Source organism: Cricetulus griseus, chromosome 3, assembly GCF_003668045.3.
Source record: "Cricetulus griseus strain 17A/GY chromosome 3, alternate assembly CriGri-PICRH-1.0, whole genome shotgun sequence".
In the NCBI taxonomy this organism is placed as follows: Eukaryota; Metazoa; Chordata; class Mammalia; order Rodentia; family Cricetidae; genus Cricetulus; species Cricetulus griseus.
Genome location: NC_048596.1, coordinates 86,386,362 through 86,515,323, shown reverse-complemented (window position 1 = coordinate 86,515,323; position 128,962 = coordinate 86,386,362). Strand labels below are relative to the sequence as shown.

The 128,962-nt window shown below is 40.9% G+C and overlaps 2 protein-coding genes, 1 long non-coding RNA gene and 1 pseudogene across 3 annotated transcripts; all 4 read right to left on the bottom strand.

The window, feature by feature from the left end:
* Positions 1 to 41,965: 41,965 nt before the first annotated feature.
* LOC100771124 lies at positions 41,966 to 43,462 on the bottom strand (annotated as a pseudogene).
* Positions 43,463 to 66,715: 23,253 nt separating this feature from the next.
* Copb1 (COPI coat complex subunit beta 1) lies at positions 66,716 to 108,947 on the bottom strand. The gene is made up of 22 exons (XM_027410132.2): positions 108,809 to 108,947; positions 108,085 to 108,234; positions 101,063 to 101,292; positions 100,056 to 100,225; positions 97,850 to 97,964; positions 96,460 to 96,552; positions 93,058 to 93,195; positions 90,404 to 90,523; positions 89,766 to 89,873; positions 89,534 to 89,680; positions 89,075 to 89,220; positions 87,271 to 87,367; positions 85,578 to 85,738; positions 84,125 to 84,245; positions 76,257 to 76,484; positions 75,910 to 76,089; positions 73,755 to 73,899; positions 72,480 to 72,599; positions 69,428 to 69,573; positions 68,769 to 68,858; positions 67,663 to 67,818; positions 66,716 to 67,060 (listed from the first exon to the last, which is right to left on the bottom strand). Exons 2-22 carry the CDS (start codon positions 108,173 to 108,175, stop codon positions 67,001 to 67,003), a joined length of 2,862 nt encoding a protein of 953 aa, XP_027265933.1. The 5' UTR covers positions 108,176 to 108,234; positions 108,809 to 108,947; the 3' UTR covers positions 66,716 to 67,000.
* On the bottom strand, positions 77,265 to 79,681 carry LOC118238554. The gene is made up of 2 exons (XR_004769095.1): positions 79,335 to 79,681; positions 77,265 to 78,262 (listed from the first exon to the last, which is right to left on the bottom strand). It is a non-coding gene; the product is annotated as an uncharacterized LOC118238554 (long non-coding RNA).
* A 4,198-nt stretch (positions 108,948 to 113,145) lies between the features above and the next one.
* Psma1 (proteasome 20S subunit alpha 1) lies at positions 113,146 to 125,226 on the bottom strand. The gene is made up of 10 exons (XM_027410133.2): positions 125,076 to 125,226; positions 123,635 to 123,679; positions 123,008 to 123,109; positions 122,800 to 122,903; positions 120,389 to 120,477; positions 119,954 to 120,024; positions 119,220 to 119,349; positions 116,979 to 117,058; positions 114,200 to 114,310; positions 113,146 to 113,495 (listed from the first exon to the last, which is right to left on the bottom strand). Exons 1-10 carry the CDS (start codon positions 125,076 to 125,078, stop codon positions 113,439 to 113,441), a joined length of 792 nt encoding a protein of 263 aa, XP_027265934.1. The 5' UTR covers positions 125,079 to 125,226; the 3' UTR covers positions 113,146 to 113,438.
* Positions 125,227 to 128,962: the final 3,736 nt, after the last annotated feature.

Here is a 128,962-nt window from a genome sequence, read left to right as displayed (position 1 = left end):
GTAGGTACCTCTGAAGTCTCACTGTGAGGAGGAACAGAGAGACCATGAGATAACTGAAGTGGGCAAGGGAGACACTGTCCTTGTAAAAACAGGACCAATGCTTGAGCACGCTTGTAGACTGAAGAAAGGAAGCCAGAGCCCGGGAAATACTATAGTTACACAGCGACAATCACCTGGGCCACTGTTAGAGCAATATTCTGAAATTTAGAATCTTCTCGTTCTCTGGGGCTACCCCAGACGTCCCCCAGGGTTGCCCCTCTTAGCAGAACACTACTAGGTACCGCCTCCCTTTGAGACAGAGTCTCATGTAGTCCAGGCTGGCCTCAAACTCACTCCTGACCCTCTTCCTGCCTCCACCTCCCAAGGGCTGGGATAACAGTTGCATGCCATCCCTACTCTCACCCTGACCCCTAGTTCTCTGCCTCTGCTCTTAAGGTTGGGTGACACATTCATCCACATGTTCTTATTGTTTTTAGAAGATAAATGGGAATCCATTTGGGTCTCATTACTGGCTTCCTGGGAATTATGCAAAATACTGGCTGTCGTCAAGATCACCTCATTAGTGTCACAGCACGGTAATTTCATGGAAATGACTCCTAGGCGCACTTGATCTGGCTAGCAGGGAGCCATCTACACTTCAGACATCTATCTTCCTTATCTTTCCAGCCTCCACTGTGGTAGGTAGAGTTGTCCCAGGCCAGGCTTGGAGGTGGGGGGGGGGACTGCCTTGTCACTCTCACTGCCCTGTCTATGCTAAGAGAAGTCTTTCCCCCAGACAGCCCCTCACAATGCTGCAGGCACAAGTGTAACTAGAAGCAGAGTAAAGGCCTCTCCTTGTGAAGGTCAGGGGTGTGTAACCCGAAGGAAACCCAGGAAGATCTGTTAGCACCACAATGGTCTCCTCAACACTGCAGGCAGGAAGTTCTTACTGTCTTAGCTCCAGTGGGATACATGTTGAAGTGTAAGACTCCTAAATAGGCCAGGCAGTGATGGCAGGTGCCTTTAATCCCAGCACTCAGGAGGCAGAGGCAGGTGGATCTCTGTGAGTTTGAGGCCAGCCTGGTCTACAGATCGAGCTCCAGCACAGCTAGGGTTACACAGAGATATCCTGTCTAAAATAAATAAATAAATAAATAAATAAATAAATAATTCCTTAATAGATACTTTGTGTACAGATTCGATTCCTTTATTTTTTTATTTTTCTGTTTTTTTGTTTTTTGTTTTTTTTCCGAGACAGGGTTTCTCTGTAGCTTTGGAGCCTACAGCAAGGGGCAGGGTGAGCTCTCAGGCCCTAGGCTCACCCATACTCACACTGAAGGGACCAGCCCCCCATTTCGGCAGCCATGACAGTAACACGTGCTAGCTATGACCTTGTCTTAGTCACTAGAGGTTAGGTACCTGCCTTGTGACAAGGAACCAATCAGAAGTTAGCTGGTGGCGCTATGCTTTACGACCCTGGGTGTACTTTACGGACAAGCGCACAGCAATGACGCACAGAGCATAGCAACCACCCTGGGAGGGCCTATGGGCCATAACAACCAGTTGGCCAATCAACACAGGGCAAGCCCTCCAAGCCTGGAGGCACACCAATCATGAGCCTGTGCGTACCCCTAGACACTCCCCTTACGTTGCCCTACAAGATCTCTCAGCAGCCGGTTCAAACTGTCTTTTGTAGCCAACCACCATGGTGAGTGGATAAAAGACCCCGGCTAATATGGGGTTAGCTCGTAAAATTACAATAAAGCCTCATGCAGTTTGCAGCAAGCTCTCGAATCTGCCTAGTGATTGGGGTGACCTCGGTCGTGGCCTGGGACCCTGGATACCTGAGTTTTCCAGGGGTCTAACAACACCAACTCAGTTCCATTGTCTTGTCCAGGTGAGGTGTAGGGCCCTCTGGCTCTCAATTGCTGTAGGGAGCATATGGGGGGGTCATCTCCCCTCCTCTCAGACCCTCAGGGCTGGCTCACCTGTGATCCTGACAATGTGGTTAGCTCTAGTGTGCTGCCCTGGCAGGGTACAGGGTCTTCTCTCCTGTGTGCTGCAGCTGGTGAAGGGCAGGGCTAGTTCTCACATTCTTGTGACTCTGAGGCCCAAAAAGCACTCTTAACCACTGAGCCATCTCTCCAATGCCAGGAAGGGCCATTCTCAAATATAATAAAAGTTACTATGACAAACCAGTAGCCAACTTCATAAAAAGTGAAGGGGGATATAGAGTGTTTCTTTTTAAATCGAGAACAAGTCAGATATGATGACTTTTAGTACTTTTATTCAATAAAGTACTTGAAATCTTAATCAGAGTAATAAAGCAAGAAAAAGACAGAAAAAGGATACATATAGAAAAGTGTTGAAGAACTCAAATGAGCCCTGTTTGCAGATTCTAAGATCTTATTTTTCAAAGACTAGGAAGTTCCTACCAGATGACTCTTAGACCTGATAAGCACTTTCATCAAAGCTGTGGAATACATAAGCAACACATTAATGTTAACAGTATTTCTATACAGGAAAAAGAAACTCACTGCATTGAACATATTAGTGTATGCCCAAATTGTCAATCATAAGAGATTGAACAATAGGTCAGCCTGGGCTACACAGGGGCTACCCAGGCTAGCCAGGGTACATACCCTGAAAACAAAACCAACCAAACAACCTCATTGAAAAAGAACTCAGCAAAGCAGTTCTACTTGGGATAGCCTCAAAACAACAAAAACAAAGCTAGGCATAAATTTAACCAAGGAGCCTCAAATCTCTACAGTGAAAACCATGAAGCACTGATGAGAGAAACCACAGAGACACTTGGAAAGACCTCCCAGGTACATAAATTGACAGAATTAATGTGTAGCCATGCATAGTGGTCATGTCTGTAACCTCAGCACTTTGAGGTGGAGGCAGGAGGATCATAAATTCAAGATCATCCTTGGCTACGCTGTGACTTACAGACCAGCCTGGTTTTGTCTAAAACAAAGTAACCCCAAACATCATCATCATCAAACAATGATGATAAAGAAGCTTCCTAAATGGCCATATTATCAGATGCAGTATCTACATAGAAATAGAAAAAAAAAAAAACCTAAAATTTATAAAGAAACACAAAAGACCACAAACAGCCAGAATAATTCCAAGCAAAAAAAAACAATACTAAATGTATCGCCATGCCTGACTTCAAACTACTACAGAACCATAGTAACAAACAACAGACAGTGTCAGCACCAGAGCTAAAAGTTAGAGCAATGGGACAGAAGAGGTGATGCAGAAAGAAGCCCATAACAGTAGCCATCCAACTCTTGACAAAGGTGCCAAAAACACATGCTGAGGAAGGAGGTGACTGTTTAACCATTGGTGCTGAGGAAACTGGATGTCATAGCATGCTGGATACTTCAACGAGATTCCCTAGCTCTCACTTTGTAAAGAAATCAGTTCAAAATGTACCAAAGTCCTTAATGTCAGACCTGAGAATTTGAAATTATGAGAGGAAAGCATAGAGGACTACTTCAAGGTCAAGACAGATGCAATTGCCTACTTAAAACAGAACTGGAATAGTCCAAGAAATAATAACAAAGACTGACAAATCTGATTGTGTGGAAGCATTAACCCCCTCCATACAGTAAAAGAACCATCAACAGAGCAGAGACAGCCAGTAGAACAGAAGGATTGCCAGATACCCATCTGAAAACCTAGATTATCCAGATATGTATCTAGACTATATAAAGAGATCAGTATATACATGTACAGAGAAACAAAAAATAAAAGTAAAAAAATACAAGTCAGTCAATTGAACTTTTCAGATGAAAAAGTACAAATGACCAATGACTACAGATTAAATGAGAGGAAAGAGACATGATTGGCTGGGCTGGTTGGCCAGTGAACTCGGAGAAATGCCTGTCTGTGCTCCACCCCTCTGCCACCCCCAGCATTGACTTATAGCTGCTGCTGTGCCCTGCTTTTATGTGGGTGCTGGGGGTCTGAACTCCAGTCCTTAGGATGCATGTGCAGGAGAACTTTACTGACTGAGCAGATTCCCCAGCCTCCAAAGGCTTAATCTTAAGTGAAGTAGAAATTTGATCCCTATCACACCATCTCAGGTTTAAGTTGGGGCCTGATAGCTGACAGCTGGAGCAGAGAGATGAACTCTAGCTCAGACGTCTATGCTCCTTCAAGGGGGAAAGGAGAGGCTTCTCCCTGACCACCGATGAGTCCTTTCAAAATGATTCACTTCAATTAGTGGCATGCTCTCTGTTGATTTTGTTTTCGAGAAGAGTGGGACTTGCTTGAGACAGGCGAGGCACGGTTGGTTTGCTGCCTCTTCTCCTTCTCATTGGAGTAGACCTTTGTGGAAAACAAAGGAACTGTCGCATTTCTCTCTTTAATATCTCATTTGGACAGTTCCTCGGTTCTGGAGGCCTGAGGCCCAGGTCTATCTCCACTGCATAGTGGCTCTGTCTACTTCTCGATGCTGTTTTGTTTGGTGTTGTTTGAGACACTGCCTCATTATGTATTCCAGTCTGGCCTGAGACTTTCGATGTAACCTAGGCTGACCTCAAAGTCTGGGTCCTCTTCCCTCTATGTCTTAACTGCTAGGATTATAGGGTGTGCCACCCAGAGTTTATTAGCTGACTCACTTGGCTGTTACAGTAAACCATATGCCTCAATTTAGCCTGCATTACCAAAAAGATGGTTTTTGTTCTTGTTACTACCTCCATTTGTTTAGAATTCAGGCAGGTTAAGATGGATTCTGTGAGCCACGTCAGAGACTTGAACAGCCTCATTCCTGTTTCAATTCTTCCAGCATATTGGGATGGAAAAGAATGTTAAGCTGTCTTCCTCCTGCTGATTAATCCTGACTGTCAAATTGAATTCAGCAACACCTAGGAAATGAATAAAGCACACCTACTTGTGTATCTATTCAGTCATTTGGGCAGGAGCAATTCATGCCCCATTTGACTGAAATTCTGCAGCTAGGGGAAGGGTGGTGAGTCAGAGGGTCTCTATCCCCAATATAAGCCATTCTCTTCAAGAGGTGAGATATCTACTGTTTGCTTTACCAGCCATAAATTTCAATGTCAATTGAAGGACAATGGGAAAAGTCTTCAGTATTCTGTAAGTGCAAAGCTAATAGAGACATTGTAAATACCTCTTAACCTCACTTCCACAATGAGAGGAAGCAATGTAAGAATGTAGATACACTTCTACAGCTCTTTTAAATATGCATATACTAAGTTTAAAAGGGGATTACATAATGAGCACATAGTCTTGTAACGTCCTTCACTGTCTGTAACTAAGAAAATATCCTGACATCTACAAGTTTTCTCCCTGCCAGAAATAAGGCTGAAGATACAGTAAGGCAGAAAACTAGAAGGAAACTTCTGGTGTTGATTTAAAATTAGAACAGCAGAGGAAATGTGTATTCAATACATAGATAGATTTAGAAACAAATATGCATATAGGCCAGGTGTATAGGCATGACTGTAATTTCAGCACAAAGGAGGTTGAGGCCGGAGAATAATGAGTTCAAAACCAACCTAGACTACACAGTGTTCCCGGTTAGCCTGAACAGACTATATAGAAATCCTATAAAACAAAACAACAACAAAACTAACAGGGCAATGATGATGAACACCTTTAACCCAGAAAGCAGAAGCATGCAGAGTTCTGTGAATTTGAGACAGCCAAGGCCACACAAAGAAACCATGTCTCAAACAAAAGCAAAAACAGAAAATAAAACAAAACCCCCCAAACAAACCTAAAATAAAACACCCAAAATTAAATCCACTGAAAAGGAACCATAAATATCATACTTACGAGTGTGCGTGTGCATCTGTGCTTAAATTGGATGTTAGATGAAGAGTAGTTGTGTGGGAATGGGGTAAGGAGAGTAACATAGCTGCAGGGTTTAAAACACCTGCTACAAAATACTTATTAATCACAAAGTGAAAGAGAGTAAGATTTTCAGTGGGGAAACCTGGCAGACACCACTCTAATCAAATGATCAAAGTGAACATAATTAGCAACGGGGTGAATTGAAACCATGTACCACCTGCTAGGATGAGTGAGCGTATAACATCACTCCTGCAATGCAGAACCTGAATCTAATTACCAGAAAATATCAGGCAAGCCTCAAATGAAAGATATGCTACCAAATAACTAGAACTGTGTTTTTTTCAAACAAGGTCACGCACATCAAGGGCAGACTGAACTGTGTCACATTAAAGGGGACCTGATGATTTAACTCAATGTGTGGAGCTGAACTGGCCCCTTTGATGAAGAAGACCTTAACAGGATAATTGGAGCTGCATGGGGTCTGAAGCTTAGATGGCTGTCTTGTGATGTAGTCAAATTCCTGATTTTGGCGGTTGCATTGTGAATACACAGGAGAATGCCTGGTGTAAGGGAGGTACATACTGAAGTACTCAATGGTAGTGGGTTATTGTGTTGATTTATTTATTAGTCCTGAATGTGGGGGTGGAGGTGTCCACCATTTTGCTGTTGTTTTGGTGGACAGGTTCTCATTTAGCACAGGCTAGCTCTGAACTATGTACCAATGAGGAGAGACCTCCTGCCTCTCCCTCCCAAGTGCTGGGATTACAGACATGTGCCACCATACTCAGCTTCCTTACATTTTTTGCATATTTTTATTTTAGAGGTTTAAAATTGTTTCCAACATTTAACTTTCTCCAAGAAGCAGAAAAAATGTAAGGTTCTAAAACATTGATTGTGATGTGTATAGAAGCCACACTTGTTGACTACCAGGCTTCACTGTAGCTTACTTAAGGAGATGTCCCTCGTACCCACAGTGCACTGGAGAGCAAGCCATAGCTTCATGCCTGCCTGTCTTAGTTACGGTTTCTATTGCTGTGAAGAGACACCATGACCATGGCAGCTCTTGTAAAGAAAACATTTAATTGAGGGTGGCTCCCTTGCAGTTTCAGAAGTTCAGTCCATTATGATCATGAAGAGGAGCATGGCAGTGTGTAGGCATCTTGACTCACAGGCAACAGGAAATCAACTGACCCTCAGACTGAGTGAAGTTTGAGAAAAAGACCTCAAAGCCCGTCCCCACAGCGATTCACTTCCAACAGAAGGTGTAGCCCAGAGTAAAGGTGTGCCCTCCAGCCTCCTCCAACTAGACCACACTTCTTTCAACAAGGCCACACCTCCTAACAGTGCCACTTCTTATGACTTATGGGGGCAAAATACATTCAAACTACCACAGTGCCAAACCAGTGTTCTGCCACCAAACTACACTCCTATCTGAAGGCTGACTTTTTCTTTATTCTTCCTTTCATTCGTTCTTTCTTTTTTCAAGTCAGGTTTTCTCTGTGTAGCCCTGGCTGTCCTGGAACTCACTCTGTAGTCAAGGCTGGCCTCAAACTCAAAGATCTGCCTTCCTATGCCTCCTGAGTGCTGGTATTAAAGGCATGTGCCGCCACCCCCCCCCCAACTGAGGGCTAACTTTTTCACTGGGGGATATTACCCTCACCTTCCAAGGATGCTGGTGCCTTCAGTTCTTGAGGCTTCCTGGTGTACCGCCAGCAGAAGTGACTTGTTTCTATTTTCAAAAATGCAGTTTTATTAATTCTTTGAGAATTTCACAATGCATACAATGTGTTCCGATCATGTCACTTCCAATCCTCCCCCTAACTCTTCCTAGATTCACTGTTATTCCCTCCCAACTTTGTGTTCACCTCCCCTTCCCAGTAACCTACTGTGGTAGTTTGAATGTAACTGGTCCCCATATAAGCTCATAGGGAGTGGCACTAATTGGAAGTATGGCCTTGTTGGAGGAAGTGTGTCACTGTGGAGTCAGGCTTTGAGGTCTCAAACCACGCCTAGTATCTAAGTCCACTTCCTGTTGCCTGCTGGTCAAGATGTAGGACTCTCCAGAACCAAGTCTGCCTGAACAACACCATGCTCCTGCCATGATGATAATGGATTGAACCTCTGAAACTGTAAACCACCTTCCTTTGTAAGAGTTGCTATGGTCATGGTGTCTCTTCACAACAATAGAAACAGAAACCCTAACTAAGACACCCACCAATGACAATTTGTGCTTCCCAAATACTTGTTAGTGTAGAGCCATCCCCTAGAGGATGGCCAACCTGCCAGGTGCCACCTTAAAGAAAACTGACTCTTCTCCTGCAGAAGCCATAAGCTGCCAGTAGCTCCTCAGCTATGGGGGGACACCCCATGCTGGAGTGTAGATTGGCTTGATTTTGTGCAGGTCTTGTACAGGAAGCCACAGCTTCTGTGAGTTCATGGGTGCAGCAGTATTGTCATGTCCTGAAGACACTTTGACTCCAGTCCTCCTGACCTCTGGCTCTTACAATTTTCCTCTCTCTCTTCAAAATGGTCCCTGAACCTTGCAGGGGAGGGGATGTGACATAGATGAGTGACTTGCTCTTTGTCAGTGGCTCCCTCTGCCAGTGTCTCCTGCTTTAATTCTGGTTTCACTTAAAAGAATGAGACAGAAACCTTGGTGTAGGTGGTTTTCAGGAGATGTTCTCAGGAAACATGAATGAAGAAGTGGAGTAAAACAGGTCAAAGGGAAAGACAAGACAGAATGTTAAGATTGTCACTGTGGTAGTGGGGGCTGCAGAATACACCACATAACTGGGCCTGGTGTACTGTCACAAGCTCACAGGGCCAGCCTGTTCAGGAGGCTGAGGTGAGGTAGCTTGAGCCCAGAAGTGTAAGTCAAGCCTGGGCTAACATAGTGGAAAATTTAGGGGGAGAATGAGCTCTGTTGCTCAATGGGAGAGTATATGCTCTACGTGAACAAAGCGCTGGGTTCAATCGCCAGCACCAAATATGTAAAGTAAATTGTGTTTCTGAAGCTCTGTACACTGGGAGTTTTTACACTTGTGATTCCTTTTGGTCAGGGACCAAGTCCAGTGGCATTAATTCATATTCCACCTGCAGTACACTTTCCCTTGAATGAAAAAAAAAAGAAATAAAAAAGGAAAAGATATGACTGCCCCCAGGTTTTAGCACCAGATGAATGAAAAGAAGAAAAAAGGAAAGGACATGACTGCTCCTAGGTGTAGTGAAGGAGAAAGTTTATTGTAGATAAAAGGGAGAGCATAGTCAGAGGCAGGGACGTCTGGGAGAGTCTGGAGTGGACATGACCCTGAGCCATGTGAGGAAAGAGTGGGAGAGAGGGGAACCAGGTAAAGCATCGAAGAGAGCAAAGGGTAATAAAAGGGTGGGGTCAGAGAACCAAAATTGCTGGATTATATAGGGAAGAGCCTCTGGGGGAAGGGCAGCCCAGCCCCTGGGTTGGAGAGTTCAGGGTAGAAAGCAGGTTATGCCAGTCATATGCTATAACAGGTAGGGACTGAAGGATGCTGAGAAAGCATGGTGGTCAGGTCCACTCTGATATGTTAAGTAGGCACCACAGCTGTTTGTCCTGGGTTTGAGACCTAACATCCCTTGAATGTACACCACATAGCTTCCATAGCATTCATAAAGCTCCAAGGAAAAAAGAAAATATGTGAGCTCCATCCTTGTGGGCCTCTGCTGTTGGTTCAGGTGGATTAAGCTGTGGCCGAAGTCAGAGGAGATAGACACAGCTGTCACATACTTTGTTTTTGCCCAGAGACAATTTCTTCATCTGCTTCCTCTATTTCAGATCGCCTCTCTGTGTTGTTGAGGATGAGTTTGTGTGTGTGTGTGTGTGTATGTGTGTGTTTTTTTTTTTTTTTTTTTTTTTGTCTTCTACATGGAATGGGCTGATTTAAATGTAAACAACTAAAACCTTCTTATGGGTGACACTTACAACCTTAGCTAAGAGACAGAGAAAGGAATATGCCACTCTCAGACAAGCTCAGGTCCTCTCGTGTACTTTCTTCTTTGTAGCATTTTATCCTACTGTGATTCAACATTTAATTGTGAGAGTCCTTGTTTAATGGCCAGCCCTCTGTTATTCCCATAGCTAAGCTTTATGGGAATAGCGATGTGTTACCATTTTAAAACCACTTCCCTCCACACCTAGTAAGCAGCTAGATTCTAATCAATGTTTGTACAGTGTGCGCTTTCAGTTGCCAGGGCTGCACCTCCAGCTGATACGTGCTTTAAGGAGAACAGGGGACTGTGCATAAGAGGAAGGTTAGAGGTAGTATTGCTTCTAGATTTCTTTGACTCAGAGGCTTAATGATATCATTAAAATCCAGGTTCTTTCCAGCTGACAATGCCATGTTCAGTATTGGAGTCATGTTGTAGTGACAAGATGTCTGAAAGAGTTTCAGGCATCATACAAAATCCAGAAAAAAAAAAAAACAACAATGACAACAGGAATAAAAAAAAGAGAGAGAGATCTGCTCTCCTGACCTTCCCCATCCCCCTTATAGTTTCAGATAGAGTCTCATTCTCAGGCTGGCCTCAAGCTTGCTATGTGGCTGAGGTTGGTCTTGAACTCCTGATCTACCTGTCTTCATATTCCAGGTCTTGAGATTACAAGCATGTGCCACCATGCTCAGCTTCTCCGAGATCTTTGAGACAAAATAAACATCCCAGGATCCTTCTGTAGACTTAACAGGAAGTCTACATCCACCCATTGGACATAATGTAGTTATCTGCATCTTCCCAGTCTACCATGATAGAGAAAACAAGACTGTGTTTAGATCTGACCTTCAGGCCCTGTTAGAGGGAGGAGTAAGGAAGAGTGGCCTACTTCCTCTGATACTCTTGACTATGTGAGGGAGAAACAGATAGGGAAAGAAATGATTTTTTAAAAACAAGTTCAAATGGAAGCTAGAAGCCACACAGAATACCCACTGTGGATTTACATAGACAGTAACGTCTCATGGCATATTCATGTCAGAGCTGCAGACTTGAGACAGCCAACCAGGAAAGGCATCGATCTGATGTTGACCCCAAAGCATCTGTCCTCTTTCTTTCTTGTTACCCACCTCCCTGACACATCCTGGGATCAGCCCTCAGCCATAGCTTTTACCTTGAGTGGTCTTTCACTCCTCCCTCAAGGCACTGTTTGCATACTTGGTCAGTACCATCACAGAAAGTTCTTGAGTTTCCTCTTGAATTGCACATCTGTATCTATGGACAAGAACTCTCTTATTAAATAAACAAGGACAATTGCATCATCCATCATCCCTCCTTCTCGAAGCCATAGGACTCAGAGCCACATATAATGCTCAATGGCTATAGTGACCTCATCCCAAGCTCTTGGTACCACTGTGTTTCTCCTTTCTCCAGTTCAACTAATGTCTGGCTGCAGTTGTTTATTTATGTTATAAACTGACACTTGAAATGACTGGTTCCCAGAGTTTTTGAGACCGTAATAAGGAGAGAACCAAAAGAAACATGGCTTAGTCTAGCTTATTCCCCAAGATCAGTGGTTATCTCAGATCACATGTCTTAATTTGATTTTTATGAAACAGGGTCTCATGTAACTCAGGCACTTCTGGAAAGTTACCGCTGGTGGTGACTACAGATAGCAGTGCTGGCAGTCTTGAGTCCTTGTGATTATTTGCTCATTCTTCCCATCATCCCTTCCTGTTTCTACCCCTACTCATAGAGCTGAAGCTACAGATGCTTGTGAGACCATGCCAGGCTTGTAACATGGGTGCAGGGACCCAAAGGCAGATCCTGGTGGTTGTGCAGTGAGTAGTCTTATCACTGAGCCATCTCTCCAGTCTCAAGCTTCCTCATTTTTTTCAGTGTGTCTAGATAAAGTGGGCTTATTGGGCCAAAGGTCACTTGTAATTTTGACACACAGTGAGGAGGAACTCACTTATTACTTTTGTTGTTATTCTTTGAGGCCAGGCCTTGCAATGTAGCCCAAGCTGACCTTAAACTCATGATCCTCCTGCCCTAGTCTTCACACCTGACAAGACCTGTCTATTTTTGAATACACATGAACATCAGCCTGAATTATTCTTGGAAATATCTTGGAGAATCTATGAATAAAATTCCTTTCTGAGTTTGGCATGGTGGTACACATCTGTAATCCCAGCTGGGCAGAGATGCAGAGCCAGACTGGGCTACAAAGCAAGTTCTGGGTCACCCTGGGCTAAAGTGCAAGACCATGTCTCAAAAACAAAACAAGTAATGGAAATAAAAACTTGGGACTTTTTGTGATAAACTAATGGGATTTATTGCTTTGGGCTTATTATTTGGGGTTGATCTTAAATCTCCCAAGTAATCGTTATTTATTATTCTAAGATCATCATGACAGGACTGACAGTTGTTCCCATAAATCCATTCTCCACTTCTTTAATAGTAGTAGGTGTTAGGGGTAGGCTATAGACAAATGGTTGGATGTATCCTTGTGATTAAATTTACAATAGACTGTGTGGCAGCCAAGGAACCACCCAACTTTTCTGCATTTGTTTAAGCACATCACTTGCCTTGGACCTCTATTCTAGGCATTTCTTATGAGCCAAATCATGTACTGCCCTATGGCCCATCCTTGAGTATGCAGTTGAAGTTCACACTACAGGGTATTTAGTTAGGTGATGTCTGAGAAGAGAAAATGTTTTGTTCACTAAAGGCCATCAAGCAGGTCTACAGAGACAATAGGTTCAGAATTCAGATATTGAATACAAGGGTTGGGATCTCACAGCTGAGGTCGGGGAGGGATGAGGTGAGAGGGCAGGCTGGACCTGGAAACTGAAGTTTCACATTTGCTTCTGTGTTGACTGGCCTTGCTGAGGGCTTCCCTCCCTGGGTGAGCTGTTGCTCTGTGCTCTACCAGAATCTCTGCACCACCGTTAGAGTCTGAAATTACAGAAGGAATCCTGTTTTCTAGAGCGTGTAGCCTTTTCCACCTCCAGGAGTCCAGCTTACCACCATCTTTCCTAAAGGTCCTTGAGAGAAGCTGAGGAAGATGCTGGGTGTTTCATCAATAACATTATACAAGAAATAACACGATATTAGAGTAGAAAGAGAACCAAACACAAATTCTGGTTACCACCTGTATTGCAACTCACTTCCTTTCCTAATCTGTCAGAAAGGATTCGGGATAGACAGAGGTCATCTAATTCCTCTAAGGGTCTCTTTTCCTTGAATGTTCTAAGATGGCAATTCTGATCACATGGCCCAGCCAGAAGCAGCAATGTCACCTGGGAAGTTATCAAAAATGTATATCTTTAGGGTTTACCCAAGACTTACTAAATCAGAAGCTCTGGGATGAGATGCAATCATTTACAAATGTTGCCCTATAGCAAAATGTTTAGGTACCTGGTACCTCCTAAACCCATGCCCTGGCCATGAGAGAAAACTACACATGTCAGGCCACTGCTGAAGACCATGTCCACTGTACTCTCTGCAACTCCAGGGAATGTCCTTCACCTTGCAGACGTTGTAATGTGGAGATGTTTAAGGCAAATCTCTGGTACATTATAGGTAGTTAAGTATCATGAAACTGGAACACATGGGCTGGCATCATTACTTAGTTGGTAAAATACTTTTACCACACAAGCATGAGGACCTAGATTTGATCCCCAGAACCCAAACGAGAAATCTGGGCATGGTGGCTTGTATTTGTAACACTGATGCTGCAAGGCAGAACAGGTGGAGCTCTAGCTCTCACTGGCCAGCTATCCTAGCTTCCTTGGCAATCTTGCCAGGCCAGTGAGAGACCCACCACTGCATAAAAATAAATTACAAAGAAAAAGGAGCTAGAGAGGTGGCTCTTTGGTTAAGAGCACGGGCTGTTCTTCCAGAGGATCTGGGTTCCATTCCCAGCACCCATATAATAGCTCACAACCATCTACAACTCCAGTTCCAAGGGATCCAACTCCCTCTTCTGACCTCTGTGGGCACCAGGTACATACAGAGAGCATAAACATACATGCAAGCAAAACACCCATATACATAAAAAATAATAACTAAAGAAAAAAAACTAGAAAGATAAAGATGGGTAATGCCTAAAAATGTATACCCAGGGTTGTCTGCTGGCCTGGCCTGCTTGCTCCCCACGCCCTTCTCTCTGTCTCCTTGGGATTCCACTGTTCCCTATTATCTCCCTCTCTACACCCAGTAGAGGGGAAAGTGTGAAATCCAGTCTTCCATAAAGCCCATGGGACTGCTGCTACCTTTGAGCATAGTTTTAGGCAGTCTGGGGGGTTGTATTCATTTAACTGAGACCAATTCGTCCAGGTAAGGAAAGTGTCTGCAGGCTTATGTCAGACATTCAGAGCAGCAGAAGAAGGCATGCTGAGAATGGAAAATTTTCAGGTTCCCCTATCCTGCCATACATGGTGCGAAGCTCACTCTGTCTATCTAGGAGATTCCCAGGGCCTTCCCAGCCAACACCCATTGCCATTCCTGCCAAGCTGGGAAAGCAACAGATTTCTTTTCTTTTCTTTTCTTTTCTTTTTTTTAAAGCTGAGCTCTGAGTCAGAGGTGGCCCATGTGTCAGAACCCATGCTCGTGCAGTCAGGGGTGGAATTGCAAAACCGTCCCCTCAGGCTCCAAACACATCATCCTCAGATTAATAACTAAGACCCGAAGCAGAAAGACAGAAATTCTCCAGCAGCCTCTGCAGCAGGCTTCCTCTCAAGGGACCCCCTGTTTCTGTAGCTCTGTGACCCATGCGTGGGTGGCATTATCCTTCCCTCCATTGCTCAAGTGTCTCTAAATTGAGGAAGGGATGAGGTGAGCTTGCTTGAGAAGGTTAGTGTGGGAAATAATAGGTTTGCCCCAACCAAGCAACCAGAGCTACCTGGGAACTTCTGATTATAAAGAGAGTCAATTCAAGATCACAGACCAACCAGTGTGGTAGCACACACCTGCAATACCAGCACTCTGGAAGCTGAGGCAGGAGGTCCACTGAAAGTTTAAAGCCAGTTTGGTCTATAGGAGTGAGTTCCAAGCAACCAGGAATACATAGCAAGAGCCTGTCTCAAAATAATAATAATAATAATAATAATAATAATAATAATAATAACAAAAAATAAGCAAACAAAATCACCACCACCACAACAGAAAGAAATCTCAGACCCAGACCTAGACCCACACCAGGGGTCCAGAGCCCCTCAGATTGGATGATCCTAACATCAAAGATCTGGGGCCCTAGAAATAGTCTTAGTTAAGGCAAGCATCACAAAAAAAACTAACACAAGTTATTCAACTGTTAGACCCACAGTCCCTCCTAAGGAAAATTCTGTTTATTGTGCCTGCTGTGGCAGCCAGCAGCAACAGTCTTGTTTCTAACATGTGGCCCTAGCTCTCTTTGGGCACAGCTGAATAATAAGGAAGAAATGGAAACCTAAGTTCTAGTGCCATCGGTCTTGGAAAGGCACAAGAAGAGCTGAGATAAACATGGTGTTGACTTGGAAACTCTGCGAAACACCAAGAAGATGAAGCATTTTGTAGCAAGATATGTAGAAGGAAGTAGAGAAGCCCTAAAGAACTATAGGCAAACAAATGATAAGGAAACAGGAGCAACAAGAGCTGTAAACAGAGCTAGGGTTGAGATCAAAGAACAGAAGTGTGGACAGGCAGAAGCAAGTTCGTGAGGGCCACAGGACCCCTGTTGTGGGGTCTCTTGAGCATCTCTGGAGCCAGCACAGTCTTCCAGAACACATAGCCCTGGAGCCAGAACACATGGCTCCAGAACACATGGCCCTGGAGTCAGCACAACCTTCCAGAACACATAGCCCAGACTCCACTAAAGTAGGAGAGAAGTCTGTCTGTCCATTTTGTTGCTGTCTCCACTCATTATGTGAGGTAAAAGGACTGATTTTTCTCTTCTTTCTTAAAAGTGTTTTGAAAGATTTCTTTTTAATTGTGTTTGTGTGTGTGTGTCAGCATGAGAGTGCCCGAGGAGACCAGAGGGGTCGGATCCCTCTGGAGTGTTACAGGTGGACATAAACTGCCCAGGGTGGGTGCTGGAAACCAAACTCTGGTCCTCTACAGGAGCAATAAGTGCTTTAACTGCTGAGCCTTCTCTCCAGTCCTGATTTTCTCTTCTTAGCAACCAATAGAATCAAACACAGTCTCATCTCAGATGCTTAAGAACTATTACTTTGTAATAATGAAAGAGTTGAAAGGGAAGAGAAAAATCACACATTGGACTTCCCTTTCCAGAATAATATTAGTCATTATGATGATGATGATGATGATGATGATGATGATAATAATAATAATAATAATAATAATGGTTTTCAAGCACCAATAATCTCTCTGGGCCCATAGGTTGTGCACTGTGAAGTCTCTATGCTGAGCATATTTAGCCTTTTACTTTTCTTTTCATTGTCCCTGAAACAATACAGCATAGTCATCATAAACATAGCATTTCCCATGTGTTAGGTGTAGTTAGTACTCTAGAAGTGACAAAGTAGACAGGAGGATGTAGGCAGATCCTATGCAAATACTTAGCCATTTTCTACATACGCCTATGTCCTATAACCAATTCCCCAAGAATCTTAAGGAGCTTGTGTTTCTGTATGTCCTGACATACTTTTTACAGGCTAATTTGCAATTATCAGGAACATTGATTTTAGTCTGGGTTTCTGTTGGCTTATTAGGGCCTCAAGAGATATTTAGAGAGGTATGTAGTTCAGTGATAGAGAGTTTGCCTGCCCTGGGGTGGGAGATGGGACTAGATTCAGATCCCAGCATCAAAAACGCACACATCTACACAGAGAAATTCAAAAGAACGAGGAGGAAAAGGCTTCAGAGAATACTGCCATGTGTCTATCCTGTGTGATGCCATAGGACCGTGTTATCCAACTTCACAGTCACTGGCCACGTGTGCTCATTTAAGTTTGCATTTACCTTAATTTCTATTAAATGAAGTAAGGTTTCAGTGACTAGCCACATTTCCTGTGCCCTGTAGCTACATGCCGCCAGTGACCACTATGACAGCACCAGTACAAAACACAGCCATTATTTCAAATGCTCTGCTGGATGTTGTTGGGGAAAACGTTCCAGACTTCCTCTGTAAATGCTGTGGGTCTCTTTCACATGCCTTAAGTTTGTTCTAACAGTGTGAAGTCAAACACAGATAACATATCAACAAACAAGCACACCCCATGTTTCAATAAAACTTTACAACAGCAAGAATAACAAAAAGGCAGTGGACCAGATTTCACCCTCCTTCCTGTTGTGTGTGGTGGCCTTAGCTCATCCCTACTTACTTCCTGCACAATAGTCTGTCACATCTTTACTGTTTCTCACCTTCCTCCCCACCTTAGACTCTAAGCTCTGTGACAGCAGAGCCTGGCTTGACTGCTCATCATGGAGAACCCCATACTGACAGGTAATTCTGAGTGAGCACTTAATACAACCGACCGGATGACTATATGGCAATGATAGTGACTGGACCGGGAAATACCATGTAGGAACAGTTATTTGACAGAAGAGAGTGATTTCCCAAAGGGATGCACTAGTTTTAGCATAATTTGTTACTCTTATTACTCTCTGAGGGGTGAGACTCTGTTCTGACTCTTCCTCCTCCCTCCTCTGCTCCTCCTCTGTTTACTATATAGCTCAGGGTGCCCCTTTAAATCCTAATTCTCCTGCCTCAGTCTCCCCACTGCTGGGATTATAGTCAGGTGTCAGAGATGATGTCCAGGAGTTTATTCCATGTAGCTGCTTTTTGGATCTGCTCTCCAGGAGGCTGTGACTGGAGACCCGACCATAGGAAGAGTTCTCTGGGTCACCAGCCACATGCCCACGTGAGGAGAAGACTTCCTAGGTCTCTGCAAGATTGTTAGCTTCACCTCTGAGAATTATGATCCCTTTCCTGTATGCTTGGGGCTTAGCTGAATCAGAAAGACCAAATCTGTGACCCACGCACGGAATTGTTTAATTCAAAAATCCCCCAATTTAAGTCACTTAGGTACCCCTTCCATTTTTACTGCATTTCTGTGCCATCTGCAAATGTTTATGGGTCTTTTTAACCCTTTCAAACCGTTTACAAGTAGGACTAGCGTGTAACTTGGAGCCAGAGCCTGCCTGCCTGCTCAGCATACACAGGCTGTGGGCTCAATCCCCAGCACTGATGAAGGATCAATGAATGTTCTTCAAAACCTTTACATATTTAAACCAGCTGGAGTCCCTCCTAAAACAACTCCCATGGTTCCTCATCTCTGAATGAATCTCAGTGCCCTTCCCCCTGGCTACTTCTCTGACCTCATTTCTGCCACCCATTTAGTCCGCTCCAGCCACACTGACCTCTGCGTATTCTTGGAACATTCCTAGCAAGCCGCTGCTCCCGAGCCTTGGCTCAACCCACTGGAATGCTTCCCTCCTCCTGTGCCAGTCCTCAGAAAGGACCGTCCTCAACACCCTGTGCAGAAGAGTAGCCTCTTTGCTCTTCCAAATAAGTGTCTAAGTATCCAGAAAATGTTCACACACCCACTGTCAGAGTATTGTTTGAGACTGCATTATATTTCTAGAAAAATGTGGGAGAAATAAATAATATATATGCAATGTAAAATTATAGCATATCTATTTTTAGTCAAGCTTGGTGATTACATGCATGTAACCCCAATATTTGGGAGGATGAGGCAGGAGGACTGCTAAGAGTTCAAAGCCAGCCTGGGTGGGCTACACAGTACTTTTCAGGACAGCCTGGGCTACCCAACAAGAGCACATCTCAAAATAAAATCATAGTATTTTTTCCCTCCCTTCCTCCCTTTCCCTTGCCCTGTTTATCTTGCTATGTAGCCTGGGATAGCGTCCTCTGACTTGTCTTCCTTCCTCTACCATCCTGGTGCTGGCATGTGTGCCACCATGCTCAGCTGACTCTTTTATAACGTTGTCTTCTTTCAGTTCATGCTGCATCTCTTCATTTGTTTAGGTTTCAGCTTTATGTTTTTCATTGGAGTGTTACAGTTTTCTTGATAAAGTATATGTCTTTTATTGGATTTCTTTCTAGATGTATAAAATTGTGTTGCTTTTATGAAAGGTCTTTTCTTAAAATTACATTATAGTGAAAAATGTTTATGAGCCCATTTTTATTTCTAATATTGTTTACCCTCTCTCTTTTTTGAGCCTTACAGGTATCAAGGGAGTGGTGAAGACCCCTACAGTGCTGAATGATAATATTATTTTTGATAGAATGAAAAGTATGGAAGAAGAATCACAAGGGAGTTATAAAATATTTTTTTAGTATTGGCGTTTGGGTGGAAACCTTAAATCTACTTTACATCCATCCACACTACATGACTTTTACTGTGGGGAATGTCGATCTGTTAAATATCTAAACAACAGTTGACATACCTTTTGGACTATCAGTGGCTCACCCTTGGGTCTCTTTTTAGTTTGGGAGGTGAAGGAAGGATGATAAATTAGGAATGAACGTGAAAGAGGTGAAGTATCCCGGCATCTGGATTCACTGAGCCTCCCGCACTCCCATGCCCACTGAGCTGCCCTCACTGCTCCTATAAGCTGCTGTGCACCTGTAAGAGTCCCCAGGGCAAAGCTGGCGGGCATGGGGGGCTGGGAGAGCACAGAGGGTAAAAGCCTCCTCCAGGACCAGGCTGTGGGTGTGAAGCAGGAAATGGGGGCTTCTGAGAACTGCTGAGCGTTCCTGGAAGCCTGTAAGAGCGGAGACATCTGGCTTCTGAAGTTCACTCTCTGGTGGCATTTGGGGCCTGAAGGACAGAGGCCCCTCTGGGAGCATATGCTCAGTAGTTGCAGACTCCGAGGCCTTGCAGGATGTTTATGGTGTGCCGGAGAAGGAGTCTTTTAGCTCTGGACTCTTCCAGTCTCCCTCTACTGTGACCCATCCCTGCAGGCGGTCTTTGTAGCCTTTGCCTGTCAAACCGAGGTATGTCTTCTGGGAAGAAGAACATTTTTCAGGCTCCTCCTTGTCTGAGAAACCCTTGAACTGAAGAAGGCAGGAAGCCACAGACTACTGGGTGGGCAGACCCTACCTGGGGTTACCCCACCTTAGAGGGGAATGCAGTTGGTCTGACTCATCAGAGATGTCTAACAAACAACATATTCTTACATGCTCACCATCAAAGAGAGGGTGGAAGGCAACTTAATACCCAGAATAGGGGTGTTTCTGCCTCTGCCATATTTCTGAGATAGCCTCTCTGACCACACTATTGTGCCACATTAGCCCTCCTTTTTTTAAAATTTTTGAGTGTATAGATGGTAATTTATAATCTAATATGTATTTAAAATATTTTATCATTGTGTGTGTGCATTATGTATGTGTGCATCATGTGTGTGCCTGGGCACACATGCCATCGCTCATGCTTGAATGACAGAGGACAACTTTGTAGAGTCAATTATCTCTTTCTATCTTCACATAGGTTCTAGGGGGTCAGACTCAGGTCACTGGGCTTATGTGTCAGGTAGCAAGGACCTGTTCCTGATGAGCCATTTTGCCAGTCCCGTAACAGTATTCTATTGTTTTCTTCTGTTTTTGCTTTGTTCTTGTTTTTAAAACAGGGTTTCTCTACGCAGCCCTGCCTGTCCTGGAACTTTGTTTGTGAACCAGACTGACATTGAACTCACAGAGATCACCCTGCCTCTGCCTCCCAAATGCTGGGATTAAAGACATGTATCACCATTTCCTGCATAGTATGTATTTTATATGCTGTATTGATTATGACATTGCTGGTGACAGTAACAAATAGATTCCCAAACAGATAAAGACTCAACTGGATTTTCTCTGTCACATCCAGTTTAAGTTGTTTGGCAGTTGACTCTTTTCCCCTTAGTGCTTCAAAAATCCCTAATCCTTTCATCTGGGGTTCTACTGTCCCCCAGGGCTTCAACAGGCAGGAAGAGAAAGAGTGCCCAGAAGTCACCCTCAGTTCCTGAAAGCATTGGCCCAGAAATGACACAGATTCCTGCCAACATCCCACAGGCAAAATTGCATACATGGCCACACCTGGATGTAAAGGGAGCTGGTAATGTAAATCGTGCCTGAATAGCTGCTTCCTGGAAGGAGTCTGTATCACAAGGGGTGTGGACTCTGGTTGTCATACAATGTATGTCATGCACAGGTGTGCACACGAAGCTGTCTGTCTGGGGTGGCTGTGTGTGCCAAGCACAGATGGAGAAGAGACACTTTTCATTTGGAACAATTAGTACTGTGTAGGTTCCAATTTGCTTTGTAACTTAGAGAAGAACAATGGGGATGGTTCATTGTAAAGAACAGGACAAATACATTGCCCTTGTCATTTGTTGTTTGTTTGGTTTTTTGAGACAGGGTCTCTCTACATAGCCCCAGTTGTCCTGGAACTCACAGGTAATTGGCTTAGAAAGGGCGAAGAGGTTTATAACTAACACTGTGTATTAGAAGAAAAAATATTAACCTGCCCAGCCGATGGACATTAGAGATGGAGGGACAGATGGAGCAAATAGACTGTGAGGGGGGCAAGAAGACAGTTGGTCCAGCAGAGCACAGCCTGTGCGAAGATCCTTGGACTCTGGATCTGGTCAGAATTATATGTTCATTTAACAAACTGTTAATTGTGTCCTTACTGTGTGGGCCAGGATTCTTTTAGGTCCTTATATTAGTTACCTTTCGTTGTCATGACAAAACGTCATGACCAGAGGCAACTAATGAAGAAAGAATTTATTTGGGTTTATGGTTTCAGAGAGGGAATCCATTCTCGAAGGGAAGGCTTGCAGTTGGCAGCTGGAACAGGAAGCAGAGAGATCACATATATATCCTAAATGTAAACATGAGTTATAGAGAGAACTAGAAGTAGGTTGAGGCTATAAATCTCAACATGCTCCTCTAGTGATGTACTTCCCCCATCAAGGCAGTTTTATCATCTCCTCAAACAGCACCACTAATGGGGGTACAAAATGTTCAAAACCTGTGGGGTCATCTCTGACTAAACTACCACAGGCCTAGACATGCAGCACTGAACATTCCCAAACCTCTGCCCTCATGGAATTTACATTGAGCGGGAAGGAGACACGATCAACAAGCTAAGAGTAGATGTCACCCTAGTCACTTTAGTTGAAATGAGTGCAGAGCAAAAGAGCAAAAAAGTACAAAGGAGAGGCAGGGCACAGAGATGAGAGCTTGTGTGTCACTTCCTGTAACTGATCACATGGCCAAGGAAGGCCTCATTGGCTAGCAACTATTTGAGCCAAGGCCTTAAGAGGCTGTTGTGACCTAGCACACACGCACAACTATCATAGCCTCTAGTTGCCTCACCAAGGTCCAGTTAACCCTTTGTTCTGAACAGCAGAATCCCTCTCACCGGTCAGGATGTAATCAATGATTAGGTGAAAGCTGACCCCATCTCTCACCAGAGTGGTTCCCAATTAGATCCCAATCCTTCTAAGCCAATCTTGGAAATCCAACCTCACTTGCCAGAAACAAGTTCAGGAAGCCAGGCTAATGCCAATAAATATAGGTGCCCTAGAGTCCAGGAACAGGCACACAATCTAAGCTAACCTAAGCAGATTAAAAGCAGATAAGAAAAGATAAGAAAGACTTATACTTCTGTTTGGGAGGAGGAGTTTTTCTCTGAAGTGAACAAGGATGCATGTTGTCACAGTAGTTGTTCAGGACACGGTGGCACGGCCATCACTGGACAATGCAGGAGGTCAGGCTGCAGACAGAGCCAATACAAAGAAGAGGACAGAGTGAGGAGAACTGCAGAGAAATGGAGTCAGAGCCCTGATTATTCCATTCCCGGAGCTGCTACACTTCAAGACTCTCCATTATGTGCCACAAACAAGCTCTTTACTGTCTGTGCCGTTCCAGTTAGGTCTTCTGTTCCGTGGTGTTGGAAGGTCTGAAGTAAGACAATAAAGTTTTAGCAGCTAGCAGCTCTCAAGAATGAGCTCATGCCAGACACACTTTTTATATCTGCAATTTCATTTACTGCTTTTGACAATCTTAGGAGACAAATACAACTCTTGTCCTTATTTGTAGGATGTAAGTGGGCTTTAACTTAAGGTCTTATGGGTAGTAAATGGCAGAACCAAATCTGCTGGAGCACACAGCTTATGCTCTTGGCCAGAATGTTGTATTCATTTTTATGTGAGGTTGAGGAAAAGACAGGAGAACATGAGAGGATGTCAGAGGAAAAAGAAGAGATGGTAGCATTCTCATTATTTCTGTTTGCTTGTATTGGCTTGCACTTGCTGGGGCTCCAGGGCCTTGGATGTGTTAGGCAAGTGCTCTACCATTGAGCTCCACCCCATAGCTCCCTGCTTTTTGCATTTTTAAAAAAATTTTTGTGGCAGGGTTTCACTAAGTTGACCAGGCAGGCCTGGAACTTGTGATCTTCCTGCCTTAGCCTCCTGAGTAGCTGGAATTGCAGGCCTATACCACCAGTCAGGTCTGACTTGTTTTGAGGCAGGGTCTCATGAAGCTAGTCTTGAATTTGCTACATAGACAAGGTCGGCCTTAGGCTTCTGCTCCTCCTCCCTCTACCTCCCAACATACCAAGTTCAAGACCAGACTAAACTATGTAGCAAGAAGGAGTTCCAGTAAACCAGACATGGTAGCATATTCACATAATCCCAACAACACTCAGGAGTTAGAAGTTGGAATATTTTTGGCCACATAGAAAGTCTGAGGCCAGCAAAGCATTATATAGTAGTCCAGGCTGAACTTAACTTAGGATCCTCCTACTTCTGGCTCCTAAATGTTGGATCTACAGTTGAGAACCAGTAAATTGCCAGGCAGTGGTGGTGCACGCCTTTAATCCCAGCACTCGGGAGGCAGAGGCAGGCGGATCTCTGAGTTGAGACCAGCCTGGTCTACAAGAGCTAGTTCCAGGACAGGCTCCAAGGCTACACAGGGAAATTCTGTCTCAAACCCCTCACAAAGAAATTTAGAAATTAAAAAAAAAATCAAAAGGAAAAAGAAAAGTTTGAGGCTAGCCTGGGCTATATGAAAGTGTTTCCTCACTACCACCAACCCCCAACCTCCTCCAAAACAAAACAAAAACAAAAAAACCAAAAAATCCTGTCTCATGAGTATTTTCATTAGATGAAACATAGTTGAGATTTATTAAGGACAGCGATTAGTAGTGCAGGAGTGTGCTATCATACCTATCTTCTTGTAAATCCTATAGTCCCTCTGTCTGCAATGTCTATTCCTGGGCCCCCTATACCTAACACCTGTTTCTCTTGCCCAGGAATCCTATTCGTTCTTTAAGAACTTTATTCATATATCACACCCTCCATGAAACCTCATATCCCATCTCCCAAAACCTTCAATTCTGGGCACCTGCAATTCTTTTTTTCAGATTTCTACTACAGCCTAAACATTATCACAATGAGCTCATTTTCATCCCTCTCTCACAAAGCTCAGGATCCTCCAGAGGACAGAGACCACACCTGGGGGTGGCTATCCCCTACCCTTTCAGCGCTTGGTTTAGCTAAATATCAGTGGGACACTAGAATGAGAACACGTGAGACTAAACCAAGTGCACACATAATCTGTCAATCATTACATCCTGGGGGATTTTCTGCTTTACTATGTACCTGGCTGAGGCCTTGTGAGGATGTCAAGTTAAAAAGACTAGGCCCTTATCTCTTGACATTCATGAACAAATTGAGGATGTCTTCACATCTCCTAGTAACACATCACAGAACTCAATATAAAGTAGCTTAAAGGAAACAAATATGGCTAGGATGCAACATTTATGTATCCCCAGCAGAATACTTCTCCCTGCAGAAGTAGCTGTACCTGAGCTCTAAGGGATGTCAGCAAGGTAATTCCGAAGATCAGTTCTTTCCCTGTAATTTACCCTTGGTAGCTTCGTCCTGGGGAGTTCTTTGTCCATGTGAAAACTCCTGACAACTGCTCTGTGTTTACATCTAAGCACAGCCAAAACAGAACAACTAATTCCAGTGTTTCCAGCTGGGAGTGGCTGTGTACATCTGGAATCCTAGCACTTGAGAGACTGAGGCAGAAAGATTGTAAACTCAAGGCTGGCCTGGGCTACATGGGAAGCTAGAGCCCGGTTTAAACCCTCTTAAAAAATGACTCAGTAATAGTCTTATTAAAATATTTTTATTATATTTATTTATTTTGTGTATGTGTATATGTGTGTATGTGTCATGGTATTCATGTGAAGGTCAGAGGACAATTTGTAGGATTTGTTTATTTCTTCTGTGATGTGCTCCTCCCAGTCACTAAATGTAGGTTTTCAAGCATGGCATCTATTTTATCCACAGAGCCATCTCATCAGCCCCTAAATTCTAAAACTTATCTTTTAAAAATGTTTATCTATTTATTTTTGTTTTCTGAGTAGGATTATTTTGCTTTGCATGTAGGCATGTGCACTATCTGTGTGCAGTACCTTCCGAGGGCACAAGAAAGCACGGGATCCCCTGGTACTGGAGTTATGGCCAGTTGTGTACTGAGAATCAAACACAGATCCTCTGGAAGAACAGTGCACTAAACCACTGAGCCATCTCTAAAGCCCACACCCTCTCATTTTTTGTCCAGTGAAGCACAGTTGACATTTATTAAGTAAAGTATAGTAGTATACACCCAAGGGTGGGTACTGCCTTTTAAAGACAATCTCCTCTCAATGGTTTTGATTAAGTGACTTGAACCACTGAGCTAATCACAATGATTTCATCGAAAAGGCCTCAACTATATGCCTACCTCTAGATCTGAGTTAGAGTCAACCTCATCCAAATCTTACAGACTAAAGGGGAAGGAAAATCACTGGAGAAAAATCAAGATGTTCTTACAAAAAGGGAGAGAGGAAAAGGAACACATCATCTGCAGAAGAGATGTTCTATATATGAGTCATATTCAGGGCTGGAGTGATACATGTCTTAGAAGCTAAAAGTCAAAGCCACGTAGGAGAAATGGACCACTTCAAAGCAAGCTGTCTAAGTACATGGAAAGGCACTCCAAAAGGTAGGGAGGCAAGGACCCTTTGGAAAAATTTCCATTTTTTGGTGAAAGCTTTTGGGAAGCAAGGCCAGGACTTCAGTTGGGAGTTAAGAAAGAAAGACCAATAATGTCCTAGATTGGGAGGAATTCTATTGGTTTGACAGGTACCAAGAACAGGCTTACTTTCCATGCTGATGCTGGGTGAAGCAGGCCCAGTACCAGCACTCTCACTGAGAGGTGCCCTCCCTTCACTCCACTCCCACTAGATAGAACAACATGAGCCCAATGTTCTGCCCCATGCCCAGGACTGCACCTGCCTCCCCTCACCCAAAACAAAGAGGAAGTCTAGGCTTAGAGGTCACCAGGATGACACCTGTGGCTCAGCACAGGACCACTCTGTGGAGAGCTTTTGAGGAACTATGGAAACAACCATCCAAGTGGAGGAGACACATAGAGGTTGCCATGATGGTTGATCCTGGAGACTCAGAGCAAATGTGACTGCTCACGTCTGTGAGCCCAGCATTCATGAGGCTGAGGCAGGATTGCTATGAGCTTGAGGCCAGCTACAAAACAAGATCAGCTATATAACAAGACTCTGTCTGAACCAAAGCGTGCAGACACTGGTGTTAGATGGGCCTGGTTTTGAGTCTTATGTTGAGGACGTATTACATTACCCTGAACACATTTTGTAGCTACCCTAAGCCTTGGTTTCTCCACAGTAGTAAAAAAATCTATACCTACCTACTAGATAGGTAATGAGGTCAGAATAAGATAGAACACATTGGTTGACATTTTTATACTTTTGTTCTACCTTTGCATTTTTCCTAATAAGCATTTTTGCCTTTACAGTAGAAAATATAATAAAATATTAATGGCAAAAAAGATAGAACACATTAAGAATTGGGCATGTTGCCAGCTGTGGTGGCACACACCTTTAATCCCAGAACTGGGAGGTAGAGACAGGCGGATCTCTATGAGTTTGAGGCCAATCTGATCTATAGAGTTCCAGGACAGCCAGGTGGTTACACAGAGAAACCTTGTCTCAAAGAAAACAAAACCAACCAACCAAACAAAGAAGTTAGCATGTTCCACAGATTGGTCAATATGCATGACTTTGCAGGCCCAAAGACTTCTAGAGCCCAAATCCTGGCTCCTGCACAATTACTATTTCATTAATTTCTGAAATACATTTTCCTCATTGCCTGCCTCCGTATTTCAAATATCCCCAAATCAGGACTCACTCAGCACAATGATGTAGCTTAGCTTCCCGTAACCCCTGACAATCCACAAGATGGTAGAATGTCTTTATAATCAATGTGCTATATTGGGTTAAGTACTTCATATTCTAGAAACTCAGTTTCTTCAGTTGCAAAATGGGGATGTTAACAGTATCTACCTTATAAAGCATTGTGAAAACAAAAAAAAAATAGATTTGTTTTGCAAGTTTCTGACATATCATAAAGGCTTAGCAAAATCCATTTTTATTTCTGTTGTTACGTCACACCCAGTAAGGGAGTGGTAGGAGCACTATGATTTGAGCATCCACTGGGTGCAGCAGCCTAAGGAGTAGTGCAGAGGTGATGGTGGGGTCAAAAGGGCAATAGTGGTTCCTCTAATCAAAAGGAGCTTGTGAATTGAGTGTGATTCTGCATGTTAGCACTCAGGAGTTGATGGGAAGATCTCTAGCTAAAAGCTCAGCTGAACTACATAGAAAGACTTCAATCTAAAAAGCAAAACAAAACAATGGTGGGTAGAGGGATGGCTCAGTCATTAAGAGCACTTGCTCTTCCAGAGGACCTAAGTTCAGTTCCCAAAACCCATGTCACATGGCTTACAACCATCTCCAGCTCCAGGGGGCCACTGACACTCACACTCATGTGCACATAGCCACACACAGACACAGACATCTACACATAATTTAAAAATAATAAAAATAAATACTAAAATTATATTTAAAAAAACAAGGAAGAGCAGAAGAAAGAAGCAGAAGTTTGGAAGCTGACCAGTGGCTGATGGAATACAAAAGATACAGGGAACAGACTTTAAATGAAGGCCGGTCATGATAGGGTATCAACACTGCTGTCCAGTGGGGATGGGTTGGTAGGTTAAAAGGAATTATCAGACTGGACCAGCTAGTATATGTCCTCAATGGACTTGGATATTCCCTAATTATAATAGCTACCCATGTAGTCATTTGTTATATGCCCCTATGCTAATTGATAATTATATTGAAATAACTTTTTTTTAACAAACCTATGTGTCAGGTTTTTTTTTATTTTATTAGGTTAGTTTGTAGAAGAAATCAAGGTTCAAAGAGATAAGCTGTTTGTACTCCAAGTCATGTGGCTTTTAAGTGGCAGTGCTGGAATTTGAATCAGGGCTCTTTTTAAACCCTAGTTCTGGCACCTCAGTCCACCCTCTCCCACTCTGCTTCCAGAATTCAGTTCACCAGCAGCTTTTAGTATATCAACAAGCAATTTCTTCCCTCTCATACAGCCCCCTTCTCAGGTCTCTGTCCCCTGAACCCACAAATGCCAAGCTCACAAGACATCTGTTTTGTCAAAATTCTGTTCCGATTCGATAAACTCTAGCCAAGCCAGCTCACTCAGCATGAATCAGCCAGAGAGAATAGCAAGGCTGCATGCCCGGCGTGCCGACCCGCTGAGCTCAGGCAGGATGGGCGGTGCTCAGGAACCTCAGCCTGACAGATGGCTCCACTCGGCTGTCTTCATGGGCCTAGTGCCAGGTGCAGCGTTCACTCTCTGCAGGAGGGTGTTGTGGGAGCCTCGTCCTGTGATTATCACATATGTGGATATGTGGGTGTGTGGAGGTACATAGGGAGAACACAGGAGTGAAGGTGTGTGTGATCCACATGTTTATCTCTGTGTGCATGCCTCCTTGTGCATCTCTGTGTGTACATTCGGGGTTGTGTGTGTTCAAGTTACAAATCTGCATTCATTCAGGTTGTGTGTGCTCACAACAGGAATGAGAAAGACAGAGAGATGCCCCTTCCCTCAACTCTGCCTTCATTAGGGGACTGACAGCCAGCATCAACAGCCGCTGCCATTCCATTCCCATTGTGAAATATAGGTTGCAGCTGAATTTCAGATTTCTAAACATAACTTCTTGATCATGTTTTCCCTTGATCATGTCTTCCCCAAGGTAGAGATATTAACTGTTTAGGAATTTGGGATCCCTCTAAACATCTGGTGGACCAGAATAATAACCTCAAAACATATCATTTCACATGCATTATCAAGGAGCTCGTAAGGTACCCTGCAAAAACCTATCAATGGGCTTTAGGTTAAGAAATAAACATTTTCTGGCCAATGGTGATACTCTCCTTTAATCCTAGAACTCAGGAGACAGAGGCAGGCAGAGCTTTGTGAGTTCAAGGCCAATCTGGTTTACAGAGCTAGTTCCATGATAGCCAAAGCTACACAAAGAAATCCTGCCCCCCTCCAAAAAAAAGAAAAAAGAAACCAAACATTTGTACAAATATGTAGGGAATGACAACTAGAGTAAGACCTTGTGAGAGAGTCTGTAGAAGAACTGGATGAAGATACATTACAATAGGGCCCTGCAGTAAATTGGGGAGCAACTGTGTGGAGAGACTGCCAGAGTGGCTCCAGGAACCATCACTGAAGAGACAAACATTCAGGCAGGGCATAGAAAAGTGAGAGGCAATTGTGAAATTGCAAAGATGGGGAAGGACATAAAAAGCAGAAGAGATGCTCCGCCTGGTCTGAAAGAGTCTTGGAGCAGACTGATGCACACTAAAGATTCTGGGTTTTGTCCAGTGGGGCACTGGAGTTCTATAGGCGAGAGAATAGTTTGACCTAATGGGTGATTTGCAGAAATCAAAACGCATCTAGCACTTGCCCAGAGAGCAAATAGGAATCTGTTGCAATAGTCCCTTTGAGAGAAAATCAAGATGTGAGCAACAGGAATGTGGGAAAACTAGAGGAAGGGTTTGGACAAAAGATATTTAGCAGATAAACTGTCAAGAATCAGGTGGAGAAGCAAAAAGGGAAAGCATTGTCTTTCATGGTCTAGCCTGCTGGAAAGGTAAATGCTAGTGCCATCTACTGAGCTGGGCCCACGATGCTATAGTGACAGCCTCAGGGAAGCACTGGCATGGGGGACACGATGTGAACCATCCAAGAAGAGATCCACACTAAGCAATTTGCTGTGTAGATGTGGAGCACTGTGAAGAGAGATTAGGAAACACAAATCTGTGAGTCACAAGAGGTGGATGATAAGTGAAGTCATGGGTGGTAGGTGAGAGCAATAAGGGAGAGTTGAGACATCACTGAACAGGGCTGGGAAAGAGGTCAGGATTTTAGGGTGAAGGAGACAGTGAGAAAGGATTCTTAGGACTGAAGGGCTGGAATAAATTCAGAAGAGAAGTGACTCCTGGAATCTAACAGTGTACAGAATTTTAAGAATGAGGAAGTGATCTTTAGTGTCAAAGGCTAAAATAAGTTCAAGTAAGCAGAGGGATGATGTAGAAGCCGGATGGGAGGGGAAAACAGCAGTTTTATGCTCTTTATTAGCACTGTGGTCATAGCATCCGTGAACCACTCCAGGGAATATGCACCAAATTTGAACAATGAAAGAGCACACCATAGGCAATTGTAGGAGGTTACTATAGTAAAGAACTCCAGCTTTTTGCCAAGATGGGGTAAGCAGCACTGAATTTGACTTTCTGCCTAAAACAATGATAAACAAAGCAAAAATCCATAAAAGAACTATTTCAGAATAGAAATAGTTGCTCAGGATGCCAACTGCTGAAACAGGGGGCAAAAATAAGATGAGTCCCCATACTGTATCTATATGCTCTATGGAAGGTTTGCAGGCTGCCGGGCACAGAGGGGCATTCAGTGTGGAACTGGCACAGTCTCTGACTGGAGGAGTTCAGGGAAGCTAAGATAACTAGTTCTCACAGGGCACAGAGAGATCTCCAGAGTTCAAGAGAGGAGAGCTTGGTAAGTCTCTACCTTGGTGGTTCTCAACCTATGGGTTGTGACACCTTTGTAGTTACATATTAGATATTTACATTATGATCCATAATAGCAGCAAAATTACAGATATGAAGTAGCAACAAAATAATTTTATGGTTGGGGGGTCACCACAACGTGAAGAACTGCATTAAAGGGTCACAGCATTACAAAGGTTGAGAACCACTGATCTACCTGAATATAGTGACTACATACACATGAAAAGGCAGCTAAAGGCTAAGGAAAGAATGCTGGGAGCAAGCAAGTGGAACACACTTTGGAGCGTGCACAAGGTTGGAAAAAGCTCATGCTCCCAACAACCAGAGTTCAGAAAGCTTCTATTAAGCCTGGGGAGAATGCCCTGAAGGACATTGCCTGATACTGAAGCCAGCTTAGTCCTAGAATAGGCTTCACCCCCAAAGCTACAAAGTAACCTCAAAGGTACCAAACTGTGTCCAAGGAAGTTAACTATCTCTTGGAACAAAGCCACAAACCAGGAAATGAAAAAGTCCAGCACAATGTAAAGTTCACCAACTTGTAAGAAGAGATAGGAAATTATGGTTCACAATAAAGAGAAATATCAGTTAATAGAAACAGACCTACACTGATAGAATGAGAGAATTAGAAGAACCAACACTTCAGATATTATAATTATACCTCAGATGGCTAAGAGGATGGAACAAAGCATGAGCATGTTGAGGAGTGGGATTGATGACATAAAAAGTCCCAAATCAAACTTAAAGAAGTAGAAAATGCAGAATTCAGATGAAAATAAAGCAGATGACATCAGCAGATTAAACACTGCAGAAGAAGATATTAGTGAACTGGAAGTCCCAGGCAAGGGATATAGAAATACAGAACAAAGCACTACCCCAAATTTTCCCCATTTCACAGAGATCTGTCTGCCTATGACTTTGAAGTGCTAGGACTGAAAGGTGTGCACCATCACACTTGGCCCAAATTTTCCAAGTTTAATGAAAACTATAAACTCATAGAGCCAAGACCTCTGGGAAGACACTGAGACCATCAACTTCCCTATGAGAAAAGTCAATCATCGGCTTGGTTAAAAGCTCACACCAGAGTCTCCATACAGAAGACCCCAGCCTCAGCTGTGGGACATGCCTAACAACATGGGGTATTTTGTTTGTTTTTTGAGACTTGCTCTGTAGACCAGGCTAGCCTTGAACTTGAACTCACAGAGATCTGCCTGCCTCTGCCTCCCAAGTGCTGGCATTAAAGGCATGTATTGTCACCACCACATGGCTTCACCTATTTTTTTTAAATTAGGAAACCATTTACCCAAGGAAGGTAAACAAACCACTAACGAGAACTTGATAAGATATTTTTGTCAATAATAATAAGATAAAAGCTAAAACAAATATCACTATACATTCACCAGGAATTCAGAAATAAAACCATACAGTATTAATTGTTGATGAAGATCCATATGTCAACATAAAAAGCTGTGTATGACCACTTCAGACAACAGTTTTCTGCTTCCTAAAAGGTTAAGCATGCTAAGCATTATAGCAGCCACATTTATCGCCACATCGGTTACCACATTCATGACACCTGGGGGGGGGGCACCAAAATGCACTGATGTTGCATTAAGAAATGAAGACAGAAACTTCCTCTTGGATTAATTTGACCAGAGTGAGCCCAAACGTGAATTCTCTACTATCTATCCCACATCTTTCATCCGTCTGCAATCTGTGGTTACTGGGCTGTCTGCAATCTGTCCTGTCCCTGTTGCCTGTGCACTGTCCCTGTGTGTGAATCTGACTCTGTGCCTGTGCCCAAAGGGCTTTACTATGTATTTATTGAATGGCACAGAAAAGATGGCATGGGGTTCTCTACGAAGACTTTTAAGAGTTTCACAAAGGAAGAGATTATTTACTGACCCCAACTGACCCAGACTAGTACTTAAAACCTCACAGATTTTTCAACCTGCTTCCACATGTTGCTTCCAATTTTGTGGTGGATATTTGTTTCAAGGTTGCTTTCAAACTTGTTGGCTGCTCTCAGTAAATGATTACCACAATCTCCATGCATTATTCTGAGTTAGTGACATGGAATACTACATAATGTAAGATCAAAGCTCAGCATCTGGCTTGGTTTTTAAAAGCTAATTGCATAGGAATTCAAGGCATAGTAATGTTGGTTACATTGTTTTTTTAAAGGCAGGTCAAACCAGAACAGGTTTCTGTCTTAGTTACTTTTCTATTGCTGTGAAAAACACCATGACCAAGGCAATTTATAAAAGAGAGTGTTTAAATTAGGGGTTACAGTTTTGGAAGGGTAGCGTCCATGATACCAGAGCAAAGGCATGATGGTATTAACAGCTCAGAGCTTACATCTTGATCTGAAAATTGGAGGCAGAGAGAGAGGAGGAAGAATGGTGTCCATTTTTTTAAATCTCAAAGCCCACCCCATATACCTACTACAAAGCTGTACCTCTCAACTCTCCTGTGGTGTTTGAAAGAAAATGGCCCCAAAGGACGTGACACTATTAGGAGGTGTGGCCTCATTGGAGTAGGTGTGGTCTTTCTGGAGGAAGTCTGTCACTGTGGAGGTGTCATATGCTCAAGTCATGCCCAGTGAGACAGACAACTTCCGGTTGCTAGGAAGATATGGAAGTCTTAGCTACCTCTCCGGCACTATGTCTGCCTGCATGCTGCCATGGTGTCAATGGACTGAACCTCTAAAACTGTAAATATCCCAATTAAATGTTTTCCTTTATAAGAGTTGCCATGGTCATGGTGTCTCTTCACAGCAATAGTAACCCTAACTAGACAGTACCCAAACAGTTCCACTAACTGGGGACCAAGTATTCAAACATATGAGTCTATGGGGCCATCTCATTGAAAGTGCTACATGAGGTTGAGTGCATTGTTTTCTTCAGTGCAGGGTAATCCTACACAGGGTGAGAACACAGAAGGACAGCAGGTTAAGTACTTGCTCTTAAATGATGATTAAAGGCATATGCTACCACTGCCTGGCAAAGCCACCACCATCCAGTCAGGCTTTTTTCTTTTTAGGCTGCCAACCAGCTCCCAAATCATGACACATAGACTTATTATTTAGTTTTGAATGCTCAGCCTAGCTTAGGCTCATTTCTGGCTAGCTCTTTTAACCTCTTTCTCTTTAGTTACCTTTTGCCTTGGAGCTTATTACCTTTCTTACTTCTGTATATCTGAGTTTCACTGGCTGGCAGCTGCCTGGCTTCTGGCCCTGGGAGTCTCCCTCATTCTCTACTCTCTTCTTCTCTAGCTCTTCTCCAGCCAAGATTTCTCCTCCTGTTGATTCTCTCTGCCTGCCAGCCCTGTCTATCCTTTTCCTGCCTAGCTATTGACTGTTCAGCCTTTTATTAGACCATCAGTTGCCTTAGGCTACACATCTTCTCATAATTAAACAAATGCAGATAAACTAAAGTAACACATCTTTACACAGTTAAAGTAATATTCCACAACATAAACAAATATAACATGTTTTTCTAGTTAAAATAATATCCCACAATAATCAAGGTCTACAGAGTGAGTTCAGGACAAACCAGGGCTACAAAGTAAGATCCTGTCTTAAAAAAATAAGAAGTTAAATACAAACTGGATATGAATATACATCCAGTAATCCCTGCACTTGGGAGACTGAGGCAGGAAGGTTTTGAATTTATGGGAATCCTAAGCAATTTGGCAAGATCCTATTGCAAAACTAGAAAAAAGAAGGAAAAGAAGGTAGAAAACCTGGGATGTATGGTTCCCCATGGTTGATCCCTCCATAGCAATCAACTTTGTCTTATTTATTTATTTGTTCATTTATTTGTTTATTTATTTTGGTTTTTCAAGATAGGATCTCTCTGTGCAGCCCTAGCTATCCTGGAACTTACCCTGCAGACCAGGCTGGCCTGGAACTCACAGAGATCTGCCTACCTCTGACTCCTGAATGCTGGGATTAAAAGTGGGTACCACCACCATCCAGCTAGCAAATAATTTTAAAAGTCAGCCACAAACTTACCTTTTTTATTTTCTTTTTGTATTGTTGATGATCAAACCCAAGACTTTCTTTGTTCAAGGTAGGAAAAGACTTTACCAGTAAACTATATCTCCAGGTCCCCTATAACTACAACTTGCAATATAACTTCCTATCTTGGTGTGTTTATTATTGCTGTGATAAAGCACCATGACCCAAAGCAACATGGGAAGAAAAGAGTTTATATGACTTATATATCCAGACCATAGTACATCATGAGGGAAACCAAGGCAGGAACTCAAACAGAGCAGCAACCTGAAGACAGGAGCTGAAGCAGAGGTCATGGAGCAATGCTGATTACCAGCTTTCTTTTTTATACAAACCCAGAACCATTGTCCCAGGGGCAGCACCAATCACATCTGGCCCTTCCACATCAATCATTAATCAAGAAAACGCCACAGGCCAATCTGATGAAGACATTTTTACAATTACGGCTCTCCCTTCCGAGATGACCCTAGCTAGTGTCAAATTGACATAAGCCTGCCCAACACATCTCCCCACCCTGCCGGGCATCCCAACCCCTGGGTTACCCTTTTAGTAATGTTTATGTGTCACATAGTATTGGATGGTTTGAGAACACATCTTCAGCTAGAGCAGAGGCAGGGGGGGTGCGGGGGGGCAGGGAGGGGACAGAGGAGGGGACAGATTTGCCCACAGTTTCCAGCTTTTAGTCATACATTATGACTGTCAGTTAATTTCCAGGTATTTGTTCTTGAGTGGGCCAAGTACAACCTTGATCAGTTACAGTTATGACATGACGATGCTCCAGAACATAACCACCCGAGGCCTAAGGAGCAGTGGGAATAGGGCAGGAGCAGAAGAAGAGAATGCTACAGGAGAAGGGCAGAGTGAGTGTACAGCGCATGGATGGACACTCAGGCATGTAACACAGTGGCTGACTCGGCAGCCAAACCAGAGCTTCCTGTCCCTTGCAGATGGCATAAAGATAGGAGTATGCTAAAAATGGAGAAGAGAAACCACAGTGTAGAATCTACAGAGCTATCACCCTTCTGTCACTCAAGCCATAAAGAGACAGACTGACAATCAGGGATGAAGCTGGTGATGAGGGGACTGCCCGTGGGTATTTCAACTTTGACATGGAATTCCCAAGAACTCACAAAGAGCCGGGTGGTACTGGTGCACGCCTTTAATCCCGGCACTTAGGAGGCAGAGGCAGGCGGATCTCTATGAATTCAAGACCAGCCTGGTCTACAAGAGCTAGTTCCAGGGCGACCTCCAAAGCCACAGAGAAACCCTGTCTCAAAAAAACAAAAAACAAAGAAACAAACAAAACAAAACAAAACAAAACAAAACAAAAAATACCCTCTCACATGCTCCCTCCTACTGTCTGTCAAATTCATAGCTTTTGGCCTATTTGTCTCCCATTGTTGTTATATATGTATTTAAATATTCCTAACTATATAGACAATCTGTTCTGTATATTACTTGTTATGTATATGACTTCAGGGCTGACCACTTGGCACTGGTTAACCAGTTGTGAGGCTATTCTCTGGAAAGGCTATTTCTCCCACTCTCCACATTGTTTACTTGCCTATAGTTCTTTGGGGAGAGACAGATATACAGAAAGAATGAACGAACCTCAACATCTCAATATTCCCTCTTAAAGGCACACCTCCCATTATCTAACTTTCTCCAGCTAGGGCCCACCTCCTAAAGCAGTGGTTTTCAATCTTCCTAATACAGTTCTTCATGTTGTGCTGACCCCCAACCATAGAATTACTTTCATTGCTACTTCATGACTGTAATTTTGATCTTGTTATGAATCATAATGTAAATATTTTTGGAGATAGAAGTTTGTCAAAAGGGTCATGACCCACAGGTTGAGAACCACTGTAAGGTTCCTCCATCTCCTGACTCCACAAGCTGAGACCATGTCTTTAGCATATAAACCTTTGAGAATAGTTATGATCCGAACCCTAACAATCGTATAAACTATGAAGCTTACAATAATCCCCCTAAATCCTGTCCTATTACTCTTTCCTACTTCCTCAAGTCCCCTTTGCGCTCTTTCAGCCATTTCTTTCGGCATCTATGGCTTTGATTGTCTAACTAATACACTGTCATTTTTCATTAATGGATTAATTTTAATTAATCAATTTTAGATATGGTACACTGACCTTTTTCTATGATTTCTCAGGATATACAGCTCCCTTATACTCCATCCCTCTGTTGATCTTCCCAAAACAATGATAATTTTTTTGATAAGTCAGTATTTAGTGTTTACCTTATTATGCTTATACATGTGCTTTTGTTGTTGTTGTTTTTATTTTTCTGAGACAGAGTTTCTGTATAGCTTTGGAGACTGTCCTGGAACTTGCTCTGTAGACCAGGCTGGTTTCTAATTCACAGATCCACCTGCCTTTGCCTCCCGAATGCTGGGGTTAAAGTCATGCACCACCACTGCTCAGTGCCTGTACGTGCACTATTTATAGCATTTATCTATTACACTATTACAAGTATACCAAAGTTATATTCCTTTTCATTCTTTTGTGCTTTGTAAGGAATAAATGCCTTTAGGGATAGTAAGATGAGCTCAGTGGGTAAAACTGCTTATTATCCTGCCGGGCGTTGGTGGCGCATGCCTTTAATCCCAGCACTAGGGAGGCAGAGGCAGGTGGATCTCTGTGAGTTCGAGGCCGGCCTTGTCTCCAGAGCGAGTCCCAGGATAGGCTCCAAAGCTACACAGAGAAACCCTGTCTTGAAAAACAAAACAAAACAAAACAAAAAACCCTGCTTATTATGCAAGCCTGACAACCTGAGCTCAATCCACAGAACCCATGGGAAAGAGAGAAAAGGTAACCAAAAGTTGTCCTCTGGTCTTTACATGCATACCACATCACTCGAACACACTCTCTCACATACATACACATGGTAATAACAGATACATTGATTAAAAATAAAAATGTTAGCACTTCTTTACTATATTTGTAATTATTACCAAATAGCTTCTGACACCTTCTAGAAATGTTTCTCATACTTCCTCATAGTCAGTTGAACCAAGTTACTTGTCAGTCCTATCTCTCTCTAAGCCCCTGCCCCCTGCCACCCGTTTTCCTACATAAATTGTTTGCCTCTTGTTCTACTTGCTCAGCTATCTTCAGGGTAACTTCCTTCCCTGTCATCAGGGGAATTCTGTATCTTCTGGGTTGGAGTCCTGTGGCCTAGTATTTGGATCTTCTCTTTCTTGATTTGTCTGTTTATTGGGAGATCATATCAGCTTTAGCCTGAGCAGTCATCAATGGCCCTGTCTCAGTCACCTCCCTCTCACACAGTACAGGTTGATGCTTTCTCTTAGCCCATGCAAAGCTTAGATCCAAGAATATTTCTTCAACATCAGGTATTCTGTTCCAGGCTTGTTCTTTTCGGCCACCAACCAGCTCCCAAATCATGACATGGAGACTTATTAGTTATGGATCCTTGGCCTAGCTTAGACTCATTTCTGGCTAGCTCTTTTAACTTAAATTAACCTGTTTCTGTTTATCTACCTTTTGCCTTGGGGCTTTTAACCTTTATTTCTATATGTCCTATTCTGTGTCTGCTGGCTGGCAGCAATCTGGCTGGCCTTGGGTGTCTTCCTTGTTTTCTCTTCTTTCTCTTCTTTCTTCTCTCTCATTCTTTTTGAGCTTAGATTAGATTTATTTATTCTCTCTGCCTGCCAGCTCTGCCTATCTCTCTTCTGCCTTTCTATTGGCTGGATCAGCTTTTTATTAGCCCATTCAGGTGCCTTAGGCAGGCAAAGTAAAACAAATGTAACACATCTTTACATAGTTAAACAAATGCAGCATAAACAAATGTACCATACCTTTACACAGTTAAAGTAATATTTCATAGCATAAACAAATGTAACACATCTTTACATAATTAAAATAATATTCCACAACACTTTTCTTTGCTAAAGCTTCTGTTTTCTGGTATGTTTTTATGTCTTTTTACACTAGACGTTGTGTGTCTAAAAACATCTTCATTCTATCTTTATATTTCGTTATACATTGGCAGTTCATTTTTCATTGTTTGAGAATTTCATACATGCATATGATTCCATTCCTATTGCCTCCCCTTCAGTTTCTCCTCTATCCCCCATCACATCCTTCCCAACTTCATATGCTCTCTCTAAGAAAGCCACTTAATACACTTTTTTGTTGTTGTTGTTGTTGTTTTACCAATAGCTCCTCAGCTGGGAGTGGGACTCCATGAGCCCTCCCTTCTTTCACCCATGTAGAGCTGAGCACTCCACACTCTTATTCTCTGGGTAATGACCACCTGTGGGTCTCTATATTAATCTCCATTTACTGCAAGAAGAAGCTTTCCTGAAGAGGGTGAGGGATGCACTAATGTATGGGACAGTGTAGGTTCTCCCCTAGGACCTAGTGTTGCAATTTTTTTTAAAAAAAAAGTGGTACAAGAGAAAAAGACACCATGCAACAGAGCTCACGAGGAGGGGTTTTTATTAGGGGAAAGGGAATGGGAAAAGGGCAGAAGGGAATGAGGAGACCGGCTTCTGGGGTCAGGAGCAGCAGAAGAGAAAAGTGAGGCATGAATTGTGGCCAGGGGACAGACAGAGAAGGAGAGAGAGAGAAAGAGAGAGAAAGAGAGAGAGGGGGGAAGAGATGGGCAGGGCCCCTTTAAAAGGAAACATAGTGAATATGTACAAGAGGGGCTCTTAGTGGCTGCAGCTAAGTGTGTATCCTGTCAGAACCCCAAGGGCAGGCCAGTACAGATGCCTGAATACTAACACCTACGACCTAACTAGTAGTTTGGCCATTCTTAGAAATAATTTGCCTGAAGAATTTTACTTTTTTGTGTGTTTTATTTATTTTATATATGAATGCTCTGCCTGCATGTACAGCTTTATGCCAGAAGAGGGCATCAGATCCCACTATAGTTGGTTTAAACCACCATGTGGTTGCTGGGAATAGAACTCAAGACTTCTGGAAGAGCAGCCAGTGCTCTTAACTGATAAGCCATCTCTCCAGCCCCTGAATTTTATGTTTTTTTGTTCCCTCATTCCTTTGTTTTCTGTGCTGAGGAGTGAGCCCAGAATCTCTTGCATGCAAGATGTCTTAGTTAGGGTTTCTATTACTGTGAACAGACACCATGATCATGGCAACCCTTATAAAGGAAAATATTTAATTGAGGCAGGCTTACAGTTTCAGAGATTTAGTCCATTATCAACATGGTGAGAAGCAGGTGGCATGCAGGCAGACATGGTGCTGGAGAAGGAGCTCAAAGTTCTACATCTTAATAATTTCTTTTTATTTTATGTGAATTGGTGTTTTGCCTGAATGTTCATCTGGAACTAGATCTATGGAACTAGAGTTGCAGACAATTGTGAGCTTCCATGTGGGTGCTGGGGATTGAACTTGGGTTCTCTGCAAGAGCAGCCAGTGCTCTTAACTTCTGAGCCATCTCTTCAGCCTCCAAGTTCTACATCTTGATCCACAGGCAGCAAAAGGAGACTGTGTTACATAATGATTATAGCTTGAGCATATGAAACCTCAAAGCCTGACACACTTCCTTCAACAAGGCCACACCTCCTAATAGTGCCACTTTCTATGGGCTAAGCATTCAAACACGAGTTTTTAGGGCCATTCTATTCAAACCACTACACAAGACAATTACTATACTCATAAGCTACAACCAACCCCAGCTCTGTGAACAGACTATTTGTCCTTTGGGTGGTGAACCTCAGCCTCTAAGGATTGAATACTTTCTCTAACCCAGTACACAGATTTTTTAAAAGGCATTGCTCCATTTCTTTCCTGTCTCTGATGTTAAGAATACTGAAATCTGGGCCAAGTGTGGTGGCACACACCTTTAATCCCAGCACAAACATATCTCTAAGTTTGAGGCCAGTCTGGTCTATAGAACAAGTCCCAAGATGACCAGAGCTACACAGATAAACCCTGGAGTGATATTTTGTTTGCAATCTAACAAATAAAGCTTGCCTGAAGATCAGAGTGCAGAGCTAAGCCACTAGCTAGCCACACACACTAAGCTATTAGTTAGCCATAGAGGATAAGCAGTGGTGGCCACACCTTTAGACCCAGCACTTGGGAGAAAGAGGCAGATGTATGTCTGTGTTCAAGGTCACCCTGAGCTACTTGAGAGTGAAACAGTCTAAAAGAGAAACAGATCTCACACCTTTGATCCCAGCACTAGAGAGGAATAAAAGGTGGGAGCTCAGTGCAGTCTCAGGGAAGTCTGAGGTTTGGTGAAGAGCATTACAGTCTGCAGTCATTTTGAGGACAGGTTAGACCCCCCCCCCTTTGGTCTGAGCCTTGGTAGAGGGAAGAACTCTCTAGTGGTTGGCTGCTTTGCTTTTCTGATCTTCAGCTTGAGCCTCAATATCTGTCTCTGGGCCCAGTCTCCTCTCTGCCTCTAACTTTCAGATAAGATGTAAGCTCCCAGATATTGCTCTAGTGCCTGCCTGCCTGCCTGCCTGCTTTCCATATATCAGGGAACCTCAAACATCCGATGTTCTATTTGTTTCTATTTTTTTTCACAGAAAAGCAATTTATCCCATTATAAGCATTTACAAAGTTAGTCATGGAGAGTAACAGGCCTGATGGTGAAACAGGTTAACCAAACTGGAGATGGCATCAAACTATAACGGTCAAGGACTAACTCCTAAAAAAAGCAACTTTTATCAAGGATCAATTTAATTTAGAAACAAATACAAACTAGCAATACACTCTTTCTCAACTTGACAGTCACCAGTGGTATGACTGTCAGTTAAAAACACACATCTTACAACTTGGTGGTCCCAAGTTCAAAAAACAAAACAAAAAAACCGAACACAACAAAACCATTTCACAGAAAGGAAAAGAATAATATGGAAACAGCTCAAGAAATACACTAATGAGCAAAAATATAAGGGAAGGAGGGATATGTGGTCTTAACTAAAGAAACCAAGAGTCTGGTTTACATAGGCAAATGTGCATCTGGGAAAGCCAGGCGAGAGGACCTTAAACTCTATGACTTGAATCTCCCCTAATTCCTGAATAAAAATGACATCTTGCAATATTTATACTCATGGCTCAGACACCTACTTCACTTGGCTCTGATTCCTTATCCATTCTGGCCTCTTACTTGAGAATCTGAAAAATTTGGGGATATAGCTTAAGAAGGAAAATAATCAACACATAATATGCCCCATTTCTGAAGCTACTTTAGACCTGGGTTTGTTATTAGAAAATTCCTGAAGAAAATTTAAATATAAGTCTGTGGCTTTGTTGAATTAAGTCCCCCAGTTAAGATTTAGAAAACACCCATGGCTTGGGCTAATAGTATTGTTGGTGGCCCCTATTATAGCTGGATAGCTCAACAAAGTCTGTGTCTCAAACCAGTGTTAAATCCACCTCAGGGTTCAGAAGAAAACAAGGGGAATCTAAATCACAAGTACAGACATGTCTATGATCCTTGTCCTTCTGGATCCACACTTCCTTCAGGGTCTTCATCATTATAAATGTTCTCTTCCATCTGCCACACTTGCATGATATTGTCTTCTGATACAGAACAAATCACCCAAGGTTCATTGGGATTCCAGGAGAAATCAGATATCTTGGCAGTGTGACCACCATGAATAAACAACAACTCTGGTGGGCCATCTTCTGCATCTTCTGGGGGACGGTTCTTCTCCAATTTTACTTAAATCCCAGACATTCAGCCTACGGTCAGTACCACTAGAAGCCAAAATAGTCTCGTTGTAAGGTGACCACTGAACTTGGAATATTTCATCCTTATGTGACTCAAAGGAATGCAACTTGAGTTTCAGGTTTCTCAGATCCCACAAGGCAACAGTCTTGTCAGCTGATCCTGTGGCAAGAATGAACTCACTATAAGGATTGAAAGACAGGCAGTTCACTTCAGCAGTGTGAGCATCGACCAAGTGGCTTGGCTTGGAAGTATTGCTTGAACGAGTATCCCAGATCATAAGTTTCTGATCGTCAGCAACAGACCCAAATAGAGACTCGTGGAGCAGATGCCAGGAAACGTCCTCTACTACTGCTGTGTGCCCTGTGAAGATGGTCTTTGCATCCACCACCTTTCCTTCTTTTGGAACTGCACTGATGTCCCACGGGCAGATGGTATGGTCATCTGAAGCACTAAGTAAGTGCCCACTGAGATTTGGATTCCAAGAAAGACCATAACCTTCCTTCTGATGTCCACGGAGAGGTAAATCTGGGTTTAGAAGGGTGCTTTGTGTAGTCAAAAACAAGCACATCACTGGATGGAGTCTTTGCTGCAATGATGCAAGGGTTCTGGGGGCATGTATGGAGCCCTGTTTACTTTTCCTTCATGGTTGATCTTGATTTCTATTTCAATTTTCCCACTGACAGAGCCAAAACCTCCAAATTCTCCTTTCTCACTGTCATAATGAGATGTGTCAAACTGAGCATCATTGTTCGGAAGCTAGACACTGGCTATCATCAGGTGGTTTTGTTCATCTGACATATGTGTTCCCAGGACAAGCCGGTGAATGCTGAAGTCTTTTTCCTTCAGGCCTGGTTAAATCTGGAAGCCACTGGGCAGTTAAACTGGGCCACTCCAGGGCATGGGTCATCACCAAATCATAAAGAAAAGGGGTATTCTTCTTCCACATTTTGTATTCCTCATTGATCACACGCTCTTCCACTGCATCATCAAAGGCAGCTTCCTTGTCAGCCACGGTGGTGGGTGAGCCGGGAGGGGTTGGGGGATCCCGGGGTCGTGGGTTGCAGGAGGGGCGGGGAGCTACCTGTTTGCTTCTATTTTGACTTAGCAGGTTCTTCAGAGAATGCTTTAATAGTCTGTCTTGAAGGACAGATGTCTGGATACCTGTATCTGGTCACCTGGAAAGTGTGGAGCATGGAGTGACAGCCTTCAGTCTCAGTAGTCATGCATGCACTCACACTCCATGACTATACTAGGTAGCTCTTAACCCAGGGACTAAAAAATGTTTTCCTGAAAATGAACCTTCAGTCTTCTGCTGCAGGAGGACAAGAAGAGTCACTTACGGAGAAGCAGTGAGGTAACACTAAAAATCTGTTTCTTTTTTCTTTCTCTTGGTTTTAGATTTATTTGTTTCATATATGGGTGTTTTGCCAGCATGTGCATGTCTGGTGTCCAGGGAAGGTCAGAGAGGGCTTCAGATCCCTTGGAACTGGAGTTACAGATGGTTTTGAGCCACCATATGAGTTCTGGAAGTTAAACCTGGGTCTTCTGCAAGAGCAGTAAATGGTCTTCATTACTGAAGACCCAGATCCAACCATCCATTTTTTAAAAGTTATATATATATATATATTTGGTTTTTCGAGACAGGGTTTCTCTGTGTAGCTTTGGAGCCTATCCTAGCACTTGCTCTGGAGAACAGGCTGGCCTCGAACTCACAGAGATCCACCTGCTTCTGCCTCCAGAGTGCTGGGACTAAAGGCATGTGCCACCAACGCCCGGCTAAAAGTAATATCTATAAACGGAGATTCACCAATACGTAAGCAGATAGGGTTCGGGTATATTTATTAGGTAAATATGCCTTACTTACAGTGCAACAAGCCAACCAGCAGGAAAGCAGAGCAAGTTGACGCAGCAGCGAGAAGAGAGGTTTCCCACGTGTGTCCCCAACTCTTAAGCTACACTCACATCATCCCGTCCACGCCCTGGACCTGTAACCAGCCCCAGGAGGTGTGGTCAGGGTGACCCCCTACAAATATCCATCTGATTTTCCTAGATTTAGTGCTTATATCCCTCTCCTCTGTCCTGAGCTTCACAAGAATTCTGCAGAACAGATCAGATTGGTCCTCTGCCTCTGTCTTAAGTCACTGTTCCATTGTTGTGATGAGACACCATGACCCAGGCAACTCTTATTTTTAAAAAAGCATTTAATTGAGGGTTTGCTTGCAGTTTCAGCTTATGGTCTATTACTGTGGTGGGGAGCGTGGCAGCACAGGCAGACATGGTGCTGGAGAAGTAGCTAAGAGTTCTACATCCTGATCCATAGGCAGGCAGGCAGGCAGGCAGGCAGACAGGGAGGGAGGGAAGGAGGGACAGAGGGAGGGACGGAGGGAGGGACAGAGGGAGGGAGACTGTGTTTGACATGGGATTTTGAAACCTCAAAGCCCACCCCCAGTGACACACTTCCTCCAATAAGGCCACAGTACTCCAGCAAGGCCATACCTCCTAACCCTTCTAATCCTTTCAAACAGTGCCACTCCTTGGTGACTAAGATTCAAATATAGGAGCCTATAAGGGTCATTCTCATTCAAACTACCACAGGCTCTCACTTTCATGAGTAGAATTTAGTTTCCTGGCTTTTTCCCTCGTTAAAATTAGTACTTGTCCATCTGCCTTTCAGATTCTGAAATCTTACTGTTGCTGTTTTGATTTTCTTTCTTTTTCCCCTTTATCCTGTGGCTCTATGCTTCTCTAAAGGGTGCAGGCAGGTACAACACCTACTGATGGTGCCCCATAGCAATTGTAGATCTTTTTTGAGGCTTTTTTGAGAGAGAGAGAGAGAGAGAGAGAGAGAGAGAGAGAGAGAGAGAGAGAGAGAGAGAGAGAGAGCGCAACATTCAGGCCACCATCTTTATTGGGGAGGTCTTTAGAACTTCTTGTACAGAGTTATGGGCATGGACCTGAGGGTTGGGATTGTTGTTCCAATTCTTAAAGAGGGAAAAAAGTTTGTCCAAGATCATGGACCCAATACAAGCCTGCCTATGCTTCTATACAAATATGCACATCAGAAGTTATAAACTGAAAACCACAGAGAAAAATTATTTTTGTGTATGATGTGTGATGTGTTGGCTTAAGGGTATGTGTACAGGCATGTAGGTGGTTGAGGGGGTCAAAAGAGGGTCTTGGGTCCCCTAGAGCTGGTGTTACAGGTGGCTATGAGTTACCTGATGAAAATACTGGGAACCTAGCTCAGGTCCTTTGCAAGATCAATATGTGCTCTTAACCACTGAACTACCTCTTCAGCCCTGTTTTATATGTTTTGATGAAATCCATTTTATGTATTCTTTGTCGCTATGACTACTAATATTTAGATGTATACTCCTCCAGATGGGTGTTTCATTTTTAAAAAGATGATGTGGGGGCTAGAAAGATGGCTCAGAAGTTAATACTGGTTCCTCTTCCAGAGAAGCCAGGCTTAGTTCCTAGGATCCATAAGGCAGCTAGCTCACAACAGTCTATGAATCTGTTTCCAAAGAATCAGATACTTGCTGGGTGGTGGCAGCATAATGTCTTTAATCCCAGCACTCACGAGGCAGAGACAGGAAGATCGCTGTGAGTTCAAGGCTAGCCTGGTCTACTAAGTTAGTTCCAGGACAGCCAAGACTACAGAAAGAAACACTGTCTCAAAAACAAAACAAAATACAAACAAACAAAAAGAATCAAATACTCTCTTCCATCCTCTGTGGTCACAAGGAAAAACACCCAAAACATCGATGCACATAAAAATTAAAATTTTAAACAATTTCAAAAGAAATTGATGTTTTATACCTTACTGCTTCATTACCTCAATAGACTGAAAAATTCCAATTCCTATACATTACCATATCTTTCATAGAATATAGTGCATGAATTTACCACCAGCCACCTGGATATACACTTAAATCATTCACAACATGCTGCTATTATAAACAAGTGTGGTTTTTATTGGTTTTATTTTGTTTTTAATTCTTTTAAGATAGTCTTTTTGTATAGCCCAGATTGACTAAAACTCAGTGTTGAGCCCAAAGACCTGGAAGTCCTTCTGCTTGATTGCTGGGATTGAAGGCATGTGTCACTACATCTGGCTACAAACCATTCTGACAGAAGCATTCTTGCACATGGCTAAACAATGAAGTGTGTAGAAACCAAGTGGAAGACAAATGATGATGCATGCCTTTAATTCCAACACTTGGGAGGCAGAGGCAGGCAGATTTCTGGGTTCAAGGTCAGTCTGGTCTACATAGGACATCCTGGAACAGCCTTTCTATCTAGAGAGAACAACAACAACAACAACAACAACAAGGAACCAAATGGCCAGACATTGATGACACATACCTTTAATCCCAGCACTCGGGAGGCAGAGGCAGGTGGATCTCTGTGAGTTTGAGGCCAGCCTGTTCTACAGAGCGAGTGCCAGGATAGGCTCCAAAGCTACACAGAGAAACCCTGTCTCGAAAAACAAACAAACAAAAAAACCCCAAGGAACCAAATGGACAGACGCAAGGAACAGAATGAGGAAGGCCTTTCTTTCTTGAGCAACCTTTAAAAATCAGCATACAAAGCAATGGGTTCATCATCACCTTGCCTCACATGCTTTGCTTTTGTTGCTTTACCTCTCCTTCCCTCTCTTTCCAGCGGGAGTCTCCATTCCACTGCCAAGTAACATACACTCTGTGACCTTTCCCCTCTCCCTTCTTTCTTAAGCCCTCCTGTTCCCCTTTCAAGGTTCCCTTTCTAGCTTTATGACCCACACCCCACCCACACCCACACATATAAAGATTTAAACCTAGGACCACGTTTGAGAGAAAATGTGGTATTTATCTTTATAGGTTGCTTAGCTTAATATCAATTTCTCACTCTATCCATTTTCTTGCAAATGCCATGCTTTCATTTTTCTTTGTGGCTGAGTAAAGCTCTACAGTTTGTGTGCATATTTTCTTCATCCATTCATCTGTTGATACACATCTGTTTTTTTATGACAAGTAAAGCAACAAACATGGCTGTACAAGTGTCTCTATGATAGGACTTAAGAGTCCTTTTGTAGGTGCTGGAGAGATGGCTCAGTGGTTAAGAGCACTTGCTGCTCTTACAGAGGACCCTGGTTTGATTCTCAGAACCCACAAGGTGGTTTACAACCACCTATAACTCCAGATTCTAGGGATCCAATGCACTCTTTTAACCTTCATGGCACTAAGCATGCAAGTGATGTGCATAAAAGAAAATCTGAGAGAATGTGCCTATGAGTGGTACGGCTAAGTCTACTTTTAGTTATTTGAGAAAACCCAATACTGATTTCTACAGTGACTGCACCAGTTTACACCCTTCCCAGCAAAGAATAATATCCCATCCCAACCCTGAAATTAGCCAGCAATTGTTGTCATTTGATTTTTTTTTTTTTTTTTTTTTTTTTTTTTTTTTTTTTTTTTTTTTTTTTTTTGTCCAGACAGGGTTTCTCTGTGTAACAGCTCTGGCTGTCATGCAACTCAATCCATAGACCAGGCTGGCCTTGAACTCACCTGCCTCTGCCTCCCAAGTGCTGGGATATAAGGCATTCACCACCACCTTCTGACTTGTCATTTGCTTTCTTGATAGCAGTTCTGACTGGGCTGGGACAGACTCTCAAAGGTCCAATCAGGAACAAGCATACATCCTGATGTATTCCATTTGCATTCGAAGGACTATGGGTGTTGAACACTTGGCCATTTGTGTCTCTCCTTTTAAGAATTATCTATTCAACAAAATCCTAGCCTAAAGAAGGGGAAATAGGCACCAAATCTCACCTCTAACCAAAAAGCTGTTTGTAATTGATACCTGCTGGGAGATGGAAAAATCAGTTTTCTCCAGTGGTGTGACACTGGGTGTATCAACCATACTGTAAGGCAGGCCCTGCACTCAGGAGGAGTTGTTTCTTTGTGTGTGCTCTTTGTTTAGTTTTGCTTTAGTATTTTGTTTCTTTTATTTTTGTTTGCGTGTGTGTGTGTGTGTGTGTGTGTGTGTGTGTGTGTGTGTGTGTGTGTATTTTCATGAAGTTGTATGGGTAGAGAGTTGAAGAGGATCCGGGAGGAGATGGATGAGGGGTAAAAATATGATGAAAATATGTTGTATATATAAAAAAAAAAGGCCAATAACAGATATCTCTGAGTTTGAGGTCAGCCTGGTCTGAGTTCCAGGACAGCCAGAGCTACACACAGACATCCTGTCTTGAAAAACAAAATGAAAAGAAAAAACAAAAAGCCAATAAATAAAAAGTTTGTCCAATCTACTAGTCCATTTATTGATTAGAATATTTGTTTGGGTGTTTTGTGTTTGTGGTTTCTTATATTGCTGTTAATCCCACCAGTTGAGAATAAGACCATTACCATAGTTGAAAGCCAAATTTGAGGCAAGCTTTAATTAAACGGTGGCCAGGTAGATGGGCTCTGGCCAGGTCAATACCTGGATTCCCAGGAAATGGCCATGAGTCATGGTTTGCAGGGACTTAAAAAGAGAGAACCCAGAATTCATATTTCCCATCAGATCCAATCAGGGGCAAACATATATCCTGATGTATTTCTTGCCCATGAACCTCCTGCCCACATGTGATGAAGCACGTCCTGTGTAGTTGGGTCAAACAAACTTGTGTAGGGAAGTGAAAATATGTGGCTCATAAACAATAGCCTCCAGAATTTCATGGAGTATTTGTGCTTGGCAGGGGACTCATAGGTCAGAGGCATTTTTGTTGCATGGATCTCTTAGGCATAGTAATTAAAACTGAAAATGTAATTTTGCCTCTCACAATATATTCTAGATATTAACTGGAAGTCTGAAGTAGAGCTGTCAAAGATTTCATTCTGGTCCTAGCTGTCTTTTCACTATGCTCATAGTTTATCTGTGGTAATATTCTGTGGTAATGAAGCCTTTAAACTGCATGCAATGCTACTTACTAGTTCTTGGGGTTTTTCTGTGCTATTGGAGTCCTTTTCAGAAATTTCTTTCTTATGCCTATATCTTGAAGTGTCTTCTTTATGTTTTCTCCTAGAAGTTTCAGTGTTTAAGATTTTAAATGCTGGTTTGTAGTTCATTTTGAACTAATTTTTGTGCAGGGTGAGAGGTCTAGATCTACTTTCATTCTGCTGAATGTGAGCATTTGGGTTTTCCACCACCATTTGTTGAGGAGAAGTTTGGGAAAACCATAAGAGAAATTACTCATCAAGCCTGTGCTGGGTATAGTGTAAACCATGTAAAGAAAATCAGTAAAAAACAAGGGTAGGAAACTAGGCTATGGATAAATGACAAGAGCCAAGGATGTCATGATACACTTAAACTTAGAAAGTCCAAGACATGGGGCTGGAGAGATGGCTCAGAGGTTAAGAGTACTGGCTGCTCTTCCAGAGGTCCTGAGTTCAATTCCCAGCAACCACATGGTGGCTCACAACCATCTATAATGTGGTTTAGTGCCCTCTTCTGGCATGTAGACATATATGCCAGAACACTGTATACATAATAAATAAATATTTAGGTAGACAAATAGATAAAAAGAAAGTCAAAGATGTTTTTTTAAAAATAGGGCTCAAGGGCTTGTAACACCAGTTCCAGGGGTAGCTGACACCTCTGGCTTCTGAGAGCACCTGTACTTATGTGTGGACATAAAACAAAACACAACACACACACACACACACACACACACACACACACACACACACACACACACGATTAAAAAAATAAAAATACATCTCTAAATTAAACAAGGCTCAAACTGGTACAGGCTGTGATTCCTCTCTGATGGAGAAATCAGTCCTGTTTACCTACAAATCCCATGTTCAGAAAAACAAAAGGAAAACAAGACATGGCAATGTCACATCAGCTAGAACAGGAACAAGCTTTCAGAGGTGGATAGGTACCTGGGTCAACTGGTTGACATATACATAAGAGAATCATGGCAGCATTTATGTGAGAGATGTCAACAGAAAGAAAAAAGGTAAAAATCATGTCTGGATCGATGTTACTGTTTTCAATGTTAAAGTGCTAGGCTACATAGGAATAAAAAGAACCTGAAATTTCAGCAATGGCCGCACAAAACTCGTTCTTTTCTTAGTTTTGATACAGTTTTCATGTATACTAGGCTAGCCTCTAACTCACTCTATAATCAGGGAAGACCCTGAATGCCTGATCTTCCTGCTTCCACCTCCCGAGGGCTGGGAACACAGGCATGAACCCCCATGCCCAGCTGTTAAAGCCTTGTGTCTTATGCTTATGTGTCAGTGGTAGGACAGAAGAAGACTGCTCTACAGAGTCACTGATAGCTCAGAGTGATGGAAATTCCTCTTTTTGTTTTCCTTTTATTGTACTGGGGAGGGAACCCAGAGTGTCTTGTGCATATTCAGAGAGTGTCCCCTACCACACAGCCATGCCCTAACCCTAGTTCCAACTTTTTTTTTTTTTTTTTTTTTTTTTTTGGTTTTTTGAGACAGGGTTTTCTCTGTGTGGCTCTGCAGACCAGGCTGGCCTCAAACTCATAGAGATCCCCCTGCCTCTGTCTCCGGAGTGCTGGGACTAAAGGCATGTGCCACTACCACCCAGCTTATTTCCAACATCTTAAAGTTGGAATTCCCAACTTCCTCTATAACTGGTTCATAAAGCCAAAAAGCAGAGGGATTGGATCATGAGGCATGGGTTTGTGGGTGAGGGTTCCTCAGGCCAGCTAATCTGTGCTTTGGCCTAGAGTGGCACCTAACTAGTCACAAAGTTGCTGGAAAATGCAGGGAGCAGATGGACTATTAGGCAAACACCACTATTTTCATTACAGGGAATATAGACTATAAAATCTGTTATAAAGGAAAGAAAAGAGATAAGACAGTAGTTAGGGTGAGGGACATAAGAAAACTTGTGTTTAATTGTTCTAACCAGAAAAGAGTTGTGTTTTGAGGAATGGCTAAGTAGAACAGCATGCTATTTGGTATGGAGATTGTGGGAGGGACAAAAACAGGCCTTAGAAAAGAGACTTGAGCCTCTTTGATTTGGGCAGGAAGGAAGTGAGGGAAATGCAGTTAGCTATATGTAGGTGTGAAGGCAGGGGATTGAGGAAGTTCACACCTGAAACTTGAAATTTGAAGTAGGAAGCATTTGCCAAGGGCAGTCCTGGTGTAAGGGAGGGGACAGGAGATTTGCTGAAATAGACCTTAAGGTCTCTAAAATGGAGCACAATTTTAGGACAAAGGAAGGTCCTAATTATCACTCTTGAAATGAATGATTGAAGTGGCTCTGTGGCTCCGAAGGGGTGGTTATTGTGGCCAACAATTAAGAATAAAGAGATGGGAACTGGAGAGATGGCTCAGTAGTTATGAACACTGGCTGCTCTTCTAGATGACTTGAGTTGTTCTCACAACCAGCTGTAACTCCAGTCCCAGGGGATCCAACACCCTCTTCTGGATTTTTTTGGGCATTGCCTGCCTGTGGTACACACACACACACACACACACACACACACACACACACACACACACACACACACACACACAAAATAGCATGAGCTTCAAGGCCTCCTATTATTCCTTCTGCTCCTGGACCAGCCATATAGATCAAAGGCCCAGGATGGGGCGGGGAGAGGGGGGCAGTCTGCTGGGCTTGGTAGAAGTAAAGCAGGAGGCCAGCTCCAATGGAGAATGAAGAAAAACACTGCTCGAACAGACACCAGTGGTGCATGGAACTTGTAAGAACAGGCAGCCTCCAATCAAAGACTGGAAGAGTGTCCAGGGGAGGTGTGACCTTGACAGGCGGCCAAGCAGGGGCCAGTTGTCCTCCATGAAACTAAAGTTTGTAGACCTTTTTTGTCAATTTGTTTATTTTTCAATAGTCTCAAGGATTGAGGCAGCAGTAAAAGTGATATATACTCAAGAGGGGAGAGGCGAGGGTCAAAGGTCAGGGTCTGTCACTTATTTGCTAAGCAATCCAGCCTTTGACTGCATCTCTTTGAGCTCAGTTTTCCTACTGTAAAATAATGAACACTCTCAGGATTATCACATGGCTCAAATGGGTGAGTGGGAGCTGTGATCTGTTAACAACCCACACATATAGGTTGCTATTACTATTATTGCATCATGACTTCATGGCAGCATTTGCGGCCAAGTTCTTGGTTCCTTGCTCTAAATTTAGAATAGGCTTGGGAAGAAAGCTGGGTAAATACTAAAACATTTACTGAGTGCTACTCTTTGTCGGTAAGTGAGCTAGGCAGGGTGACAGTGAGCTGAAACAGCCAGGATTCATAATTTTGGAGTTCCCAGACTGAGAGACAGACACAGTATCATGTTACATTGTGCCATATGGTATAGCGGTGTGGCAGAGAGCCCTGCATGAGCCTGGAGAAGGGACAACTGAGTCTGAATGAGCTGCATTTATAGAAGAAACAGCAGTTGAGCTGACCCTTCCAGAGAAAAGGAGACCCCACAAGAATCCAGGTCTGTAGACCCATAGTTGAGAATCGGCTTCCACATCATTCTTGGGCCTAATAGGAGGAGAAGCCTCTTGATCTCATGTGGGAGCACACTCTGTGAGTTTCCTAAAGGCCTGGCTGCCATGGGAACACTGCATTCATATTCTTGCTTAATCTCTTTGCAATTTACTGTCAACAACAAACATTCTGTCACAGGGTGAAAGCACAGCCCCCATTTCCCAGCTAGGAGGTGTCATACTTCCCAACTGTACCATACGATGATGCCTGCTGTTGGCTGACTGCCACACTTCATTTGGAAAAGGAAAGGCCAGTGGGTCAACATGTGAACAGCTCTCCCAGGAGAGTGGTGTTGTATTTTTTTAAGGGTCATTTGTCACATGCACAGTTATTGTTCTATGAGCTGTAATTCCTCCCCTCCACAGGTGGACAGTGAGATCCCTGGAGTAGCTGGCTAGCCAGACTAGCCCTGTCAGCCAGCTCTGAGGTCACCTGAGAGAACCTGCTACGATGAAAAAAGTGGAGAGCAAACAGACATGACTCATAGTGGCAAGTTCAGGTGTTTATATGCATGTGGTATACATATTCATATGAACCCATACATATTTGCACCCTGCACATACATGTTGACACATATGTAAACATGCATACACAGATGCTCACTACACACACACACACACACACACACACACACACACACACACACACACGGAAAAAAACTTAACTTAAAGGAATACAAATATTCTAAAGATACTTTTGGAATGAATTTTCTTGTCAGCATGCCTAAAAGGAATTGAAAATATTCCAGAGATACTTAGCCCCTCCCCTTGGCTACCAGATGATTGAAACAACAGACCTCAAAGAATTGAAATTTCTCCTGGGTCTCATGTTGTGAGAAGATATCATTGAAGCCTGGAGCTAGCTGGAGGAGGAACTCATCTCCCAAAAAGAGATTACACACACACAGTACTAGTAACCTCTCAGGCCATCTTGTAGGATATATGAAAACCCAAACAATGGTGGTTAATGATGGATGAGACCACACCTTGACCCCTGACTGGAGCTGCTTAAACTTTATCCCCATGTCAGCACGCTGGAAGATGGACTTTGGGTGTGTCACTGTATCTCTTTGTCTCCCTTCCCAGTATGGCAACATTGACTAAATACCCCTTTCTGTTTTTTACCAGTGGCTCTTTTAGTTGGGCTATTGAGGTTGGGTAGGCAAGCCTGGCTTTTTAGGACTGCCAGAGCAAAGGCTTTGACCACAGCTCTGGGTGCCCAACTCATTTCCACCTCAGGTTGCTCTTAGTGCTCTACTGCCCTGTCCCCCCACCCCCATCTACCAGCCACTCTCTACCTCATGAGCCCATTTATTTCTTTCCAGCACTCATTCATTGACTCTGAAAATACCTTGGTTGGTGGCTGCCTCAAAATACAAGCTCATGAGGGCTAAAATTTTGTATTTTGTTCACCATTTACAAGCTGGGAGTGCAGAAAAGCAAAACCCAAATCACTGTGCAGAGGATGCCCTGTCACCCAACAAAAATGGTAAGCAAGGAAGAGGCTGAGGATGGCCCAGGGGTAGAGTACTTGCCTAGCACGCATAAGGTCCTAGGTTTGATCCGCATCACTTAAAAGGAAGCAAGAAAACTGAGGCAGACACTCCCAGCTGGAACCTGTGAGCATAAAGGTTAGTAACTGATTTCTCCTTTGGGGTTAGACTAAGCCAGAAGTAGGTGGTAAACAACTTTTTTTTTTCCTTTCCAAAAAGCAGTTATCTGGTTTTAATTCCCAGCACTGGGGGGCAGGTAGGAGGAGTTATTACATCTCCCCAATTCCCATCCTCCCACTAAAAGCTGAGGACACTGCTAAGGGAACACAGTGCATTCTGTTTGTATGAGCTGATTGGAAGTTCTAGCTGAGTAACCTCCCAAATGATGTGAAAAATGATAAGGCTTGTGGCATTCTGGAAAAAATGTGATCCAGATTGCACATTAAACCAATTCCATGGAATATTTTGATACTGCTAATGGCTGCTCAGTCAAAGAGATTGTGGCTTGAAGTCAAGACAATTGAACACTTCCTATGTATACTAAGTACCGGTCATAACTGGGCTTTTCTTGGATACAAGCACACAGTTCTGAGCTCTTTGCCAAGTAGGAAAGAAGAAGGTGAGGGGAGACTTGGAACAGCTGAGACAAAGTTGTTTTATCATTGGGTTGTTGTTTTTTAGCCAGCAGCTCACTGTGTAACCCAGGAAGCCCCAAAACTCACTGTGTAATTCTAATTGGCTTTGTACTAGCAGCAGTCTTCCTACCTCAGCCTCCCAAGTGCTGGGGTTATAGGCATGAACCACATGCTTGACACTAGGACCTAGTGTGTCTAGATAACTTTTTACTCAACATACTAACTGTTTTGAAACAGGGTCTTACTGTGTAACTCAGGCTGGCTTTAAATTCATCCCTCTGCTCTTGAGGGCTGGGATTTCAGGTTTGCACCACCAAGCCTGGCTGCAGTCACTTTTTATTTCCATTTTCTAGGGTATGTGTTGGGTGAGGAGCAGAGAAAGGCTGATGCAAATATATTTGCTCAAGATCATAGTTAATAAATTACAAGGGAAAACCTAACTCCAGGTTTACTTGGCTCCAAAGCCTGCATATTTTCTCTCTGCCACACTGGCCTCCCCGGCATTCCTGGAAATCCTCACTGATGAAATGCATTGGTCATCTAAAAAAAAAAAAAAAAAAAAAAAACCTTTTAAAAGGTAATGATATGATCTAAATGAAAGGAAGCAGGAAGTCATAAAAACAAGCAATCCATATGAAATTGCTTCTGATTCTTTAACCCCTGATCAGGAAACCCTTCAAGGCTGGAAGAGTAAGTAGTACATAGGCTGCCATCATACAGAAGGAAGAGCAGGGTTGGTGAAAAGTTTCTACATCCTGATAAGCTTCTCCACTGATGCAGCAATCCAAATCAGACCAAATCAAACTGAATTAGAAAAAGCCCACGTTTAATGGATACAACGCTCCCCGATGGCCTTCCAGCCCCCCAAGAGGAGATGGGAAAGGGAGACCGGAAAACCATGAGTCTATTTTCTGGGAGGCAGTTTAAATACTCTGTGGGAGTGATCTTGAGCATCTCTGGGGGAGGGGTCATCATTTGGCGGGCTTTCTGAGATGCTGCAGGGTTTGGAGGGAGATGAAGGAGAAGGCTTGGTGGAACTTCCACCATAACATCCCAGACTCTGGGTATATGGATGCCAGGGGCTGGGGTGAAACTTTCACAACAGTTGGGATTCCTACTCCTTCATCAAAGTAGCATTGCCATAAAAACCTGCAACCTGAACCCACGCCCATCCACAGAAGCCCACTCCACACCATGTGCTGTCAGAGTCACTCAGTGTCTGTCAGAGTGTGAGTTTGTTGCTTATCTGCTTCCCATCCTTAGCTCTGCATTCCTGCTGAGATGAGGTTAAGATGTCTTAACCTATCTTGTCCTTCCCTTCCTCTTTTCCTCTCCTTTCCACCCCCTCCTTTCTTATACTATACTTCTCCTTCTTTTCTCTTTCTTTCAGGGGCTTGTAATGTAGCCCAGGCTTACCTCTAACTCAAGATCCCCTTGCCACAGACTTCAGGGTGATACCATGTCTGGCTTTCAGCCTGACATTATTGACCTGACCCTTGACTCTCATGTCTGCCACTGTCTCTCACAAAACTCTGAACTGAGCAGAATCCACCTCTCTGTGCTACATATTTCTATGAATTCATACAAAGCATTCTTGGCTAGAACAGCTCTGACTCCCTCTTTCTGTTCCTTATCTGACACTCAGTGAACTGGCTTGTTTCAAGTCAACTGACATAAGCTGGAGTCATCTAAGAGGAGGGAACCTCAACTGAGAAACCGTTTTCATAAGATCTGGCTGCCAGCAAGCCTGTAGAGCATTTTCTTAATCAGTGATTAATATGGGAAGGCTCAGCCCATTGTGGGTGGTGCCATCCCTGGGCTGGTGGTCCTGGGTTCTATAAGAAAGCAGGCTGAGCAAACCATGGGGAGCAGATCAGTAAACAGCACCCCCCCCATGGCCTTTGCATCAGTTCCTGCCTGCAGGTTCCTCTCCTGTTTGGGTTCCCATTCTGACTTCCTTCAGTGATGAACAGCAATGTGGAAGTGTAAGCCAAATAAACCCTTTCCTCCCCAACTTACTTTTGGTCATGGTGTTCCATGGTAGCAATAATACCCCTGACTAAGACACTCACTGAGCATATTTATGCTTTGATGGTTTGTTCAGAAGCCATCTGCTTATGAAACCACGCCTGGCTCCCTCTAACAGCCATTGTGTTCTCACAGCAGTGTGCACACTTTTCTAAAACTCAAGTAGTTAAAAAGTGCTATGGCTCACCGTTTTGTCCCCTGAAGTTAATACTCACCAGACTGTATGTACTTTCCTAACTCCAAAACACAGTACATACAGCCCCAGACAAGCAGATAATCAGCCAGAATCTGGGGGCTTGATGTGTCTCAACTGTTCCTTCTACTGACAAGTGAGGAGGGGATCTTGCAGGCTGAGCGCCATATAACCAGGGCATGCTCTTCCAGAACTTTTCCAGAGTTGTTAAAACTGAAGTCATAAACCGAGACTTGTATTTATATGTCATTACGGAAACTTACTTTGTAATAGTGCCTATGGCATTCACCTTGTACACATTGCTTGAACCTTACAAGCTATATTTCAAAGACGCTTAGGTCAGGGGTGGGCACCTAGAAGTCAAGATGCCATTTGTTGCCATCACAAAAAATGTCGATGCATTTATTTGATGAACAGGGAATGGTTTACTAGAAGAAACACAGTACATAATTAAAAAAAAAAAAAGCACCAGGAACACACACACACACACACAGCCACAAGGAAAAGCATCGAGACCACGGATAGCCTACCAGCTGACTATTACCATGACTCTTCTTTAGTTCTTTAAAAACTCATAGTAGGTTTTAAAGTACTAAAAATAATTTGTAGGAACTGGATGGTAGTAGTGTATGCCTTTAATACCAGCACACAGGAGGCAGAGGCAAAGAGATCTCTGTGAGTTCAAGACCAGCCTGGTCTGTAGAGTGAATATCAGGACAGTCAGAGCTACACAGAGAAACCCTGTCTCAAAAAACAAACAGGATTATTAGAAGAAACACAAAATCAACAAAATTATGTCAATTTGTGTTTTCTTGGGAGAAAGACCATCACTGTCTGCTTCCAGCTGTGGAATGCAGGAGTCTGGCCTGTGGAATCCTAGTATTCTGGCATAGTCAGTCAGTCAGAAAACCATGCTCTTAGCAGAGAAAACAATTACACCTTTCCTCACTGCAAGGGGCCACTTGGGGGAGGTACAGTGTGACTTCAAACAACTTTGTAGAAAGAAAACATTTGATTATGATTCACTCAAATCAGACACACACACAAGCACACACACACACACACACAAACACACACACACAAATAGCACACATACTGTTGGCTTTGAAGAAGTAAGTTGATTTAGCTTAGTACTTCAGAAACTTTTCCAGACTCACTCATGGAGTCAGATAGTATTTTCTTGACAGCCTGGCTGGTGAATTCCTGCAGTCAGTCCCCACCCTCCTAGGAGAATGCAGGGCTTTCTTGTGAGGGATGCCAGCTCTCTGGGTGGGCCCAAATAGGCTGAGGCTTCAACTATTTTGAAGCCCAAGAGATCAAGATCACAGATCTAAAAAATCACAAGAGCTGGAATGGGGGTGGGAGGGCGGTTGGTGGGGTAGCTAACATTTCTTTTCAAGCTATAGTAGGCATATAATCAATACATTTCAGTTTCTACTCCCCTGGAGATATTGGCAATGTAACTAACACACTTATCTTAATGTCAAACAAATATATTCCTCCTCAATGGTATATTTCCTTACTTTTATTTCACATCCATGCTGTAATTCACAGACTTAAAAATAAATTCGTGTGTGTGTGTGTGTGTGTGTGTGTGTGTGTGTGTGTGTGTGTATGGGGGTGGGGGGGGGCAGTGTGCATGCCATGGCATACATGTGGAGATTAGGGACAACTTAATGGAGTTCTCTCCTTCCACCTTACATGGATTCTATAAGGCTAGAACTTAGGTCACCAGACTTGCACTGTGCTGTGTGACACATTCTTGAGGAGATGTAAGTAAATGTCTATTTATCCCAGATAGGGAACAGACCAAAGTAACAATACTACCAATGTCCAACTTAGTGAGCCAATGAGTTTTATTGTGGTTACTTCCAGGAATATGAGTGAGGGTTACTTACAGGAGCAGAAATGACTCAAAGACAGCATCATGGTAGCCCACTCTGGCATGGGTGACAACTCAAGCAAACTGAAAACCTGGAGTACATTGTATATATAGCCTGCAGGCAGCTCTACAGGTGGGAGAGTCTTTCCAGGCAGCTCAGCTGGTCTCTGTCTCTTTCAGATGGCTCTTCTGAAAGTGACTCTTAACAGGCCTTACTGTATGTATGCATATGCTCATGGGGGAAGGGCCTAGTAAATCTGGTCATTTTCAGAAACTTCCTGAGGCTATTGAATTATTTACTTTCTGAGTTTAGTCAGCTTCCCTGTAGGATGGAGTATTTCATCTCTCCTTAGAAGATCCAGTTGTTTCTCTTCCTCTTTAACACACTGTGTCTTAGGGGCTTTCCTCTAAAATGGAAGGTTTAATTTCAGTGGAAATTACTTTATAGCACATCATCGGCCATCAAGCACCTTTACCCCTAAGCCATTTTACTGGCCCCAGTTTAATGAATCATGGTTCATCAAAAATTTTTATTTAAAAGATTATTAAAATCTTTGGATTCTTTTTTACAATGTATCTAAATAGTATTATCAAGAAGAGTTTAAGAAGGCAGGGAACTAACTATTCAGTTACTTTTTTTTTTCCTCTCTTTTTGAGACTGAAGGGTCTCTCTACATAAACCTGGCTGTCCTGGAACTCACAACGTAGACCAGGCTGGTCTCAATTTCACAGAGATCCACCTGCTGAGTACTGGGATTAAAAGTGTGCACCACCATGCCTGGCCAGTTATTCTTTTTTTTTTTTTTTTAAAAGCATAATTTTAAAAGTTACATGTGAAATTTATTTAGCCTGCTGTAGAGCAGGTTTAAAGATGCCAAGAATCTAAGCCAGGTCAATAATACTGTATTTGGGATTTAAAAAAAAAAACAAAAAAAACACTACAAAAATACTGAAGTAGGGAACACAGGACTTGGAATTGGATGATATGGGAAAAGAGAATTAAGGTGTGTTGTATATTTTTTTTTCAGTGCTGGGATTGAACCTAGACCCATATGCATGTTAGGCAACAGGTCTAATATCCCACCTCCATTCCATGTTAAGGAGGTAACTACAAAAGGGTTTTTTGGTGTGGATTTTTTTAAAGTTTGATACTGCACAAATCAATTAATTAAACTGTTTGATTTTATAGATAACAAGATAGGCCCAGGGATTATTTTCAAAAAGCTACTTAGAGAATTGGGATTAGCCTTGTTCAAGGTTATGTCAGTCCACCATTCTGCAAACCCCTTGAACATCTTACTGGCTGTACCTTTATTTCAGAATACAAGCAATGGAGTCTTCTTAGGATCCTACACAACATGTAGAACCTCAGGTAAAACATACGAATCCTGCCTGCACTCCTGTCACCAACTGGCAGGTTTCTTCATCAAAAATGCTGCCACTGGTAGATGGAAAAACCAGGGAGGATGTGCTTGTATTATCAGATGTGACTTCTAAACACTAGACAGTACACTGCCATTGTAATACTGCTGTTCAGTTTTTAATAAAAACACTGGAAGACAAATGTCACACAATTCAATTTTATGTGTAACCTAGAAATGATGAACTTATGGGAACAGAGAGCAGAATTGTTTCTATTAGGCTTCAATGTGGGTCTTTTAACATCGGGGAAATGATTGGTTTAAGGATATAAAACTGCAGTTGGACAAGAGGCATAGACTCTGTGAAGTCCTGAGGTCTACTGAGAGCATGATAAATATGGTTGATAACAATATGCTATATTTTAAAAAGTTGTGAGATAGTATACTTTAAGTGTTCTCAAAACAAAAATGATGAATATGTGTGATATAACATGTTAATTGGTTTAATTTAGCCATGCCATTGTGAACATACTGTATTGTGTATCATAATTGTCCATGACTTTATTTATGAGCTAAATAAATGAATGGAAGAAAAAAATAAATAAAAATAAAAATACTGCAGAATAAAACAAACAAACAAAAAACACATTCCAGGCCAACTTGTGCTACCTAGGGAAAAAAAGTACCTAAATGCTCAAATGTGCATTAATGGGTCATGTATTATGCATATGAGTATTTTATCAGTTTTCTTCCACTCCCCTAGATCTTTTGAAGTTGTGGCCACTCAACTGCTGTTTCTTTTCTTTCATAAAAATAAATACGTGAGTACATGGAAAAAAAAAACAGTTATATGATTGTCGTCTCCAGGTAAATCAAGTTTGTCCATTAGAGACAATCCACAGGAATATGGATGGAGACAGCCTAATCTAGCTCAGTCAACTTGAAGCTAAGATCAATGACATCTCAAAGAATTCCCAAGAAAATAAACCTTCTTTTAAGTAAAAACAACCAAAAAACATTCAAGAAAAATATAAAATGAGGACTTGCTGGGTGGTGGTGGTGCTCACCTTTAATCCCAGCACTTGGGAGGCAGAGGCAGACAGAGTGAGTTCCAGGCCAGCCTAGTCTACAGAGCAAATTCAGGGACAGCTAGGGTTGTTTGTTACAAAGAGAAACACTCTCACAGAAAAAAAAAAAAGTTGTTTGGGTTGGAGCAATGGCTCAGGGGTTAAGAGCACTCACTGGCTGCTTGCTCTTCCAGAGGTTCTGAATTAAATTCCCAGCAACCACATGGTGGCTCACAACCATCTATAACAGCATCTGATGCTCTCTTCTGGCATGCAGGTATACATGTAGTGCACTCATACATAAAATTTTAAAAGATTTAAAAAATAAAATGGGGAACTAAATTCTGAGGGGACCATAATGATAGTGAGGATAAGTTTCACTCTCTTTGTATGAAAGATAAATGGGAAAGAAAAGGAATGAATGTTTTGCTGTATGACAAATAAATAGCTGTGGCATTATAAATGCATTATATCACTTCATCACCTCCAGGAAGTATACATAAGCTTCCTCTAGCTGAGGAATAGGGCACAAGGAGATCAGGTAGAAGTGGTGCTGAGATTGATTGCAAGGTGCCCTGATTTATATTTGGGCTCATCTCTATTAAGCCTTAAGTAATTTAACCTCTCCTAAGGCACTAGCCATAAACTGTAAATGGTGATACAGGTTTTGCCTTATAGGGTCATTAGGAAGACTACAGATGCCATGGGAAAAAGCACTCAGCGTTACATCTGACATAAATAAAAAGTTTAACACTTTATTTTACTTACTTTGTGCTGGAGATCAAAGGTCCTGGCTTGCAAGGCAAGTGCTCTACCACTCAGCTATACTCCCAGCCACAAGGTTAGCACTTCAGATTGTTTAAGATCACCAGCAAGTGGGTGGTAGACAAGGTTTTATATTTAGCAAACTCCAACGAACCACATTGTTGCACCACACTATTACTTCTTTAGATACTGAGATGTGGAGGTGGAAGGCAGAGCTGAGCTTTGAGAGAAAAAAAACACTGGTGATGTACTGAGATTGTAGAGAGGGCAGTGAGGTGAGCAGTGAGTTCAACTAACCATAATACACCATTAACAAGAGACTATAATTTTAATGCAATCCTTTTCTTGGTGGGTGGTATTAAACCCAGGTCCTTTGCACATACTAGGTAGTCACTCTACCATTGAGCTACATCCCTAGCCCTTGAATTCAATCTCTTATTAACCTTTTATTTTGTTCTTTGATGTCACCTATATATAAAGTGCTTATTTATTATAACCTCCCCCTCTAATTATCCTCTTATCCTTGTTACTCCTCGGTAGGTATGTGACTAAAGATAAGAACTGTCTCTTTTCTAGAATCTATCAGTAGTTAGTAGTTCAGTAGGGATGGGTAGGATCCCATGATCAACTCCCCGATTCATTGTTGTTTGCTGATAGGTCCAGTCTTATGTGGGTTCAACTGTTCAGCTACAGCTGCTGTGAGGTTGTGACTTCATTGACTTTGTCGTGTCCAGAGGATGGCATTTCACAGCTCTTATTTTCAGGCTCTTCGTCTTTCTCTCCGTTCTCCATGTCATTCACTTAGCCTAAGAGGAAGTGGTATATACCTTCTGCTTAGGGTGGGGCACTTAACCATCCCCAAGTTGAATCTTGTGCATTGTGTGTGTGTGTGCACTCATTTTCAGATATGCAAGTAGAAGCTAGAAGCCAATGCAGAGATTCTTCCTCTAGCCTTTTCTTTCTTCGTCTTTTTTTTTTTTTTTGAGACAGGGTCTTACTATGTAGCCCTTGGTTGACCTGAACTATGTAATGTAGACCAGGTTGGCCTTGCACTCTTGCTTCTGCCTCCCAAGTATTAGGATTAAAGGTATGTGCCAGTAAGCCCAGCTCTACCTTATTTTTTTGAGACAAGGTCTCTCATTCAACTTGAAGCTTGCCAGTTCAGCTGGATTGGCTGGCCAGCAAGTCCCCAGAGTCCACATGTCTTCACTTCCCACTATAGTTACAGGTGTGTGCTGCTGCCATGGGTTTTGGAGATCTAAACTTAGGTCTTTATGATTGCACAGGTAGCACTTTACCCACTGAGCCATCTCTCTAGCCTTCAATTGTGATTTAAGAGAAAAGCTATACACAACTGATTAGAATATTTACTAATGTGTAATAAATAGGTCACCAGTAAAACTTACTTTATTCAATACATTTCTTATCTAATGCTGAGCTTTTTCAAGTAATATCTTATTTGTGTGTGTGTGTGTGTGTGTGTGTGTGTATGTGTGTGTGTATGTGCATTTGTGCACGAACACCTCAGAACACATGGGAATTGGTCCTCACCTTGCACTATGTGGGTCACAGGAATTGTCAGGCTTGACAGCAGACAGTCTTCACCCCTGATACATTTCACTGCCCCTTGTGTAAGTTTTTAAATATATTTTTTATTCTTTGGCTTTTTCACATATTCTGAATGAGTTTTTATCGCATTATTTTCTAAACTATAATAGAAATATCTGACAGGTAGCAAACATTACTAACTTTGACATCCAAACTCCTTGGTTTGTGTTTTCAGACTCTCTTGTTAGACAGTCAGCCCAAAACCCACAGTACTCCTGCCTTCCAAGTACAGGTATGCATTGCAGTAGAAGTTAAAGAACAAATCAATTTTCTATCAGTGAACAATTTGCTTATTGTATCTGACAACTATATTAACTTTTCTTTGTTCTTTTTATGAATTAACTTGATGATAAAATCACCTTGCCTTTTCCTCTTTAAACACAAATCTTATCTAACCCCCCAAATGAAATTGTACAGAGCTCCCTCTAGTGTCAAGACATTAATGAAACATAATTAACACTGTCCTGATATTTGTAGGTCTAATACACTAGGCTCCTAAGCCTGTACTTGGTGTTAGGTAGTATGTTTATTTTCTTACGAGACATTGTAACTGTAATTATACTGTATTATCTACTGTGAGCTTCCATGACCTTTAAGTGTACATTATCTAAACTGAAAGGTGACACAGTAAACAAATTCTCCAAACAAGTGCAGCCATGTAAATTGGTTCCTAATCATTACATGCACAGAGAGGGTACACAGCACAGCTAATGAGGCTAATGGCACTTCAACTGTCATTAACTTCTAGCAACTCCACTGCATTAATTTCTTTTCTTTTTCTCCTTTATGAATTATAAAGAAGACAATGTGGGCTGGACCTGCTGGTACAGCCGGTAGTCCTAGAACTCAGGATGCAAGGCAATCTGACTCTAATTCCGGCAAAGTTGGCCTGGAAACTGCAAAATATATTGGATAAAGTGAGTTCTCTTGGTGGCTTGTTCCCTCCACATCAGTAAGTGCTCTAGGACACACTATTGCATACTCTTTGTGACTTCTAGCTGATTGTGAATGAGACTATGGCTGCACAGGCTATATTAACAGGTGTCCTGTGGTGAAGGATTCTCTGGCCAAAGGAAGACTAAGATATTCTGGTTACTTCACTGAAGAATCTCTCAGAATCTTTAGTGTGCTAATATGCACTATTACACTCCAGTAAGGACTATATGCAGCATTGTCTAAATTACTAGCTGTGGATCCTTTTCCTTCAGAATATCTACTACTGTGGAATAATCCTTCTATACACTGTGTAAATTACACTGATTGGTTTAATAAAGAAGCTGACTGGCCAATAGCTGGACAGGATAAGGTTAGGTGGGAAAACCAGACTAAGAACATTGGGAAGAAGGGTGGAGTTTGCCAGAGACACAGGGAGAGCAAGACATGCTGGAGGACAGGTAAAGCCACGTGCCATGTGGCAATACATAAATTGAAATGGGTTAATTTAAGCTGTAAGAGCTAGTTAGTAACAACCCTGAGCTATTAGCTGAGCATTTATAATTAATAAGAAGCTTCCATGTGATTATTTGGGAGCCACTGCCTGAACACAGAGAAACTCTGCCTACAATCCAATGTCACTTAATGAAATCCATGTTCAAAAGAACACACTGTGGGAAATGATCTAATCATTTATTCCTCAGCTCATCAAGAATCTCCACCCTTTGACTCTGTATCAAGATGACTCCTTTCCCGAAGTCTTTGTATCCCTCCTAGCTGATAGCTAGGGCTGTTTAAAGATCTCAGTGCTCTGGAATTGCCAATGTCCTGTAATTCTCTGGTTTACTAACTAAAACAGCAGTGGCTTCAAAACTTATGACACTATACATGGACACCATAATCTCCATACAGTCCAACAAATCTTTCTGTTCTCACTGAAAATAGAAGATGTTATTTCCATTCTGTCACAGACCTTATCTATGGATTCATGGGGAACCAAGCATGAAGCCCAGGGGAAAGACAGAGAGTGACAGTTTAAATTAGATACCGCAAAAAGATCAAACTATCTCAATCGTTCCTAGTAGAGCCCAAAAGACAGCCCAGCCCAGGAAACTGCATTCACAAACATAAGTGGCCTAATAACAAGAGGTGTGTGGGCTGCCCCGCCCTACTAAATGTTACAGACAGGAGGAGTCAAAAATAGAGGCAATTGGGAAATGGAACAACTTGTTGAATCCCTTACATTAATCCTCCTAGTGTAGCATCAGTAACTGCCTAGAACCACTGTAATACTACCAAGTACCAACACCCAATGCTAAGTGTGCATGCTTTTTTAAAAATTGATTTTAGATTATCTAATTTTCATTATAATTCAGGATCATCAAGAGCAGTATGTTGATATCAGAGTTTATAATAGTTCCTTAAAGCCAAATGATAGATCTTTTCTCAAGTCATTTGTATACTTTCTGGCTGAAATAAAGTTTGAAAAAAGACTGGGAATTTTAGAAGGGGTGGGGGTGGTGGTGCACGCCTTTAATCCCAGCACTTGGGAGGCAGAAGCAGGCAGATCTCTGTGAGTTCAAGAACAGCCTGGTCTACAAGAGCTAGTTCCAGGACAGCCTCCAAAGCCACAGAGAAACCTTGTCTCGAAAAACAAACAACAACAACAAAAACCCAGAAAGTAATTTAAATTCATAATGGAAATTTAGACTTAAGTTAAAAAATTCCACTGATACAAATCTAAAATTAAGTAATTTATTTATAAAATAACAAAAATTTATGAATAGATCTGTTTATTGTATTGTGAAAATGGTCTTGGTACATATGAGAAACATTATATACTTTGAGAACAGCATTCAGAACTATTAAGACAAAAGACAAACTCTAATTTTTAACTCATTCTTGATTTAGGGGAAAGGCTATAAATTACTGGCTGGAATGCATTCAGCATGAACTCAGATTCTATATAACATAAAGCATGAAGAGTACAAAAGATGTTGGAGTCCAATAAGCCCACACCTAAATTTTAACCATAAACCTCCAAGGACTTTTTATTCATTCTTATAGACTAGTCTTCTTTTGAGACAGGTTGATTTTATCTCCAAGGCTCAAGGCCATTCCCTGTAAAGAAGAATGAAGATGTTTATAATTTTTTGTCTAATTTTTGTGTTGGGGATTAAACCACAGCCTATACATACTGCAAGAGCACTCCCCAGACTGAGCTATATCCCCAGACTCAACAAAGATGTAATTATTGAAACAATGCCCAAATAGTAGGTGACACCAACTTAACTAAGGCTCCATTCATTTGATGATATCACATCCAACAACAATAACATGGGTTCCAAACACTTTTAGTGGGATGATTTTAGTGATGGTGATGAGTACTACATTTATGCTATACCTGTAAAAACTCTAACGAATCTATTCCACAAACATCACACAGGAATCAGTGTTTTAGGCAGTATCTTAGACTAAGCCATTTTAAATGAACTGAAGTTCAGAAAATACCATGCATGCAAATGCATGCACGCGCACACACACACACTCAAACACACACCCATACACTATACATATTTATACACATATGTACACACACACACACACCTCAAGCACAAAACATGATTTTGACAGAAGACATTGTACTACTGAAATAAGAAAGACAAGAATTCTTCCTCCCTTTGTTTAGTTCAGGGATGTTCTGAAAAAAAGGGTGTTATTACCTGACTCTTTGCACGAATCCTTATATGGCCAGTAACAGCAGCATCTGGTCCCTGGTGAACTGGCTTCTCAATGCTGACATTTGCAAGTGCATCCTCTCCAAATATAGAACGAGCATACAGGTTGGCTGCCATAAAGCCACAGTACCCAGAAAGGGCCTGGGGAGAAATGTGTGATAAATTCAGTATGTTGCTAGAGAATTACACCCAGGCAAACTCAAATACATAAACAAACTATTTATTTAAAATTCTTACTTATGTGTTACAGGGTATAGGACCTTATGAACTTACCAAAACTCAAAACAAATATATGTGTAGAAAGTAAGAATTCTTACTGAATATATTCAGTAAGAATACTGAACATATTATGTTCAGTAAACCTAACTTTGAAGAGAATACTTATTCAAATTTATATTTATGTATTCAGTGCTTATTTACTTATTTGCCTCTTGTACCAGATTTTTAACTTCAATAAAGGAAGACTTCTTTTGGTGTACTTAGTAATTGTTGAAGAAATTAATACATGAACTAAAATCTACTTGTTTGGCAGTAACCATGTTCTTTCTCTCCTTGTGTGTTGTATTGGATGGGAAGTAAACACTCTATCACTGAGCTACATGCCCCAGCTGACAGCAGACATTTACTTAGTAAGATGCACATTACGACATTAACAGAAATTTTCTAAAGGAAGAGCCTTAAAGATCCAACTTCATTTTGTCTTTGTTCTAGTCTTTTTTCATGTAGACACAGCAGAAAGACAATGACTTACAATTAGCCCATGAGGGAGGGGCATTTGCTAATCCAGTATCACAAACTGTTTTGGAATAAAGTCTCTATCTGAAAAAGATAGAAGACAAAAAACAAAAACAAAACACCCAACTTATCTGACTGCTCTGGTAAGTCCCATTACCATAAACAGGTATGATGACACAGTTCAGACAGAGGTAAGAAGATCCAAACATCTGTAGCTAACTTCTCTGGGATAACCCAGAGTGACACTCTTCTCTCCATGCTGAATCATTACAAAAACACACTGGAGGAAACAGGAAAAGGCCAGCAATTTACTATACTACTCTTTCAGACTTTAGAATTTTCTAGTAAAACTTTACCTTCTCTGGAGTCAGGCACTTCATGTTGGTTGACTTTAAGATATGTTGTAAATAGTCATTTAAATCAATCATATTGGTGTTAACTGTCACCTGCAGAAGAGAAAAACTCAATAAATCTTACGATGAAAGTTGTGGATAACTGGCATTTCATCCTAGAACTGTCTTCCCACTATTTAGGGGAAGAGTGGGCAATAAACAGTGATACCTATAAAATTACATGGCATTAGAGCAGTGCCTTCAGATACAGATACTTCACTAGACCATCAGGAAACACAGAGCTCAAGGAAAAATCAAGGAACAAAGTTTCCCATCAGGCCACAGACTTTACACAAGACAACACTAGAGCCAATGGTAGATTATCATCCAGACATTGTTTCAAAATTAGTCACAGTTACAACAAGCTAAGCCTGGTGACACATACCTATAGTATCTGTGCTTAAGGAGATAGGGCCCGAGAGCTAGGCACTGGAGACTTGCCTGGACTATAGATACTGTCCCAAGATTCTAAAAAGAATTTCCATTCTATTTCATTCACAACAGCGAATCACTAAATTACTTGTACGATTTCTAGTTAGGGTAATTCACAGGAAAAGATAATAAAGAACTCCTCATCACTAGTCAAAAGGAAGACAGGTAAAGGAAACCTCTCAAAGACTAACTTTATTTTCCCATTCAAATTCGGCCCACATCTGACGGAACTCAGCATCAGTGCAAGTTGCAGGCTGGATATAGTCCATGATGTCAATGTGGATGTCACTGAGGACCACACAGTTTCTGTCACTTGCTGCTCCAGAGACATCATAAACTGTAATATACACACAGAAAGATCCCCAATCAAAGGGTAGTTGTTAGTTAAAAATTACAAATATTTATATATACTAGAGTCTAAGTGTTTTATAAATATTACCAATTGAACAGTGTCATCAATCCTACCTTACTATTTTCCATCTTGCAGATTAGGAAAGCAGAGCAGTCAAATAAGTTGCCCCAGGTAAGCAATAGAACTTAAGACTCAGGATTTAGGCTCAGGTACACTTTGTCTTTTGTTGTTAAGCAAATAGTTCAGCTTAGTAAATATTTATATAGCAGCTACAGTGGGACAGGTGCTATACTAGATACACAAGTAGTTCGGTATTTTCATAGTTGGGACCTAGCTATAATTCCAATTTTTTCCTAATATTTGGGTATATGTTGCTGAAACTTAGTAATAATATAAGATTATCTGTCTCAGGAGGTGGAGTGGAAGAAGGGGATTGAGGGCAACTGGGGCTACTATGCAAAATGAAAAAAATTTAAATAAAAAAAATTGTTTTGTAAAAAAGAAAAAAGAACAGAACATTTCATAGTTTGTAACCCCAAAAAACTGTGTTCAACAAAACAGAATGTTTACCAGGTAATTCAATGGTTAGTAAAATGCTTGTGTGCTGTATGGGTTTCAGACAACATTCAATGAAAAGTAACACCGAATTCTAGTTACCTAAGAATCATACCATGATGAATAAAATATGAAATTACAATTTGTTAGCAGATATAATCAATGGTTCATGTATGCTTTGCATGCATGTTATTAAGTATTATAGAAAATTTCCAATACTAAATTTCCTAATACATAGAATCTTATAGTAAACTTAATTTGTTCTTTCCTGACATATACTATAAATCTAAAATAAAGTGTGTTGGTCTAAAAAAAAAAGATTATCTGTCTCTATGACTGTCTCTTCCATAGAAAGATGTAATCTGGGCTGGCTGTGATGGCACATGCCTATAATCCCAGCAGCTGGAGCTGAGGCAGAAGTGTCACTTTACTTGAGGCCAGTCTGGACTACCCAGTGAGACCCTGTTTCAAAAAAACAAAACAAAATAAATTCAAAAAGTAACAATCTGATTGGGGTCTATTTTTCTTCTAGCTTTCAGAGAAAACTGAGGGTGACCAAGAATATCTTCCTGTAGTTTATAGCCCATATCTAAAAACATACTCTCCTAAGGCTACCCTCACCTTCTCCCCTTTATTTTCTTCAAGACTTACCTTCTTGGCACCTATGATCCTCGTTTGTGTTCAGGACAAAGCTTACATCTTTACTTTTTCCCTTCTGTCAACTTTGTTACCTGCAGTCTATAAATATATCCATGGATTTTTTTTTTTTTTTTTTTTTACATCTTTGCTGGGTGTGGTTGCACATATGTACCTGTTAGCATTCTGCATCTCTTGCTCAGTCTTCAACCCACATACTGTCCAAGATATGCCACCAACAAATCTAAAGGCCTAACTTTCAGGCTTCATGTTTCTTCGATACTTGCTGAAGACTTACTTTTCTAGACAAAGTTTTACCAACTGAACTACATCCCTGCCCTCCTCCCATTATTTATAATTTGAATCCTTTTTCAAATTTTAGACTCATGTCTTACTTCCCTTATGTACACTTATATATTTTAATACTCAATTTGCTGAAGATCAATCTTCTATGTTTCACATTTGCTCCTCTTTCCTCCATCCAACCACCCAATCCAGGTAAATGGACTACTTCAACCATTTCCTCTATATTCAATAACTATCTCTATTAACATCTATTAGAGTCAGCCCTTCTTTCTCTTTTAACCACTGCTCTGTCTGTTTAGGCCTTTCCCCTCTCACTTGATGTCTGCAACAGTCTACATAGGCAATCTGCCTGCACTGTCTACAGTGCCATGGACTAGACTGCTGTAACAGAAATATTTAATCATATATCTTATTTGTAATCATCCAGTGTCTTCCAGTTTCATGAATAAATGCTTAAATCTTTCACAGGGCAAGCAGGGTACAGCCTTCACTGACTTTTTTTTGTTTTTGTTTTTCGAGACAGGGTTCCTCTGTGTAGCTTTGGAGCCTATCCTGGCATTCACTCTGGAGACCAGGCTGGCCTCGAACTCACAGAGATCTGCCTGCCTCTACCTCCCGAGTGCTGGGATTAAAGGCATACACCACAACCGCCCAGCTGACATTCTTAATTTACTTTTTCCTACCACAGTTTCAAACCCATACTAGCTGCCTGGCACATCAATCTACTTGCAATTGTTCTGCCTGCACTCTTAATCATCTGTAGAATACTGATTATTTAAAATCCAACTCAACATGAGCTGTGAAGCCTTTCCTAACTTTTTTCTTCAGTCTCTTACACTTTTGAAAACTGACCAAATCCCTTCATGAACTCATACACTGCTTCTCATACAGGCTTCTTTCATAGCATTCAGCATTATGTAATTCCTTAATAACCTTCCTTTTCACAGCTTCTTATACTATAGTGCTTTCTATATGACCCCAAAGTATGCAGTGTATCAACCAACCCTAAACACACTACTTTTTCTTTTCTTTTTTCTTTTTTTGGTTTTTCGAGGCAGGGTTTCACTGTGGCTTTGGAGCCTGTCCTGGAACTAGCTCTTGTAGATCAGGCTGGTCTCGAACTCACAGAGATCCGCCTGCCTCTGCCTCCCGAGTGCTGGGATTAAAGGCGTGCAGCACCACTGCCTGGCGTTGTCTAGTGGTTTCTTGAGGACTATGAGTCTATCTGGCTCACTCTGGTATATCTAGGATATAATACAAAAGCTTAGTTACCATAGAGAGTAACCAAATAAATGGATTCAGGTTCTACCTTCAAGCCATGTCCACAAATGCATATTACCAAATTTTTTACTAAAAAGCACTCAAGTATCACATGCTACAAAACAGAACCATACCTATATTGCCAAAGATTATTCCATTTTCTGTTGATGCTACCTTGACATTAGCTTTAATATTTGCAAAATCATGAGGAGCAAGAGTCAAAGGAGATGGTTTTTCTACAAGTTTCAGATCCCCTAGGAGAAAAAAAAAAGGTTTGGATAAAGTTTAAAAACACATATATTAATCATAAAACAGTATTGGAATATATGCAAATTAATAGTTTCTAGAAAAGTAAGAAGTGTATGATTTAAATATTATGAGGAAAAATAAGGAAATAACCCAATATCCTAGGCAATCACACTAATATACACAACCTCTATCAAAGGGCAATAAATATAATTCTATATTCTACACAGAATCACACTATGTTCATAAGTGGGAGAAGTACTTTGAGTATATAATCTTATTACTAAGAATGAATATGAGCTTCTCAGAAAGCTTAACCTAAATACACCATTACCCTTAACCCATATACACCACAGCCTTATCCTATATACACCATTATAAAAGAGTAGTAACACACCCTGCAAAAAACCTGTACACTCTGAGCCATGGCTCACTGAAGATAGGGCAAAGCATAATTTCTCTGGTATCCTAATGTCCCCAAACTCTTGCTTAAGCCCCATGGAATCTGGAGACACTTCACTGTTCTATACATATTTTATATTATCATAGCTATTTGTAGAAGTGGTTACAGAGAATCTAACTCATATGCCTTTACCAAGAAGAAAAAACCCAAACATGTTAAAAAATGCTGCTTTGGTCACATGTGGCAGGTAACCGAAAATACTTAATTCTCTTCCAAGGCAACTTAATTTTTAACTAAGTGAACTACTTGGTAAATGCGTTTTTTATTTATTTGAGATAGGGGGTTCTGTAGTCCTGGTTGGTTTGGAAATGGTTATATAGCTGAATAACCCCGAACTCCTGAAATTCCTACCTCCATCCAAGTGATGGGAGTATAATCATGCTGGGTTAATGCAGTGCTGGAGATGGAGCCCAAAGTCTTATGCATACTAGGTAAGCACTCTCCAAATTCACACAGTTACCAGATCAAACTCGGAACTGAACCCATCTCTCAAACCAAGAGCATAAGCTAGTCAGTGTGACAAAGGTTCAGAAAACTGATAGTTTAAGGAAACAGAATTTTAAACCTTAGACTAAGCCTTGATTGAACAATGTTACAAAGCACTCAAAAGGATCTTCACACTGAAAGCTCTGACCCTTTCTTAGTAATTCATCACAAAGACATATTATATAAAAACCTTTCCTTGGATACATGTCCTCACCTAGAGTAGCTAACTCTAATGTGCAGTTCTGCAAAGTATCACTGGTTTGGTTTACAACAAGAACATCCAGGACAATATCATACTGATTGACATGAACATAAGCTTCTGCATACACAGGATCTGAGAAACCTGTCAACTGGGTGACCTGTCAAAGAAAAAAACAGACATAATCACATGAATGAAACAATTTAGCCTGATGAGTTCAATCCCCAGGATCCACATGGCAGGAGAGAACCAAATCCTGTTAAGCTGTACTCTGCCCTGAGATGCTCTCGGTGTGGTGGCCCAGTGGATTAAGGTACTTGCTGCCAAGTTGGACAATCTGAGTTCCACCCCAACCCATGAAATACATAAACGTTACAACAAACTGTTGAAGAAAATTCTGTTTATATACTGTAAACATGCTGAATAATAAAGACCTTATTTTACACTCAGTGAAAAACGGCAATCAAAAAGAATAAAAACACGATGGGTGTTGGTGGTGCATGCCTTTAATTCCAGCACTCAGGAGGCAGAGTCAGGAGGTGAGTTCAAAGCCAGTCTGGTCTATAGATCAAGTTCTAGGACAGGCTTCAAAGAAATAGAGAGGAATCCTGTCTTAAAAAAAAAACACAAAACACACACACACACACACACACACACACACACACACAAAACAAAAAAACCCCAACAACAACAAAAAGCTCAAACAAACCAAAAAAACACAGTGATTCCACTTGTATGAGCAGTAGAACTAGTCAAAATCAGAAAGAGAAAGTGGTCTAGTAGCTGCCAGGAGCAGCAGGAAATGGGAATGGGGAGTTTCTGTTAAAATTCAGTTTCACAAGATGGAAAAGTTCTGGAGATGGTTTTACAATTATATAGATATAACACTATTGAACCACACACAAATGTCTGAAATAGGGAAGTTCAGCTTTAGGTTCAACCCTCAGCAGTGCAAAGAAGCAACACAAGACTAGGTTAAAATAGTAAATTTATGTTCTGAAATTTTTACCACAATTAAAAGAGAAATTTAAGCCAGGCATGGTGGCACACACCTTTAATCCCAGCAATATGGAGGCAGAGGCAGGCTGATCTCTCTGAGTTCAAGGCCAGCTTGGTCTATAGAGTGAGTTCCAGGACAGCTAAGGCTGTTACACAGAGAAACCCTGTCTCAAAAAACCAAAAGAGAGATGAGGGAGGGGGTAGGTAGGGAGGAAGGGGAGGGAGGGAGAGAGAGAGGAAGCTAAAATATGTGTAAGTATAACACAGTATGTAAAATATATGTAAGTTAACAACTCCTAATTTATTGTTTTTTAAAGCAAGGACTTGTTATAGAGTTCAGACTGGCCTCAAACTTGTAATCTTACCATCTCAGCTTCCCAAATGTCAATTCTTAGTTTTGAGAAAAAGCTTTAGCAGTTCCAATTCTGCTACTGACTTTTATTTGTAATGGCCAAATCAACTTGAGACTGATCAGTCATCCAACAGGTGAGGGATAACTAGCTCATAGTGTCTGTCTTTATGCTGGGTAGTTCAGACTCCCCTGACCTTGTAATCTTTCTGTAAGTGCTTAGATTATAGATGTGTACCACCATGCCTGGGTCAAATAAAGTCTTAAGGACCTCAAAATCACAGTGACTTGGTAAAAATGGATGCTAGGACTGGAACAATATTTGCCTGACATCTTTAAGATCCTATACACACAGACACACATAAGCTCCCATGTACCCTTCGATTCTATGTAAGTATTTATTTAATTAAAACAACAACGAAAAAAATCACACATGCACAGTAGAAACAAGCACTTCCTGATTACTATATATTTTTTAAAGATTTACTTATTTATTATGTATACAGTGTTCTGCCTGCATGTCAAAAGAGGGTGACAGATCTCATCATAGATGGTTGTGAGCCACCATGTGGTTGCTGGGAATTGAACTCAGGACCTCCGGAAGAACAGCAAGTGCTCTTAGCCTCTGAGCCATCTCTCCAGCCCCATGACTACTATACTCTTAAATAGTCAATTTAAATACATTTTCAAGTGAACATGGTGGTACAAGCCTTTAATCTTAGCACCTGGGAGAGAGCTCAGTTTGAGGCAAGCGTGGGACACCCCACCTAATATGAACAAAACAACAACAACGAGTAAGTTATATATCAGATACTGTGTTACCTTGTTAAGTTTGGATGCTAGGGGATCTGCTGCCTCTTTCCTCTGGGTATTACCCATTGCTGCCAACAAACTCAGCTGAAACTGATCTTCCTTGCAGTTCATTTCATTCTTAGCAGTTAGTTGCATGAAGGAAATGGGGTCATCAGGTTGTACTGTTACATTCCTCTTTTCAGATTCTTTCTGTGTTGAAAAAGCAATGCACATGTCTTTTTATATGGAACGAACAACAGCTTTTCATAAATTTTTCACAGGAACAGACTCACACATAGAGACTGAAAAAGCAATAAAATTAAAAAGAAAAAAAACCCCAACTTAAAAAGCACTTTATGGACTTATATATACTTTACCTTTTGGGATAGTTTCTCTTCTTCGAGTTTGGCAGATAACATTTGAGAAAGAGACTGCCTGCATTCCTTATTAAAAATGTCATTCATTAAAGGTGAGCATTCAGATAAGACCTTGAGGCACAGGGAAATTCGGTCTACATCATCGTCAGTAATTGGCTTCTTAGGAAGAGAGGATTTTCCCAAATGAAGGATAGTTGCCATGAGCAACATAGCCTCAGCAACAAAGGACTATAAAAACAGACAAATTGGTTACTGCTATGATTCTCCAATTGGAGTAAGTGAAATATAACTGACAATTCAAGAATTCACCAGAGTTAAACTTCAAATTGCCCAGATTTTATTTCTCTAGTTATTCCCATATCCTTCTACCTGTTTTGTTCTGTCAGCTTTCTAAGGCTTCACTGACTCTTGGCTGAAAAATAGCAAGGACTTTTTAATGATTGTCTCTTGAAACAAACCAAAAAAGCTGAAAGAATGTGCTTCAGCAACTGTTGACTTTTCAACCATACCTGCTTTCTGTGTGTTTATGTGGGTGCATGCATATGGAGGCAGAGGTCAACCTCAGGTGTTGTTTCTTAGGAGCTATCATGTGCTAAAAAGGAGACCAGGTGCACTCTGGGACTTGAGGCCCAACGACTAGGCTAGGCTTGTTGGACAACAGGTCCCAGGGATACTTCTGTCTGTGCTTCTATGCAGATTATAAGCACATCAATACACCTGACTTTCTATATGGGTTCTGGGGACAGGATGGACAAGATTCAGGTCCTCAAGATTGTGTGATAAGCACTTTACTAAGTTAACTCCTCAGATATCCATATTTGCTTTCTTATTAACTCATATACTTACAATTTGGCTGGCCATATAAAAATAAGATTCTCATCTTCATAAGTATACTAGCAACCATTACTAAGAATGAGGACAGTTTCCTATAAAAACAAAGTTTTATTTCTTGAGAAATTGAACAATCCCCAAATATATGTACTCTGAATTCACATAAATCTTCCTAAATCACCTCAAAATGTTTTTATTTTACTTTTAAGCCCAGAATCAGCTTCACATATTTTATCAGCTATTATTCTCTCCATTCTTTTTTACACTAGACCAGTTTCCTTTTTCTTTTACTTTTTATTGAATCTTTGTGAATTTTATATCATGCATACCAATCCCACTCATCTCCCTGTCACAATGGAAGCTGTGATTTGTCATGGTGTCACATAGTATAACCTTTTGCCCAAACGGCTTTACTTGTAAATGTTCTTTGCAATGAGTCATTTGTCTGGTTCCAGGCCTCTGGCTTCTGCTACATTATCAATATAGGATCTGCACTGGGACTCCTCTCAGATATCCTGTTGTCGAATGTCATGGAGATCTTGCAGCTTTGGTTCTGCAGGGCTTGTACCTCCATTAGCTCCAGCAGTTCTTAGATGGGGTACATGTTAGGGTGGGCCAACTCAAAGCCCTGGATCTGTGCCTGGGTAGTAGATGAGTTGGTCAGTCTGCCTGTTTTCCTATGCATTCGCCACCAGGGCTAGCTCTCCTGCTTTGCTCAGATGAGGGGAGTGGCCAGCTCTCCCATACTCACACCCTCTGGACTGGTTCACCAGAGGCCAAGCCACCAACTCGTGGATGCAGGGGTGGGGGGGTCCTCTGATGTCTCTCACACCTGGTCAGTGCCATGTGGCTGTGGGCAGGGGCAACTCAGGCGTGTGTTTCACCCAGCCGTGTGTCCCTCAGCACCTTACCCAGAACCAGGACATCATGTATCTCATCACTTCCTCTGTGTCACATCACTTCTGGTGCAGCACCAGGACCCCTGGTACAGCCCTCTGTATCTTGTTGCTTTCTGTGTCTCACAGCTTCTCATAGTACCTGTGCCCCTGGCACAGCTCCTGGTATCTGGTTGCTTCCTCTGTGTCCCATCACTTTAGCACAGCAATCCTGGCAGGGGCCTGGGTATGGCCCCCCATGTCTTATTGCTCCTCTGTGAATGGGACTTCCTCCCAGACCTGAGATTAAGCACAAACCACACCCAAACACCTATTTGAACAGAGAGATCCTTTATTAAGCAGGGAAGAAAAGTTAAAGTGGAAATGACTTTGTAGGTGTAACTTAAGAGAAGGAGGAAAGTCTGTGTTAGAATGGGCTAGGTAATGCAGTGTTTGAGGAAACAGGGGACAAGGGATGGGGGAAGAAACATGGAAAATGAGAGGGCAGAGCTAACGCCATGTTCCTAGTAACCCAATTAAAAAACAGGCCCCAGATCCTACTTCCTGAAGTTAGACAAGCAGTTTCTGAGGAAACTATGAACAAAGGACATTCAATTAACAACACCACTGGCAGCAGGGATAAAGGGAACTGCACATACTGAGCCTGAGCCAGCCCCCTACAGTATCTCAAGGCAATGAGAACAGGCCCTGGGACTTTTCCAAACATGCCCAAAAATGGGAAATTATAGCTCTAGCCAGCCCCTGCTAGCTTTAGCCATAGCCATTCAGAAATGTACTAACATAATTGCCACTTGCTTAAGCCAATCATAGATAGAATGACTTAACTGGCTTTGGAATTCCTTAGACTGTGTATAAAAGGAGCCTGGGAGCATCTCTTGGGAGTCCCCATTTTGCCTTTCTATCAGATGTTCGGCTCCGGCATGCTGGAACTTTTTGCTTTAGAGAATTAAATGTTCTTGCTAATTACATACATGGACGCCGGTCTTTTGTCTAGAGTCTCATGGACTCTAACAGAAAGGGGGTGGATATATTTGTTGGGGAAGGGGTAGGAAAACAAAGTTCTGCCTCTGGATAGAGAGGAGATAGACAAGGCCCACAGGCAAATGGTGGCTTAAGAAAGGTAAAGAGGGAATCCCACATTAGGATGAGGTATTTAATTTTAATTGGGAATGTTAATCAGATAAACCAATGGGGGCTTTTGATTATTGGACTTTGGTAGTCAGCCTCAGGAGGAAGAAGAGGCCAAACAAGGGAATAGATCTTGGTGGCTAGATTTAGTTATGTAATCAGTTTTTATCAAGGCAGAGAGAATGAGAGAAAAGAGCAAGGCCCACCAGAGCCACAAGCTTACTTCCTCCCACTGCAGCACCAGGCACCCCCAAAGGAGCCCCAGGCATGGCTCCTGGTGTCTCATCTCTTCCGGTGCAGCACCAGGACCCCAATGGGGCCCTCTTGGTCACAGCTTTTGATGATCCTTAGTGTCGGTGGTTGGCGGTGGTGGTCGGCGGTGTCGGCGGACCACAATGGGGCCCTCTCGGGTGAAGCCCTTGGTGGTTCTCCATGTCGGCGGTTGGCGGTGTCGATGCGGTCCTCCGTGTCGGCGCGAAGCACGGGGACCCCAATAGGGCCCTCTCTGTGTCGGCGGTTGGCGGTGTCAGCGGTTGTCAGTGTCGGCGGTCCTCGGTGATGGCGCGAAGCACCAGGACCCCGATGGGGCCCTCTCTGTGTCGGCGGTTGGCGGTGTCAGCGGTTGTCAGTGTCGGCGGTCCTCGGTGATGGCGCGAAGCACCGGGGACCCCAATAGGGCCCTCTCCGTGTCGGCGGTTGGCGGTGTCAGCGGTTGTCAGTGTCGGCGGTCCTCGGTGATGGCGCGAAGCACCGGGACCCCGATGGGGCCCTCTCGGGTGAAGCCCTTGGTGGTTCTCCGTGTCGGCGGTTGGCGGTGTCGATGCGACGGTCCAACATGTCGGCGCGAAGCACGGGGACCCCAATAGGGCCCTCTCCGTGTCGGCAGTTGTCAGTGTCGGCGGTCCTCGGTGATGGCGGTGATGGCGCAAAGCACGGGGACCCCAATGGGGCCCAATGGGGCACAGCCCTCGGTGGTTCTCGGTGTCGTTGTTTCTCGTTTTCTCAGCGTCGTTGGCACATCTTATTCTGGCACATCTCTGGGACCCCTATGGGGCACCGGGCACCACCCCTATGTACATGCGTGGTACACATAAAGACAAGCAGGCCATATACTTAAACAAACACACACTGGTCTGGGGAAGCACCCGCAGAGAAGTAGATATAAGTCTCCAAAGTTGTGCCCTAGCTTCAGAAGGAGAAGGAAGAGAGGTGGAAGTGTTAAAAACCAATGTCTGAAAAAAACTACGACCAGAAATTTCCTAACTTTACGAGAACAATAATAGAAACCTTAGACCCCCAGAGCGTAATGAAGCACAAAGAGACTGCTAAGACCCATAGTTAGAATAATATAAAGCTGGGTGGTGGTGGTGCACACCTTTATTTGAACTCAGAGGCAGGCAGATCTCTGAGTTCAAAGCCAGCCTGGTCTACAGCGAGTTCCACAATAACCAGGGCTGTTACAGAGAAACCTGTCTCAGGAAAACAACAGAATATAAAACCAGCCATGCACAGGCAGAGGAGTGACAGAAGATTTCTCACTAGGAAGGCAGAAGACAATGAAAACTATATCTTTATAGTGCTGGGAGAAAACAATGCCAACTGAGAACAAAGACATCTTTTTACAAAGACATCTTTCAAAAATGTAAGTGAAGGGGGCTGAGGGAGACAGTGCAACTGATAGAATGCTTGTGACATTAAGTGTGAGAAGCTGAGTTCAGACACACACTATAATGAAAGTGAATGCACATTCTTTAGGCATAAGATCTGTGATACAAGGACACTCCTATTGATACAAAAAGAATGAAGAAAAAGGGAAATGGCACAAATGCAGGCATGCTAATGAGACAGTGAACAATTAAGTGTCCTTTGTGTGAAGCATATCTGAGTGTTCTAACTAGATGTTACAAGAAATCTGGCTCCTTAGACTGATATCACAAACATTCTCCTATCATTCCAAAGTGATGTAACAACTCATGAGGAAATCAAATGGACTCTTGAGATAAAATATTAAGTATTATGAATATGACTAGGAAGGGTTTATAAAAATATGGGGAAATGTTTGTTATAATGTTGAGTGAAACTGCAGTTTGTAAAGTACAAAAATGATTTTTTTCAATTGGTGAAAAAACTGTTGGATAGATATAAGCCAGTTCAAACTCTAGAGGGTTTCAATGATCCCAACTTTCAATTTTCTATCTTCACTACAGCATTAACAAAACTTGTAGTTAACTGTTGCAATCGTAACTGACTTTCACTCAAATTTATTTTATTTTAGTGATGCTAAGTTTCAAAACCAGGGCATTATATATGTTAAGTAGGTCTTCTACCACCACGTTATATACTCATAACATTCCTTGTTTATCTTAAAAATGAATTTAAAAATATATAAACATTCAGAATCGTATCAGAAAGAAACTGTTTTTCCAAGTAAAGAAAAAAAGTTTTAGGTAAATAAGTGCTGGAAGCTTTCTTTTTAAAATTTTTCTCATATATATACATATATATATATATATACATATATATGTATATTTAGACAAAGTCTTGCTCTGGGGCTTGATATAGATAGCCTCAATCTTGCAATCCTCTTGCCTCTTGAGTGTTTGGTTTACATGGATTTACCATTAAACTTGGTTCTGAAAGAATTGTTTACCAACTGACTTATAAGAGTAATCAAGTTATTCAGGCAAAAAGAAAATATTAGATGTAAGACTTTTCATTAAAAATAAAAAATAACTGTCTTTTTGGTTTGAGACAGTACTTCACGTAGCTCAGGCTGACCTCAAACTCCCTCTCTAGCTGAAAATGATCTGGAATTCCAGATTCTCCTGCTTCCACCTCTCAGGTAACTGGGATTAAAGATAGGTGCCACCATGCTCAGCTCAAATAATTGACTTATTTATGACAAAGTGTAAAGAGAATGTTACACACACACACACACACACACACACACACACACACACACACACGAAAAAATAAAAACAAAAAAACAAAAACAAAACAAAACAAAAAAACCCACAAAGTTTTATTTAGCCTTAAGGAAGGAATTCTGATATAACATGCACGAACCATGAAGAAGGCAAGTTAAAGGACAGGTCTCCTGTATGATTTCTTTTAAACACAGTACCTAGAATAAGTAAATTTGAATAGACTTGTAGGTAAAAGCACTTGCTATGCAAGCTTGACAACGTGAGTGTGGATCTTTAGAAGCCACGTGAAAAGCTGGACACAGTGGTACATGTCTAATCCCAGCACTCCTACCAGGAGATGCCAGGTAGAGACAGGAGAATTCTTTGATGGCTGTGGGCCAACTAAGCTGGGGCATGCAATGCAATGGAAAACAACAAGAAAGGCCCCACCTCACACTTAAGGTTGTCTTTTGACCTCCACATCTATGCTACAACACACACAGGTGCATCTCAACACTGCACTACACACACAAATATTTTAAAAATAAAATATAATAAATGTTACAAGGAACTAGGAGCAGGAAGCAAGGCAGAGCTACTGCTTACTGTATAAAAAGTTTCCTTTTGGGATGACAAATAAAAGCAGTGTGAGGGATGGTGGCCATTGTCATTTAACGTGAATATACTTAAGGCCACTTAATTACACAATGAAAAATTGTTAAAAGAGTAAGGTTCAGGCAATGCATCTTTTTTACCAGAATCTTTAAACTCAGAAAAAAAAGTACTTTGAACTTAGTCTTGTTCCCAGCTCCCAATTCTCATCTTGATCCAGATACCAGAAAAAATATTACAAAAGGGATATTTACATTTTTCTTTTCTTTCTGAGGCAAGTATCATGTAGCTCAGGCTGGCTTTAAACACAGATTTTCCTGCCAAAGCCCTCTAAGTGCTAGGATTTACAGGTATGTACCATCACATTGGCAAAAATTATGATTTTTTTTTTTAAAAAGAGGGTTTATGAAGCAAAATACACCAAACTCTGATAAATAGCATGTTTCCTCTCAATGTGGGACCAAAATTTAAAATGTATGTGTGTGGGGGTATAGGGGTGTGGGGGTATAGGGGTGTGTGGGGGATATAGTGGTGTATGGGGGGGGGAGTCACAAAACAAGAAAGAGGATCAGGATAGGAAAGGAAAGACCTTAAGGGAAAGAGGAAAAAGAGTGGAATTCATGTGACACGAAAGCTGAAGGAGACATTGTTTAGGAAGAAAACCAGCCAGAGGACAGACATGGGGGCATGAGGGAGGACAGTGAGGTTAGGTGGGCAGGGCAGTGAATTAGAATAAATATAATGACACCTATGAAATACAATAGTGAAGCCCTTTACTTTGTATGAAACCTAAGAAATTAATTTTTAAAAAGAGGATCTGCTATTTATTAACAAAATAATAATGCATCATAAAGTTTATAATGGATATGTGTGTATGAAATACAGGACAATATTGCAAAGGGTTGGTAAGGTTTGGAAGAATGGAAGCACACTATTGTAAATGACAATATATCCAGAACTTTCAGAAGCTGTAATTAGGTACCAACTATAAATAGGAACTATTTAAGAGATATTTTAAGATGAAACAGGTGACAACAAAGATACTACTGAAAAAAGCCATTACTATCATTGGCTGATGACTAACCCTTGCCTACAGAAATGACTTAATAATCCCTCATCAAACTAATCATACTATTTTGTATTACCTTGTCAATTTTTGTTTGTTTTGGTTTTGGTTTTTTGAGACAAGGTTTCTCTGTAGCTTTAGAGCCTCTCCGGGAACTTGCTCTATAGACCAAGCTAGCCTCAAATAAACAAAGATCCATCTGCCTCCACAGTGCTGGGATTAAAGGCATGGGCAACCACAGCCCAGCCCAGTTACTTTGTTAATTTTATAGTCATGTTATACTGCTGTGTTTGTTTTCCTTACTAAGCCACCGGCTCTTTTAAGACATGACCTTTAGCATTAACTTCTAAGTTTTTCACTGTTCAATGGAGTAGACACTCAATAATCAATTACTGAGTAAATATAGAATAAATGAACATATGAACATACGTTTTGCTTTTTCTTCTCCTGAACCAACGCTACATAGCGTAATGCAATCTTGGTCAGAGTCGTGGCAAGGGAAGCAGCAACGAAGAAATCTCCATCCAGGAGGAACCCTCTTAAGGGTGGTCTGCAAAGGAATCAATGAACATGAAGCTCAACAAATTCTTAAGCAGCACATAGCTTTTGCATAAATGGCTCAGACACTTATTGCCTCTCTTCGTGATAAGGACATTAGTTTAATTCCTCATTAATTTTCAAAATAAAAAAGAATATCTAACATTTTGCTTAGGTCAACAGTCCAAAGAATATGTTTAATTAAGGAGCTAATAAGCTACTTCCAAATGCCAGCCTATCTACCCAATCTCAGGGTTGTTTACAGGGCTCTCTCTAGGTCTAAAATTCTTCTTGAAGATGGAGACAGTACATACTCTCTCAGAGAGATACTGTCAAGACTATGAGACAAACTACTTATAATGGTTTCTAGGAGATAAGAAGTATTCAATAACACTATACCCACAATTTTTTCCATCTTTTTTGCTTTGTTTTGTTTGTTTTCTTTCCGAGACAGGGTTTCTCTGTGTAGCTATCCTGGAACTCAATCTGTAGAGCAGGCTAGCTGCTGCCTCTGCCTCCCCAGTGCTGGGATTAAAAGGAATGTGCCACCAACTGCCTGACATCTCATCTTCTTATAAACACAGATAACAAAATAAAGAGGAAAAAAATCCAAACACTACTTTACCAATTAGAAATGGACAATTTGCCACTGCTCCAGTGACAGAGCACTAATCCAGCATGTGGGCAGCCCTGGTTCTATTTCAAGAGAGAGATGTACACTAAAGAAAAAGAAAAGGGCCAGCCGGTGGTGGTGCATGCCTTTAATCCTAGTACTCGGGAGGCAAAGGCAAGCCGATTTTTGTGAGTTCGAGACCAGCCTGGTCTACAAGAGCTAGTTTTAGGACAGGCTCCAAAGCTACAAAGAGGAAACCCTGTCTTGAAAAAAAAGGGGAAGAACTTCAAAATATCTTTCTGATACTGATAAGCAACCAAACTTAAAAATCAACATAGCATTTCCAATGTAATAAAGCTGTTTTCCCCTCCCTGAGATAGGGTTTCTCTATATAGTCAGGGAACTTGATCTGTAGACCAGGCTGGCCTCCAATTCAAGAGATCTGACTGCCTCTGCCTCCCAAGTGCTGGGATTGAAGGTGTGTGCCACTGCCGCACAGCTGTAAAGTATGGTTTAATAGAACACTTACTTCACTGACAGCAATAGGAACAAAGAACTAAAATCACAGAAACAGTTCATAGGGGAGACCTTACACGAATACCTCTTTCAATATCTTTAAATGACAAACACTTTCACTTAATGATCAAAAACTAGTAAGAGAAATCACATGACTGATTTATCCCCAAAAGTAACAGTACAGCAGTTGAACATGAAGAGTAGAGACACTGTTACCTGTCTTCTTCTTTCTTGGTAGGTCTAGAACTGCTGAGGGCACTCTGGGTTGCATAGGTACCCATCTCTGTAACCAATTTCTGAACTGGTCCAACAGTTATTTCCTCTTCAGGTTTTAACTCACCAGCTTCTTTCTTTATTTCTGACTCTACAATTGGGATCTAAAAGCCAATTGGAAACTTGATTAATAATACCAATGGTTAAGTAACATTCAGATAGTCAATCAACTTTATACAGAAGGCATTCTCCTGAGGGATTTTGGAGGGTGGCACTCTGCTCTCAATTTTCTTTCCTTCCCAGGATAATGTAGCAGGAAAAATACAAGCTTTAGAACCAATGGCTCTGATCTGAATTACCACATTACCACTTACTACCTGTGAGACGCTGAGCAACATAATGAAATAATTTTGAGTGTCCTTCCTTCCTTCCTTCCTTCCTTCCTTCCTTCCTTCCTTCCTTCCTTCCTTCCTTCCTTCCTTCCTTCTTGGTTTTTCGAGACTGGGTTTCTCTGTATTGCTTTGGAGGTTATCCTGGAACTCACTCTGTAGACCAAGCTGGCCTTAAACTCACAGAAATCTGCTTGCCTCTGCTTCCCGAGTGCTGGGTGCACCACCAACGCCTGACTGCATGTCATTTCTTAATCTGTTAAGGAGGAATCCTAACTCTTCTGAATAATTCCTTAATAGAAAAATGCATATGACAGTGTCTAGCAAAGTAGATGTGTACTGGGCCTCCCCATTTCTTCCCCTGAAATATGAACCTAAACAACACTTATTGTTCTAAAATAAAAAGTATAAATAATGTCACCAGCCGCCTTTTTAGCTGATCAAAGGGCTACGATACAGCTTTTCTTTTTTTAATGCTTTATCTTAAATTTCTCATGTACGTAAGAAATCTAAGAGTCTTTAATTATAACTTATTTTATTTTAGAGATGAAAAAAAGTCCAGGCAGTTAAGGAATTTAAAGTGAAGGTCTCAGAGCTAATTACTAACAGTAATTAGTAGAGAACCCAAATCTCTTGACAAAGTAGTCCATTGTTCTTTGTATTCTATCATGAACTTGTTTTGGTGAAAGAATGTCCCAATATTGTTACACAGACAGTCTAAAGTTAGCCTTGCTCTTTCCAAACACATCAGCAGTATCAGAATTTACCAGCCAAGCATGGTGGTGCACATCTTTAGTCCCAATACCCAAGAGGCAGATCAGCAGGTAGATCAGCAGATCTTTCAGTCAAAAACCAGCCTACTTTATTTGGTGAGTTTCAGGACAGCCAGGGGTACATAATGAAATTTTTTGACTCAACAAAAGGATAAAAGGAAAAGAATTTATTAGCTGCACATAATATTCTGTTTAAACAAAATCTCACCCAAAGGTAAATATTAACAATTTGAACAGGTGTTATGTTTATCATGCAGGCAGGGACACTTTTAGTTTTCCATAGCCCCTGAGGCACATTATCTGGATAATTAAAATAAAATTTTCAGTGTTCTTTAGCCCAAACACTACTCAAAAAAAAAAAAAAAAAAAAAAAAAGTGAATGATCACATAAATATCAATTGCCATTTTTCTTTTTGTTTGTGCTAAGCACTGAACCAGGCATGTACTATACCACTAAGCTACACGGTTAGCTGGGCAGAGTTTTCTAAAGCATAAACCACCACACAAAGCAGAATTTATTTAACTAACACGTACCTCCCCAAGGGACCTGCGGACCTCAGTCATCACACTCTGAATGTCTTCCTTTGTACTACAGTATTCTCCCAGGATCCACAATGCTCCTCGATAAATCCTAGAACAAAAATATAGGATCTGAAAATATAGGCCTGGGAACAAACCTTGATGCGCAAATGTTTTTCTGAATTTAAGCTACTGCAAGAAAACAGGATTTTGTCTTCTGGAGGAGGAGAGTTTTAGAAAGACTGTAATAAACAGGAAGCTTTGTTTCTCTCCAGAAATCACAAGAAAAATAGCTATTCTCATTCACTGTCATTAGACACATCCTAAAGTCAGTGAGTCAAGCCATAAAACCTAAATACCAAAATGTTCCCAAAGCATTCATTTAGGAACAGTTAAAACAAACTTGGTTTTAGTACTTTCTACTATGAGAAACATATTATTTGAATACAGTTTTAAATTCATTACACTTTTAGATGTTATCACTTCAAGAGACAAGTGTTGAGCAAAATGATGAGAGGAACATCAAGTTGGGGTGAGGTCAGCTCACTGGCACAATGCTTACCTAGGATGCATAGGGCTGGATTTGATCCCCAGCATAAAAATAAAGGAAGCAATGACAGCCAATTTGTGGTAGGCACATCTGTAATAAAGGTACTCAGGAGGTCAAGGCAGGAGGCCAGCCTAGGCTACACAGCAGTGCCCTTTCACAATAATAAAACAACCCCTCTATCCCAAAATGCTAACAAAGAGAGCAAAAATTTTCCATTTTAAAATGTTAAACTGCAGCTGGGCATGGTAATGCATGCCTTGAATCCCAGCACTCTAGAGGCAGAGGCAGGTGAATCTCTATGAGTGTAAGTACAGCCTGGTCTACAGAGAGAGTTCTAGGACAGTCAGGGCTACACAGAGAAAACCTATTTCGAAAAACTTAAAAAAAAAAAAAAAAAGTTAACCTGTATGAAACTTTTTTTCTTTTTTCTTTTTTTAACGTATACCAGTATTCTGTCTACATGCATGCCTGTACACCAGAAGAGAGCATCAAATATCATTGTAGATGGTTGTGAGCCACCATGGGGGTGCTGGGAATTGAACTCAGGACCTCTGGAAGAGCAGCCAGTGCTCTTAACATCTGAGCCATCTCTCCAGCCCCCAAACTGTATTTTAGCTGTCCTTTTTTCTAAGATTTTAACTGAATTTATTCAGAAAAATAAAATCAATTACAGAAACTAAAGTGCCAGAAGATTACAGCTATCAAAAGAACAGGTTTTGAATAATTATTTTCTCATAAATGGGACATATCTTATTTACTTTCATACATATAAACACACATCATACATAATACGTGTATGTGTGCATATATATGTATGTCAGTCACTTTCACATTACTGAATCAATCTTGTACTGCTCTCATCCTATCTAATACTATAAATCTCTTGTAGTTTATTCATTAAATGCAGTAAGAAGCAAAATTTGTATTCAACAACCCTTACTCATTAACAAAGGCTTTCTGAATGTAACATACTGTAAAGATTCAGGATGTGGGTTATGCAGTTTCAATCCTTCTTTTCAATAAATGCTAAGGGTGACATAAATAATAGGAATCTAAAAAATGATTTTAAGAATACCCCTTCAAAAATACGCTTCTTGGTCATTCTGGGATTCATAATGTTTTAGATATAATTAGAATACAGAAACCTAGCTAAAACAGTCCTATATATTATGACGGTGGATGATGATGTACAAAATGTGTCTTATTTCCTCTCTATTTTCTACCAATTGACTATGCTCAACTTTACACTTAAGTGTATTATAAACTTACTTGACAGACTTAATAGCATGGAAGACTTCAAGCATCTTCTCAACAATCAGCATTCTCAGGTTGTCAAAGCGCTGAATGGCTTCACGAACAAACTCCAAGACATCAGCAGCTGCTGCTTCATTACTGTCACTGAGAAACTCCATTAGCTAACAGAAAAAAGAAACAGGACACTTACATAGTTTCCAGAAAATTATCTAAATCCTGAAATAAATTAAATGAACAATGAATAAAAGTCTCAACAATCCCGTGTGTAGCAAAATTTTAGATGAAGATTAAGACAAAGAAATGTGAGTTCTTATACAAGTCAGCATAGGAATATACATAAAGATCAGAAATGTACAGAAAGATTTTTGTTATCGAAGACAGTTGAAGTTTCAGGAGACAAGATGTAAAATAATTCAAAAAGAAAAGTAAAAACATCTAGAGACTCTTACAACTAAGATGACAAGAATTACATACCACAGGAATAACATTTGCAGCCATATCTGGAAATCGGACAGAGCAGGAATGCAGAGTTCGCACAAGGAGTTGTCGGTATTTGTCAGTGTCTTCATGCTCAGAGACATTATTTGTTTTAATTACTTCCTTTTTCAAGACAATAACCAACTATGGGAGGAAGAAAAGTAAAAACAAGTGAGAATCACATATATTTGGACCACTTACAAATAGTGTCACTAATGTTCTGTTTTACCTCTTCAACATTCCTAGAAGAGACAAGATCCAGTGCTAACTGCAGAGTTTTCTTACGCACTTCTAAGTCTGGTGTACTCAGTACTCTTAGGATGTCCATAACCAGATCCTGAAAAAAAACAAAAAACAAAAACTATAGGGTGACACCAGTTTTCAAGAGAAAAACATTCTAATTGCATCAGATTTCTTTTCCCCCCATCACCGCAATCCTCTGATTAATAATGAAATTACTAGTGTTGGAAGAAGCAGAACTTCTGGGTCTCCTAGTGTAATGAGACATGAAGAAATAACAGGAGACATGATGTAATAATAATAACATCACACATGATGTAGCCACATGGACAATGTATACTTTAGATTTTATACTTTAGATCCAACTCGTTTCATGAAAAATACAAAAGTCAGAGGAACAAGCTAAGTGACACTACAGCAAAATAACCAGCCACATCCAGGAGGAAGAACATTTTACAGGAAAGCTATTCTAGTTAATTGTCAACAAATCAACATCATGGATAAACCTAAAAAGAGATGGTAATTTAAGAGTTACACCCCAGTTACCCAAAATTTACACTGCCAGGCTTTAAGTTCTAGGTTAGGTTACCTACAGTGGCAAGGCTTGAGGATAATAACAACACTTACCTGGAGGACCCGTTCATGAGCAGGATGCTCTTTTAATTCTACCAATCGGTCCAGAACTATGAGCTTTACATTGTTATCACTCTCCTTAATAATTAAATCAATGTAACACTGAGCAGCAGCCTAAAGAAAAAAAGAAATGCATTCTGAAAATTCAAATACTGTGAAAATAAGAACTGCCTCTCCCCGCCCAGGCCACCTAGAAGCTGAAATACACTCAGTAGTCTATCATTTGCACTATCATTTATGCATTTTATTTAAAGGAATATGTATGTCTGGCCCCTAATTATAACAAGTCTCAATGTTACTCTAGACTACAAGGCATTAGAAAGATTATAAAGTGAAGGATGGAAAGGAGCTGCCATGGGTAGAAATACTTAAGGACTAGAACCAAGGAAATAGAAGAAGAGGACAGCAAATCCCAGTATGGCTATTAAAAACCTTTCACATCAGGGAAAAAATTTAATATATCTTTGTATCTTTATTACAGTGCCAAAAAGCAAGAATGTAAAGATAACCTGAGTTATGAAATATTTTAGCAGATATTTAAAACTATTTAGAAGGTAGTGCTGGTGACTGAACCCAGGGCCTTGAATATCCCAATCAAGATCTTTAGCAACTGAGCTACATCCCTAGTGTCCTATTATCCTTTTTACATGAGATTTTTAAAAGTTATGGTTTGTAGAATGATCAAGTTAAAAAACAAAGAAAAAAGTAGCCAATCTAGAAAAGTTCTCAATAGTCAAAGCTGGAACAACTTGAACAAAACAAGTAATGATAACAGTGGATTATGATCTATATCATAAATATTCATAATGATAAAAATGAAAAAGGAAAGGGAAAGTCAGCACTTCCTCACATAGGAATTTCATAGTAACTGTACAATGAGGAAATACAAAATCACCCTTAGAGTATCTAGTAGTAACTATTGCTGAGAAAAATCCATTTATCAGTGCTAAAATTAGTGGATACAAATGAGAAGTGACAGGGGATCTACAATTTCAAAATACCTTGAATATATTTTGAATACAATGAGAAAAAAACAGAACAGTAAAGAAATCAAGGAACCAGCACTTGACCAAACTGATCATGACTAAGTTATATAGATATCCTGTACTAAGAACATGTTACAATAGAAGGTGATATTCTTCCCCAAATGCCTAATTGTAGTGATTATGAGAAAACATGAGATAAAAACAAGTTCTGGAATCTCTTACAAACAAAATGGTATTCTTTATGAAGACATGAAAAGTAAAATTGAAGAACCCTTACAGACTAGAGGAGACTCAGACAGACAACAAAATAAACTGTGGGATCCTAGAATGGATCATGAAACAGAAAGAGGCATTAATGGAAAAATTAGAAATTTGAACAGAATCTATTTACTCTATTTGACAATACTATGCCAATGTTAATTTGGTTTTGATAATTATATGATGATTATACAATGTATGAACATTATAGGATGCTGGAAGAGGAATGTATGGGAACTCTATCCTATTTCTGTGACTTCCCCATAAGTTTAAAATTATTTCTAAATAAAAAGTGTTTTAAGTATTAATGGGTAAAACAGTAGATTCAACAATGTATACTAGCCGGCTTCTAGTCTTGATGGAATAAACAAAAGAAAAGCAAAGCAATATTCTACTATTAAAGATCCCCAATTAAATTTTTTAGAAGTCACCATTGTAGATCCAGTTTTTAACATAATTATGAAGAGAAATCTTAAAACATCAGTGTAATTCTCTAGAAATTAGATACTGTTTAAAAGAAAATGGCTCCCAAAAGGAGTGGCACTATTAGGAGGTATGTGCCTTTGTTGGAATAGGTGTGGCCTTGTAGGAATAAGTATGTCACTGTGGGGGTGGGCTTTGAGGTTTCCTTTGTTTAAGTTATTATACTCAGTGTGATACTCAGACCACTTCCTGTTGCTTGTCAGGGTCAAGATGTAGGACTCTCAGCTCCTTCTAAAGCACCATGTAGCATGATGATGATACTGGACTAAACCTCTAAAATGTAAGCCACCCCAATTAAATGTTTTTCCTTTATAAGAGTTGCCATGATCATGGTGTCTCTTCACAGCAATAAAAACCGTAGATACTGTTATTCTCCATCTCTTTCTCTCTCTTTACATAAGTGTGTGAAAACAGGAAGAAAAGGCTGAATTACATAAGGAGGCAAATCATCTTACAAAATCCAGTCTGTGGCCTGATAGTCAAGGACAGTTAGGAATGTAACCCAGGACAAAAGTGTACTTATTTAAAGCAGTGTGTGTGTGTGTGTGTGTGTGTGTGTGTGTGTGTGTGTGTGTGTGTGTGTGTGTGTGTGTGTGTGTGTGTGTGTGTGTGTGTGTGTGTGTGTGTGTGTGTGTGTGTGTGTGTGTGTGTGTGTGTGTGTGTGTGTGTGTGTGTGTGTGTGTGTGTGCGTGTGCGTGCGCGCTCATGCACTCACACACATGTGTGTTGGGGGCATTGTTTTTTTTTCCCCCTTTAACTCAGTTGTGTGTTTCTCAAGCAGTAACTTTGTAGATGTGATGATAATGATGTCAAAGGTTGGACATATAGGCACAAGTATATCAAGCAACCACATAATGAATTGCAGTGTCTTAAAATTATAAGGAATAAAACAGGATGTCTAGCATCTTTTTCCCAAAGTACCTTTATTGCAGTTGGTGCACTTGACAGAGTTACCAATGTTCCTGCAGCTTCATATTTTACAGCCGGACTAGATGATTGCAGTAAGTTATAGATACAGCGAATGAAACGGGCCCTTTCTGAAGGATTAGCATGACAGACCTGGGAACATAAAAACATTCAGGCTTAAGATGATTTAAAGGACATATTGCACATAAAACACAGTATGAAAACTATGAATAACATTTGAAAGATATACAAAAATACCAGTCAACACTGGGTGACATGTAACAAACACAGATAATTTCAGAAAGAAATTATTAGTTTCAAATAACTGTCACAGGAACTAGCAAGATGGCTCAAAGGGTAAAGGTATTTGTGGTGCTAGCTAGCAACATGAGTTTGATTCCTGAACGCACACAAAAGTACAGAGAAAGCACCTCCTACTCCACAAAGTTACCCTCTAACCTCCATAGGGTTGCATGCACACACAAGAAATTAAAAAGTAAATTAAAGTAACTGTCATAACCATTCCTGTATTTACTCGTTTTATCATAATTTGTAGTGATTATCATTTATGATTTACTAAAGCCATTGAGGATTCAGTAAAGCAAAGTCAGCCTTAAGCTATAGTCATCAGGGAGTGGCGACACACAACTTTAATCCCAGGAGCCAAAAGCTACAAAGTGGCGGCACACACCTTTAATCCTAGGACTCAGGATTAACAGATAGACAGATCTCCGAGTTCAAGGCCACCCAGGGATACACAAGATTGAATCAGTCTAAAAGAGCAACAGACCACAGTCCTTTAATTTCAGCACAAGGGTATAAAAGATAGGAGCAGGATCTTCAGTAGTCATTAGAGGCATTCATTCTCCAGCCACACTGAGGAGAGGTTACATTCTGAGGATTGGTGAAAGCTCATGGAGCCAGGATCAGCCCATTCAGCCTGAGGTAGAGGTAAGAAGCTAGTGGCCACCTGCTTTGCTTTTCTGATATTCAGCTTGAAGTTTGAAACCCAGTATCAGTCTCTGGGTTCTTTCATTTATTCATGTTACAATAATTTACATTTCATTGCTTCACAAAAGGTCTTCAGTAGGCTTATAAAAGATACTTGCATTTTAAACAAGTGAGAAAAAAGTCAAAGAACACATTTATCACTCCACTAATATAAATGTCCTCATAGACTATTAAATTTTATCAAAACTTTTGTTCTTGATGCCAAGCCAAAAAAGAAACATGCTGAGAGTGGTAGTCGTAGACATCTGTAATCCCAGCACTCAGAAAGCTAAGGATTGTGACTATGAAGACAACCTGGATGACATTTACCTTTTATTTTATCAGAACATTATGACAATTGACTCTTTCAAAAGACACTGTAATCTAGAGTGCAGTCAATACAGGAGGATAGCTGAATCCAGGAGTCAAGACTAGGCTGGGTTGCACAGCCAATACCCCATCCTCCAACCCTCATAAAACCCCTACAACAAAAATGCTGCCAATAAAATGCTGACCCTTCCCCCAGTTTCATCAATAGTAAGAGCAAATCCAGGGCCTGTGTGGGCTAGACAGTGTTCTACAAGTGCTTTGACTCAATCCTCAGGGCTTGATCTTCCTACATTGTCCTCTGAGAACTACTTCAGGGTTTCATGAAAACCACTTTTATCTTTTTTTTTTTTTAAGTTATTTATTTTGAGGTCAGCCTGGTCTACAGAGCGAGTTCCAGAACAGCTAAGGCTGTTATACAAAGAAACCCTGTTTTGAAAAACAAAAGTTATTTATTATGTATTCTGCCTGCAGAATACTGTATATATATACCAGAAGATCTCATTACAGACAGCTGTGAGCCACCATGTAGTTGCTGGGAAATGACCTCAGGACCTCTGGAAGAGCAGCCAATACTCTTAACCTCTGAGCCATCTCTTCAGTCCCCACTTTCATCTTTTGTTTTTGGTTTTCGAGACAGGGTTTCTCTGTGGCTTTGGAGGCTGACCTGGGACTAGCTCTTGTAGACCAGGCTGGTTTCATCGAACTCACAGAGATCCGCCTGCCTCTGCCTCCCAAGTGCTGGGATTAAAGATATACGCCACCACCGCCCGGACCACTTTCATCTTTTAAGAGCAGTGGCCCCCAATAACTTCCCACTATGCTTCACCTCTTATGTTCCAATACTTCTACAGTGACACACACTGAGATCCAAGACTTTTGGGGACATATTTAAACCACAACACAAAGTTTAATTATTTCTAGTATTTGATTAATATTGAGAGAGGTATGTCCCTTTTCTTCCACTCAACCCAGAAGCTACCTTTGGGTTAGTAGCTGGTTAATATTGTAAAACACTGACAATATTATTGGAAAACTAATGCTGAGAGATTTGTTCACCACAGGATTGTCACAAACTTTAAAACTACAATACTCCCAAATGTTTCCAAAGCATGGTAAGGAGTTTTAGTTTCTCTTCACTTTAAGAGTATTTTTCAAAAAATTATTGTGCATCTGTGTCCATGACATGGGGGGAACAAGGGGTTGTGCATGCACACGTGGTAGTTGAATGGTATCTCAGATCTCTCCTTCCACCTTTATGTGGGTTCTGGGAATGAAACTTAGGGCACCTGGCTTGTGCCCCACATACCTTTGCCTGCTGAGCCATTTTACTGTCCCTGCCTATTCACTCTTAAAAATAAAGCATTTACAAATTTTATTAATTTTTAGTTTTTCAAAGCAGTCTGATATATAATAAAGAAAAACCTGCATTTTATTCAAAAGCCTAATTCATAATCCATTCAATGACTGGGCAATATACAATGATTTAGTGAGTGACACTAACTAATTTGTTTTGTTTTGTTTTTTAAAGATTTTATTTATTATGTATACAACATTTTGCTTCCATGTATATCTGCACACCAGAAGAGGGCACCAGATCTCATAACAGATGGTTGTGAGCCACCATGTGGTTGCTGGGAATTGAACTCAGGACCTCTGGAAGAGCAGCCAGTGCTCTTAACCTCTGAGCCATCTCTCCAGCCTGACACTGACTAATTTCTTACAGAGGTTTAAAAAGAATAGAAGTAAGTACTTAGGAAACACAATAAGGTTATGAAAGAGAAAAGGCTTTAAGAAGATATAAATTAAGATATTTAATAACATCTTTATTATTAAAACATAACTATTGAGGTCAGTGAGATGGCAATGTGGGTTAAGACACTTGCCATAAAGCCTGGTAATCTGAGTTAAATCCCTGGGACTCACAGAGTAGAAAGACACCCTCAAAAAAGTTATTCCCTGAGGCATGCTCACAATAAATAAATATATACAATATCACATAAAAAATTATCATAGCAATTGAGAAATATTCCAGAATAAGACTACTTCCTTTTGTCTTAAATTGTTGAATTTATTTACATATCATAAATTATCACTTACCTTATATATTAGTTCAACAATAACCAACTGTAGAATGTCTCCAAATGTTTGAACTTGATCAATACATGTACTTAAATAATCCAAAGCTCGATCCTAAAAATAAGAATACATTTATCATACTCTTCATTTGGTGTAATGAATTAATACAACTTTAGAAGTACTAGCCCCAAATATAAAACTAACAAAAACACTGGGGCTTAAAGGAATTGGTTAGGGGGAGGGGAAGTAAAAGAAACTAAGAGAATAGCTAACACAAGTGTACATCAGAAAATCAAAACATTTTCTAGAGTTGGGCCACATATGTATTGTCTGATTTTAGTTTATTTTAATTATTTACTTATATGTATAGGTATTTTTCTGCACACCAGTAGATGGCATTGGATCCCATGGGACTACAGCTATAGGAGGTTGTGAGCAGCCATGTAGGTGCTGGGAATTGAACCCAGGACCTCTAGACAAACAGTGCTCATAACCACTGAACCATCTCTCCAGCTCCTGTATTGCCTGAATTTCTCTAACAGGTAAAGCTGGGGAAAAAGTACTAAGTCCTACATGATTCAGGATATTCATAAAATTGATATAAACCAGCCATTTAAGTGTGTAGTTATTCCTAAATCAGGTGTGGTGGCCGATGACTATAATTCCAGCATCTGAGAGGCAGAGGCAGAAGGATCACTGCAGATTTGAGGTCAGCCTGGTCTACACAGCAAGTTCCAGGCCAGCTGGCTACATAGGGGAATTCTGTCACAAAACCCCAAAATGAATAGAGTATAGCTACATTCTTATTACTGAGACCTGAAAGAAAAATCTCCCAAGCAGCCTCATGATCAGACAATGTACACACAGAACTATGAACCTCAGGAAAAACATTAATACTTTTATTTTTTAGAGATAGGGTTTCTCTGTGTAGTCCTGGCTAACCTGGAACTTGATCTGTAGACTTCGAACCATAGTACTCCAACCTACTAATTAAAAACATGCTAAGCCGGGCGCATGCCTTTAATCCCAGCACTCGGGAGCAGAGACAGGCAGATCTCTGTGAGTTCGAGACCAGCCTGGTCTACAAGAGCTAGTTCCAGGACAGCTCCAAAGCCACAGAGAAACCCTGTCTCAAAAAACAAAACAAAACAAAACAAAAGCACAAAAACAAAAACAAAACCATGCTACATGCTGAGACTAGGCACAGTGGAACATGCCTTTTATCCTAGCACTTGGGAGGTAGAAGCAGCTGTATTTCTGTGAGTTCAAGGCTAGCTTGAGCTACATAGTGAGACCCTGCCTCAAAAACACCAATAAAGAAAAGAAAACATACCAAAAAGAAAAAGAAAAGAGGATCTTGTAGTATTTTTAATTTTCATTTAACTATAGAAACAATTTTTAGGCACTTTACCTGATCTGCATGAATTAGCATCATAAATGCATTTCTTTTGCAGCTTGCATCCTTCTCATTTACCAGAAAATCATGTATCAGCTCAGGAGCATCAGGAATAAGATGTTCAAAATTTCTTTAAACAAAACAGGTAACATTCATATTAAATAAAAACCCACTTTCCTATTTTAATTACTTTCTGGACATGACAGTTATGTATCAATTAGAAGTGGGGGAAGAAATAATAGACTAAAAATTTATTAAATTAACAAATTAGTTTCTAGTTTAATTCAGATAGATTGATTTATTTAACACATATTCTATTAACTGATGTCAAATGACTGTCTTTAGGATGATAGTATTAATCTTCACAGTATTACAACCTTCCTTAAGAATTATAAACAGTAAAATGGAATGTTTTCATTATCTGTGCAATGTATTTACTAACACTACTACTTTAGAAACCTTAAAGCATTTATAGTACACAGAATGATAAATATTAGCATAAAAGATAATATGTTGGAGCAGGAGAGACAAGTTGGTGTTTAGGAGCACTGGCTATTCCTCCAGAGAACAAGATTCTATTCCCAGCACCCACACGGTGGCTCACAACTGTCTATAACTCCATTTCCAGAGTATCCGAAACCCTTTTCTGGCCTTCTTGAATACTAGGTACAACAGTGGTGCACATACATACATGCAGGCAAAATACCTATATACATAAAACAAAACAGTGATAATTTAAAAAAAGGAATATCATAACAGAATCTGTTATCATAGCTACAAAAATTCCTAATTGCATCATACAGCCAGATCGCTTATCAAATTTTCAATTGTTTTCTAACATGCTATGTGCTCCATGTTTATGTGACCTTTAAATTTCTAAAATATATAAAGTGCCTCTGGCAACATTTAAGAATTCAATTACATTATCAACAAAATACCACTGTCAACAGATAGCATAACATTAAGATAAATGTAATTGTGTTTCAGTCAAGTAATATAGTAAAGTACAAAGATACTTATAAAAACATTTCAGGGGCTGAAGATGTAACTTTGATGGTAAAGTACATGTAAACCTAAGTTACATCCCAAGAACCAATGCAAAAAAACCAACCCACAAACAAATAAAACCCTAAGCTGGGCGTGATGGCAAATGCCTTTAATCTCAGCACTCTATGAGGCAAAGGAAGGCAGAGTTCTGTGAGTTTGAAGCCAGCTAGGTCCACAAAGGGAGTTCCAGGATAGCCAAGGTGTTAACACACAAAGGGAGGAAGGGAGCGAGGGAGGAAAAAAAGTCAGGCTTGATGATGTGTACTCTGAGAACATGACTAACAAAAAGATATCTGCGGCTCTCTGGTGAGCCAGCCTAGACTATGTGGTGAGTTCTTAGCCACTGAGAGACCTTGTGTCAAAGTTAAAGGTTGATGGTGCCTGAGAAACAGTACCTAATGTAGTTCTCTAGCCTGAACATACATAGATGCTTATACAAACATGCAGGTGCACACACATGCACAGACACAAAATATATGATATATACTGTATGTTAAACTGGCAGTACTAGGAATCCAACCCAGGACCACCCTCACTCATTCTAGGCAAGGACTCTGCTTCTGAGCTCTACCACCAGCCCCATAACTTACACGGACTGAGAGCCATGACTATAACAATTTAGCACTTTAGCCTCCTCTGAATCTTACAATTGTTTTAAAGTTCAAAATCTCCAGCTTTATTATTTTACTCTAATGACTGTTTCAAGGCCTTGTTCCTGCTAAATAAACACTCACTCACTGAGGCATGTCCCCAACCTTTTCTATTTGTAGAGACTCATTAAGTTGCCCAGACTGGCCTCAGACTCTCATCCTCCTGACTCAGGCTCCCTGCACCACTCGTCCAGACTAAATTTTCAACTGTTATAATAACAAGAATTAGTTAAGAACTGCAGCCTTTTTCATTAAAAGAGTTCCTTCCTCAAAGCTTCTAATACAAGACCCATACTGTTCAAAATTAGAATTTTAAAACAAGGTAAAAAAATGCAATGCCTTTAGCAAGTAAAGATATATGAACTAAATGAACTGCAACAACACAATTAGGAATGATGGTCACTGTAGGGAACACCCTAACCATGCATCATTTACAAGTACATACATTCTGCAACCAACCACGCTGGAACCTCTAGTCTAAAGCATTTAAAATAGAAATAAAGCAAAGGAATATCTTTCCTTACCTGTAGATAGTGTAGATTGCTAGAACAGCGTTTCTCCTAACATAGCTGTGACGATGTTCTAAACAAGCACGGATAGCGGGCATTAAAGGTTCTAACAATTCTGCTTCCTTCAATTTGCAAAGGAAACGAAGAGTTGATCCTCGAATAAACTCATTAGGATGCTGAAGATCCTGATATAAAAATTACAGTAGGAAACATTGAGTTTCAGCTTTAAAAACCCTTACATTTAATTATTTATTTGTGTGTGTGTGTGTGTGTGTGTGTGTGTGTGTGTGTGTGTGTGTGTGTGTGTGTGTATTTGAAAACTCTGCAGAGGTCAAAGGACAACTTGCAAGAATACATTCTCTCCTTGCACCTTGTGGGTCCTGGGGACCACACTTGGGTTATCAGGCTTGGCAGCAAGTACTTTACTTGATGAGCCATCTCATAAGCCTAAGAGTCAGCCTTTTATAAAAATCAAGATTTAAACATAATACTTTCTAATTTGAAAAAATTAAAGTTACTTTTAGGGAAAAGATCTAGATTACTGGTTTTCTTCTGATTCCTCTAAAGTCATTTTTATGTATTTCACCATTTTTTTTAATAACACAGAAAATATAGGAAAAGGCAACAATACAAAATGTTTATCATAAATTTTACAGGTGTATCCAATCTTTTAACATTACAATAAAACTGTCATCTAAAAGTTCATACTGAGACTAACTCAATAGTTATGTTAACTATTGAGAAAAATAAAAACCAAGAAAAATAAAACCAAATAAAACCCCCAGCCCTAAATCCACCAAAAAGAATCAAATAGCATGTTAGGTTTTTATGTTGAGCAGCATTCACAGCTATCCCCACCTCATGCAGCCTAAACCTATTGCCATAGGCTGAACACACTTCAATAATAAATATTTACAATTTCTCATCACATCAAAGATCTCATTTTTGAAAGCTAAAAAAGTATCTATTAGAGCAATTTTATAACTACAAAAATAACAAAGCACAGTTATGATTTGGCTTACTTTTCTATACGCATCACACACAAGAATCATCTCATGTAAAAGTCTTCCATCTGGAGTTGTTTTAGGAACAATTTCCCAGAACACAAGAAGCAACTTTTTGATGGTGTGATCCTGGAGTGGCAGCACAAAACGGATGATAGTCATCAGGAGTCCAGGGAGCTTCTCACCATTCAGAATCATAATGATTACTTTCTTCAAAGCTTCAGTCTTGGACTTCACATCACCTTTCTCTGATTCAATCATTTAAAAAAACAAAAAAAGCATAATTATTTCAAAACCAAGTTCCTCGGATAGTTTAAAAAGGCTATGAGCAAAACAAACTAAATTTACTATCAGCTTTGGTAATAAGGTTACAAATCCAAATGAAATGTTTGAATATTTTGTCTCTGAATCTCAGATGCCTTACACAGGATTTGAGGGTACTAGATTAGTCTTCTGGTCCCTGACCAATTTAGTTAATGTGGTTCCTGAACCTATATTGCTAAACCACATGACTTTAACAGATGTGTCCCCCACCAATACCAAAAAACAAAAAAACCAAAGTAAATCCTTTAAACTCAAAATAACACATTTTATGTGCATTTTCTCAGTTATAGCCATTTTTTAAAAAGGGTAGCATGAACAGAGTGACCTTTATTAAAATTTTTAAAAGGGTCCTCAATATTCATGTAACTTTAGACACTTTCTTTTCTTGTCCATCTGAACAACTGAATAAAAACTAAAATGTTGAATCAGTAGCCACCGATTAGAATTTAGGATATATTATTTATAATAAAAAGGAAGTTTAACCAAGGATAAAAATTATTCACTATAAAATATTTTATGGAACTAGGTGGTGGTGGCACATGCCTTTAATCCCAGCACTTGGGAGGCAGAGGCAGGCGGATCTCTGAGTTCGATGCCAGCCTGGTCTACAAAGAGTTATAAGACAGGACTACACAGAAAAACCCTGTCTCAAGAAAACAAACAGAACAAATTTTTTTTGATATTTTATGAAAAGAAATCTATAATTTTAAGTATTATGAATACTGGGAAATTAATGGTATTAAAAATCTTCTGGGTCTGGGGGAGAAGGAATGGGGGTGAGGGGAGGGAGAGGGAGAGGGGAATTACATGTGAAACAAGCCTGTTCCCTAACTTGAATTAATAATAATAATAATAATAGTAATAGTAATAATAATAATAATAATAATAATAAAGAGAAAAAAAAAGAAATGAGGGAGGAAAGCCAAAAAAAAAAATCTTCTGGGTCTAAAATTCAAAGGCAGATAGAAGTACAGAATAAGTACAATGCTACCATAATTGTTTCTATCATAAAATCAGAGCTGGACAAATGGCTTAGCAGTTAGGAGCACTGGCTGCTCTTCCAGAGGAGCTGGGTTTGAGTCTGACACCCTCTTCTGATCTCTGAAGACAAAACACTAATACATATAAAATAAATTAAAAATAAACAAATCAAATATTTGAAAGAAGAGAGGACAAAGAGAAGACGTAATCCTATGGCTATCATAAGAAAAATATTGTCAATGGGGTCTAATTATGAGACAGCTATCAAAAGAGTTCTTGGGACTGGAGAGATGGCTTGATGGTTTAGAGCACTTGTTACTCTTGCAGAAGACACATGCTTGAGGAATTACTAGCATCCTCATCATGGCTTACAACCACCTCTAACTCCAGTTTGGAGGATCTACACATTTTTCCGAACTCTCTGGGCAGTGAGCATACATATGGTGTATATATATGAATGCTGACAAAACATTCATACATGTAAATAAATGAATCTTTAAAAATATTTTAAAATAGTTCTTTTTGTCAAAGAGACAGACTATACATGACTACTTGTTAGGGTCACAAGCAGAGCTCAAGCTTCAGAGGAATCACACTGAGTAAATCAGTTGCTTGTCAATGATCCTGATAGCACATTTCTGTAATCCCAGCAATCTAGCAGTGAGGCAGGATGATCAAGAGTCCAAAGTCAACCTCATCTACACACTGTGCTGAAGGCCAGTCTGGGCTATATGAGACCTTGTCTCAAAAACAAACAAAAAACCCAAAATGTCCTTTATCACCCTAAAGACTATGTATTATTACCCATAGTTACATCCTATCATGCAGAAGAGACAAAATCCTCATATTTGATTAAGAAAAACAATGTTTTAAGTGATTAAAGTGGTACTCAAGAGGCTAAAAGGTCTTTTGTTTCTTTATTCTAAGCTCCCTCCCTCTTTAGGTTTTATCTTGGTCTCAGGATTGAAATCCAGAACCTTGTTCATGAGTGCTTGACCACTGGGCTAGATTCCACAGTTCCCTTTAAGATGTTTCAGGCATTTTGTTCCCTATTCTGTTTGATATCTAAAAGACACAAAGTCTAAAAGTCATAAAATTAGGTCATTATAACCTTGATGGCTTCTTCTGTTTACAAATTAATAGATTTCCAAAAGTTCAGCAGAATAGATCTTAATTCATAACTACAGCCCCAAAAGCAAGTTTAACATCAAACAAAAAACTTATGCTATCTGTATTTTAACTGCCCTAACTTCAATTTCCCTTTATTCTGACAACTTACACTGAGAAAGATATATTGCTCCTTTTCCTCCTACCTCTGCCCTCCCTAATGCTGGGATTCTAGGTATGTGCCACCACGGACAAACAAAATAGTAAGTCTCTTTACTAACTTCAAAGTACCTCCTAAAAGATAACTTCCAATGTTTGAAATACAATTTTCATTGTATTTAAACAGTGTTGGGCCAGGTGTGTAGGCGCACACCTTTAATCCCAGCACTCGGGAAGCAGAAGCAAGTTCGAGGCCAGCCTGGTCTACAGAGTGAGTTCCAGGTCAGGCTCCAAAACAATATAGAGAAACAACCCCCCCCCACACACACACAAAAAAAACCTTTTCTCTGGCCAGGCAGTGATGGTGCTCACCTTTAATCCCAGAACTCAGGAGGTGGAGGCAGAGGCAGAGGCAGGCAGATCTCTGTGAGTTAGAAGCCAGCTGGTCTACAAAGCAAGTTGCAGGCTGTTACACAGAGAAAACCTGTCTGGGTGAGTGGGTGGGAAATCTTTTCTTTAACAGACTCATTTTGCACACTGGGTATGGTGGCACACACCTCTTATTTTAGTACTGGAACAGGAGGATCTCCAGTTCATGGCCAGCTCTAGGACAGGCTAAAGTAGAACCCTATCCTCAATCTCACATTCTTAAATTATACAGCACATCTTTTTTTTTTTTTTTTTTTTTTTGTCTTCCTAATACTGGGTACTGAATTCAGAGCCTCCCAAGTGCTTGGCAAGTGCTATACTTAGCAATATCCACAGCCCCTGTCACTTCACTGGGACAGGGTCCTAAGTTGCCAAGACTAGTTTTGAAAATGTGACCTTCTGTTTCAGCCTTCTGAGCAGTTGGAACTACAAGTATGTATCACTGGGAATGGCCAGTATATACTTTAAAAGGAACAGAGCTTAGGCTTTTAAAATTCAAAACATGTCTATTTCTTTTGCAAAAAAAAGTTTTCAAAATTAACATACAAAGTCGTAAGGAATATTCACATTTAGTTCAGTATTGACTTCATTTGTTTGTACCAACCTATAACCTATAGAAAATTGTCAGCCATTTGAGTGTCACACATTAAGCTATGTAAGAAATTAAGCCATCCAATGGTTTCCCACACTTTTAATATCAGCACTTGGGGGGTGGAGGCAGGAGGATCTCTTGTGAGTTCAAGGTCAGCCTGGTCTACAGAGCAAGTTCCAGGACAGGCTCCAAAGTTACACAGAGAAACCCGGTCTCAAACAAAAAAACAAAACAACAACAACAAAACCCAATGTAAGGAACTATAATGTTGCCGGGCAGTGGTGGCCCACACCTTTAGTCCCAGCACTTGGGAGGCAGAGACAGGCGGATCTCTGTGAGTTGGAGACTAACCTAGTCTACAAGAGCTAGTTCCAGGACAGCCTCCAAACCCACAGAGAAACCCTGCCTCAAAAAACCAAAAAAAGAAGAAAAAAAAAAAAGAAAGAAAGAAAAGAAACTATAATGTTTTAAGGGACAAGTAATTAAATGATTTTATTTTCTTAGCTTTATTAAATTAAACTGGGACATTATTCTATTTCTGTATACCAATACTACAAGTCTAGAGGTAAAAAAAAAAAACTTTCCTTTTTCTTAAGACATGTACTGGGGGGTGGAGAGATGGCTCAGAGGTTAAGAGCACCGACTGTTCTTCCAGAGGTCCTGAGTTCAATTCCCAGCAACCACATGGTGACTCACAATCATCTGTAATGAGATATGGTGCTCTCTTCTGGCATGCAGGTATATATGGAGGCAGAATGTTGTACACATAATAAATAAATCTTTTAAAAAAAACAGAAAACAAAACAAAACTACTTAAAAAATAAAAGATCTACTGGAGACATTTTCAAAGTTCTAGATGGGAGGCTGGAGAGGTGGCTAAGCGGTTAAGGGCAGTATGTGCAACTAAAGAAGTCCTGGAGTGAGTTACTAACACCCACATTAGGCAGCTCACATCCACCTATAACTCCAGCTCTAGGGGATTAGATACACCCACCCTCTTCTTACCTGAGGGACTGCACTAATGTGCACATATCCACATACAAGTACACATAACTCATCAAAAAAAAATCTTTAACAAAACTATAGAAAAACTGAGCATTTCTAACTATAAAGGGAATGTGAAATGTAAAGGAGTCTCTTGAGTTTTAAATTTTCACTACAAAATATCAATATTTATCTGGATTCTAAGTGTCTTTTCAATATTTTAACTATTATTGCTATAGTACATGTGTAGAGAGCGTGGTACACATGGCGTTTTTACTTTGAGTCATCTTCCTGGCCTACACGTGGCATTTTTACTTTGAGTCATATCCCTGGCCTAATCATAGCGTTTTTCTTTCTTTTCTTTAAAAATTATTTTATTATTTTGTATGTATTGGTATTTCTGCCAGAATGTCTGTGTACTATATGCATGCAGTGCTCTTGGAGACCAGAAGAGGGCATCATATTCACTAGAACCAGAATTTATGAGCAGCCATGTGAGTGCTTGGGATTGAACTCAGCACCCTGTGCTCTTAACCACTAAGCCATCCCTCCAATCCCTAATCCTAGCTTCCTAAATTGTGAGTCACAACCTGATTTTGGATAGCACAACTGAACGTGGAATTTGGCAACAGTGAACTGCTTCTAAACACAAAATGAAAAAAAAAAAATTCACAATCACTTAATGAATCCAGTATTTCCTGTAGGACTTCATTGTAGCCATAATTTTGAGGACATAACACTGGACACACATTACACTGGACATGCCCTTAACACATAAAACCAAATAATGTTATTTGAAGCACCTCAGCTCAGACTCTAGACTATTGTATGTTATGAGCTACAATGCTTTTTACTATACTCACAAACTTTCTTTTTCTCTAAAGAAACATAATGGCTCAATTATGTGAAACAGAGTTTTAATATTTTCCTATGGTCATTTCTTATGTGTAAGTATCAAATTATTATATAATAGAATTGTATTGTGCTATAATGTATGATTTTAAAAATTATTTGCACCAGGCATGGTGGTGCACACTTTTAATCCCAGCACTCAGGAGGCAGAGGCAGGCAGATCTCTGTGAATTCAAGGCCAGCCTGGTCTACAAGAGTGAGTTGTAGGACAGCCAGGGATGTTACACAGAGAAACCCTGTCTCAAAAAAACAAAACAAAAAAATTGATGCCTGAAGTGGTTAGAGAGCTGGCTCAGTCAGTAACGTGCTTGTCACATACACCATGAGGACCTGAGTTCAATCTTTAGCACTATGTATAAAGTCAGGTGCAGCACAGGCCTATCACCTAAGCACTTCAGAGATGGGAACAAGAGGATCCCTGGGACTTGCTGACCAGCTAAATGAGCAAGCTTCAGGTTCAGTGAGAGACCCTGTCTCTAAAAAGAATGTGAAGGGAAGCACTGAGAAGGCTCAGCAGGTAAAAGGCACTGCTGCCATGCCTGACCTAAAAGCCACATGGTAGAAGGGAACTGACACCACACTAGTGCTATGCACATCTGTCTCTCCACTTCCCACTAATAAGAAAATAAATATTAAAAAAACAAAACAAAACAAAACAAAGAGAGTCTGGAAACTGGAAACAGCTCAGTGGTTAAGTGTACATAATGCTCCTGCAGAGAATTCAAGCTCCATTCCCAACATCCACATCTGGTGGCTCACAATTGCCTGGAACTCCATCCAGTTCTAGGAGGGTTCGACACTTCTGGTCTCCACTGACATTGGCACCTACATGTGCACCCTGCATATACATAATTAAAAATAAATCTTAAGAACAAACTGAAAATCTAAAAAAACAAGTAAGGTAGAATATGATTGAGAAAGGGACTTAAGGGTTACCTCTGGGTTGCACATATAATTATGCATACACACCAGCACAAAAATAATAAATTAAAAAAACTTCCTCAAGTGAAAAAGGGGTTGAAAGTAGAAAATTTTAAGATGTACCAATCTACATTGTCACAGAAGCTAATTAATGGCCTGTGTCTGTAATCTCAACACTTAGGAGGCTGAGGTAAGAGAACTGATGCAAATTTGAAGCCACCCTGGCCTATTAGTGAGTTCTACACCAGCCTGGGAAAAAGAATATGGCCTTAATTCAAGAAAGAAAAGGGGAGGGGGGCTAACTGAGGCTGAGGAGAGTAAGGAAGGATGGGAAAGGCTGACCAATGGATGAGTAATAGATAAGAAATTCTGGTATGATACTGTATACCAGGGAGCCTCATATACATAGTTAACAACTATGTACTATGTATGTTTAAAAATCTCCATGAAAGGATTTGAAACGTTTTCATCATAAAGAAATGATGAATATTGAGGAGACAATTATATTTGACAGGATTTAAATGCTACACAATATAGACATGTCTAAAAACATCACATTAATTTGTTCAATTTTTAATGTTTTCAATCTATCAATTAATACAATTTCCGTTCGAATTAAGAAACTATTTACCCAGATCATTTTTTAAGCTGATTTCAGAAGGGGGTTCTGAATCCATTGGCACGTTAATTAACGTATAGCACACGTTCTCTGCTGCCGTCATGGTTTCTGTTTATAATCAACCCGATACAAGATGAAAAGGACGAAAGGTTCCAGGGCAATCTACAAAAAATGAATATAGGTATCAGTTGGGGGGGGGGGAGGCAAATTTCGCAAATCAATCCTGATCTTTATTCTGCCTCCAGTTCTTTCCGGGTGGCTTCTGAGGATGTCAATCTACAGCGCTTCCTTCCCTCCCTTCCACGAACTCAAGAGACAACCACACCGCCCTGGTTCGCTCCCCGGTCCAGGGTATGGAAAGCTGTGGAGTCGAGGTCCACACAACAGTGACAACCCGGAACACCACGTCACCGGACAGAGATTTCCAACACAACACAGCCAGACCTGCTCCAGGATGGCAGCCCGCGAGCGAAGACGCTGCAGAATCTTGGACTCCTCCGCCGTGGCGGGTCCCCTGTGGGTGCGCCCCGGCCGCCCTTCCCCGGCCCCCGGCCGCGCACGGCCAGGCCTGAGGCTGCGAAGACCCCTGTTTCACAGCCCCGGGGCCGCGGCCCAGCTCCCCGCCCCCACTGCCTGTTGCCGCGGCCTAGTCAAGCGCCCGGCGCCTCCCCGTCCGGTGGCTCACCGACCCCGCGCGACCGGCGCAAACCCGCCTAAGCGGGGCTTAGGCCGCTACCTGGCTCCGAGGGGCGACGGCCGGGAAGGAACCGCGGGACCGCCAAGTACGGCTCCAACCAGCGGCTGCCGGGACGGCTCCACCAAATCCTTAGCTGACGTGGAAGGAGGCGGGGAGACGAGCAAGGATGCCCGCACAGATCCTGTACGGCAACTCAGAGAGGACAAGCCTTCTTCGTTCTCCAGCTACGAGCTGGAATTACGTGCTGTCCTCTTCCTTTCTCAGGGTTGGTTTCTGCAGCAGATTGAGCAAGTATTTAAGTTTTCCCCGCGAGTCCCTGTCTTAAGCGCTGTGGTCACTTAGTAGTTCCCAGGAACTAAAATTTGTAAAAAGAGAAACAGAGAAGTTCAGCGGACTCGAAACTGATTAGTAGGCAGATGATTTTAGGCGGTGTTGGCACCAGCACTCGCTCTCAGTAGGCAGAGGCAGGAGGATCTCTGCGAGTAGGAGACCAGCCTGGTCTACAGAACGAGTTCCAGGACAGGCTCCAAAGCTACAGAAACCCTGTCTCGAAAAAAACGACAAAACAAAACAAAAAGGCAACTAGGTTATAATATGAAGAGACACTGAGGGCTTAGCACCTCTGGTGATCTGAATCTGACTTTCTTCAGTTGACTTGGAGTTACATGAATATCAGAAGTTGTCTGGCAACTATTATTTCTACTCTTTATTCAAGAATGGCCTCTTTCCATCCTTTCAGATCACCCAATAGTTTAAAAGTTTTTATGCATAAAGGGAGATAGTCAGCCTCAAAGGATTTTTACTTTGTCTCCAAAGACCGAATTGTTACAGTTACAGTTAAATGTACTAGTCTTGCTCATTTGTGGTTCTATATCCTATGCCAATGTCTTGTTCATTTGTGGTTCTATATCCCATGCCAATGTCCTAGTCAATTGTTAAAAACAAAATATTTGAAAACCTCAACAGGATCTTCCTAAATTGCCAGACTGGTCTTGAAATGGTACTTTTCAGTTTCTGAGCAGTTGTAATTACAGGTGTGTATCACAGGGTTGCATACTGTGTATGCAAGGTCTGCTGGGACCTATTCTTTTGACCTGTTCACCTCACCTGGGGACACAGGATACAAATAGTTATCTCATCTCCCTGAAATACAGCTATTCTAACATTTCTCTTTTCTGGAACCCTTAGGTTAAAAAAATTTTGTTTTCCCCAGTACTCAAAATATACCAGAGAGACTATGTGTTTACAACACTTATAAGAGGGACCTCTCTGTCCAAAGCCACAGAGAAACCCTGTCTCGAAAAACCAATCAAACAAACAAAAAGGGACCTCTCTGACGACATTTTTGATTTTAGACAGTCTACTATATAAGCCCAGACTGACCTTCAATCCTCCATCTACTGTAATTCAGCCTCCCAAGTGCTAGAATTATAGGCACATGGCATCACACCTAGCCTATGAGATTTTTTGTTTGTTTGGTTGGTTTTTTTGTTGTTGTTTTTCGAGACAGGGTTTCTCTGTGGCTTTTTGGAGGCTGTCTTGGAACTAGCTCTTGTAGACCAGGCTGGTCTCGAACTCACAGAGATCCTCCTGCCTCTGCCTCCCAAGTGCTGGGATTAAAGGCATGGGCCACCAACGTCCGGCCTAGCCTATGAGTTTTAAAAACTGTTTTTAATATGGGCTGGAGAGATGGCTCTGCAGTTAAGAACACTAGTTATTTTTCCAAAGGTCCTGAGTTCAAGTCCCAGCAATTACATTGTGGCTCACAACCATCTATTTTTGGGATCTGATGCCCTCTTCTGTAATGCAGGCATACGTGCTGACAGAATACTCATACACAAAAATAAAATGATTTTAATCTAGGTAATTGTAGGATAAAATTATTCTGACTATAGAGTCTTTCCCTAGTTCCTCTGTATTGTGAAGTCTTGCAGAAAACTGACCTGTCTTACTGAGATCTCACCAATTTATATATTCTCATTTATGTACTTGCTTCTGGACAATGAATTCAGTTTCGTATGATCACCAAAAGTCAAGATAGAGAATAGTTCTACCAGAGATCCCTGCTGCTGTCCATTTACTGTCATAGCCATGTGCTCACTTTAACCCTGGCAACTATTTATACATTCTAGTACATAAATAGAACCATACTATGGAATCTTTAAGATCAGCTTTCTTGCTGAGCAGTGGTGGTGTATGCCTTTAATCTGCAGACAGAGGCAGGTGGATCTCTGTGAGTTCAAGGCCAGCCTGGCCTACAAAGTCAGTTCCAGGACAGTCAGCTAGGGCTGTTACACAGAGAAAGCCTGTTGGGAAAAACCAAAAAACAATCAAACAAACAAACAAAAAACATAGCTTTCTTCTACTCAGCATATTTCTCTGAGACTAAGATGTATTTAAGAATGTTCCATTTGGGGGGCTGGAGAGATGGCTCAGAGGTTAGGAGCATTGACTGCTCATCTAGAGGTCCTAAATTCAATCCCCAGCAACCACATGGTGTTCAATCCCCAGCAACCACATGGTGGCTCACAACCATTTGTAATGAGAGCTAGTGCCTTCTGGCATGCAGGGATACATGCAGACAGAACACTGTATACATAATAAATCTTAAAAAAAAAAAGATGTTCCATCTGTATACTCATTTTTCACACAAAATGCAGTTATTAGTTTTCCAAACTCACTTGAAAATACACCAGGGCATAGAGATTAGGTTTAGCAATGAGAAGGCTCAGCAGTTTATGACCATTCTTTGTTTTTGTTTTGTTTTTTTTTTGGTTTTTTTTTTTTTTTTTTTTTTTTTTTTTTTTTTTTTCGAGACAGGGTTTCTCTGTGTAGCTTTGGAGCCTATCCTGGCACTCACTCTGGAGACCAGGCTGGCCTCGAACTCACAGAGATCCGCCTGCCTCTGCCTCCCGAGTGCTGGGATTAAAGGTGTGGCCACCAACACCCGGCCCATTCATTATGTTTAACTTTAGGGTCTTTCATGACTGATTAACCAAGAAAACTTAAAGCATGGTAAGATAGCATTTTAGGTCTGTACCTGAACTTGCCACTGGTAATGTGCATGGTTTTGCTTTTTAAAACTCGGAGCTTCTTAAGCAGATATCAGGGCCTTATATAGCTTCAGTAATTCTTATGTAAAGTATATTTTGGGGAGTTTTAACCCTAGCATGTAATTGTATCATTTTGAATGCTCTCCAAATCACAATTTACTTCAATGTAGAAAGTTTTCATATCAGAATTATAAAAGTACACAAGTTTAGGACAGAAGTACTAGAGACTAGCTCCAAACTGCTCAACGGTCAACACTAAGAGCTTAGAACACAAGTTTTGACATCTGTGTTTCAGCTTTTTATTTTTGACTGTGCCAGTACTTCAGAACTGCACGTAAAGATGCTCAGATTCCAGATGGCATCATCTTTGTGTCAATGGGAAGACTTACATGACACTAGGAATCTTACTGTTAGAATTATTCAGCAGACTAAATGTAGTAACTGAGTGCAACACACCCACACTAAACATAAAAGGACCTCACAACAAACTCTATAGTCAGTCTTTAAAGTGGAAAAAGTTTGGTGTGTGAGGTACACTCACCTATGCATATTAGTGGACAGGCAGAGGACCATAAGCATTCTGCTCTATCATCCTGATTTACTCCCTTAAGACAGGGTCTCATTGAACCCAGAGCTAGACTAGAACAGAAGCCACTAAGCAGAAGCAAGCCTTGTGTTCTGTAGTGCTAGAGTTAGTGGTATAACTCATGCTTGCATGGCATGTGGCTCTTTTTTAAAATTTTTAAAAAATTATCATATAGTGTTCTGTTTGCATGTTTGCTTGTAGGACAGCAGAAGGCATCAGATCTCATTATAGGTAGCTACGAGTCACCATGTGGTTGCTGGCAATTGAACTTAGGATCTCTGGAAGAGAAGTCAACACTCTTAACCTCTGAGCCATATCTCCAGCCCCTAGCATGTGGCTCTAAACTAATTTGTTGTTTCTATTTCCAAAGTGGGGAGAATTTTTAAAATCAGTCTTTAGACTAAAACCACATACATATTGGGGAAAACCAAAACCAAACAAAAACCACCAAACCCAATTTATTTGTCAGAGTCCAGCTCCAACAGGGTTGTCCCAAAGATGAGGTATGGAGTCATGGAGGGGAAGGAGACTGTAATGATCTGAGGGTCAATCAGGATGGCTACCACTTTATTGAAAGAAAGGCTACCCCTAGTCCACACACTAGCAAATTCAACTGTGTTGATAAGAGGTGTTTTTCTCTATCACTAAAAGAAACCAAAACAATATAATCTGACAGACATGACAAATGACCATTGTAATGTTTACAGTTGAAACTACTTAAAAAAAGAAACGATACAACAGGAGGTGAAACAATTTTATTTCACAGTTGTCTTTAAAACTGTAAAGACACTATTTTATTCATATAAAAACATTGGTATAGATACCTATACTTTCTAGAAAATGATTATGTAGACCCTTTCAAAGAAAATGCACCCATTATATGGTTTCTGTGAAGTTGCTTGGAGAAAACTCACATCTGGACTGATTTCTAAAACATACCACCCCATACTCTGCAGCTGTTGGTTCTAAGTACAGATTACTGTCACCAGTGTATGCTCCTACATCCTCATATCCCTGTGTCCTTTATCACTTAATGTTCCATTGGTTCATCAGCTTTTTCTGCAGGTTCATCAGCAGCCTGTGATGGCTTTAAAAAAGAAGAAATGAAAAGATGTGAAGAGAACATTTAACATACACTCCTGAATCACAAGTATTACAATGTAAATAAAACATTAATGAGAAAAGGGGGCTAAAAGATGAATCTAGGCTAGTCCCGTCCCTCACTTTAACCTAAAGAATGTGCTAAAGTGAGTTTTTAATCAGTCCTAGCCTTAAGAATGGCTGGCAGCCTTCACTTTTGTAAACTGTTATCCACCACTTCACTGGAGCAGCCCTGAGAATACACAGACAGAAGCCTAGTCATTCTAGCAGTCCACAGCCTTTTAGCTGATTTTCTGAGATACCTAAAAAGCAGGTAAAGAATAAAGTCATCTTGGATGTTCTATCCCTTCTTCAATCAGACTGCAGCATTTGTGAGATTCCAACTGAGAGCAGCAGTAGAACTATCTCGGTATGCCTTGGTACCTAACAGAACTCTGAGAAATATGATCTAACCCTGAAAATTTTGGGGTCACCTTAATTATGTTACAATAGAAAACCAAACTCTTCTCCCTTTTTGTGTTTATGGAAATCACTGTCCCTTCAATATTTTACTTGACTCAGTTCTTTCTTAATTGTAATTTCAATTATGGGCCTTTCTTGACAAAGACAAAAGCAAGAAATTTATATGGTTGTGAAAGGAACAGCATCTTAAAGTAAACCTGGAGCCTCATGTTATGATTAGTAACATACCTGTGCTTTTCTCTGTGGTCTTTCTTCAAGACCATCCAGGAATGGAGACACATCATCATCATCATAGATTGTAAACTCCAAGTCTTTACCAACAATTCCAATGGAAACGTTCTGAGGGCAGAAAGGGAAAATGAATGTATATGATAAAAGGCTGGCCAAAAACGTAGAAAAAAGTAATATAGCATTTAAATTCAGAGTTTGAAAAACTGTCAGGAAACTATGGTTCTTTTCAACAATAGATTCAACTTTTGGTTATTATGAGTAGTCTCAAAGGTCCGTGTTATCTAGAAACAAAGTCTTCACCTCGATCACTGGTTCTCAACCTTCTGAATACTGTAATCCTTTAACACAGTTCCTCATGTTATGATGACCCCACCCACAAAATTCTTTTGTTGCTACTTTGTAACTAATTTTGCTAATGTGATGAATCAGAATGTAAATATCTGTGAAAGGGTTGTTTGACCCCAAGGCGGTCATAGCCCATAGATTGAGAACCTTTGAACTAGATGCTATCACACTTAACCTCAGTAAACCCAGGAATACCTTCCCTGCTCTTTTATGATCACATACACAATTTCGTTCCTATATCAGCCACCACAACCTCTCCCTCCCCCAGTGCTGAGGACTGGTGTCAGGAGCAAGAGCTTTATCACTGAACCACATTCCTAACCCCAACCTCCCCTTCCCTTAGACATCTCCTTCTTAATACTCTCTATTCTCCTTTAGCTGGAAACCTGTTTTTCTATTTCACTGAGAACCCAGAAGCAACTGGAAGACAGACAGAGATGTCTAGATTTTCTTTCTTTCACTATTATAAATGAACACTCTGATTTTTTTCTTGACAGTCAATCTTTCCACTTCTGTGTTGACAAATGACATGGCTCTGGCCATTTTCCTTATATCTTTCCTATATAACCATTTCATTTTACACTGAATTATTACCATAACCCTACAGCAAATGTGATGTTATTTCTCCATCTTAAATTTTTTTTTTTTTTTGGGAAAGGGTTTCTCTGAGTAGCTTTGGAGCCTGTACTGGAACTTGCTCTGTAGAACAGGCAGGCCTCAAACTCACAGAGCCTCCATAGTGCTGGGATTAAAGGCGTATGCCACTATTGTCTGCCTCCATCTTAAAAATCTTACAACAGTGAAAAATATTTACTATTTCTTCTCCCAGTCAGTTCTCCATATTTTTCTGGGATAATCAATGGGAAGAAACCCTATCTCCTTCAAAGAGATATTTCAATTCCTCTTCTCTAGATTTCATTTCTCTCAAGGCTTTCCTTCTCCAATCAATTAAAACTGCTTGTCAAGACCTCAGGGTAACACTGTCAATGCAATGGGTTATTTGCAATTTGCACCTTTCTTGGTTTCTTATCAGTTCTTCATTCTCTTCTCCAAAGTTTCTTCATTTCCTTTGAAGGATGCCTCATTTTCCTCAGGTTGTTTTTCTGAGTCTCTTGCTGACACCTACTAATCTTCCAATCTCTTAAAGGTTAGAGTATTTTAGGGCTAGTCCTCAAAGTGATTCTCTGTTTGATCCCTTTAGGAATTACACCTACTCTACTCTTTAAATATCATTTTTGTACAAACTCCAACATTTTTAATTCTAACCTGGACCTCTCTCCATAGAAGTCTGATGGGCCCTGAAAACTCCTTCTTCTCTACCAACAACTGGATAGACAGGCATTCTGAGTTTTATACATTCTAAACTGACATCATCTTCTATAACTTCTATCCCCAAACCTGTTCCTTCTACTCTTCATATCTATCCCAGTAAAATTATAACTCTTTTCTCCAGTTTATCGAGTCACAAACCTTAGACGCATCACACTACAATCCTAACAAACTTGCCAGCAAACCCTAGTTCCCCAACATCTAACATTGACTCACTTCTCTATCACTGGTCCTGAACATATGTGGTTTCCCCTTCATCTCTGATTTCTTGCCTTCTCATTTTCATCTTACTCATTGACTTCCAATTCTACTGACTTCCTTCTTTAAATACTGGAAAAATCTGACCTCAGGACTTTTGCACATGTGTCTGCTGGAATAATCTTACTCTAGGCACCAGTATAGCTCACTTACCTTCTTAGTTCTTTTCTGCAAATTTCACTTTGTCGGTGAGTCCATTTTTGATCACTGTTTTAAATTATATCCATTATACTACTAACCAATATTCAATTGTTCATTCTTTCTATTATGCTATTATTCATTTGGTATTTGTCATCTTCTAATACAGCACGTCATTTATTTACCCTCCCATTAGACTCTAATGAAGGCCAAGATATTTGCTGTATTATACCCTCAATACCTAGAGAAGAATGTCTGTATATGGCAAATGCTCAATACATTTGTTAACAACATTAACAATACAGAAAGGGCAGGGTGGTGGCAGCTTGTAGTTCTAGCACCTGTGAGGTGAAAGCAGGAGGATCAGGAGTTGAAGGTCATCCTCAATTACATAGCAGGTTTGAGGCTATCCTAGGTTATATGATACTTGGTCTAAAACAAACGAAAGTGACAACAAACAAAAGACAAAGATACAGCTACCTACTGAAAACAAAACTGAAGAACATTCACACTTACTGATTTTATTGCTGTATAAACCCCCAACCCCAATTTAAAACATGACATTCCAAAACCAGATCTTTTTGTGAACAGAAAGGAAATACGAGAAGTTCAATTAAAATAACTTAAGCACATACTACTTTATTACTTTCGATTGAGGATTAAACAGCACTGTTACTACCTATAATTGGAACCATGAGTTAGTTACCTTTGTGGTCAGGTCCTGCTCTGCAGGGAGTGTTTCTCTCAAGGCACGCAGACCATGTTTAACCAGCTCATCTAAATTGCCTGTATGCAATAAATTAAAAATAATTTCTTAATTTCACTATCAGATAAGGCTTCTTTTAATTATTAAGTCTAGAGTCTGAAATTGTGCCTTAAGTGACATACTACACAGAATAAAATAGCCAAAAGTGTAATGTTAGCTTTACAATCTAATCTAATATAAACCAACATCAATGACTATTTGATGTCTTTTATTAAATAAATATAACACAAATGCCATTCTAGTTTTGTAGAATGTGTTTTATATGCTGGGTCTCATATTCATTAAAGAGCCTTCCACTCATTCTATATGGTCACATTAATGACACCAAAACCATCACAGAAAATTACCCTATGAATAGAGATAACAAAAAAAAGTTGCTTATATCTATTACCTTAGTACTTGAGGGTATGGGGGTAGGGGTGGAGATTGTGAGTAGGTTTGGCTACATAGGTAGTTCCAGGTCAGCCTCAACTACACAGCAAGACCTCATTTTAAAACAAACAAACAAAAAAACCCAACACAAAACCACTATCACCATTTCTACAAGCACCACCAGAAACCAACAACACAGAAAAAGATTATGCAAAATAACTAAGTGTGGCTTTTCTCAGGAATGTAAAGATGGTTAACATTTTAAAACTCAATCAATATAACACAATACAGACTAAATTGGGGAAAAAACTATGACCATTTCAATCAGACGTAACATGCATGTGATAAACTCCCAACTCCTACCTAATAAAAACACTCATTCAACTAGTATTTAAAGGGAACTTCCATCTATAACATCTCACAGCTAACATCATATTTAAGACAATAACTAAATGCTATCCCCGCAGCATCAGGAATAAAACAAGGACTTCTATTCACCACTATACTGCCGGTTCTAGTCAAGGCTTTGATAGAAAACAAAATGCACACATGTGGGAAGTAAGAAAGAAACAATACTGGTATTTGAGACTGGTATTTGAGAAGTAAAACCACCTCTACTGTCAATGATTTGATCTAGTGACATGATCTCAGATCTAAGGAATCCACAAGGGGGAAAAAAAAAGACTGGAATTGACAAAGGGTATCGAGGTTGGAGGATATGAGATCAACATACAAATATCAATTTCTGTATACAGTGTTCTGCCTGCATGTGTCCTTGCAGGCCAGGAGAGGGCACCAGATCTCATTACAGGTGCTTGTGAACCACCATGTATTTGCTAGGAATTGAACTCAGGTTCTCTGGAACCTGTCAATGCTCTTAACTGCTGAGCCATCTCTCCAGCCCCAACAATTATCAATTTCTTACAATGGGCAATTTGCAAATGATATTGAGAAAATCTTGATGTTTAAAACATCATAAAAAGAATAAAATATGGATGAATTAAACAAAGAACATAAGACATAAGCAGAAAATTACAAAATACCATTGAAAGACTTAAGTAAATGTAACAAAATCCCACGTCTAGACATCAGAGACTTGTACAGATGCTGCCTAACTTACAATAGGGCTACCCATAGTAAACTGGAAATGTTAAGATGTACATTGGACACATCTTGCCTACCAAATGTGTGGTAATATCTTACTTGCACAAATGAAGTTTGTCTGAGGATCAGAGGGTGGAGCTTGCTACTAGTTAAACCACAGGTCTGTAGGTCTGTACAGACAGACAGGAAGTGAGATGGTTGGGCAGAGAGAGGATATAGGCAGGAGGAAATAGGAACTCACGCTTTTCCACTGGGAAGCCAATGAGGTAAAAGTATCTTTGGCTTACTCCCTTATCTCTCTGATCTCTCAGCATTTTCCTCTATATCTGACTCTGGGTTTTATTTAGACCAATTAGAACTCTATTTACACAAATATTACAATTTAGCAATATATGATTGTGTGGCTGGCTGAGACCATGTTGCCTCCTTGCATCTTGATAGAGGATCTAACCATATGTGACTAACCCATGATGAGATCAAAATTCAAATTCAGGAGTTCATTTCCTACTGAGTGCATGTTGTTTTGTATATCAAAAATTCAAAATCTCCTGAGCTGAACCATCATAAATCAGTGTCATCTGATTTATAGTAGAAGTAATATCCAGATGCCCTATAGGTTGCAACAATTCTTAAAGCTCCTTTATATACTAACTATATAAAGACTAGAAGAGGCAAACAAAATAAAGTAAGCCAAAGTACACTTACACTCCATAAATTCAGACATATGTCTCTCCAGGTAAGTACGAGCTGATTGAGAACGGGCTCCAATAGACATAGCTCTACAGTCAAAGTAGTTAGCAGATGGACAGGTTTGGAAAATGTGAGGGCCCATATCCTATAAACAGAAAAACATACTATGTAATTCTTGCCTTTGATTGACTTAAAAAGTGCAAGTGTCTAGGCTTTAAACATTGTTAGCATATATCTGTGGTAACTGTGATGGTTAACCATTGTCAATCTGACTGGATTTAAATCACCTAGGAGATACACCTCTAAGTGTGTCTGTGAGGGCATTTCTAGATAGTTTTATGTTGTTTTCTCAAGACAAGGTTTTTCTATGTATTCCTGGCTATCCTGGAACTAGCTCTGTAGACCAGGCTAGCCTCGAACTCAGAGATCTCCCCTCCACTACCTCCTGAATGCTGGGATAAAGATGTTAACCACCACACCTAGCACCAGACAAGTTTAGATGAAAAAGGAAAACTCACTCTGACAGTGACTAGCACGATTTCATGGGCTTTGTACTAGACTTAACTACAAAAGAAAATAAGCTAAACACCAGCATTAATCTCTTCCTGCATTCTAACTACAAAGCAGCACATGACAGCCACCTCAAGTTCCTACCATGATGGGCTTTGTCTCTTCCTTAGGTTGTTTACAACAGGCATTTTGTCACAGCAACAGAAAAGTAATACAAGAACAATGCTCTATGAACTTACATCATAACCAGCAATAAGCAGCCCAACACCATAGGGTCTCCGGCCATACCGCTGTGTTGGGATCTGGGTCTCTGAAACTAGTTAAGGAGTCTGTTTCAACACTGAATAAATTAAAGACTTACCGATTTTTTTTTCCCTTTCTCAAAACAAGGTCTCATTATATATCCCTAGCCATCCTGGAATTTGTTCTGTAGTTTTTTTGTTTTTTGTTTTCATCTAAACTTGTCTGGTGCTAGGTGTAGTGGTTAACACCTTTATCCCAGCACTCAGGAGGCAGAGGAGGGGAGATCTCTGAGTGCTAGGGTTAAAGGCGTGTGCCACCAACACCCAGCTCTGATTTATGTATTATGCTATCACATTTCAAATAACTAAGACAAACACCAAGTACCCAAACTGTTTAAGGTTCACATTTATAAATGCCAACATAAAGGATACTGCTTCCAATTAGAGACACAAGACGAGACACAGGAAGTGGTCTGTCAAATACAAATCTGGAATCCAAACACTCCTGGCGCATAAAATTACTAAAAGGAAAACAAACAAAAATTAGTCGGTTCATATTATAGAGAATAAATACAACTTAAAACATTTAAGCAAAGCAGTTTGATTCCATTTTGCTTTCCTGCAAATATTTCATGGAGTACATCCATAAAAATCAGAAAGATAAGACATGGCCAAAAAGAGTCCTCTCTCTCTCTCTCTCTCTCTCTCTCTCTCTCTCTCTCTCTCTCTCTCTCTCTCTCTCTCTGTGTGTGTGTGTGTGTGTGTGTGTGTGTGTGTGTGTGTGTGTGTGGCGCAGGTGTTTCAACTCTGGAGCCACATGAAGACTTAAAAATAAATCAAAGTGAGGCAGCTCATTTGGAATCAAGCATTTGGAAGGTGAAGGCAAGAATTCCGAAACCAGCTTCATAAATGCTTAATAAATTAATAACTAAATTAAAAAATGATTGACTTGTTCCTCCATTCAAAATCCTGGCTTCAAGAGTACCAACAGACTAGAGAAGGCTGTGCTTTCCCAATGGTTGCATATCAAGCAACCATATGCCTTCATTTTAGGTTTCAAACCAGAAAAAAGAGAAAGAGCTTTGTTATTTTCTTGAAATCAGATGGTAAGTGCCACTCTAGAGGAGACACAAGCCATCCTATGGCTGAATCTCACCGATAATTTTGACAAGATCCAAGCTAGGTAAACATTGAAAAGAAATCTTGTGCCTATAACAGAGGATAATCAGAAACAGCTATGCTCCTTTCTTTCTCTGCACACTGGCTTCCCAGTACATGAAGCCACATCTGATGACCACATTTTATTTTGGGGGTGTTTTCTGTAGTGTGGAAGTCAAACCCCAGGCTTCAACAAGATAGGTATAGCCCCCAACCTCCTGGCCCTCATCAAGTGTTGACTAGATGTCAATATCAAGCTTTTCAGCATTTTAAAGTCAATTTCCTAAGGCTTCCTAAAATTAACATGGCAAGCACTAATTACATATGGGCTTAAGGCATTGAAAAGCAGCTAACTAAAATGTCTATCAACAAAAGACAACACCAAACCACACATAACATCTTACTAATAAAGTTTTCACTGACTGAATGTTGGCCTGGTAATACTTTAGATATCTGAATTAAGTAGCATGTTTGACCACACACTAAACTTCTTATTTCGAGAGCAGAAACACACGCAGCGTCACTCTACTACAGACTTAGAAACTGGCTGAGTAATTTGAAAATCTTAACCAATGGCAATATGGTCCTTACTCTTACACTCTTTCTTTCCTGGTCAAACCATGATGAACTAAAGAGATTAGTTTGGCCACTTTCCACTTTCCATTGTTTCTGAAAGCCACTGTGTTAAGTGTTTTACATATCAGATTACTTATTAGGAAAGACTATTTAAGTAACTAGCCTAATCTCAGATATTGTTTTAAAGTGAGAATTGGTATGATCTCAAAATCCTACCACCTCATTTATGTGCTATTTCTCAACAAGAAATATCTATCTCAGGCTGGAGAGATGGCTTAAGAGGTTAAGAACACCGGCTGCTATTCCAGAGGTTCTGAGTTCAATTCCCAGCAATCACATGGTAGCTCACAAACATCCCTGGTGCCCTCTTCTGGCCTGCAGGGATACATGCAGGCAAAATACTGTATACATAATAAATAAATAAATCTTAAAAAAAAAAAAAAAAAAAAAAAAGAAGAAGAAACATCTATCTCTTACGGATAAGAGATTTGCCTGTTACTCTCTATTTCACACCCTGTGTTATAAATAAAATAGGTTTTAAGCTCCCTGAAGACAAGATCTGTATCTGAGTCATCTTTCTATACCCATATCATATACTACTAAGCTGTGTGAAAACAAATGTATAAAAAATATTAACCTATAAAAGAAAACTAGAATGGCTCAGGTCATCCTTAAGGCAAGGCATGTCCAGCTCTTAGGAATACAGGGCTTGAAACAATATACATGTCAACAACTACCTCATGCAAGGACATTTGAAAAGCATTAGGATGTTTAATAACACTACAAGAATTAGGGAGTGGGAATACTTAACAACACACCCAAATATTACAAATTACAATATTCAGAGGACCCAGATACAATTTCCAGTATCCACATGGCAGCTCACAATACCAGGGAAGCTAATGTCCTCTTCTGGCTTCTGAGGAACTGGGCACACACTGGTACACAATCATACATGCAGACAAAACTCTCATATGTATAAAATAAAATAATTAAAAATTATTATATTCTGGGAGACAACTTCCTGAAATATGTTACTAGGATATTTTCTAGTAAAATAAATCATTATGAATCAAAAGGGATACTTAATTTTTCATGGTCATACGTACCATAACAGTCTAGCATCAGCAGTCAGACCCGCAATTGAGATACCAATATGGTTGTCAACATGGAGAATTTTCTTCTGGTGAGCTGCAAGTTCCGACTGTGCCCTCTAAATAGAGACATAGTACGATAGTTTACAGCTTTGTTTATCAGTGAAATTTACATTTGATAGTTGTTTCCTAAAGGAGGAAGACAGTATATCATTCCACTTACCTTCAATGCAACCAACACTGCATGTGTTTTTGACTTTAGGCCAACTGTGGCTGAACCTTGTTTAACAGCTTCCATTGCATATTCAATTTGATGAATCCTGCCCTGAAGACAAAAAGAAAAGCACTTCTTATAGTCAGTCCTTAGATCCTTTTAACTAAAAATTTAAGTTTTCAGATCTTAGATGAGCATAATTGAAGTTCAGTTTTAAAACAAATAAACTATTTTTTGTTTTGTTTTGCCTTTTCAGACAGGGTTTCTCTGTGCAATCCCCTGCTTATCCTGGAACTCGTTCTATAGACCAAGCTGGCCTTGAGGTCACAGAGATCCACCTGTCTGCCTCCTGAATGCTGGGATTAAAGGTGTGTTCCCCCATTGAGCAGCTAACTAACTTTAAGCTCACAGCCTATAATTTCACAAGTTTTATTTCATTGTTTTTTAAAGATAAGGTCTTTTAAGCTGCTCAAACTGGCCTCCAACTCCATGATCTCTGGCCTCAGTATCCTGACCAGTAAGGATTAAGATATGCACCATCAAGCACAGTTTACAATCTCACAAGTTTCTGAACCTACTGAAGCCAAGAAAAGCCACTTCATAGACACAGCAGGAAAAAAAAAAAAAAAATCTTACCTGAGGACTCCAAACAGTGACATCATTGTCATACTGGTTTCGAAACTGAAAGTGAAACAAAGACAGATTACTATGAGACATTATAAACCTCAAATTTTAACATTAAGACATGTGCTTACATACGTTTTTGCTCCTGCAACTTTCCTGAGACATTACTACAGTTTGCAAGTCAAGTCTACCTTAACCATGAGCTGTTGGGATGAATGGTCTAGGGTCTTCCTAATTTCCTAGTCTGCCACTCTCCACAGCACTCTCCTTGGGCAGTCAGGGGCTAAAATATGTACATATCAACTTTTCTTCCTCTTTGCTTACACTGTTCTCTTATACAAGGCTCTAATAATTTGCCAAAGGCCTTTAAATTGACTCAAATGTCTATCTCTTTAAGGTTTCATTCTTTTTCTCTTGCAGCCCAGTTTGGCCTTCATCTGCCACGTACCTGGGAAGATATGTACCTGGGAAGATGACCTTGAAGCCCTGTCTCAACCTTGCAAGTGCTGAAATTCAGCTGTGTGCTATCATGATCTACTCTACACTTTTTTTTTTTTTTTTTTGACGAAGGTCTCTATACTCTGGCTGTCCTGGAACTCACTATGTAGGTCAGGCCAGCCTCAAACTCACAGATATCTGCCTGCTTCTACCTCCTGAGTGCTGAGATTAAATTCGTGTACCACCACACCTTCTATCTTTACATTATGATTAAAGTTATGTCTGGTTTAACTTTGTGTTCTCTTCTTGCACCTTGCCACTGAATGAATTAACATACACACAAATCCTAGGTAAAGAAGTGGGCACAAACAGCTACAGTGGCAGAACCACTACTGTTATAATGCCACTACTAAAGCAAGTGTGTGTGCGCGCTTGGGAGAACATTCCTGAGGGTGAGAGGATCAGAGTTCCTATGGCAGGCTCGACAGAAGCAGCCCGGGGCTCTTACCTTGTGAACCTGATTCCATCACTTCCCCTCTCATCTGTAACTGGTGACAAATCTAAGCATTCTAAGGAGTCGGATAAAGCCAAAAGGACCCATAAGGAAGATGGGCACTGTCTAAGGGCCTCACTGTCGGCTCAGGTCCGCGCTGGCGGTGCCGGGAGGCCAAGTGCATTCTCCACCCTCTCACTCCTATGCAGTCACGAGGGACCACAGGGTCGCCGGGAATCGGCCACGGAAGTTAAGTGGGGGAAGCTAGGGGGTAAGCGTGGCTAGCTGGCCGAGGAAGAAGCGTCTGGACCCCGTGTATAGTGGAGAAGCGACCCCAGAGGCCTCCCCGGCTACCGGCCGCTCCTCGTCGGCCAGGCCGCAGATGCTGAATCACTGCCGGAGCCCATCCGTGAGCCAAGCTCCCTCTCCCACCGCCCCGCGCCGCAGGAAACAGAGGCCGATCCCCGACCGAGTCAGCGGACCTCAGCCCCAAACCCTCCGAGGACCCAGGGCTCAACACACCATGGCTCCGGCGTGGCGACAATCAGACACAGTAGCCGACCCAGGAACACGGACCCAACTACGGTTCGGTGATCGTCAGGGAGGCCTGCCGAGTTTTGACGGCGGCAGCGCAGGGAGCACAGTCTATCCCAGAGCCACGGATCGGCGTTTAGCGCTCCCCCGCCCTCCAGCTGGGCTCTGGGTGGGCGGGGTCTGGTAAGGCTAAGGAACTGGGATTGGCGGGAAAGCCCGGGGCTCGCCTGCTTGTGCGCAGAGACAGTCGGGCGTGGCTGCTCGCCAATGCACTGACTTTCTTTGCTTTATTTCCCCCGGTGGATTGCAGATTCCCGCCGACTCTGGATCCACCAGGCTGAACGCAACCCAACTCGGGATGATGCGGCCGTGCCGCATATCATGTCGGTCACAGTCCATAGAGGTTTGGGGACTTGCCTGTCTGAAAAAGGCTGTAGAAAAAGCCACAGAACCGTAGTGTGTGCGTGTGTGTGTCTGAAAAAGGCTGTAGAAAAAGCCACAGAACCGTAGTGTGTGCGTGTGTGTGTCTGAAAAAGGCTGTAGAAAAAGCCACAGAACCGTAGTGTGTGTGTGTGTGTGTGTGTGTGTGTGTGTGTGTGTGTGTGTGTGTGCGTGTGTGAAAAAGGCTGTAGAAAAAGCCACAAAACTGTAGTGTGTGTGTGTGTAACCGTAGTGTGTGTGTGTGTGTGTGTGTGTGTGTGTGTGTGTGTGTGTGTGTGGTGTGTATGTATGTGGTGTGTGTGCGTGTATGTGTGTGGGGTGTGTGTTCCTGTTTCTGGCCTGGAATATCTTGAGTACTTGGACAGCCAGCCCATCCTTCATGGTTCCATGGTCATGTCGCCCATTTCATGAACATTACTAGCTCTTCTGGGACTTTGAACTTCACCAGGGTTCTGTTCTGATATTGAATATAGGCTGTCCACAACTAAATGCTATGCCTGGTAGATTAGGCCACTAGGGGGAAGCTGTGGGTTTTCTTACGAATTTTTAAAGAGCATCTTTTGATTTGTCCTCAAATGAAATCGAGACAGCTCTGCGCTTGCTGCCTACCTAACATATCTACAGACTGCTAATTCTTTGAAGAAAGGATAAGTGCCCAGAGTCGGCTAAGGATCCTTAAAGATCTGAACTTTGAAGGCGGAGCAACACGTCACTTAAATGTTCACGTTCAGAGCAATTAGTATCACCTTCTAAATATTTTCATGTATATGTATTTGTTCTCACATTTATTTATTTATATATTTTATGTGTATGTTTCTGGCCCTGCATACACTTATGTGAAAGTCAGAAGATAACTTGAAGGAGTTGGTTCTCTCCTTGCACCATGTGGATTCTGGAGATTGAACTCAGGTTCATGGTTTGGCAGCAAGTGCCCTAATCCTTTGAGCCATTGTGCTGGTCCCTGTTTTATTGTTGGTTTTTTTCCCCTTTTTATTTTTCTTGTCTTTTTTCTTTCCTTCTCAGTCCCTCCCCCATTTATATGCACTCAACAGTTTATGAGATTGCTTTGTTCTCTAAATTTACCAACACTGTCTCTTGTTATTTTTTTAGAATTTTTAAAAATTTTATGTGCATTGATGTTTTACCTGCATGTATGTCTGTGTGAGGGTGTTAGATTCCCTGGAACTGCAGTTATTGATGACTGTGAGCTGCCATGTGGGTGCTGGGTCCTCTGGAAGAGCAGCCAGTGCTCTTAACCATTAGCCATCTCTCCAGCTCAGGCTCTTGTTATTTTAAAAAAGTACTTCTAACTTTAAATTGATAAAGTTGTTTTGTTTGCCCCAAAGCAGCCCAAAACCTCACACATATTAAAAGTGCTTAATTTGTATTGTTGAATGAATAATGGATTTTGAATGAATGGGTAAGTTAAATACTCATTTAAAAATAGTTTCGCAACTGGAGAGATGGCTCAGCATTTACCTTGCAGAAGACTTGGGTTCAATTCCTATCACCCTCATGGTCCAGCTTACAATCACCTGTAACCCTAGTTCCAGGGAATCTGATGTCCTCTCCTGGCTTCAATGACATTTTTACACATATGGTATAGTTAAATATATGCAGGTAAAACACTCATGCACATAAAAATAATTTCAAAAAAACATCCAGATTAGTTCATCTACCCTTAAGGGAGATCTCTTTTTAAGAATACTATTAAAATCTTCACAATATTTTCCTGTGGTCGTGTGCCTCACACATATTATAATTTTTTAAATAAATAAGATCATACTAAACTGGCTCATACTTATACACTTAAAAAGTTTTAGTCAACTTATCAATTATGTCTATAAGTAATGACCTATATTCTTCTTAGTAGTTGCATGGAAGTCTAGTATATGAAAATATAATAATTATTATTGGTGAGATATTAGGTTATTTTCAAGATTTTGCTGTTATGAAAGAAGGACAGTGACTTCTTACATGTGAATACCTTTTGTGTACTTGGCAAATTTATAAGGTCAAAGGGAAGACATGCTTACAACTATAATAAGTGTATATTAATTATAAGGTTTAATATCAATTTATATTCTGTGGGACCTGGCAGGCCACTTTGTATATACATTCCCCAGCACTGGATATTCTTTATTCCTTTTATGTTGCAGGTTGATGAGTAGAAAAAGAAAAAAAGTCTCTAGTGTGACTTACTTTGTCTTTTATTTACTAGTGAAACTCTTTTCATGTGTGTCTTGGCTGTAATTGTTACTATACTGATTTACCCCTCATTTTGCTTGCATTGTTTTCTCATTAACTTGTAGTTATGGTAATGTCACTGTGTTCCTTTTAAAGAAAGATCTTTCTGGATACAACAAAATGAAAAACCTAACACTAGCTCACATAAAAGCTGGTATGTGTGTATGTTTATTGTAAATGTATAACAGAAAACCATATAAACATTCAAGGATAGCAATTTTTTAATTTTTTTTTTTAATCAGTAACCCTGCCTACCTGTCCTGGAACTCACTCTGTAGATCAGACTGTCTTAGAACTCAGAAATCCACCTGCCTCTGCTTCCCAAGTACTGTAATTAAAGGTGTGTGCCACCATGCCTAACTTGGATAGGAAGTTTTAACATTTTTTCCTTTGAGACAAGATCTCACCATTTAGCCTTCGATGGCCTGGAACTTGCTATGTAGACCAGGCTGGCCTCTAACTCAGAAATCCAATTGCCCCAGCCTCCAGTGTGCTAGGATTAAAAGCAACTGGCCAACTTTAAAATTTTTACTGAAGCATTCATAGTATCTGGGACAAAGCCTGGGATATCATATAGTATTCACTAAATCATGATTAAATGAATGAAAAGTGATGGACCTATCATTCCTAGAAATGCCCTTTTGATATTTATCTTCTCAGCAAATGTCCTTTTGATTTTTATCTTCCCAACAAATGATATTCTTTATTCATAAAACTACCTTTATAGACCAGAGAAAAGCCATGTAGTTTTGGTTCTCTCTTTTTCTGTCTCTGTTTTTCTCCTTAAGGTCCTAAACCACATATTACAGTTTTAGATCTTCTATGCCTGTTTTTGAGGATTTGACTAATGATGCTGAAAAATCGATCAATATAGACATGTTGTAGGAACACCAGCTCAGCAAACCACTGTTGCTTTAAAGTTGTTAGTAAGCAATGCCAAACTTTTTAGTCTTATTTAAGTCGTTTTTATTTTTTATTTTTTTTAATGTGTGGGTGTTTTGCCTGCATGGATGTCTGTGTAACATATTGCATATATTGTTAGTGACGGCCAGAAGAGGGCTTCAGATCCCCTGGGACTGGAGTTAACAGAGGGTTATAAGCCACCATGTGGGTGCTGGAAATCCAGCCTGGGTCCTCTGGAAGAGCAGCCAGTGCTCTTAACTGCTGAGCTGTCTCTCCAGCCCAAT

What these genes read in the sequence shown, in the direction of transcription:
- Copb1 (XM_027410132.2), bottom strand. Translation starts at nt 108,175, where the DNA reads ATGACGGCAGCAGAGAACGTGTGCTATACGTTAATTAACGTGCCAATG. An exon ending in CTTCTAGGAATGTTGAAGAG is followed by an intron (nt 89,681 to 89,765) that starts GTAAAACAGAAC and finishes TTCCTCCCATAG; the next exon opens with TTGGTTATTGTCTTGAAAAA. An exon ending in AATTTGAATGGGAAAATAAA is followed by an intron (nt 68,859 to 69,427) that starts GTTAGTCTTTGA and finishes TCTCTTCTGCAG; the next exon opens with GTGACAGTTAACACCAATAT.
- Psma1 (XM_027410133.2), bottom strand. An exon ending in CAGTGTTGGTTGCATTGAAG is followed by an intron (nt 122,904 to 123,007) that starts GTAAGTGGAATG and finishes GTCTCTATTTAG; the next exon opens with AGGGCACAGTCGGAACTTGC. An exon ending in TGTGTCTCTAATTGGAAGCA is followed by an intron (nt 120,025 to 120,388) that starts GTATCCTTTATG and finishes AACTAGTTTCAG; the next exon opens with AGACCCAGATCCCAACACAG.